This window comes from Amblyomma mixtum, chromosome 1 (assembly GCF_055824585.1).
Source record: "Amblyomma mixtum isolate Tamu chromosome 1, ASM5582458v1, whole genome shotgun sequence".
Classification (NCBI taxonomy): domain Eukaryota; kingdom Metazoa; phylum Arthropoda; class Arachnida; order Ixodida; family Ixodidae; genus Amblyomma; species Amblyomma mixtum.
Genome location: NC_143012.1, coordinates 35,297,402 through 35,406,921, shown reverse-complemented (window position 1 = coordinate 35,406,921; position 109,520 = coordinate 35,297,402). Strand labels below are relative to the sequence as shown.

At 48.7% G+C, this 109,520-nt stretch overlaps 1 protein-coding gene across 7 annotated transcripts; it reads left to right on the top strand.

The window, feature by feature from the left end:
* The first annotated feature begins 11,201 nt into the window (after positions 1-11,201).
* LOC149365989 (uncharacterized) lies at positions 11,202-75,287 on the top strand. Of its 7 annotated transcripts, XM_089547463.1 has the most exons (18): positions 11,210-11,406; positions 30,278-30,335; positions 30,800-31,075; positions 36,776-37,036; positions 39,314-39,574; positions 44,489-44,743; positions 46,277-46,537; positions 47,372-47,632; positions 49,268-49,519; positions 53,468-53,737; positions 56,804-57,064; positions 57,895-58,161; positions 59,700-59,939; positions 62,037-62,297; positions 62,990-63,250; positions 65,940-66,188; positions 69,352-69,603; positions 74,862-75,287. In XM_089547463.1, exons 2-18 carry the CDS (start codon positions 30,281-30,283, stop codon positions 75,086-75,088), a joined length of 4,170 nt encoding a protein of 1,389 aa, XP_089403589.1. In that variant the 5' UTR covers positions 11,210-11,406; positions 30,278-30,280; the 3' UTR covers positions 75,089-75,287. The 7 variants fall into 7 exon arrangements, with proteins under 7 accessions (XP_089403592.1, XP_089403587.1, XP_089403585.1 ...); XM_089547461.1 differs by lacking the exon at positions 69,352-69,603 and having other exon boundaries at positions 11,204-11,406; XM_089547459.1 differs by lacking the exon at positions 49,268-49,519 and having other exon boundaries at positions 11,207-11,406; positions 53,465-53,737.
* Positions 75,288-109,520: the final 34,233 nt, after the last annotated feature.

Below are 109,520 nucleotides of genomic sequence, written 5' to 3'. Positions count from 1 at the left end.
TACCTCTAAAAATCCAACTGTAGAGAATTGCTCGATAGTAATGTTCTGAAATTCTAAATATAAGTTGGTAGGCGGACGGCTTCCTCTCGGTCGGGAGAGTAATTTAGTTTTAATGAGGTTTAACTGAAACCTGCATGAATGAAGCCTTGAATCGAGCATTGCTAACCATTCGTTAGCCTCACGAAACGCCTCTATTAAGTTGGCACCTGAGAAGGACACATTCGGGTCGTCTGCATATAAATAAACTTTGTGTTATTTTAATGTTCACAATATTGTTAACGTATAATAAAAATAATGTCGGCGCAAGTAAGGATCCTTGCGGTGCGCCATGTTTTACAATTCTAGCGTCAGATTTGGTGCCATCTATGCATGTGAACTGACCTATTCCGTACATGGTAACTTCCTTAATCGCACGTCGTGTTGGACACAGTTAAAAGGCTATCTAAAATCCAGAAATATGCCCATTGTGACATTGCCTTGCTAAGTCACTTAGGAGATGGACTGCAAAGCATGATCATTGAGTTAGACAGGCACAGCAGAACGATGGGTCTAAAAATTAACATGCAGAAAACCAAAGTAATGTTGAACAGTCTCGCAAGAGAACATCAGTTCCAAATTGGTAGCGAGGTGATGGATGTGGTAAGGGAATACGTCTACTTAGGGCAGGTAGATACCGCTGATCCGAATAATGAGAGGAAAATAACTATAAGAATTGGATAGAGCATATTAGGCAGGCTCTCTCAGATCATGAATAGCAGTTTGCCAGTATCCCTCAAGAGAAAAGCATACAACAGCCGTATCTTAAAGGTACTCCCCTATAGGGTAGAAACGTGGAGGCTAACAAAAAGGGTTCAGCTTAACGACAACGCAGCGAGCTGTGGAAAGAAAATGACAGGCGTAAAGTTGAGAGACCGGAAGAGAGCAGAGTGGGCGAGAGAACAAACGCGGGTTAATGACATCCCAGACGAAATCAAGAGGAAGAAAGGGGCTTTGGCAGGTCATGTAATGCGAAGGCAAGATAACCGCTGGTCCTTAAAGGAGTGGATTCCAAGAGAAGGCAAGCGTAACAGGGGCGGCATAAAGTTAGGTAGGCTCATGAGATATGAAGTTTGCGGCGACACGGTGTCCGCAGCTGGCAAAGCACAGGATTAATTGGATACATGGGAGAGGCCTTTACCCTGCAGTGTGCGTAGTCAGGCTGATGATGATTACGAGCATGGTTTGGCAGGTTTGCCCTTGTTTTGCATGGTTTACCTTGACGTTCTATGGTTTTACTTGATTTGAACTGGTTACCTTGGTTGATACATCATATGAAGCAAGCTTGAGTGATATTAGATAATTTTAGATATGTACTGCAGTAGAACTGGTCGTTCTCTACTTTCATATAGATCCCTGGGAGTCCGCATACAACCCTTGGCGCAGTGGTGCAGTGGTTAAGCGACGCGCCGCTGCACTGCGATGGTAGGTGCTGCGATCGTGGGGCTGGTGAGACCCAGGTTGGTCTTCCGAAGTAACAGCTCGCGACCTATTTTTATTTGAACTGCCACCTGCTATGGTGGGTAGCTTGCTCACAACCTGGCGGGCAGGTTCTGATGACGTCACAAGGCCCAACTGCCACTCAGGTGGTTGGTACCCAGCTGTTCCGGGTCGCAGATGGATGAGACAGACAAACAAACAACGTCTTTTCGGCAGAGTGGAAGACCTAGTACTAGAGTATTACAGAAATATATAGATGGGTATTCGGAACCTCCAATCTCTGAGGCCACGTGTGAGGATTATAAACACCATTTCGCGCATACCGATCGCGGCAGCACGGTACGCGGTGTCTATGCATGGTCCCCGTTTTTTTAATAGACGTGAAAGAAATATACGGCAGGCCTTATTCCAACTTTGCGGCAAATCTTCGGAAGTATTCGAAAACTGGGCGTATATCTGACCCGTTTAGAATAACTTGGAACATACACTATTTGATTCGTTCGAACAATCGAATACGAGGATATTCGCGGTTCGGTATTCGGAATTTCCGAATATTCGCACATCCCTAGGCAGACATCCTCTCTGCAGGTAGTATACGTACTGGAAGAGTGATAATGCGCAGCATGGGACAGCGCCCTCTTCGCTCTTGTGGACTTTGGACGTGGGAGAGGGGGAATCGAAGCAAGCGGTTCAATTTAGTCAAGAGCTGCGAAAAGTGAAGAGTGGGAGGTTCCGGTTTTCCTTTTGTCTTTTGAATGGTAAGGATCAGGTGAGGGTAAGCGTTAGCAGTTGTTTGGAAAAGAGATGGTAGCGTGTGGGGGGGTACCTTTGTCTCGAAACTAGCGAAAAAGCGCCTTGGCTATGCATGTCTGGAGGGGAATGAGAATTCCATTGTTTCGGAGAGTGCGAAATCGCGCGGTCCGGCGGTAAACGTGCCACTTGAACTTCGTGCCTGCTGCTCTGGTATCAGGGCGCCGCAACAGACTGCCTCTGACTTCTTGAGAAGCGTTTTTAAACAGACTACACGCCCCCCCCCCCCCCCCCTTTTCTAGTTGTTTTTCTTCTTTCTTTTTTTGACACTTCAAACCACTTTAAACAGAATTCGCTCAAGAGGTGACACACCTAAATGCTTTCTGGACTGTGCAGACGTCAGAATCCACTGAAGAGGAGTACACCAGAGGTCTGCGTTGTTCTCTTATGTCTGTTTGCTCGATCACATGCGAAAAAAATACTGGAACCTGTCCCGAAATACTATTACGCGCAAGAAGCACTTTGTATGTGCATCAGAAACGGCTGAATGCAGTACGAATTCAGCGTCCATTACCAGCGCAAGGACAGACGGGGACAATGAAACAAAACTGCTGCCAACTCGAGGTGAACCATGAATATGTGTCAGCATCATTTTGTGTATGTTTGTGCAGACTTCTCAACAGTATAGCCAGATAGTAAATAACGCTTAACTTACCCTGAATAGTACAATTCTATAGCATTACAGATCACTGCCGCGCAAGTATTTCTTCTCTGTCGCTCGTCTGTAGGTTCTGGCTACATGGTCATTACTGTGAAGGGCTCCTGTCCTTCATAGTAATGAACATGACATTCTCTACCCGAGTGGAAACCAGACATGCAGAAGAGAGGCTTCACGTCTTCTTTTAACATTCCTGCAGGACACTGATCTTGACTCTAAATGGTGCCAGCAGGGACGGTCTATGCTCTTCTGTGATTTAATGTGGGCGTAGACGGTGCCTTCTGGAGTGGTCTATATATGTTATTCTGTGAGTGGGTGTGTGCACGGATAGCGGCTCTGCAATGGACTGTGTTCTACTGTGACTGAATATGTGTACAGATGGTGCCTTCTGGATTGGATAATGTTGTGCTGTGAGTGAATGTGTGCATAGATGGTGACTGCGGGTGTGGCCTATGTTCTATTATAAGCGACTGTGTGCGTAGCGGGGCAGCTCTGTCCAGTTTTAGGATATTATTAACATTTGAGTGACGCTACGGTGGAGCAATTGCCGACAGAATAAGCAAGGCTAATTCCACCGTTGAGCAACTCAACTCACTACATGGTCATTCTCTGACCAACGTTCATAGATCTCGGGGAGACCTCATACCACCCCTGGCGCAGTGGTGCAGAGGTTAAGCGATGAGCCGCTGCCCTGGCAGGTTACTGTTTCAAACGCAGCCACCGGAGGAGCTTGAGCAACTCAACTCAACTCACTACATGGTCATTCTCTGACCAACGTTCATAGATCTCGGGGAGACCTCATACCACCCCTGGCGCAGTGGTGCAGAGGTTAAGCGATGAGCCGCTGCCCTGGCAGGTTACTGTTTCAAACGCAGCCACCGGAGGAGCTTGAGCAACTCAACTCAACTCACTACATGGTCATTCTCTGACCAACGTTCATAGATCTCGGGGAGACCTCATATCACCCCTGGCGCAGTGGTGCAGAGGTTAAGGTAAGTGATGAGCCGCTGCCCTGGCAGGTTACTGTTTCAAACGCAGCCACCGGAGGAGCTTGAGCAACTCAACTCAACTCACTACATGGTCATTCTCTGACCAACGTTCATAGATCTCGGGGAGACCTCATACCACCCCTGGCGCAGTGGTGCAGAGGTTAAGCGATGAGCCGCTGCCCTGGCAGGTTACTGTTTCAAACGCAGCCACCGGAGGAGCTTGAGCAACTCAACTCAACTCACTACATGGTCATTCTCTGACCAACGTTCATAGATCTCGGGGAGACCTCATATCACCCCTGGCGCAGTGGTGCAGAGGTTAAGGTAAGTGATGAGCCGCTGCCCTGGCAGGTTACTGTTTCAAACGCAGCCACCGGAGGAGCTTGAGCAACTCAACTCAACTCACTACATGGTCATTCTCTGACCAACGTTCATAGATCTCGGGGAGACCTCATACCACCCCTGGCGCAGTGGTGCAGAGGTTAAGCGATGAGCCGCTGCCCTGGCAGGTTACTGTTTCAAACGCAGCCACCGGAGGAGCTTGAGCAACTCAACTCAACTCACTACATGGTCATTCTCTGACCAACGTTCATAGATCTCGGGGAGACCTCATATCACCCCTGGCGCAGTGGTGCAGAGGTTAAGGTAAGTGATGAGCCGCTGCCCTGGCAGGTTACTGTTTCAAACGCAGCCACCGGAGGAGCTTGTGAGACCCAGGTTGCTCTTCCCGAGCGACCTCTTGCGACCAATTATTAACTTAACTGCCGCCTACCAAAATGGGCAGGTTATGATGACGTCACAAGGTCGCGTGACCTCTCTCGACCAATCAGAGAGAAAAAAAAGTTTCTCTCGATCAATCAGCGAAAAAAAGTTTCTCTTACCCACGCTTAGTCATGCCCTTTTGTTCACATGAAGTGCTGCACGTACCGACACCGCTTCCAGTGCACTTGTTTTGTTCACGTTTCGGTTGAGTTTCTTTATTTACCCTCCCATTAAAACAACGTTCTGCATCACCTGTGCATCGACGCCTGCATCGCAATGAAATCTAACAGATAACATCTGCTGTACGTTTTGTGAAGTTATTTTGGGGATTTGGCGTACAGTGCGTTCCTTTTTCGCTACTTGTCAAGTCACAAATTTTTGACACCTTTCATGGAACTAAAGGAGCATGAACTGCTGCACCTGTAATGCACAATTTTTAATTTCCTTTGCCACTGCCCACACTGCGCGAATGAGACGAGAGCACTTCTATAACTACACTGTCCATTCAGCCTTCCTCTGAAAATACCCTCTCGGGCGTCTGGGTGGAAATTAACCAAGGGCGGCGCCTACAGCGAAGGCTTCAGTACTCCAGCTTTTGCGTGAGGCTTGATGCCTGTCTCTGGAGCACATGGTAAGGTTCTACATGTGCTAGATGGCGCCCGTTGACGAGAGTGCCAAATGTGTTGCAGAGCACGTGCAGTTCAGTGTTCTGTGACATCCATACCTTCACTCTCCCTTTTTCTGTCATTTCTTTTTCCCCTTTCGAGGGCAGTGACCTATGTAGTGAATGCGGCGGAAACTACAGAATACTTGCTGCGTTCGTGCTCCTCCCTCACTACAACCGGATACAAGTCAAGAAAACAGCTGCTTTTCCCTATTAATGTAGTGACTGTGGCGGAGTCGAAACTACAGAATACTTGCTGTGTTCGTGCTCCTCCCTCACTACAACCGGATACAAGTCAAGAAAACAGCTGCTTTTCCCTATTAATGTAGTGACTGTGGCGGAGTCGAAACTACAGAATACTTGCTGTGTTCGTGCTCCTCCCTCACTACAACCGGATACAAGTCAAGAAAACAGCTGCTTTTCCCTATTAATGTAGTGACTGTGGCGGAGTCGAAACTACAGAATACTTGCTGTGTTCGTGCTCCTCCCTCACTACAACCGGATACAAGTCAAGAAAACAGCTGCTTTTCCCTATTAATGTAGTGACTGTGGCGGAGTCGAAACTACAGAATACTTGCTGTGTTCGTGCTCCTCCCTCACTACAACCGGATACAAGTCAAGAAAACAGCTGCTTTTCCCTATTAATGTAGTGACTGTGGCGGAGTCGAAACTACAGAATACTTGCTGTGTTCGTGCTCCTCCCTCACTACAACCGGATACAAGTCAAGAAAACAGCTGCTTTTCCCTATTAATGTAGTGACTGTGGCGGAGTCGAAACTACAGAATACTTGCTGTGTTCGTGCTCCTCCCTCACTACAACCGGATACAAGTCAAGAAAACAGCTGCTTTTCCCTATTAATGTAGTGACTGTGGCGGAGTCGAAACTACAGAACACTTGCTGTGTTCGTGCCCCTCTCTCACTATAGCCGGATACAAATCAAGAAAACAGCGGCTTTTCCCTATTAATGTAGTGACTGTGGCGGAGTCGAAACTACAGAACACTTGCTGTGTTCGTGCCCCTCTCTCACTATAGCCGGATACAAATCAAGAAAACAGCGGCTTTCCCGTTAAAGGACCCACTTCCAGCCAATGGCGTCGGGCGGCTCTCATGAACCTGCTAGCGCGACCTTGCTGGGGATAGCCTGACAATGCAGGGAGGCGACTATCCTCTTTCTTCTGCTACTCCCTGCACTGTCACTCTAGCATGTTCATGAGAATCTGCCGACGCCATTGGCTTGAAGGGGATCCTCTGAAGAAGCAAGGTCGCTTTTTCTTGACTTGTACCTGACTATAGAAGGTTTGTTTTTCTCCGCACCGATATAACGGTGAGCTCGGGCTCCCATATGAAACCGCGGGGGACCACACAGCAAAACATGGTTGATTCTACTGTGCTTCTCTTTCCCACTTTCTTCAGCCCGTCCTCTTTCCTGGAATCCTTTTCTCTCTCTTTCGCGCCATCCCCGCACCTCTACTCGGTTTCACTGCCTTCCTTTCACGCAGTCAAGTGTCTGCAAATACGAACCAACTATCCCAGTTAAGAGTCGTGTGCTCATTTCTTTTAAACAAACAAACATATCCCCCTCCCCCATTGCTAAATCTATGAATGCGGCGAGGTGTGAGTATTTTTTTCCAAGAAATGATATGTAGAAGCCCCCATAGGTATATATGGGCTCCAGACAGCAGAAGATACGACTGCTTGGTTCACTACAGCTGGACTACGGTATCCCGCTTGCTTCCCTTCTGGCCAGTGTGACGAGAGAATGCGACGAGAATGGCGCAACGGTCCCTATCAACCCAAGATAGCGGTCCTTCAAATTTCTATTGTTCGAAAGCAGCTTTTGCGTAACTTTCACTAGGACCTGCTGACTTGGACTGGGAACGGGGACTTCGGCTGATTCGTTTTGCTTTTCGCACATAAACGAATCAGATGAAGTTCCCACGTGCAAACCTGCTTGCCGCGATTGCACTCTTTTTACCGAAAGAAGAAAGTTAGTTAACTGAAGAAATTATCGAAGCAGAAATGATAGACAGATTAGGTGCTTCCTGAGTGTCAACACCATCGATTGATAGCTCGTTGCTCGCCGTAAGCTATTATGCCTGTGCCCTTAACATGAATATCCGGAATATGCGTAAAGCACCTGTGGTTGCCGTTCACGAAAAACAGCGATCGTTTGTCTCTTCCAAATTACCGTCCCATCTCAATCACGAGTACATGCTGTAAGCTTTTGGAACATGTGATTGCTGTCTACATCCCAGAATTCTTAGAAAGCTTGCAGCCTGTTATCACGGTATCAGCGTGGTTTCAGGAAACACATGTCAAATGTTAACCAACTTGCTTGCACTGTTCATGAATTCGCACGAGTTCTCGATATGAACGGCCAGCTAGATGTTCTGGTTTTAGACCTCTCGAAAGCCTTCGATAAAGTGCCGCATGGAAATTTATTGTACTGTCAGCGTCAAATGAAATGCGAACAAAACACCTGAAACGCGAGCACAAAAAATCAAGCATATTACAGGCTGGAGGTGAAATACAGGCGTGGGTTATTAACATTTCAGAAGAGCGGTCTTTTCGGCTTCGATAGGAAAATCAACTGCTCATGTATTTTGCCTCCCTAGTATAATATCTGCGAGTTGTGCTGTTCGCGTTTCAATTGGCTTGTTCGCGTTTCAATTGACGCTGATAGTACAAGTTAGAGTGCATCGGTCTTCCCTCCTGTGTCTTGCAGTGGATTAGGGCCTACCTGAGAAATAGGCAACAGTTTGTTGACATTATGAACCGCTCCTCAGAAAGGCTGTCTGTGACTTCTGATGTGCCCCAAGGCAGCGTGTTGGGGCCGCTGCTGGAATTTGCGCTTCAGAACCTCCAAAGTGCTACTTCACTTCTTTTCTTGAATCACTGATAAATGCCATTTAGCACCTTGTCCTGTATCGTTCCACGTGGCCGGTCATGCGCTTCCCACGTGTCTTACACTGTAAACACGAATCCATCTGTCCACAGACTAACGATGGTGACATGTCGCGCCTGTGTTACAAAATACTGTGAATGATCTTGTGCTTTACTCATGACATTTCCGCTGTCCACATAGCGACGACGGTAACATGTCGCGCTTGTTTCGACGTTGTGCTTCGATAAGAATGTCAAGCCAATGATATAGGTCCACGAAAGGTACCAAGAAAACGTGTATTTCGTAGGCTGCCGGCACCGCAGACAAGCACAACCGTGTTTAAGCGGTGCAGGAATGTACGCTTTGTAAGCAGTTGGACGAAATAAAGCATTATTATTATTATCACACCTATATGGGAGTAAACAGGGAGTAAGTTGTCCTCTAACGCGCATCTTTTTTTTAGACACCCTTTTTTAAATGGTGTGCGCTAGAGGACAACTTTACCCCCTTTTTAATCCTTTATGTTTAGAGCAGAGGACATTGCACTGCCTGTGGACACGACTAAGCCTAAATGGGAGTAAAAAGGGTGCAAGCTCTCTTCTATCGCAGTGCGCTAGAGGACAGTCATACTCCCTTTTTACTCCTATCTGATTAGAGTGTGCAAATGACGCTCATTATTCTCAGTCTACATAAGACGTAGTTAAGCTCTCTTTAATTCAGAATCAATAAATAACTTCATGGAAATATTTTGGCGCAGGGTTCTTTAGTTTCCGAAACATTGCGGGCCGCAGTTAAAAAACAACAACAATAGCAGTATTGTTCGCAATTTCTGTCGCACGAAAGAAATGCACTTATAACAGACACCAACAAGTAAGTAAATAAGCATCAGTATTTTTTTTTTTCTCAGCGCACAATGACTCTGTTTCACCCGTGCCGCTGCTAAAACGCCTCAAGAGAGCTTTAGTCGCAGAAAATGAAACACGAACAGGACAATTTAAACAGAACAGCGAAATGATAAGGTCTTAGGCGAGTGAAATTTAATACTAACGCAGTCGAGTGACGGAATCCCGTCAGGCGAGGATGGAACATAATAACAGAAAAGAGGAGCACTCGCCCCCAAAAAAAGAAAGGAAAAAACAAACGACATTTCGGGGGCCCGTACGGGTCCCTTGTTCACAATGGCAGCGAATGGACGAAGATGGTGACTTATGTACAGTGCAGGTGGCGTAATGAGAGCTTGTGTCTAATATTTGTCTGAAGTGACCAAAAACAAGTGCAAAATTTTGTCCTTCAGCAAACGCAAAGCGAATATCGATGGCCGTGCGTCCAGTGACGTCACGCGCGCAAGGTTGCCCGTAGAAACTTCCCCCGATTGAGGCCACGAATTGGGAAATTTTAAAATTCGTTTGCGCAGCAAAAATTCCCCGTTCCGCTGCGAAATTTGGCACAAAGGAATAGAAAACTGTGGAGAACGCACCGTAAAAGTTTCTGCAAAATCAGACGAGGTAGAAAAAAAAAACGCCGAATTTGGCCTTTAAGGCATTTCTGAAGCTCGAAGGGTCCGGAGTGGAGAGGGCAAGGCTTGAAACTGAAGGTGCTCCGCCACTGACCGAACAGACATTGCAAACTTTACAAAGCATTGTGAAAGAAACCCTCGCGGCCCGAAGGCTTTCGACCGAGGCTGTACACAACTCGTGTTGTTTAATTAAATATTGTGTGCGTATTTTTTATTGCTCCTGAGTTTGGGTCCACGACCTATCATGCCTCTCCATTCAAAAGTCGTTTCTAGTTTAGACATCAAAAAGGGACTGAACCAGCATGCTCCGTTTGGTGGAACTCTTTAAATAATTATTTTCGGGAAGCTTCTTTTTTTTTCGTTCGCCTTCGTTACTAGGTTTTAAGCTCCACATTTACTGCACCAGCTTTCATCTCGACATTTTCTCTATAGATGCAGCTAAACTTCACAAGCGTTTACACTGCTTTGTTTGTTTTTTTAATTCTGACACGCTCACAAGAGGGTGCACTGTTGTGCGTGTCCATTCTGTCTTACTCCTGTGTTGCATGGACTTACTTCACCTGAATTCGTTGTCACGGCGAAGTGCAATCAGGTGAGCCCATCGAGTGCATTATGTACGGCGATAAGAAGCCACTCGACAACCAAAGGCTGACGCTTCCGACCTAACGCCCACGGTTCCGACAAGCCACTGGAGCGTCGCGCATTCGATAGGGCCAGGAGTGCGCTGCAGATATTTCTTCCATGTCCCTGCTTGTCTGGTCTCGGGTTCACACGGTGTTTATTCACTCACACAACAATTCGCACGTAGGCCAAAGCAATGAAGACTGCACCGTCCCGCGCGCGCGCGCGCGCACACACACACACACACACACACACACACACACACACACACACACACACACACACACACACACACACACACACACACACACACGCACGTACATACATACATACATACATACATACATACATTATATATATATATATATATATATATATATATATATATATATATATATATATGAACATGGTGCAACCGCGCGGTAAGCGGAGGTTGATTGGGCAAGCGTGAGACAAACGGAGAGGGTTCAGTGAAGAGTTGCGAAAAAAAAAGAGAGAGACAGAGAATCGAGCAAAGGCGCGACGGGGAAAGGAGGAAGGAACAAAAAAAAAAGGCGCGAAACTTTCGGAATGAAAGCGAGCGGCAATCGTTGCCACGCGATATGCCCCCGAGACATCCTCTCACCCGTGTGCCGCGGGAAAACACAGGCGATGGCGAAAAGGCGGGAAGCTGCCCGTCCCACTCACTCGCACGTGAGCGCGCGCTTGGATGAGGGTAGAGTGTAAGAGCAAGCCCGTCGACTGGATGCGCGATACCGAACGAATTGAAGTGGCGAGAGCGTTGCGGCCAGCAAGCGTCCTCTTCTCGCCGCCTTCTTTCCCCGAGTCTTACCCTCTATGACCGCTGTCCTGATAGGAGGCTCCGCAGCCGTATTTATCGTCGAGAGCTCCGGAGTCAGAGAGACGTAGGGGCCGGCGCAGCAAGGAACCTTCGGCCTCTTCTCGTTGGTGCCGGCAGCGGCCCAGCGACAACTCCGGCGGCACACTCCTCAAAAGGACGGCGTTCGCTCCGTTCTCCAAAAGTGGTAAGCTTGCGCATTAGTTGCCCGCAGTTTCTTTGCGCCAGCGTTAAGAGAGCGAGACAGGCGAAAAAAAAAAGAAACAAACGAAAACTCAAAGGATAGACAAAGCCGAACCTTGCGACATGTAAGTAGACTTCATCGTAGGCTGCTGTAAACCTACACCACTGCCACGGCGATTATACATAGAAAGAGGAAGTTAGAAACACTATATAGAGTTTCGCCACTTGCCTCGTGCTCGTGGTCACTTAAGCAGAGCGGAGACGGTCAACCGCTGATTAGAAAAAGCTCGGTCTGCCCACGACGACATCAGGGGACGCTTAGAAGCGGATGGCGACGGTTCCGTAACTCGCAAAAACGTCTCTCAAGGAAGTCCGTTTTTGTGGTTTGACAACACGCACACTTCTCTTGGGGCTAGCTTGACAAGGTTACACCGGCGTTCACTATTAAAATCGGCCAGCTTCTTCCACCAAATGATCGAGTAACTTTCTGTTATGTAAGAAAATCTCTTTCTCTTTTTCGGAATCCCGGCGGCTTCCGATGATGCCTTGGTTCAAACGATCTGTTTTAGTGAGAAAACTGTCCACTTCAAGACGGATATCTGAAAGGCCTCTGCTGTCAGGGAAAGTATCGATAACTGCCTCGCTCCTGATAAGTCGTATTTGTACGGGGCGTTTTCTGTCACCTTGCTGATCTGCGGTCGATTAAACCTCGTGCGTGAGAGCTGTATTAGGTTCTACTGCCTTTATCTAAATCAGTATTGTTTTGTACATCGGCCATTTTATTCCAGAAATAGATGTTCTGCGAGTGCATTTAGCGAAATTTCAAGCCAGGTAATGGGCATTCTTTCTTGAGATAGGTATAAATGCAGGGGTACGGCTGTAGCCAGGATCAGGACAGTCAGCCACAGACACACTAATGTATGGCTGACAGCCTGCTCAACCACGTACGGCGATGTCCCACCGAGCAACATTCTCACGGAGGCCTTAGCCTTGGCGACGGGAAATAGCATAGCATTTGTGGGGGTTATTACATCCTCCCCAGCGTACAGCCATAGCTGCGGCCGCTTTGGAGCAAGTTCTCGCTCGAGCGTTAGGATCCGGTACAGGTCTGAACTCCGCCATCACCGTTCGGCCATGATGTTTGGTGCGTGCCTCTGGTTGCAACTGGTTGAGTCATGCCTAAGCGTATAGTGCTCATAGTGATGGTTCAACAGCGCAAACACACACAGACCAAGAAGGAGACAAGACACACACAGCGCTGAACTTACAACTGATTTTTTATTAGGAAGAAGCATGTCATAATATACACACACGAAAACAACACACATGAAAAAACAGCGCACATGCGCAATGTCAACAATCTCATAGTACTAAAAAAGGTAAAAACCGTGTATATTATGACATGCTTCTTCCTAATAAAAAATCAGTTGTAAGTTCAGCGCTGTGTGTGTCTTGTCTCCTTCTTGGTCTGTGTGTGTTTGCGCTGTTGAACCATCACTATGAATCTACACCAACTAGCCCAATCTGCAGTTCTTCTACAGTATAGTGCTCGCCATGTCCCATCCGCGGGGGGAAATAATGCTTCGTGATCCTCACTTGTAACATGCACATGTAGTCCAGCTTAGCGTAGCCAGCGGCTCAAGGCCTGGCTTCTGGGCCTGCCGGCTTGACGAGGGAGGTGGACACCGTAGACTGCGCTCGAATTCGTTCCTGGATTGTCGCAAAAAAACCCTTCGAGAATGTTTAAAAATGACAGTAATGTTGCCTAGCTACTTGCCATCTAGGTACAGTACATCCTCTGCTCTTCCCCGCATTGAAATATGCACCTCCGCTGGTCGTCTCTGCGCCGTTGCAGTTGGTTAGAGGCACGAACAAATCCTTAATGGTTTCATCTCGACACAGGCACTAAGAATACAAGATGCGTCTCAGTATTGTAGCTCCTAGATACTCGGCCCAGAAGGTACTGTCAACAGCTGACCGCAAGGTGGCGTGGAAGCCACCCTTCGCTACAAGTTAGTGTACACAGCTTACTGTACCGTAAGTGGCATTACCGTTGACAGCGTACACCGCGTGGACATGATAAGCTAATCATAGGCATTGTGCGAGTGCCAGGGGTCACTGCTGTTTGCAGGAGAAAAGGCAAGCACACGCGATAACATTCGAGGACCTTCCGTAGGGCGTGCCTTAGCGCCTGTGCTCCGGAGCCGCCCAGCAGGTCTTGCACATGACAGAAAAAGCCATTTTGCGCGGCTGTGCAGCAACTACGTAAGCTCGTTCCCGTGCAGTGCTCAATGCTGTGACCGAATATTCCCTAAATTTATCTTCAGATTCCAAAATTTTTTCCTTTTTTCTATGGAACCGCTTGAAAATCCTTTAAACTCAGCAAAACTTCGCCTTGCGACAAACTCTACCCTTAAAATTTCCCGAAAAAGGAAAATTTCTCCGAATTGAGCATCACTGTCGCTCCCTAAGGAAGAGGACGCACTTCGAACAGCCACGCTAACGTCGAATTCCAAACGGCAATTCCGATCACCTTTCAGAACCCGACGAAGAATTCAGCGACGATTTTTTTTTCGCGAAGGATCCCTAAAGTCAACTCCTGGAAATTCCTCTCTGTCCCTACACACACAGGCAAAAGTGCCTTCAAGAAAGGAAGGGTGGTTCTGGTTGATGATGATGATGATGATGTACTCAGGCTTAATGGCACATATTTAGATGTCGCTCAGCGCGTCGTTGTCGTCTATGACCTTATGTGGAAGAAGAAGAGGGAGAGAAAAGGGTAATCAAAAGAAATCATTTTACAATTGCTAAAGAAGCGTAGCCCCACTCTCTGAGGCGAGCTGCACGAAGGAATATGATCAAGATGATAATTCACATGCAGTAGGGTAAATCTGAAATCAAAACTAGCACATTTTCTTGGAATGTGGCGTGATGTATCTATCCAGTTGTCGATGCAAGCATCCCAGAGCATCTTAATAGGGTTCAGGGATAGTGAAAGTAATGTGAATGCATCAGCCATAGATGTCAGTAAAAAACCGTTAGAAAACTGATGGCTTAACGGCAGGGCAGTGCTACTTAAAGTAAGAAATTAAGTATTCAAAGTCGGAATAGTTAAAAAGACAATGGAATCTAGGTTTATAAAGAAAGGAGAAAGATCAAGGTAATCATTTTTAAGGATAAAAGTGCGGCTGAAGATCAAATAAAAATTCGCAGGGACGCCTAATTATGTTATATGTTGGCAATACAACAGCATCAGACGCTACTGAGGTCAATTTTCGTCGAGTTCTGTGTCATTCTTTCCTGCTTGCGCTTTCGGACCCTTACACTTCTGTCTCCACATAACCACACAAATCTTCGGGTCACCTAGATGGTGTTTCGGTGTTTCCCTGGAGGTGTCTTAGAGGAGGCGACATGGAGACAATGATCACATATATGAAGCGTATAGTAGCCACTTCCGGGCTAGTGACGTCACTTCCGTTCCCGGGGATTAATTGAAGAAAAACGCATTTCTTTTGCCCCCGCTGAGGCTTCTAATACTATGTGATTAAAATTCAAATAGAACATTTCAAAGCTTCAAAGGGGACACTCCGCATCCGTCCACCAGCTCTTGTTGCTTGAAAAAAAAAACGATAAAAAAGAAAGTAGTACTTAGTAATGTTTGAGTACGCAGGAATTCTTTCCCACCTCAACGTGCTTGAGGTTTCACGACCTGAAATAAGTTTACTTCCCTTCTAGCACTTCTCATGCTGTTCCTTATAGATATCTTAGAAGAAGAAGCTCTTCAATCCTGTTTAAGGCATTTGCCCTTTCTCGTTTGACCACCCATTTTTTGTAGTTATTTATTGACTGAAACGCTTTTCTCTAGGGCCCCGAGGCTAAAAGAACAAACACCCGTCTAATAAGTCTTCGCTGGGCGTTCGATAACAGGTGGTGGAAATTAATTCGTAACCCTCCGCTATGGCTCGCCTTCATGATCCAGAGTGTTGCTTCGAAGCGTCAAAAATGCAGAAGCCTTTTACCGTTTGTCGTCCATTAAGAATAAACTTACGGCGTGTTGTAAAACGTAATGAACAAGGCATCAATAAGCATAAAAGAGTTGAGACGCCTTCGTTTTAGGTGATTCCTTTCTCCCCCCGCCCCTCTACATGCGCGCATACATATATTGTATACTGCTGCGGTTTTCCGAAGTTCAACGTCCAGACAGCGCAAGAACGTGCAGACTCGTACCGACTCTTTCTGCAACTAAGCAGCGATCGGAGCTTAGTTGCAAAAAGAGATACTATACCTGCCACCGCGGGGCAGCGTCGCATCGCTTAACCGTTGCACCGCAGCGCCGGGAGGGGTATGAGGACTCCATCAGTGCAAGTGTTGCTGACATGTTTTACTTCCTTGTACCCGTTGTGAAAATGCAACAAAGAAAAAAAAAAGCTATGAGGACTCCCGAGGATATACGAATGTAAAACAGAGAATGACCTTCTGCGTATATGGGAGTTAACCCACTACGCTATCGCGTCGTACCCTTAAGGCGAAGCTTTAGTGCACTCTCCGATTTTCGTCATAAACGATAACCTAGCAGCAGGTCGTAGGTCTTTAATTTTTGGACCCGTTTTCTTGTTTTAGAGCGCGCAGAAAATTATAAGTGATAATGCACTTCTCCACTACTATAGTAGGATACAACTTATAAAAACAGCAGTTGCTAACACTGGGCCGCGGTGCGCAGCGTCTTGTATTACTGCGCTGGCCAATCGCAACTGTAAACGAAACCAATTTTTTAATGTTTGACTATATCAAACAATCGACGTATCCAAATTCTAGAGTTCATAATTTTTTCCTTGTGCTAAGCTTTTTACTTACGCAACAAGAAACGTTTAAGCAGCGGTCTACTTTCTCGTCGTGGGGGAATTCTGTGCGCGGAGGCTGAATGTGGTGGGAGCTTCACTGCAGACTTAACTTGTATCCGACTATGGGTCCACCGGCAAGCGTCACATCAGTCCAGCCCATCTGTGAAGTTTCGGCAGTCGTTCTCACCATGCTGCTGCTGATAACCTGCCAATAACCTGTGTTGCCAAGCAGCTCAGGTTATTGCCCCCCCTCTCCCAGGTTATTGCCGCCCCCACGTGCGGCAGTGGTCAAAAGAACTGGTATTGTCTCCTCGCAAAACAAGTTGCAATGGCGTGCAAAAGGTCCTATTAAAGTAGGACAGCTCATTGGCTCAATATTGGAAATGTATTAAGGCCGATCCTACAACGGACCTGAGTGAAACCATCCATTTCAAATGGATTTCCAATATTGGAAAAGTATTGGTAAAGGCCCGGTCCTACAATGGACCTCAGTGAAACCATCCATTTCCAATGGTTTTCCAATATTGGGAATGTATTGACAAATGCTGGTCCTACAAAGGCAGTGCTGCGAACCCTGCGGATTTTTCCCTAGATCTAGAGAATTTGAACGTCATTTAGGGGAAAAGAGATTTTTTGTATAATCTAGGGAAACTTCATTTGCTCGGAGAGTTTTTTTTTCTCACTGTAAAATTGGGAAGACAGTACAAGTTTTTAGTTGTTTTTGCTCTACAGCTGACGGAGGCCCGCACAACACTGCCGCGCGCTCGAGTAAAGCCTGTATCACATGCAAGTGAAAGCGATGTCTGTGAGTGCACGTCAAAGAACCCCAGGTGGTCGAAATTTCTGGATTGCTTCACTACGGCGTCCCTCATAGCCTGAGTCGCTTTGGGACGTTAAACCCCCCAAATCAATCAAACTGTTACCTCAGCCACCCTCTAGAGAAATCGCAGCAAATGAACAAGCAGCTTTTATGTCGCAGTTTCTGTACTCTCCTCAAGCGACCTGCAGGCATTTTGTACGTGGTATCTTTCGGCTGAAGTCTAAACCGACTCATCATGAGGGGAAAAAATTCATTTAATTCCACATGCCGATGCATGTTTACTAATATCTTGCGTACAGTGAAAAAACAAAACAAAACATACACGATATAGAGCGTTTAATTTGCAATTTCCAAAGAGCATTACGGTTTATCTTGTAGCTTCGTTTAGAAGTTCTTCATTTCATATTCACAGCTAATTTCTTTATCAACGTCTGGTAATAGGGTAGCTGCATGATAAAGCTTGCTACTGAACTACGCATAACTACACATTTTTTCACAATTGAACATTATTTTTTGTATCTAGGGAAATCTGGGGATTTTTTGTTTGCAAATTTGGGGAAAAGTGGCTCTAGAGGTTGCCAGCACTGTACAAAGGACCAGAGTGAAACCATCCATTTCCAATGGCTTTCCAGTACTGGAAATGTACTGATAAATGTCGGTCCTATAAGTCACCAGAGTGAAACCATTCATTTCCAATATTGGACTGATTACCTGCGCGACTTGGGTAGGGACCTTTGCACGCCATTTCAACTTGTTTTGCGATGAGACAATACCAATACTTTTGATTACTGCCGCACGTGAGAGAGGGCGTACCGCGTAGCTGAAAGAAACTGAGGCATGAGCAACATCACGTGACTTCCTGTGAAATATTTGCGAGCTTCGATATTTCGAAACAATGAAAGAGCAGAGTTACTCTAGAAAGTGCTGCGCCAAGGGCAGGTGACTCGATAGCAGCCGGGCGCTCGTGACCGTTGTTCTAAAGCAGTATCGAGGCGCTCCGGTTATTTTATCTCAGGAGTGCCGGATGCGGGGTGCGCCTGGTCAAGCACCTTTCATTCGGGATTGCCAGCTTGACTTGTGGTCGCAATCGGCCTTCTTTTTCCAGGTAACCAACCCGATACGGTTTATCTCATTTTTTTTTGTCTTTCTTGTCGGTGGCAGCAGAACACGGCTACAGCGCAGTGCTCTGTTACGAAATTCCGAGGATGAACGCCAGTACGTCGCAACTTTCACCCGGCACTTCAACAGGCCTGTGTAAACGTAGTTGCAGGGATATATAGATAGGACCGCTCTACCTTCTCCAGGTGCTAATTGGCTACAGGCGTTCGGTATAGCTGAGCATGAGGTCGTAGATTCGATACCGGAAGCGGCGGGAGAATTACAATGGACGCCAAAAATATGGGTGCGTCCTTGCGCTGTGATTTCCCTGCACGAAGAGTGGAGGAAAAGTATTTCTGTTGTTTAGTCAGCTCCGATTCCTGATATTTGTGAGTGTTCAGCTACGACCCGTCTCACGAGAGTCGCCGTGCATTGCTGAGCATTAAATTGCCACACTTAGAAAACCGTTATAAATAAATCTATTTTCGGGCGCTCTTTTTTGAAGGTCGTTGACCTCACTCACTCACTCACTCACTCACTCACTCACTCACTCACTCACTCACTCACTCACTCACTCACTCACTCACTCACTCACTCACTCACTCACTCACTCACTCACTCACTTCCCCAATCACTCATGCACACACGCACGAGCACAAACTCACACACATACCCTCTTACACTCCCCCACTCGCACTCGCGCGCGTGCACACGCACCACACATGCACATACGCGCACGTGAACACACACAAGGACACACACGTACGAACGCACGCACTTAGTCATTAGACGTTTTTTTACGCGTGCAGGAGGAGTCCTAAATATGTTCATTCTCTCGACTTCTCTGGAGGGCACTACGGATTCCACGGTTCGCAAAGAATTCTCACGTCTAGCGGTCGCTGTGCAAAAAACAAAAAAAAAAGAAAAAACAAAGACACAGCGGGGTGGTGGTCCCGACACGACTCGGCGATTGCAGAACGCGGGAACGCCCGGGGGGCAGAGATCTTAAGGGGGCGTTTGACAATGTTAAACATGCCACCATACTCTCTAACTTGAACACCACTAACTGCGGGGCGAAGGTCTTCGCCTATGTCAGAGACTTCCTCTCTGCGCGTCAGGCACTCCTCCGGATCGAGGACGAGGAGTACGGCCCGTACTCTATGGGTACACGAGGTACACCACAGGGGGCGGTGTTATCACCGCTCCTTTTCAACATCGCCATGATGCACCTGCCCGGCCGACTGGCTCAGGTAGATGGCATAAAACACGCACTCTACGCAGACGACATTACAATCTGGACCACCGAGGGGAGCCTTGGGGAGATAGAGGACCGCCTTCAGCAGGCCGCCACCATAGTCGAAGCATATGCTGCCGACTGTGGTCTCCAATGTGCTCCCGCCAAATCAGAGCTTCTACACGTCAGGACAAACCACAAGGACAACACGTCTCTACACATATCTCTGTCAGGCGGTCCCATCAGAGAAGTGGCGGAGCTCCGGATCCTGGGTCTGTTCATCAATAACAAACTTAGGCCGGACTCTACTATAGCGAAACTCAAGAGCATAGGTGAACAGGTAGGGCGCATGATCCGCCGTGTTTCCAACAAGCGGGGTGATCTGCGGGGCAGGGACGCGCTACGGCTCGCCTATATGCCTTCGTGACCAGCCGGATCCTCTACGCCGTGCCGTACCTACGCACCACCAAACAACAAGACGAGCGCATTGACGCCATCATCAGGAAGGCAACAAAGCGAGCACTGGACCTTCCGGTGGCTACCTCCAACGCCAAACTGAAGGCGTTGGGAGTGGTAAACTCCTATCAGGAGTTGCGGGAGGCCCACCTCGTGAACCAATATACGCGGCTATCGCAGACGGTGCCTGGGCGCCGCCTGCTAAACCGCTTACACATCCAACACACATGCATACCAGAGGGGACGGAGAACATCCCGGTGCTGTGGCGCCACATGCTCTTGGTCGCTCCGCTCCCGCGTAACATGGACACGGCTTCACATGAAGGCAGACGACAAGCGCAGGTTCGCACGCTTGAGAGGCAATATGGGTATAAAGAGGGCGTCTATTACGTGGACATCACAGGGCCGTCGCCCGCGGGATTCTTCACGGCTGCCGTAGTCCACCGGGGAATGAATGTCGATGGGCTATCTTTTCGGGCCCCAAATTCAACACGAGCGGAGGAAGTCGCAATAGCTCTCGCTGCCGCCGATCCAAAATCGAAAACGGTTATTACAGACTCTCGCCGGGCCTGTGAACATTATCTTGCAGGCGAAATATCACCTCTGGCCTCGCAAATTCTAAGACGCGCTCTCGCCGATCCAACTCGCACAAAAGTGATCTGGGCTCCTGGCCACCAGGGTCTACGAGGCAATGAGGCCGCTGATGCGGCCGCCCGAGCGCTCACACACCGGGCTCCTCATCCTAGCTCTCATGGCTCAGAAGCTCATAAACCGCTTCTGCGGTTCCGCGAAATCCTAATTCATTATTGCGACAGCCACCGTCTCTACCCGGCACCTGCCAAGGGGCTGAGTAAGGCGGAGGAGCGAACTCTGCGGCGCCTGCAGACAGGAACCCTTCTCTGTCCTGCAATAGCAAAACACTTCGATCCGAACACAGATGGGCGCTGCCCGCACTGTGGAGAGATCTGCGATATCTTTCACATGGTGTGGGCATGTACTCAGAATCCTCACCTTCCCCCCTCCCCCACCCCCTACCCGAGAGGCATGGGAGACTGCCCTCCTCAACTGCTCCACACTGGAGTCCCAAAGGGCTCTGGTCAAGCGGGCGCGAGACGGGGCCTCGTCATGCGGTTTCCCGGACTAAGGATACCGACCATGCAGCAGGGTTATTTATTTTTTTTTTTTAACCCTCAAGCTCTCTTTGATTAAAGTTTTTCACCACCACCACCACCCGGGGGGCAAAGGAAGCCTCCAATTGCCTATTCGCATGCGTAGTCGTAGAAGGAAACCCCGCTGCTGCCTGGACGCGTTGGCCGGGCTGGCTGCAAGCCCTGAAAGCTGACGCATGCTGTCGGTGCAAGAGCGGCTCGCGTGCCACGATAAGTTGAATAGTTCACTGCTCTTGCGGCGACTTTTGGCGTGCTCGCCTAACGAGAGAGCCGCGTATCAAAACGCGCGAGCCTAAGCGAAAAAATGCTTACTTCGTAGCCTGTCTCGACAGGATGTGCTCCCAGAAATAGGCGCGGCAACGTCGTCTCCACTTCAGCTCCCGACAGTACCTCGTAAGACGTCAGTTTTGAATTAGTTGGCGCACCGCATTAATAAACGGAGTTAATGTGAACAAAAAGGAAAGACTGAAACACGTAGGAGACGGCGACCATAAGGGCTGGTCAAGTATCATTACCAAGGTAGATGTATAGGGTGGTAGAAGAAAGGAAGGAAGGAAAAAAGAAATAAGGAAAGAAGGAAGTAAATAAATAAAGAAAGAAAGGAAGAAAGAAAGGAAGGAAGAAAGAAAGAGAGAAGGAAAGAAAGAAGGAAAGAAAAAAAGAAAGAAATAAAGCAGGAAAGAAAGACTTGCAAGTGTGGAAGAGCGGGGTACTTTGTAGTTCATCTTGGGGGAAAACACAGCGCGCTCCTAAGACAACGATGAAGAAAGACAAGACGATACAGCGCTGTATCGTCTTGTCTTTCTTCATCGTTGTCTTAGGAGTGCGCTGTGTTTTCCCCCAAGAGGAAACGAATGGCTGCAATTAAAGCTCTATAGACCGTTTCACTGTTTACAGTTTCATAGAGCGCGCTTGCGTGTTGGACTGTGCTGTGCATGCGCGCAGTCTCAGGCGGCCCTTGACACGTTGGCGGTCCGGAAAACTCCGCAGTGTGCGCACCATAACCATTCAGCCATCGCTAGCAGAAATAAATACGGTTAATTGAAGCGAGTCGTACCTTGCGCACTAAATCAATTTGCAAACTGTTCTACTCGCGTGACATGTCGTATCTCGCTGTCTTGCAAAAAAAAAAGTGCCCACTGGTCAGACAGGGCGGTTTATCAGTCCGCCTCTGGGAAGCGTGCACGGTCTCTGAAAGGGGCTGTACGCTCGAGATTTATTTGCGCATTGTAGGCACGCGGATGGGCTCCGTGTTTTGAGAGCTTAGAGGTCATCGGATCGAGCAGGTTAAGATAACGCGTGGGACGGTGAAAGGACAGTTTGGGGGAAACAAATTGCACTGAAATTGTTTTTCATTTATTTTCCAGACGATCAAAAAACGCCTAAATTTCCAAGCGGATTTTTTATTTTTTCTTTTCACATTGCGACCTCCTTAAGCACTGTGAATTCCGGTTTGGCTTTTTTTTTTTTCTCTCTCCGTGGCGCCTTTCATTCGATGTCGCACCGTCCTGTCGGGTACAAGGATGAGACCAAACAACCATGGCGACAGCGAAGGAATGTTGGTGGCAATGGTTTTACTAAAGATATCCAAATACGTGAGGAAGAGTCGGGTGTCGACGGCGGAAACCGCTACTAACTATCTTAGGCACCCGCATGAGCTGCGGACGGCTATAATAAGATATAGGGGGGGGGGGGGGGGGAATGATAGGCGGGCAAAGCGCAATAATCGGGATAGCGAGAAGGAGTAGGAGAGATAACATATACGACTATGTAAAAGGCCGCATTCATACGCACACTAAGAAACAGTAACTCCGCTCGCGTTCCGGTGACCAGGTACAGATTCGCACCGCACACGAGCGCGATCACTGTTTTTGTATGCTCAGGCGTGAGCAACAGTGGCGAGACCACGGCTGCGGGGCCGCACCGCGGCGCTGCTATATAGTCGGGTACAACTCAAGAATAAAGAGGGAGATGACCCTCAGAGGAGACCCTACAGCCAACGGCGTCGACCGATTTTCATTAGACCGTGGTTAATCCGATTAAGCCGTGGTTATTCCCCATTCATCTACCACGTCCCTGCGATTTCCCGCTAGCAGGCCAAAGGGGATCGGTCAAGAGGATAATCGGCCAAGGAAGAGAATCAGTCGATGCTGGACGAGCTCTTTTGAGGGCCATTTCACGCTTCGGTCTTGAGTTGTTTTTGAAATCTCGCGAAGAGTACTCGCTGAGAGAGTGCCCCGAGTGACAACAAACTTCGCCGTCGCTCCCGCGCGGGCGCTTATCAAGATCGATAAATTTCGAGTGCGGCATGCGGCTACTCTGTTGCTGACGGTCACGACTAAGGGCACGATCGATACATTTCAAGCGCAGCGTTCGGGTTACTCTGCTGTTGACGGTCAGGACGAAGGGGAGTAAACCAAGGAACACAAAATACGTCGTGACTTCGCGGTAGCCAATCAGAACTAAGGATGTGAATCCAAATGGCCCTTCGAAATGCGCTTTCCTGTTGGTGGAGCAAGAAAGATTGCCCCGGATCGCCGATTGGAATGCGCTATTAGATGGGTTAGAGGGTGAAAACATAGCGCAGACGAGTTCACAACTCAAAGTAAAAACAAACCACTCTTTCTTCAATGTAGAGAAAGCACAAAACATCAGTGCAACTACTAAGATTAAACCGACCTCTACCACACCGGACGTCAATGGTTTGACGTCACGTTGCCGCCCACTTGCTTCGCTGCTGCGCTACAGCGCATATCCTGGACACTTTGCGATGCGTGTTCCCTTTCGTCGCGACCGTCAGCAGCAGAGCAGCCGAACGCCGTACTAGGAATTCATCAAGCATGACAAGCACCCGGGGCAGAGCGAGGGCGAAGTTTGTCGTTACTCGGGGTCATGTTCGAGGTGCTCTCGCAGCGAACACGCGGCGCTACGGTGCCTCGATGCGCGCGCTCCCCCAGTCACAATCATGTACACTCGTCGTCAAAAGTAAACAGAAGGCGCCTTTGTCAAAAACATTTAATTTCTTTAAACATAAAGCATAACGGTCGATGTTTGTTGGTGCACAGTGCAATGCGCGAAATCACAATCAGGCTGCACATATGTTTTCAAGATTGCATGAATTGAGCTGGCAATGATTAATTTTTTTCGTTAATATTGCCTTCCATTTACTTTTGACGGCACCTGTACACTGTATATACAGTCAAACCGCGCTATAACGGAACGGTTTATAACGAAATACTGGATATAACGAAGAAATGACGATTCCTCTTAGAAGCCCGGTCAACACGGGCTATAACGAATGTACGGCTATATCGAAGTAATCGCAGGCCCCTTCAACTTAGTTGTAACCAGGTTCAACTCTGTACAAGCCGAGCGCGTGTCGTGTCCTGTGAGTGTGTCACGCGCACGGAATACTGCGCAATGGCGGCCGGCGCGGGGTTCCCGTCGTCTGCTCGGTGTAGCCGAAGAAATCCACCTTTATTCGTTCCGGCAGAAATGAATGGTGGGAACAAACAATATCGATCAGAGTATGACTGTGGCCTACAGCAATGCACGGGCTGCTTTCTGAGGCCCGAACTCGAGACACAAAACCCGAGTCCGGCCGAGACCCGCGGCTTCAAGCCCGGGCCCGGCCGGGCACTGGTCCTGGCTCGTTTCCGTTCCCGTTCCCACAGCAGTTCAATAAGTATTTTGTTCACTGAGTGCCAGTATAGTCTCCTGCTACACAAAACTAAAGAGGTGGCCGACAAGGACGCTCAGGTCGCAATAAAACAATGAAAATAAAAATGGTTTGGTAAATGCAGAAAAGAAGAGGGACTAAGGTGGATTCGCCCGCTTGGCTTTTTGAACAGGGATCTTGTCTGTGAACATCCCGAATTTCCGAGAGCCAAATGAAAGGGTTGTATAGACGCGCAATAAACTTTTGCGTTACCTCTACATTTTTAATCAGCCAGTTTATACGGCCCGCGATGTCTAAATATAAAGAAGTCCTCAAAGCCGTAGCAATGAGCTCTCTTCTTATTTTAATGAGCCCGATTTCGCGGGTTAAATTCACGGCCGCGTTTCTATGGAGACGAAAAGCAAAAACGCGTTTGTTGCGTACACTCTGCGTTAAAAGAACCGGAAAGGCTAAAAAAAGCAATTTGCTTTTCCCCAATGACGTTTTTTTTATAGCGGAGAGGTGTGCTTTTTAGGAGGCGATCGGAGACACCCAAATAAAGATCTTGGAAGAAACGGCTGCCTCTCGAGCAGTGGAAAGGTCTTTCTCCAGGAGTTCTTAAAGGCCTTCAGTGTCCAGTCGTGGGCGGTAGCACAGAACTGAGTAGATGCGGAGCGCCTTCTGTTGGATAGGACGGCGTGTGTTCGCTGACCGTTGAAACAGCCCACGCCAGCGGTGCCGTGTATTTTAGTAGGCGAACGCACTGGTGCAAAGAGCCGTATGGCAGGCGAACGTTCCTCTATAACAATGCTGCTGGATACTGCGTTTTTTCTTTTTATGCTCTTCTCTTCTATCGTTCAATGCGGCCGGTGTGCGAATCTGAAGTTACTTGGACGTAACACTGTGAGTGACGCTGATTGAACTTAATTGGTCTACATATGAGCTTTAGCTCATTCAGCGGCATCAAAAAAGTGCTAGTAGTATTTATTAACGAACCATTGAAAAAACTTTAACGCTGGAATTCATTCAATCATCCCTGAGACGTCCTGGGCTACTGTCAAATAAAAGAATCAGTATTCTTTATAATTTTTCACGTGGGAGGAAAATGAAGCTATAGTAGACACCAAAAACAGGAAAATCGGTGCCGAGTAAATTTCTTTTCTCAGCCAACATTGCGGCCCTGTTTCATCACTGCCGCCGCTAGAACTCCCCAGTATTTCACCCAGAAATAATGAAGTAAAAGCCGTACTCAGCCTATCTATGTGCGGGCCCGAGCCCGGCCCGAGCTCCCAGTTTCGAGCCTGAGCCTGGCATAGGCCCGGCGAGACAGCACAAAACAGCACTTCACGTTGCTGCAACCTTTTTGCGATTACCCGTCCAAACGAATAAGACCCCCAAAACTTTTTCTATTTCTATGACGTTTTCAAATATTGTTAACTACTTGGATTATGTTTTATTTCTTTTACTTTTCTACCCTAGGTGGCGCAGCGATATCGCGGGTTCTCGAACCCCGCTACTTTTGGTCTCCAGAGGTCTCGGAGAGCCTCCAATGCTCTTATCGGCAAAGGCCAACACTTGTGCCGTATAGCTGTGCGCCATTCACATTCGGCCATAAAGGACCTGATACTCAAAGGGCTTTGCGGTGCCCGGGTGACAGAGGTACATTGTAGAAGGAGCAGCGCGCGAAACCACGCCGTTCGCCCTGTCGCGTGAGTGACTGGCCGGCACCGTAAGTCAATGTTGCCAGAAGTTTGCTCTAAAAAGTTATTTTAGGAGCCCTCCTACGTGGATGTTTGCATAGGGACGAGATAGGAGAGGCCGGAAGTGTCACTGCGCAAGTTTCTTGGTCCTAACAATACGGAAAGAGCGTGGGGACAGGAAGTTTGCACGCTCTGTAGTGGAGCGCTTGGTGACGAATAGATAATCAGGCACCGAGCCTCTATTTCCACAGAGACTATTTGCGTGGACCCATGTAAAGACGAGACGCTATTTTTAATAAACACTGATAGCCGAGCACACACGACTAACAGAAGCGCGAGGAGTATCTGTGCAAGAATGTCCCTATAATGGCAACATTATTACGGCATGCGTGTCTGGTGGTAAATTAGTAGACGGAAAGTGGGCGTTGGTGATATAATGATTTGCTCGAACTCTATTTATTTATACTTCTTTTTGCAATTCGTTATTGCTTCATGCCTACGCTGCGACTGGAAACGCACTCATACGGATGAACGGTAACAACTGAATAGGATCGGAAGAAAACGCTGTACCATAAAGCGGTATTCATTTTGCCTTCCATCCACTGCTTAGGAAAACAAATAGGGAACGCAAGGAGCGGTTGCCTCGAGAAAATAGGAGTGAGAGAAGGCGATTGGTGCCTCAAGCAGCCCGTGGTCACTGAAATTTATGAGCATGAGAAAATTCAAAACTGGGCAGCTTTGACAGTTAAACGTTCCTGGCTTGTTTCCTGTGCAAGCCGTGCATAACATTAGCTGAACCTTGATTGCCTGAAGTCATCATCATCATCATCATCATCATCATCATCACCATCATCATCCTTACTGCGCCCACTGCAGGGCAAAGGCCTCTCCCATGTCTCTCCAATTGAGCCTGTCCTTTGACAGTTGCGGCCACCGTATCCCCGCAAACTTCTTAATCTCATCCGCCCACCTAACTTTCTGCAGCACCTTGCTGCGCTTGCCTTCTCTTGGAATCTACTCCGCTACCCTTAATATCTCGTCTTCGCATTACATGGCCTGCCCAAGCTCATTTCTTCCTCTTGATTTCGATTAGGATGTCATTAACCCGCGTTTCTTTCCTCACCCACTCCGCCCGTTTCCGATCTCTTAACGTTACACCTAACATATTTCTTTCCATAGCTCGCTGCGTTGTCCTTCACTTAAGCTGAACCAACTTCGTTAGCCTCCACGTTGGCAAGATACAGCCGTTATACACTTTTCTCTTGAGGGATGCTGAACGCGAAAAATTGCGCTTCTTATTTTGTTATTCATCCGTTGTACGAGCATGCAACGTTGATGTTGTAGATTTTAAATTCTCTCCAAAACGCGCGTCCACCGCTCGCGGTTCGCGCCAGCCGTTTTCACACGTCAGACGGTCATTTCTTTCTTGTTTCTTGTTTTGGTTCTTTTACACCGTCCAGCAACAAACTACTGACTCGCGCGAGGTCGGCGCCATCGACAAACAAGCGCGCGTTTATCGTGGAATTTTAAAACAAGCACTGCTCCATTCAGGCCGCACTCGGAAGCAATCCCCAGTAACGCCGCCATATGGGATAAACTCCCCCCCTTCAACTCAGGGTCTTGAAAATCGCCAATAAGGCAGCGCGGCAGCTTCGCCACAAGTGAACTCTTTTTACGACTGCTTCTGTGTTCGCCTTCTTTGCAGGTTCGGCACGCAGGCCAGTTTCTCTCTTGGAGGCATTCGCCGTCATGTTGTTTTTTGTTTGTTTTTGTTGTCCGTCGTTTCCGTTTTTAGTTGAAGAAAGCTTTTGGAAAAGGCTCATGGAAGAAAGAGGCGCCAAAGCCACTTCGCATGCAGCTGTTCAAGGCGGCGCGTGGGTTGGCGATCGTTCTGCGCATGCGCCGAAGAGCCTCGTCGAAGTATGGACGTCATTTCGGTTGCACGCACCAAAAGCGGCGTAGCGTAACTGACCGCTAGCGACGCTCGCCCACGCGCCAAGAACGTCGAACGCGCCTCCGAAGTCGCCGAATATCAGGCATCCAGCGGTACTGAGTGTAAAGGAGGTACTTGGGAGACTGCAAAGGAGAAAGGATCTGGAGGCATCCACGTAGCGGCAAGGTCATTGTACCAACGAATCGCTGACGTCCACCTCACGCCAGCTACTGCGATTTCCCCCTCTCGCCTTCGTTATGCGATCGATACTGGGCGCAGTTCGATTATGTGCATAGTATGCTGCGTTTGCGGAAGTACGCTTGCGAAAGTGCATGTGCCAAACCTTGTGTGTACGTGCGCGTTTGAACCTCTACGTGGGAAAAGTGCCCAAGCAAGTATTTCCCCATTCAGCAGTGATGAATTTGCAAACACAAGCACACAGGTAATTGGTTCAATATTGGAAATGGATGGTTTCACCCTGGTTCTTTGCCAATACGGTTCCAATATTGGACCAGTTAACTGTGCTGCTTGCGTATCATCATCATCATCATCATCATCATCATCATCTTCATCATCGTCATCATCGTCATTTATTGTCCCTTAAGGGCCCTGGGTTGGGCATTACATAAGGGGGGGAGGGGGGGTGTAACGAGTAAAGTATGTACGTGGTTGTCTAATTATACATCGAAATATAAAGCAGAGAGGCAAGGTAACGTTATACGTTTCTATAAGCCGTGGGTAATGTGAGGACAATACGAAAAAAAAAGACGAAAAGAACACCCATGCGATTCATTTCCGCATATGTTTACAAGATATTCAGAACAGTTTTATACAGAAATACAGAAAGAGAAATACAGTAAGAGAAAGAACATACAAGGCAAAGCAGAAAATATGACATGTACATGGGCCTAGGGAAGAGCTACGAAGCAAAATTCGCGTTTGATATATGAGTCAAGCTGAAAATGTTTACTGATAATGAGATTATTTGGCAAAGTGAGCTGATATTAGCTGCCTGAATTTAAAGTTGTGACGTTCATGGACTACTTGTTCAGGAATCGAGTTCCATTCTTCAATGGCCAAGGGTAAGAACGACTTATTAGATGCGTATGTCGAACCAGTTATGCGCTGCACGCTCATAGAATTGAAAAGACGACGTGATGTCCGTACAGGTGGTACTAAAAAGGAAGGTTCTCAGGTCAGGGCGATTATAATATAGATTATGAAATAGGCACAGCCGCGATATCTTCCTTCGATGAGCTAATGAGTCAAGGGTAATGGATGATGGGCATCCGATAATGGATGGATGGGTATCCAATATTTCGGTCAAAAATGCTTTTGAACGGGAACGATTTTCTGAACGCGGTTTTTTTATATGTTTTAAGATTGCACTACAACACTCAACATATCCGCACAGCTCCTCTCGGCAGGCTTCCATTTTTTTTTGCTGTTAACGTTTTTGCTATTGTAAAAAGAGTTCCCCATTGATTTTCTATGGGAGTCTCAACTACTCGATGCGAGCGAAGGAAAAACTTCAAAAGAAACAATTTGCTACACATATCAACCATGGGCCGTTACCTTCAATATTTACTTAACAGCACGTTACAATTTTCCGATATTCAAAATTTTTTTCCGAGTATGTTGGACGCGAGCCAGACTGATGCAATGGTGTGCGTCGATATGATGAACTATGAGAAGTGTCACTCTCACTTCTTAAAAAAAAAACTTTATAACGGTTTGTTTCGGCGGAAAATATTATTTATTTTTCATTTATGATATATATAAACATGCATAATGAAACGGTGCCCCGTTTCGTTGTATTCCAAGGTTTCCAATTCTGGAGAGAAAAAAAACGAAGAAAAAAGATTGTTTTTCTCGAGCTTTCAAAATTTCCGGAGACTTTACATGACTCGTGGTCAGAAAGTCGTGAGGGAAGCCCTGAAAGTCTTTGCTTGTCTTCTCTTTTCAGATCATGGAGCGCAAAACACTCATCGTAATCCTTGCGGCAGCCTTGGCCATCGCCTCAGGTAAGGAAAAAAAATTACGGACTTCGGCGATTACTTTAATGCTTCATTCTATTACTCTAAGTCGAGGCTTCCCACACGCGACAGATTTTTTTTTTTTTTGGGGGGGGGGGGAGGTGATGATGGGTGATGATGAATGATAATGGGTGGAGGTGGGTCGAGGGTGGACGATATTGCAGTGCGGGGTTGATCGAGCGTGGCCGTGGGGTACCGGTCTGAGGGGTGGGGAGATGGCTGATGGGTGGTGCTCCTCGCATGGGCTGGAGGCTACAGAGACGCCAGATTTGTGGTGAGGGGAGGGGGGGTGACGTTAGTTTTGCTTTCGCGGTAAAAGCGCCCAGACTTTGCAATCTTCCTAAGTGGACAAAAACATGATAGCTATGCCCCCCCACCCTCGATAACACGGCGTGATGAAATTGACCAGGACGCTTTGTGATTGTAAGCCGCGGTTGTTCTCCGTAACGCAGGCGCCCGAGTGAGCTACAAGCAGTGTGAGGATGGCAGCCATTGTCCTGACCGGACCACATGTTGCCAGACAGTCTCCGGCAGCTGGGCGTGCTGTCCGTACGAGTCCGCCCAGTGCTGCAAGGACGGCGTGCACTGTTGTCCCTCGACCTACCGCTGTGACGTCGCCAACGGCACCTGCGTCCACGCCACCAGCCAGGAGCGGCTCTTCGGTGCCGCGCTCGAGCCAGTCTCTCCGATTTCGATCGGCAGCAGGCGCCGCGACCAAGTCTCGAAACGTAAGACTGCCACATGAATTTAGGATTGCTTTTCTTTTTAATTAATGCGTTAGCATGACAGCTGTCGTCACACCAAAACCGCGCCGATGTCCAGTGCCATGAAATTTGGTGATTGGTCGAGAGAGGTCACGTGACATCTCTCGACCAGTCACGTGATCTTGTGACGTCATCACAAAACTGCCCACCATGGCAGGTGGCAATTAATGATTAGTCGAGAGAGGTCACGTGACCTTGTTACGTCATCATAACCTGCCCTCTGCGGCGGGTGGCAACCTGGCCACCGGATTGTCAGCAACCTGCCCACCGTGGCAGACGGCATTTAATCATTAGTCGAGAGAGGTCACGTGACCTTGTGACGTCATCACAACCTGCCCACCGGGTTGAGAGCAAGCTGTAGTTTCTGGGAAGCAACTTAGAGAATGGAGATCAAAAAATGGCTGAGGCTTAGCTTAGGTACACTCTAGCTTAGGTTAAGCCTAGTCAGATGCGAAGCATATTGTCGCCGAGTTGCATATCGAGCATGCCGCTTGGCTAGACGTTCTTCACGCTCTTCATCAGTCTCTGTAGCACGCCGCAACTTTTGCTTCTCATTCCAACGAGCAGCCCTGTCTCCAGGAGGCATCTCTATCCCGTGTACGCCTAGCAGAGGCAGGCGCACCCCCTTGTATACCGCCGCTCATGGAGGAAGGAAAACTAAGGAGAGGCCCTTCGTATTCCCAATGCATTGGCGAGAATGTGGCGGAAGTGACGTCAAAATTTAGGCTTAAAAAGTCGGGCCACTAGCAACGTTGTCATTGTTGCTAAGAAAACTCGGGCCACTAGCAACGGCGTACGGCGTCGTAGCGTCGTTGTTGCTAGGGGCCCGAGTGTTTCTCGGTGGCGGTGGACGGGCTTTCGGCACGGTGTGTTCTGCCTTGCGTGTTAAAGTCTACATGCCTGGCGTCGTAACGTTACGCACGCATCTAGGATTGCTTTTAAATGTGGCAAATAACCGCTCATTTGATATTTTGTTCGTCAAACTTGGTGTCGTTACGCGGAGCGATCGATGCATTGAAAAGAATCTCGCGAAAAGGTGGCACTCCGGAACCGCGCTTCGACACGCGAAGAAGCGTTGATTGTTTTGATCAGCGAACTTTCGCACCTCACCAAACAGCACAGAAACATGAAGCCGCTCTCGGCGATGCTGAGCTGCGTTTCGAAGGCCACACGGCGGGTGTACGGTAGCCCGAGGATGATGGTGAGCTGAGCTATAAGCGGCGCGCAATGTCGTCTTTCTTCGCCTGGCGTCGGAAAAGGTTCACAGCACCTGTGCGCCGGTCTGTGTCTAGGTGCGTGTTTGCGGGGAGGGAGGTGTAGGAGTGTAGCGGCGAGAGGCGCGGTTTTTTTTATACCTTTCTTTTACGAAGTGCTTGCGAGCCGCGCGCGAAACCCGCCCCGTAGCTCGGTGGAGAAAGAAGATAGGAGAGCCGAGCGAACTTCCGGTTGCGGGGCGGCTTCACAAAAAGTGACGTCAGGGCCTCTCCTTAGTTCTTTCCTTCCTCCATGCCGCCGCTCCAGCATCACGTGTTCACTACAGCGCACCTATAGCGGCAGAAGCAGGAAACACATTGGTCGCGACGCCTCGCGCGACGGCGCGAGCTGGGTCCACGTTTCTCATCTGCTGTGACGTCACGCACCACGTGGTCATCCTTGGTCACGACGCCTCGCGCGACGGCGCGAGTTGGGCCCGCGTTTTTCATCTGCTGTGACGTCACGCATCACGTGGTATGACATGGAGGTCACGAAAGGTCAATGGTAACGACACCGCCGCGCTCGAGGAGTTGGGTTGGGCTATTTTAGTATGCTTCGCATAAAATCAGAACAAGAGTGTGATGTACGTGCAAATGTCGGTTCGGTCGCAGCATACCGGTATACCTCTATTGCAGCCAGCAGTCCTGAAGCTACGACAGATGTGAAATCTAGTGCTATTGTACCCCCTATTACGGCGACTTCAAGCGTCCCCATAGTTTTTTGAAGTTGTATTCATCCCGACCGAGTGCTTTCCGATTGCATCGACGCAAGTCGGTTGCACTGGCTTCCTCGGAGTTTTGGTCTGTAAAGCCTAACACAATGTAATGCTCTTGTTAGTCCTTTTTATTCGCTCCTTGGTGTTTCTGCTACGAAATCCCTACAGACCGGCAGTCACCGTACCGCGTGTCGCAGAGAGGAAAACATTGTTGACGACTCCTGCGTCACATTATTAACTCGATGTAGAGAGGCTATATTCTAACACTATCCGCCAGAAAAAACGGCTTCGTCTCAACTCGACAGTCGAACTGGGCCTCCGTTCGAAGCACGCGTCTTTCCACACTGCCTGGTGGCTGCGGGGCGTCAGGGGCAGTCAGCAGTGAGGACAACCGCAATAGATACGGTTTTACTACTACAGTTCAACCTCGTTTTAACGAAGGGGCCCGGCGATTACTTCGTTATAGCCGTAGCTTCGTTATATCCATCATTTCTTTATAAACCGTTTCGTTATAACTAGGTTCGACTGCACTACTGCCGTCACACCGCTTACATGCACCTGAGAGCTGTGAGCAGCCTTCTTCGCTTTTCACTTTCTCCCTGTCTTTTCTTTTCTTTTTTTTTATGTGCATCTTCCCTTTCCACTCCTTCCCCTGCACTCTCCTTCTCCCACTTTCCTCCTCACGTAGCCGGTTGCCCGCTGTCGGGATCACAGTACAGACGAGTGCCGCACCAGTGTTGGGCATCTGGGAAGAAGCATCTAGTGCCGCCGTCTCGCGGTGAACAAAGGCGAAAGAACGCGTAAAGAATTTATGGCTTTCCTCGGTCGCCGCCGCGCATCCGCTGTCTCGGATCGCCGCGCTGCCTTCTGGGCGCCGCTCACGACCGTGGCTGAACACGAGTCGGCGCACCGCAGCCGCCACGCTTTTGCTCCCGCCGGCGCCATGGAACTGGAGATGCTCCGTCTCGCCGTCTCGGATCTCAGATTCACCTTCTGTGCTGCTCGCCCGTGCCGCGAGAGGGCGGGGGTGCTGCGCCGCAGGTGCATGGAGTAGTGTCACGTGACGCCATCGGGAGCGTGCGGAGTTGCTCTTTCTCACGCTTTTACGTCATGCTATTGGGGACGGAGAAAGGTGAAACGTATTCGATTAGAGTCGTAGAGCCTGAGAACGGCGCTGATTCAGCCGTCACAGCCGATAGGAGAGCTCGGTGCGTCTGGTTTCGCTCGAATGATTGATAAGCAAGTGTCAGCGTTTCTCCGGTGCGGCCTATACTGTGGCCGGCAGTCGAGCGTTCATTTCGTTTCGTTTGCTTGCTCTTTGAGCGATGCGGACGAAGACTGAACTCATCTATGATACAGATGCTAGGTGCTGATTTCCAAATATACACCAGCAATAAAAGTTTATTCATATACATGTAGCTAACGGTGACTGCAATTTGTAAGGAAAGTCGTTTTTACGAAGGCGAAACTGGTATTTATTAGACGAATCTCTCAGCTGTCGCAAGGGGGCCGGGAACAATCTCTGCAGACGTTACAAGGTGACACTTGAGTCACCTGACAATCTGATGACACCTGAGAAGATAGCACTGAAGACAGCAGCAATATGGCAGCCAACGAGACTTAGAAGTGAGTCGGGCGGTAGGGAATGTGTCCAGCGGCAATGTTTCAAACGAGACTTCCATTGAAGACAAGATCTTCCATGAAAAACAACAGTGAGACGAGGCCCTGATGCCACCACCCTTATTCAGGTCTAGACTAGAATGGATAGTCGGACACAGTGTTTCTGACAAACGATACCTTTCTTCAGTAAATTCTGCACCGCGTACTGCCGCACCGAGTAAATGATCTGTAAGACGAGGACCTAAGAAAAAAACTAAAAGCGGGCCTTCATTTCAAGAACGGCCAGTAAATGAGCATGACTGCTAGAAAAGATGCTATATTACGAGAATTACCTGAATAAAGCAAGTTGCGGCCGTCTATCGTCCACATTACGCAAGTTTTCCGCTCGAAATTCGTGGTATTTGTGTCGCGTTCACCCGGAAATTTGAACAGACTTCATCGGTCGTGAGATCATCCCAGACACGCCCACTGCTGCTTTCCGGACAAGCTGGGCCCTTCCTTGACACTCCTGCGCAGCCGACCCCACACTGATGACTTTATTTTGAGCCTTACAACCTGACTTAGAAAACGCAAGCTATAGGACAATGAGAGTTGTGCTAGATTTCCTGCCACTAACCGCACATGACTCGAAGCTGCGCGATGAACGCTGTTGCTGCGATAGTCTTACACTCTAAGCAAAAAAGGGAATAAGCCGTCCTCTAGCGAACTCCCTTTTATGAAAGGAAGTGGCTAAGGGCATCTTACTCCCTGTATACTTTCACATAGGCGTACTTGTGTTTAGAGTACTGAAAACAACACCGGCCGAAGCACGCGCGACCCGTAGCTGGCTACGGGCAAGATTGAAAGGAGAGGACAATTTACTCCCTTTTATTGCGAAGGCAATAATACTTGCACTTTCACGCCGTTGCCGTGCCGCGGCGTTGACCACCATCGTGCCGCGGCGGTGACGACCATTGACCTTCATTTGACCTTGATTGCATTAGATTGGATTAGATTAGATTGGATTGGACTGGATTGGACTGGACTGGATTAGATCGGATTGGATTGGATTAGATTAGATTACATTAGATTAGATTACATGCGATTGGATTGGATAGGAGTGCATTGGATTGGATTGGAGTGGATTGAATTGGATTGGATTGGAATGGATTGGATTGTATAACCGATGCATCACCACAAGTCTAACCACAAACGCCACCACCAGCTACACTACCAGCTGTACCATGGCGTAGGTACGGATATTGCTTTCGCAATAACCGGGCTTAACCAAGCTAAGCCACAGCGAATTTTTTAGTCCTACGTAGGCGTATTTGTGTTTAGGAGTCCTCGGCGAGCGGGAGGGAGGAACCCTGCGGCGTTGCTCTGTAGCCGTTCCTAGTTTTGAGCCAGCGATCCGTTGACGCCGCTGGCGGCCCGGTTCAAAGAGGACCTTCCCAGAACTGGCTGCTTTGAAGACAGACAACAGGGGTACTGGCACCTGCTGCGGGCACGTGTTCAGTGACTGAGAGAGCCTGGGCAGCCTGGCTGCGCTATTTGGACAAGTTACGTGCTCCGGAGGGGTGGCTTTGCCTGCAAGCTTTTCGAAAGCGCATGTATTTTGGCGCGATGCAGGCAAAATACGTTGGGCCACAGAGCCAAGAGTAACTGCGTTTTAGAAATTCTAAAAACTAATGCCGATATTACGTACGGTAACCTACACGCCTACGCTTAAATAAGAAGAAACCGATAATAGTTCAGAAGTTAACTATTCGATATTAGTTAAGAAGCCTACTAGTTAGTGTTAGCTGTATTCAAATGCGCTTCGCTGCTGACAATGATGTGCCAGAAAATGCGCTCTTCTAACTCGAAAAGCCTGTTTTTAAAAATGGCAGAACTTCTTAAGTGAAATATTCAGGATTGTCGCTGAATAAGCCCCTCCTCCTAAAGAGGGAAGTAATATATCACCGTATGTTGCGACACCTCATACCTCGCTGTGAAATGGTATGCGGCACGGTACGGGTTTTTACCATACATTGTGCAGTGTTTCCAGACGTTCGGGATCTTAATGGCGTCGCACCATGCACTGCATATTACAGCCGAATTCGTTCCCTGCCCCGATGGCTCGTTCTGCAACGACGGCCAGACATGCTGCCTCCTGAGTTCGGGTGGGTACGGCTGCTGCCCGTACGTGCACGCCGAGTGCTGCAGCGACCACGCCAGCTGCTGCCCCGAGGGGTACAAGTGCAAGGTGTCCACCCACCAGTGCGTCCACGCCACCAGCAACCATACAGTGGCCATGGCAAAGAAGGTCGAACCTGTTGTTCAAGCCCCGAGGACACTAGCAACCATACTAAACGGTAAGGGCCATTTATATTCTCGTCTTTACATGCATGCTTGCTTTAATACAGAGGTACTACACTCTAAGGCTAGCAGGGGAGACTTTCGCGAACCAAATTCTCCGTCCGCGCTGCCAGTGCTAACCTGTGTATTAATGCAGTTACAGGCCAATCATGATCAGCCTGACTACGTCTGCTCAAGGACAAAGGCCACTCTGTTGGACTCCTATCAACATTACCTTGTGTCAGCAGCGGCCATCTTATCCCCCGCGGTGGCTCAGTGGTTATGGTGCTCGGCCACTGACCCGAAAGACGCGGGTTCGATCCCGGCCACGGCGGTTGAATTTCTATGGAGGTGAAACTGTAGGGGCCCGTGTGCTGTGCGATGTCAGTGCACGTTAAAGAACCCTCAGATGGTCGAAATTTCCGAAGCCCTTCACTACGGCGTCCCTCATAGCCTCAGTCGCTTTGGGAATTAAACCCCATAAACCAAACCAAACCAAACCATCTTATCCCCGCAAACTTCCTAAACTCATCCGCCCACCTAACTTATTCGCCCCCTGCTACGCTTGCCTTCTCTTGGAATCCACTCCGCTGCCCTGAGGAACTGTCATAAGTTCTCTGCATTAGTTGTCCTGCCCTACCCATTCCTCCTTCTTTATTTCAACTAGGCTATCATAAACTCGTGTAAACTTGTTTCCTGAACCGCTCTGCACCTTTCCTGTCTTACGTCTAAAAAAATTGTTCTTGAGGAAAAGAAATGACGCAGTAACTGTCTCACATATCTCGGTGGACACCCGAACCGCGCTGTAAGGGAAGGGATAAAGGAGGGTGTGAAAGAATAAAGGAAGAAGGAGGTGCCGTAGTGGAGGTCTCCGGATTCATTTAGACCACCTGGGGATCTTTAACGTGCACTGACATCGCACAGCACACGGGCGCCTTTTTGCGTTTCGCTTCCATCGAAACGCGGCCGCCGCGGTCGGCTTCGAGCCCGGGTACTCCGGCTCATTAGGCGGGCGCTTTAACCACTTAGCCACCACGGCATGTCTTCCTCCCCATTTTCCTCTTCATAGCTCGCTCGCTGTCCAAGCTCATCGGGGTAACAATAAAAGCACTATAGTAGACGCAACTTGTAAGCATACACTGTATACACGCCAACATGTAGTGTGGAGTCGTGAGCAACATTACAGGCAACAAAGTCGGAGCATTCATTTATTGATTACGCCATTATTTTGTGTGATTAACACAGTTTTTTTCGCTTTATACTTAGTTGTCCTATTCTCCTGTATTCGCATGTCATTATCAAATTTATTGGGAAAATAACTACAAAATTCTCAATTTTTGTGCGATAAGTGTGTTCCCTTTCAAACTGCTCATGACTGTACATGAGGTATATGGCCGTGCAGGTAGGAGGAACGTTATGAGTATTATACAGGTGAGCTGGGAACATGGGCCTTTCAAAACCCGGACTGATCCCCTGCCGTAAGAGCGCGCCATTTTAGCAGAGGTCGACAACAAAAACAAGGGCCTTTATGGGAGCTCTTGCCAGACCTAGGAGGGCAAAATAAAGGCGCGGTAATCAGTCACCAATCGCAAGCGAAACCCGCGGTAAGGCAGCGCCTATCGTGGGTGTATATCTACACCTGTTGTTTTCGCCCGCCTGTGCAGAAGTTTTATCGTGTTGTGCATGAAATGCTTTCTTGAAAGCAGTGCGTCTAGGCGTCCGGGACCTTAAAGGGCACCTGCCCCACTTTCTGAGAATTTCGCGATATTCAAGGATTCAAATCAATATAGGCTGCAGGTAAAGCATGCCAAGTTTTTTTGCACTAGCATTTAAAATAGTGACGTATTCGACGATTGAGTTTTGCGCTTCTCCTCAAAGCCCCAGAGAAATGTGGAGAAGTTCAGTGTGACGTCACGGAAGGTATGATTTCAAATTACCGTTGCCGTCAGCCACACCCTGCCGTGACTCGTTGGATGCTGCCAAACAACGTTCGGAAGGCTTTGCCTTCGGTGGCGTTGGGTTTTTTTCCTTCAAAGCAGACGTTTATGCGTTGCAAATGTACCGATACCTTCGATGACGTCATCATGCGCCCCCAAGTTGGCGTTGTGCGCTGCGGAGAAGCTTGAAGGACGTCGCGATTTTAATTGGCGATTACGTCACCATTTCAAATGCTAGCCCAAAAGGACGTCGCATAGTTTACCTGCATGTTTCACACATTCGACCCTTTTAAGCTCGTTGATTTCTAAAACCTATGCAGTTGCTCTTTAATAGCGTCGCACCACTGCATCTTACAGCCGAGCTAGTTCGCTGTCCGGACGGCTCGTTCTGCAACGACGGCCAGACCTGCTGCCTCCTGACTTCGGGTGGTTACGGCTGCTGCCCGTACGCCCACGCCGAGTGCTGCAGCGACCACGCCAGCTGCTGCCCCGAGGGGTACAAGTGCAAGGTGTCCACCCATCAGTGCGTCCACGCCACCAGCAACCACACAGTGGCCATGGCAAAGAAGGTCGACCCCATCGTGCGAGCCCCGAGGGCTCCAGAAACCAAGCTCAATGGTAAGGGCGATTAGTATTCCTATATTAACTATGAAACTGATTTAATGCTGAAGCGTACTTTAATGCCGAAGAATTTCTTGTCTCATGAGTGGCGTGTGCAGGACCTGACATCAGGGCGTGTCCGCACAAAAATGACCATTCGAAAAGAGAAATTCTCCAGCACTGCGGTTCGAACCCCGGCGCTCTGTGTGCCAGGCAGGCAGGCAAGCAACGCATACGCCACGAAGGGTCTTTTTTTTCTTTCATGGTGTTTATTCTACACGGTTATGCACAGAAAGGATATATATACATATATATGTGTCTGTGTAGAAACACACACTCACACACACTCGCACGCACGCACGCACGCACGCACGCACGCGCGCGCGCACACACACACACACACACACACACACACACACACACACACACACACACACACACACACACACACACACACACACACACACACACACACACACACACACACACAAGAAAAAACTACTTACAGAAGACCTAGGTAGGCGCTACGTGGCACAAACATGATAGAAAACATAACAGAACTAAAAGGTCGGCAAGGATATACAGCTTCTCTGGAGAGGAAGCCAATCCGGTAAAAAGTAAAATTCTTTGTAAATGTCCGTTACCTGCAGCAACATTCGGCTAAAATGAATTCTGGGCGATACAACAGGTTCAACGTTGCGGTCTTGCATGCGCGTTTTCCAAAGGCTATGAAGTCCAATCAGAAGAATCATATCATAGGGTTTAGAGTCAGCTTGGGAAACAACAAGGTAGCACACACTGTAGAAATTTAGGAGAAAATCTTTCTGTAGTGGCCTCTGAAACACATCCAAAACAAAATCGCGTTTTCGCAGTCTATAAAACAACGTTCAATTGTTTCAGGTACATTTCACAAGCGGTAGTTTACAGAAGACACAAAAATGTTTTTCCAATTGAGCCACGTGTTGACAGGTAGACTTTCAGTGTGTAATTTAAGAAAAAAGTTTTGGTGCAAGAAGAATTTTTTCTTGCGCCACGAAGAGTTGTTGGTTCCAGCGTGTTAGAGGGGCGCGAAATGAACGCGTTGTGGTGTGGACAACGGTAGAGTGTGTTGGAGATGTGTACTAATCTTAGACATCGATGCCTTAAAAAAAAAGTTGCAGACGTCATCCAAGGGTCACGTCGTAAGTGCCACGTGACAACGATGACTTGCAAAAATAAGTTGCTGGCGTTCAAGCGCCAATACTTTCGCATTTCTCCGATGCAGCAGACTGCAGTGTTCTCCAAGCTTTTTTTTTTTTCTATTAGGGATAACACTAGAGGTTTTACACACCGCCGTATTTATGCACGTTGGCAGAGCTCTCCTGAATTAAAGTTCAGGGCCGGTAGTCTCACCTGGGGAAAAATTAGAGTGACAATTACATAACTCAAAAGTGCGCAAAATCAGCGATAGTTTGTGTGCGATAATTAATACGCATTTAAAGATGCCAACACGAGCTAAAAGCGATGCTGCTGCGGCCTCGTCATGTTTACGAGGTCGGGCAGCTCACTTAACGCGCAGCGCTTACGTCTGTGTCCCTCTGCCGCCTCTAAAAGGACCTTTGCCCAATAACCGGTGCTGCAGTAGACGCCTTTGTGGGGCTGGGAACCTTCGCCTAACCAGCAACGGGGCGGTGGGCGGGGTGCATCCTGCTTTCCCATGCGTCTCCTTCTCTCCTCGGTTTTGCTCGGCTTCGCGAACGCGGAGTGACTGCGTACCTACACAAACATGCCTTCAGCGGGTAAAAAAAAAAAAAACGGAAATAAAAATTGACAATTGACTTTGCACGAAAGGAAAGGCGTAATAATTCACTTGCCACATAGCGCTAAAAAGACACGGACACAAGGGAGACACACAGGACGGGCGCTGTACGCACCGGAATGGACGGAATCGGACGGAATGTACGCATCGAATTCGCCTGAGGGAACAGATGAAGACAGTGAAAGAAGGAAGGAAGAAGTGCCGCAGTTGAGAGCTACGGATTAATTAGGACCACATATTCCGTGCGATGCCAGCGCGCGATAGGCTGGCACGCGCCGAAACCTGTCGCTCATCGCGTCGTTCAGTTTCTGTGTTTGCAGAAAATTTCGCCTATTGCCCCGAAGCTGCTCGCGAGACTAGACAATAGCCGAAGGCTTTGCAGGTGCTTATACTCCGTTTCATACATAGCTGTCAACGCTGCCAAAGGTACGAAAGTAGTGCGCTGTCCGTCCGCCTCGCGTCGTGGCTGAGTGGTACGAAGCGCGCGCCTGTGAGTTCATTTTACAAGATGCCAAGGTTCGACTCCCGGCTTGGCTGGTTTAATTTCTTTTTTTATTTTTATTCAAATCATCATTAGGTAGAAAGTCGAAACTGTCAAACTCTAATGCCTACCTTGAAAAACACAGCGCTCTTTACTTGCTTCGAAGGGAAAAGACAGTGTAGTCTATTGGCGACGGACGTGATTGCGAAGTGCTTTTCTCGGGCAATGAGCGACTTTTCAGCATGCGGCACACAAGGTGATCTTATTCCAGTAGAGATACCTTCTTTCTTGAACCTCGCAACTTTCCGAGGGCTCACCCCGGTCACCTCGCCCACAGTTTCGAGAACTTCACGCGCAGTCTTCTCCGGGAAGCGCTTCCTTACGCTACAGTAAACGTTGACAATCACCTGCTTGCAGTCTCTCGAAATTTTCGGAGGCTTCAGCTTGGAGAATATGCGAGCAGGAGATGTTTTTAAAGCCGCAGTGGGCGAAGAAAACAAGCGAGTAGGCGATAGCGGTGCCATTTTCGCATACTCGGAAACCGAAAGACGAAAGCAGACGACATCGCCGGCCGGCCTAGCTGCGAAAACCTGATACAGGAGGAGCCGAAAAAAAACCCAGAAAACTAAGGCACTCTGTTTTGAAGAACATTAAAGAAAAAGCAATCTTTTTGCAAAATAAAACACCATTATCATTATACTGCAATATTAACCAACAATAACTTTAATATTGAGTTCATTACTCTTTTCACTTTCGACGCACTACATTACGATGCGGACGAGGAGCGCGAACAGGCGCCGTAGCCTTGGCTGCGTTGACAGCTATGTATGAAACGGAGTATAACTTCCAACCTAGCTATTTTGCGAGCTAAGTTTGCTTTTTTTAGCGCGGGTTTGAGCGATGAAGCTGCCGATAAGGTCCATGTTGCCGACGCTCGCTTCGTCGTGAGTACAGTAGAGGAGGCGCTGAGGAGCTGTCATGAGACATGCGTCGGAACAGTTGAGTGGAAGCCGATAGGTGCAGTGCAACAAGAAAGTATGTTAAGGGAAGGGGATGAGGGGCTCGTTATAAATATGAGAGAAGCCAACTGCCACATAAACCAAGGGACGCAGGGGATTTTTAATTAATTTATTTATTTTGTGCTGTTGCTCGATTTAGAATAATACTGAATATGTTATCGCTTAAAGCTAATTGACTAGAACAGCAGAAGAAAAAACAACCGCATGCCGCCGGCGGGATCCGAACCCACGACCTCCGAATTACGCGTCCGGTGCTCTACCGCTGAGCTACGGCGACGGGCTGTCAAATCTGCTTTCGGGGGTATTTATGTTTACAAATAACCTAACCTTGGGAGTGTTCACCAGCGCCACCCACGATCGTAAGCGGCAGACGTAGCACGTCCTGAGTTACCGCTGATGTGACGTAGAACGTCATCGAACGGCGAGGGTGGAAGCTGTGTGAGAACCCTCTTATGCTTCCTATGGCTTCAAGGCTGCCAGAACCGAGAAAGTATGTTGTGGCGTATGTCTCGATGTCTTCTTACTAGTCTCAGCACCACAAAATACAGTCTAGCGCCACAGAACTGTATCTCATAAAAGTGCAATGCGTTATGAGACAGGGATTTTCATCATCATTTTTATCTATCTTTATGCTCTTCAGTCTTAAAAATGCGGCACTAGCGTGGTTACACTTCCGTGATAACGCGAAGAGCCTGTACATTGAAGCGGCGTCAATCGATGCTGCACCGAAAACGTGCCGCTCTATCGCCAGGTCTCCTCTCTTCGTGCTGGTGAACCACCAGCAGCGGTAGGCGATACCTTAAGTCGCGTCGTGAGGAGCATCGCCTCAAGTGATTACTGCTTTAAAGTACACTGAGTGCACACGGTAAACCGGCGTCGAAATGTGGCCGGCCTGGCCGTCGTATAATGCTCCACGGCTTTCTACAATCCATTTCATGCTCCCATCTGCTACCATCGACGACACAGACTGTACGTTTTTATTTTGGCCTCAACTGTAACTGCCGCCAACATCAATCGAAACCAAGTACACGCAAACATCACTGTGTGACGTCACACAGTGTGTGAGCACGTGTGTGACGTCAAAGAATAAGAAGCGAGTTTAGCGGCAAGACTCACTATGAGCGGCGGCAACCAATACGCAATGATGTAGGCGCGATTATTCGACAGTGCATGCCTCCGTACCGGATCTAGCGAAGTGTTCGAGTCAAACGAGAGCCAAAGGAGCAACGAAGGCCTTCGTTATAGAAACTGAGCGGGGAAACCTATTGGCTACACTGGCTCCATTCGCCGGTGCTGAAGTTGGTGTTACAGGTGGTCCTGTGAGGTTTTTCTCCACTTCATTGCATCCGCCCAGTGCTTCTATGCACATTTCGCTGGCGAGGGTAATAAATTTTCTCTCTCTCTCTTTACGTTGTCCAGGCACCGAGGTACAGATTGATATTAGCTGAACAGCAGTACTTTTACTTCATAACCTAGTCCTCAATAATGAGAGTACCTATTACCATTCCGTACTATACCAAAAGCTGTAAGACGCTACCATACGATATGGGGAAATGTTTGGTGTCTTACTGTATCACAAGCAGTGTTTCCAGACGTCCGCGAGCTTAACAGCATCGCACAACTGCATCTTACAGTCGAATTCGTTCCCTGTCCCGACGGCTCGTACTGTAACGACGGCCAGACCTGCTGCCTCCTCAGTTCCGGTGGGTACGGCTGCTGCCCGTACGTGCACGCCGAGTGCTGCAGCGACCACGCCAGCTGCTGCCCCGAGGGGTACAAGTGCAAGGTGTCCACCCACCAGTGCGTCCACGCCACCACCAACCACACAGTGGCCATGGCAAAGAAGGTCGAACCCGTCGTGCAAGCCCCGAGGACGTCAGCAGCCAACGGTAAGTGAAGTGCTATGCGCCTTCCTGTCTTTACGGGTACACCATTTTAATTAGGACACGCATTTTATTGACAGCTCATTGAATTTTTGCGGAATTCAATTTTCCGTCCGCACTGACGGAGGGGCCACCTCCAGGTCCATCTCAGTTGTGCAAAAATAAAGTCTACCAGCAGGGAAGGGAAACAGTGATGTTTCTTTCGGGAACATTACCCTTTAATTGCGATAGCATTTATTTCTTTATTTCAGCATCAGACGAAACACAGAGCCTGATGCAGGCACAGAAGCTAAAGGCTAATGGTGCCTGACGAGGCCTCTGACCCTACACAGCTCACGGCGGTACAGATACAATACGCGTCTTTTTATGCATTTACGCATTTATGCAATACGCATTTAGGTTGTCTAGCAGGAACCGCCCGGTTTTTCTGTAACGAAGTTTTCTGATTTGTCGAGAGGGTCGTCATGTGAGCACCACTGCTGAATTTGAAAATCTGAGGGCTAGAATGTTTTAGTATCTTCCATTGGACTATCCTATGGGATTATACTAACTGGACCCGCTCCTTCAACTTACACCACCCGCTAATCTCCACTAATCGCGCTAATCTATCAAACACTCCTGATTAATCCACTTAATTCACCCGTGAATCATCTCTAATCCACATTAATCCACCTCTAGGGCTGGCCTAGTTCTAATATTTTGGGCTTCCTTTAGGACATTTTCGGGTGGGCCAACTTCCAAATGCTATGGCATTTTTTTTTTCACAATATAGTCAACATGGCCCCACGTCTGTTCAGAAAATTTGAGGAGTAAAATTTAGCTTAAATGGAATTTTTACGGAGTTTCAGGTATTTTCAAGGAGCGAAATTTTCGCACTATTTCTATACGGACGGAGTTTTCAAGCTGCTGCCGGAAAAAAAAATTCAGGGGGGCATTTTGTCGACCCAAAGTGCGGTGAGGCGAAAGCCTTTAGTGCGGTGTTGCTGCTTGTTTCACTCATGTGTGGTTAAGGTGTTAATTTAGTAAACAATTGTTTGTGAATCTTAAACGCTGGAGACACTGGAGAGCGCTTGGGAGGCATCAGCCTGATTCGACGCCTTCCTGCAAACACTCTCCAGCGTCCTAGACAAGGAGAACTACATATGTGTTTGCAGGGAGCAGCGTAGCCAATAGCACGCTCGGTTGCGGAACGCAAGGATGGTGGATCGAATCCCCTCGTGCACATAGATTTTTTTTTCTGGTCTGACTAGAAAAAGCGTGACACCTCTGCTGACAACCTTCTGTCGACAACGATGAGGCGTTAAAGGCTCTCACCTTAAAAAGTGGGGTTTCGGAAGCAGCATATATCAACAGCATTGTTACTTGATGACTCATTCCTGAATGAAAGCACTACAGTTATCATCGCGCCGAGCTATACCGTACCACAGTGCACAACACTACCTTACGGTACATGCTGTGCGGCATCCTGTCATACCATTCTAGGCACAGTGTTTCTAGAATTCCGGGAACTTAACAGCGTCTCACAACTGCATATTACAGCCGAATTCGTTCCCTGTCCCGGCGGCTCGTTCTGCGCCGACGGCCAGACCTGCTGCCTCCTGAGTTCCGGCTGGTACGGCTGCTGCCCGTACGCCCACGCCGAGTGCTGCAGCGACCACGCCAGCTGCTGCCCCGAGGGGTACAAGTGCAAGGTGTCCACCCACCAGTGCGTCCACGCCACCAGCAACCACACGGTGGCCATGGCAAAGAAGGTTGAACCCATCGTGCAAGCCCCGAGGACTCCAGCCAACAAGCTCACTGGTAAGGGACCATGCGTATTCCAGCATTAACGGGGAAGCTGCTTTAATGCCGATATACATACTAGGGAGAAGACTGGAAACTGACGTACCCAATTTTCCGTCAGCAACAGTCTAGATCCAGTCTCAGCTGGGAAAAAATAATGACTGCCCAGGTCTTGACAAAGGGGAGGAAGAACTAAACCTCCGCAAGCTACAGACCAACAACTTTCAACAACCCGCGAATACTACACTCAATAGATCCGGAGTCATTTGAGTCGCAATGCAAATTCTGGCGGAAGAAGGTGTGCCAATACCATATGGTATGGCCTGCCAATAAAATCAGGCTACTCGTATTAATAACCAGCCAACGCCGGAGGGATGAGAGGAAGCTCTGACCAGCTCGGACGAAACGAGTAAAGAAAGAACTCATCGAAAGAGGCCGGGCAGAAGCTTTCGCCAATGGAGTTCCGTATTGAGAACTGCAACCGCCGCTACAACTTCATAAAATGTTTTAATAAGATATTTTCACTCCCTTACAAGCATGCGCTGTATGCATGGTCCCGTGTAACGTACACTGCGCTCATGACCGCGCAGGTCAGATGATATACGTTATTCATATTATTTACGTGAGCTCAGAAATTATTCTAGAGCCCTCCAGTTCGGGAGCTCTTTCTCCCTTTTTGTGCTGTACGATGTCAGTGTACGTCAAAGAATACCAGGTGGTCGAAATTATCCGGAGCCCTCCACCACGGCGTCCCTCATAGGCTTAGTCGCTTTGAAAATGAAAATTGGCTTAACCAAATGACCTTGATGTTCGGGAGCGTAATGGCGTCGCACCATTTACTGCATATTACAGCCGAACAAGTTCCCTGTCCCGATGGCTCGTTCTGCAACGACGGCCAGACCTGCTGCCTCCTGAGTTCGGGTGGGTACGGCTGCTGCCCGTACGCACACGCCGAGTGCTGCAGCGACCATGCCAGCTGCTGCCCCGAGGGATACCAGTGCAAGGTGTCCACCCACCAGTGCGTCCACGCCACCAGCAACCATACAGTGGCCATGGCAAAGAAGGTCGAACCTGTTGTTCAAGCCCCGAGGACTCCAGCAACCAAGATTAGTGGTAAGGGACGATGATTATTTTCTATTAACTGGGAAGCTGCTTTAGTGCTGAATTACACTTTCGGGGTAACACCAGGGATTTTGACGGACCCGGTTTTTCGTCTGGAACAGTCCCAGTCCACTCTGAGCTGACCAAGAATAGAGACTATCCATATCTTGGAAGCACGCGCTGTTTACATGGTCCCGTGTATCTTACAGTGCGCTCGTGGTCGCCCACATGAGAGGATACTTTATCTATAATATCCAATGGAGCCCGGAAAAAGTCGCGGAAGACAAGGGAGGTGGTGGAGTGATCGCGGCTTCGGCCGCTTATCTGTTTTTTCAGCAGCGTCCGCTTCGGCGGACGCGGTTGTTGCTGCGACACGCGCCTTTTCTTTCCCTTTTCTCTTTCCTCTGATCTTTTAACTCTCCTCTATCTGCATGTGGCAGCGGTGGTGGCTCGGCACGAGCCAGTAGGCAGGCCCCTGCATCATCTTTCTCTCAGTCACAACAACAACAGTGGAAGAAGACGATGTGCAATGCACAGCATGTGCTGCAGTTTAACACGAGGCGTGTTCGGCTGCGGCGATAGCATGGTGCTCTCGCGCAGTGGCCACCGAAGATTATCTGTTCTATGCGCCGTGGGTTCGGCGCCCAGTCGGGACAATATTTTTATTTTATTTCTGCATGGGCCAAGGTCATACTCAAGGTCAGGCTTCACACAAACTCGGTGAGCCGGTTAAACCTCGCGAAGTAGTGCTTTCTAACTCAGATAGGTTACGAGCAAACGGAAAGCGGCATTAACTGTATCATGTTTCGATGGATACCTCAACCGCGCCGTGAGAGAAGAAAAGAAGGAGGGAGTGAAAGAAGGGTCGCCGTTGTGGAGGTGTTCCGGATTAGCTGCGATCACTCGGGGTTCTTTAACAGGCACTGACAAAGTGAATTTGTAACCGAATGTCTAGAGCGAGGCGGATAGGAGGGGAGGAGAGGCAGAGACAGCCCCCGTGGAAGTGGAAACAAGTGGCCGCTATTATGACGCGCGCACCACCTCTGACGCATGCAGCGACCGAAATAGACGAGTCACGCGTAGTGACGCATACAGAGTGAGCAGACTGTAAAAATTGCGAGGCCACTTTGGCAACCAAAGTGTTGAGAGGCGACAGCCAAGGACACCATGCCGTGACGACTTCCGGTGGGTATGACGTCGCACCGTTCCTGTGGCTCTATCGATACCCAAATTATACAATCGTTCGGGGATCTTAAGTGTTAATTACGCTTAATTATACATTTTCCATCTAATCTGACAAAAAATTCGACGTTTTTTTCGACCATTCTGTGACAATTTTCACTATGCCGTGACGACTTCTGGTGGATGTGACGTCACACCGTTCACGTGGCTATATCGACGTCTGCGCTATTTCGACGCAATGTCAATATTTTTTCCTATAATTAATTAACTAAAAAATCTGCCAAAGTGTCGTCGCTCCCATTGTCGGCAAACTCAGGAGAACGTCGTCCGGAACCCGCGGCGAACCTTAGCCGAACACGAACCTTCAAAACATTCTGAAACAAGTTGCTCACTTTCACATGAATTCGACTCATACGTTTATACCCCCTTTGGCTAATTTTCACGCTTATGGTCTACACTCGTCAGCAGGGAACACCCCCTGCCCCGGCGGTAGCTACTGCGGAGACAACCAGACTTGCTGCCTCCTCGCGTCCGGCCAGTACGGCTGCTGTCCCTACCCGCACGCCGAATGCTGCAGCGACTACCAGAGCTGCTGTCCCGAAGGGTACCTTTGCAAGGTGTCCACCAGGCAGTGCATACACAGTACCAGTAACCACACTGTGGCCATGACCCGGAAGGTCACCGCTATCCACCGTCACACTGAGACCGATCAGAACAGTAAGCAGCTGCTCCCTGCTTTGTTTTTGTTGCGAAAGCAACACTACGCGAGTCGCCGAGCCATTGCGCGGAGCTGAGGCAAGGCCATACTGCGCATGCGCGAGGAGCAGTGACGTCACACGGTGCACAGCTGGCGCGCCGCCGCCGTCGCTGCGCGGGTGACTCAGAGGTGCCGCCGCTGCGCTCACCAGTTGCGCATGCGCAGTAGCGGCGCATAGCTAGCGTTCCGGGGCCGCCGCCGCTGCCGCGCGCTCTCCATCGCCTCTCTCTCTCTCCTCGTTGCCTTCGCAATCCTCCAGGTTTAACCAGAGCTAAACCACTACCAATTTTTAGAAGAATCGAAATCCAGTTAAAGTTGGTTTCTTTTGTTCGCACATAGCCAAGTCTGCGTAAAGTATTTACTTCTTACAGGGCACTCTTCATTTTTTTTCCAATTTGAGAGCCCATTACCTCTTTCTCCCAGTGGAGAGTAACAAACTGGTGACCACTTCTGGTTAATCTCACCAATTTTCCTTCTCCCTTCTGTCTCTCAGTGGCCTGCTTACACCCAGCGGCTTAAAGAACTACTGTTGTAGTGTGCCAACTGTGACGGGTTCCGCTACCGCTATGCGCCGACACTACGCTGCGCCTGACGACGACGAATTGAGTTGATGGGAGGGTAGTCAATATCAGACCGCATGGTTAGATTGGGTATGATACGTACTTGCGATCATTCCGAAGCCTCTTACAGGGCTGGAAGTGAAAGAAGCCATTTCGAGGGCCACTGGAAAAGCTGATGTTAAGGTCGCGTCCGTCGATCTTTCCTGCTCACGCCCACTCGGCGTCGGATATTTTATTGGAGCTGAATGGCTAATGAGTAGAAAGAAAATTGGAGGCTTATCAAGGTTAAACCCAGTGGATGCGAAGCATATTAACCAGCTTCCTCAGTGTGGATGGGGCTAAGTAACGGAGACGTGGTTTTAGGTTAATTGTCGTACTTTATTCTTTGCAGCCCGACAAACACACTCTTATGGTCCGTAAATGCATGATTCTTGGTTTGCACGTCACTTATTCCGTATTGTCTTTGAGCATTTCTACACAACACCAAGTCTAAACTGTTTCCCCACTGATTCGTTTTGCATTCCTATTATTAACGTCCTTAGCGTTTGGAGGCATCTTGACCGCATACACGCCCGGCGCAAAGACGCTGGCGCGGTTGCGGGCACAGCAGTGATGCCAACTAATGTGAACGTTTTCTCCCTAGATTGAATCCCGAAAAATCCCTAGATTGAAGAAAAATCCCTAGCCTTTAAGTGTTTAATTGTTAACACGACCATTCCAGCTTTAACAAAGTCTCAGCGCAGTTCACAGTTTCGTCCATAGGTTATACATTTTATCAGAGATAAATAAAAGCGTGTTAGCCGCAATTGCAGCTGTTTTTCTTTTTTTTTGTAGTTTTACCTTACATAGAGGGCCCACAGGTGGCGCCAGCTTTTACAGAGACGCGTGGTCACTGGAGAGAACGATAGTGAGCAACGACGCTTTGCCCACTCCCCCTCTATCTAAAATGAACTTCAGCAGACGACTCCCGTTTCACCGCACCGGATTTTGAGCTGCTCCTTCAGCCGGGTTATCATTACGCGCAAAGAACCTATGCAGCTCTTTGAAAAATAAATGCAGTTGATCCCAAGTTGACAGAGCTGGCATTTTCCGCTAAGCCCCGTCAACACATGAAAGTATTTTATTCAGACACCATTAAGGGTTGTTTTAAGGATTGTTTTAAGAGGCAGACAGAAAGACGAAAATGTTTGAACTCATGAAAGACCCCTTCTCGTCTCATAGAGAACATTCAGAAGCGGTGAAATGGCTTATCTCACCTCACAGTTAATTATTAATCACAGTCGGAATCAAAGACCGTCAAATAGTTTTGGAGTAACTAAGGATTAACATCACGAGAAACTGACATAACCAAAAATGTAATCTTGTTATAGTTATACAGCAATGATACAGACGTAGGATTGGTAATTACAAAATCAGAAAGTGATTCCTTACAACTTGGAATATGCTTTTTGGTTGAACAGCACGTTTAAATGAAGTGGTCTAGCATACGTGGTGAATGCGAACAATTGTGGCAATTTTTGGTAAAGGTAAGTGGTGAGCGTAAACGTAGCGCGTTGATCCAGGTACTACAAGTTAAAATTCAACTTCGTCTTTTGTGGAGGAGCAGTCACTCGAAGCACCAGAGATGGCACGCACGTTAAACAGTTTGAAAGTCACATGGTTTCGTTTTTCCTTCCTGTGCAGCAGTCGATAATTTCGCGTTGCACAACTGCTTTCGCCCTCTCTCGGCTCACCAGAACATTAAAAATAAAGTAGTAGTAATTAGCATTTTTCATAGTTTTTTCTGTTCCAAGCGCAAAATAATCAGATACACCTGTCATTAAGCCGCTTACAGTAGCAATTCTACGGCCTCTCAAAATCCCTAGATTTCACAAAAAAGACGCTAGATCCCCAAAGCAAAGAAAAAACCCCTAGATCTAGGGATAAATCCCTAGGGTTGGCATCACTGGGGCACAGAGACTGACGCGACGGCGGGCGCGCGCCGCTTCATCCCTGGTGTGACGTCACATATCACGTGATGCAGCGATGGTGGCGCCGCCGCCGCGTCGCGCGCGACGGCGCGAACCGAAGCGTGGAGGCCTCCGCCGGGCGATGTCCGACGGCGCGATATGAGGCCCCATCTGCAGCCGGTGTGACGTCATCACGTGACGTCACATCATGTGATCTCACTTCAAGGTCAATGGTGGCCACCGCCGGGCGTCGCGCGAAGGCCCGAAACCTACGTTAATATGCTTCGCATAAAAACTACTAAGGTTTAGGCTCGAGCTGTCATTTCAGGGTTATTCTTTGCGTTCACTGGCAGGCAGGATACATTCAACTGCTTTTTTGGCCTGTATTAAAGCTCAGTCAACACTTGTATATTGTCACCGGCAAACGCAGCAGGAAGCGTGAAGCACAGCCGTTTTCTAGGACGAGACGTTTTCGAGGACGAGGACGAGGCTTGTCTTTGGGCGAGGTTAGTGATTATGAGGCATAACCTCGACATTGGCATTTTTTTTTTCTGTAAAGTTCTCACTGTTTAGTATGCGAAGCTTGTTCATCAGCGGTGCAGGCATGGACTCATTATTTTTAAGCCTTTTTCTGAGCCCCAAACTACTCATTGCTCATATGCCATATCTTGTTCCGTTTTCCAGCTGGGGTTTAATGCGCTCCGTTTTAAGGCGAGAGCCTCTAATGGCTCATTCTGTCGTCCGTTAACAAAGCGTCTCACACGCGTTTAACTCGGGAACTGAAAAATATAGAAGAAAACCAATGGTTGCTTCAGATATAGGCGGAAAAAATGAACCTAGAAGCCAAGTTTGATGACTCTGGATTAATCAGATAATTAATTATAGGCAAAAATGTCGAAATTGCGTCGAAATAGCGCGGACGTCGATATAGCCACGGGAACGATGTGACGTCACATCCACCAGAAGTCAAGGCATAGTGAAAATTGTCACAGAGTGGTCGGAAAAACGTCGGATTTGTGTCAAATTATTTGAGAAAATGAGTAATTAAGCGTAATTAACACTTAAGATCCCCGAGAGATGCACAATTTGCGTATCGACATAGCCACGGGAGCGGTGTGACGTCACATTCACCGGAAGTCGACAAGGCACAGTGAAAATTGTCACAGAGTGATTGGAAAAACGTCGGATTTGTGTCAAATTATTTGGGAAAATGTGTAATTAAGCGTAATTAACACTTAAGATCCCCTAAAGATGTATAATTTGCGTATCGACATAGCCACGGGAACGGCGTGACGTCACATTCACCGGAAGTCGTCACGGAATAGTGTCCTAGGCTTTCGCCTCTCAACGCTTCCGTTGCCAAAGCGTCCTCACAATTTTTTTGTACATCCTTCAGCAGAACTGTCGGCGGGCAACATCCGATGCCCAGACGGAAACTACTGCTACGACGGCCAGACGTGTTGCCTCCTTGTCAGCGGCCAATATGGTTGCTGCCCCTACCCACACGCCGAGTGCTGCAGCGACCACCTCAGCTGCTGCCCAGAGGGTTACCAGTGCAAGATATCCACACATCAGTGTGTCCACGCTACGAGCAACCACACGGTAGCCATGGTCCGGAAACTCGACCCAATCAGCCCCGTCGCGAAAAAGCCGACCCTGAGCGTGAATGGTGAGGACTATGCGTGCCTGCTTTTTAAGGCGAAAGCCTTTAATGGCTCCTACTGTTGTCCGTTAACAAAACGGGTCACACGCGTTTAACTCGGGGACTAAATACGATAGAAGGAAACCAATGGTTGCTTCAGATAGAGCAGGAAAAAATGAACCTCGAAGGCAAGTTTGATGAGTGTATATTAATTAGTTAATTATAGGTAAAAATGTCGAAATTGCGTCGTAATAGCAGCGCGGACGTCGATATAGCCACGGGAACGGTGTGACGTCATATCCAGCGGAAGTCGTCACGGCATAGTGAGAATTGTCACAGAGTGGTAGGAAAAACGTCGAATTTTTGTCAGATTAGATGGCAAAATGTGTAATTAGGCGTAATGAACATTTAAGATCTACTAAAGATGTATCATTTGGGTATCGATATAGCCATGGGAACGGTGTGACGTCACATCCACCGGAAGTGGTCACGGCATAGTGAAAATTATCGCAGAACGGTCGGAAAAACGTCGAATGTGTGTCAGATTAGATGGCAAAATGTGTAACTAAGCGTAATTAACACTTAAGATCCACGAAATATGTATAATTTGGGTATTGATATAGCCACGGGAACGGTTTGACGTCACATCCACCGGAGGTCGTCACAGTACATTGTCCTCGGCTTTCGCCTCTCAACACTGTAGTTGCCAAAGTGTGCTCGCAATTTCTTCGATGTGTAGTGATGATGATGATGAGTTTTAATTGTGCAACGGCATATTTATCAAAAAGAGCGCCATGGCACAATTAAGGCATTTTCTTTACACAAGGACCCATCTTCCAACCATTTCACCTCAGAGAAATCGAGCACCAGATCAGGGTTAAGGTCTGTGCCCACTGAATGACCGTGGGTACCCGGCGACACTGGGGATCGAACTCCGCACTTCCCGCAAACGAGGAAGATGCTCAAACCCCTAGTACACGCTGCAGTCTACATATGTGTAAGGTGTATATAAAAGGACTTAGGAAAACCGTCTTCAGTATACGGAAGGTTTGTCTTGAGAATAACAACTTGCATAAACTGCTTGTTAGCATATTTCACACACTCACTTAAGCAACATGTCCTATACCTATACCTCAAAGCCACATATTACATACTGTAGTCGATAGTGCTCTAGTGGTGGCCTTGGGTGTTTTTTTTTTCTCCCTCTTCTACTCTAGTATTCATAATGTCTTTCTGCCCTGTGTTTGTCACAGCTACCTCTATCCCCCATAACATCAATATTTGGGGAAATGCAGCCAAAGCTACAGAGCCGGAACGCGCCCTGTCTTCCTACGCAGCGGAATAGAGCTCCTGACTGCAGTTAATAGTTTCATATTAAAGCACAGTATATTAGTGATACTCGTTATTAATGCAAGAGCATTACTAGGCTATGTCGGCCAGGTCGTGTCACCATAACGTGGCCCCTAGTAGTTGTGTCGTTCCCAGAAAAGGTGGAATCAAAGAATGGTTGTAATCAATAGAGGACGATGTGAGGATGATGCGTAAAAAATTTGATGTCAGTAGGATGATTAGTTAATTAATTAGAACCAAAAATGTCAAGAAACCGTCGAAATAGCGCGGACGTCGATATTATGAGTGTACGGGACAGCAGCCATGGACGGCGAAGTAGTGGGAAATTAGGCAAAGGAGTGAAAATAAAGTTTGAAATGAAATGAAATGTATTTGATGACTGATAATTAATCGTACAGTAAAGTTTGATTGACGTAGAATAACTAATTATGAGCAAAAACCATTGGACGGTTGAATAGGCTGGACGGGGATACAGTAAGTGGACGGGAAAGCAGCCACGGAACCAAATTTGAAAAACCAAAATGATTGAGATAAAAGAAGGTATAATCAGAATAAATAAATCGATCTTTACTAAAGAATGAGATAATTACGCTAATTCAGAAACAAAACGAAAATGATTAAGAGAGGCAAAGAGAGGCGACGAGTGCCGGGGAGGCGTCAATGCTTTCGAATTCTCCCAATGCGGGTCACCGCCGCAGTGATCTCTCACGTTTTTTAGGCACATTTCTAGCATAGCTACACATTTTAAACGTTAGAGAATCAATGCAAAGCTAGTTTCGACAACGAATTGTTTTGACACGTCCGGTACACCAAGCATCCTTATGTGCCGTCACTTACACCAGCCTACGTCACACCAACAGGACGACGCCAGAAGTATGCGACTTGATGCAGGCAGCTACCCAGAGGAGCCTCATTGGGGGAAAAAAATGTGTCGCTCGTAAAATACGCTGATTGGCTGGAGGGAAGTGGCTTCACAGTCCGGATAATTCCCATTGGCCGGAGGGAAGTGTTGTCATAAGAATGGTTAATTCTCATTGGCTGGAGGCAGTTACGTCGCCAGACCGGAAGTGACGTCACTGCCAGTAAATGGATCAAGTGGTTCTAATGCTATCGCATCGCCAACACAATGTCATTAGGTGTACAGTACGGTCCACTGTTAAAGGGAACATGCGATCGCGTGGCCTCCGCGCTTCGCGGAGGCGCTCCCGCCGAGATCTTGCGGAAATTGACGGCACTAGGCGCATGCGCAGTAAGAATGGTGGCTGGACCTTCCGCGCATGCGCCTGATGCCGCCCGTCCTCACCACATCCAGGCAGCAGGGCTTCGTGAAGCGTGGAGGCCACGCGATCGCATGTTCCCTTTAATGGTGGACATCACTGTACCTGTTATTTTTTAACATTGAAATAGACCAATTAGATCGGAAAAAAATGGCGAAGAAATGGCAAAAAAATTGCCACTATACAGCAGCAGGTCTCGACAAAATACCAGTGAGACTAATTGAATTCCTTAGTAAAGAAACTAGAAAGACTGTGCGGCTTTAAGTGACTGCGAAAAGCAACCACTCAGCGAGCAAACGTGCCAGGCGGCTGTCCTACGGCGAATTAATGACAACGTGCCGCAGTTGCAAGCGGTCCGCCCACTGTAGTCTTTTCTTAGCGCTAAGAAACGCTTTCGCCGAGTTAGTGCTGCTTTGCCAAGTACTGCAATCAGTTACAGTGACCTAAAAATTAAATCCGCTCGCAGCTGGTCTTCTTCCCTGTCCTGACGGAAGCTCCTGCCAGAACACCCAGACCTGCTGCCTGCTTACGTCGGGCAGGTACGGCTGCTGTCCCTACTCGCACGCCGAATGCTGCAGCGACCACTCAAGCTGCTGCCCGGAAGGCTACCGATGCAGGGTTTCCACACATCAGTGCATCCACGCTACAAGCAACCACAGCGTAGCCATGGCTCAGAAGGTCGACCCTATTGTTCCCGCACCTCGCCGAGCATTGCCTAAGGCTGATGGTAAGCAGTGACAAAGTTCATTCTCCTGCACGCACCGTGTTTCTCTATTCCCTTACAGAAAAAGTTTTAGACAGTCTATAGAGTGTCTATATACTTCTGTCTATAAAGTCTATAGACTGTCTATAGAAAAATCCTAGAGAACAGTCTATAGGCAACACAAATGCTACAGACAGTCTATAGACAATCTATAGATTTATGGCCATACACTTTTAGTAGACTTTTGTCTATAGACAGTCTATAGACTGAATAGACAAAAAGCAATATCTATAGGAAGTCAATAGAGACAGTAAGAAGTCTATAGACTGTCTACAGACCATTTTTATAAGGGTTGTTCCTCCGCTGGGGAAAGAAACCTTCTTTAGAGTGCGGAGGAGTGAGGAGGATTATGGCTATTCACGACAGCCCCCAACATGCTATGGACAGCCATTTGTCCGAGGTAAAGAAACTACAGAGTTTGCTCCTGAGCCTTGTAGTGTAGCTCTTTTATCTTCTGTGAAAGCAACAGCTTTGGTGGGGTGAGAAATAGTTTCTCTAAACTTCAACAGATTTCGAACGATGCCAGCGCATAATGATCTACACAGCATGATCAGGAAGCAAACCCGTTTGGTTTTGACTAAGGTCATGCTTGTGTGTCCCATGACAACTGATATGCTCAAAGTTGCCAGCCTACCATCAATGACTTTCTTTGCTGATTCATCTTGCACTTTGCGGCGCTATGTAGAGGTCGAAGCTGCCCTCGTTCACTTTGTGCGGAGGAGGATTGAGAGATTTACCAGTCATACGTGGGTAGGATCGGAAGAAAAACTTTCCTGACTGCAGTTTTCGATTAGGACGGTTAATACACTGTCCGGACGGCAAGATGTGCTTCAACAACCAGACGTGCTGCGAGCTGTACAACGAGACCTACAACTGCTGCCCGTACGAGCGAGCCACATGCTGCGAAGACTACATTAGCTGCTGTCCCGAAGGGTACCGCTGCATCATAACCCTGGAGAAATGCGTCAAGGACGTCACCGGAGAAACGGTGCCCATGCATTCTTCTCTGCACACACCACGCAATTCAGCGGAGCAGGTCCATGAGACCGGCCTTACGTCAAGTAAGAGCAGCTGCCGTGTATGTGGGCGTTGCACACTAACCGCACGAACTACGAGCGTCCGTGTTGTTCTGCGTCTGTGCTGTCCTGTCCTCGAAGACTACTTGACCCGTGCAGTAAATGCACCTGAGTCAGTTGACGTGCGCTGATGCGGGGTCGGAATGCATCGGAAAAGCTCGCATATTTTACTCCGTAAAAACGAGGCTTGAAGACCATGCTGCAACGTCTGAATTCTGGCTGCCAAGAGATGGAGGTCTGTCTGAGTATTGATATAACCACTACGATTATGCTCTGCTTGTGTGCCCGTGACGTCATGTGCTAACCATCGATAATAACCACGTCCAAACCGTTCTCCGTTGTGCCGTCTTTCGCCAGGCAGACTCTGCGAGACGTCCTCGATAAGTGCATCAGCTGCATGACCAGAACTCTCTGGGGTATCGAATGTATATATGCAGTTCCAACAGTTGTCGAGGTAGGGTACGAAATATTATTTGCTGTTTGATGCTTAGAATGGAGCATTGTATCGCTCTGATACCGGTTTTGGGCCCAGTCTTGCTATTAAGTCTATTGCCGGATCTGATTTTGGTAACGCATGAGAAAATAATAATATCCTTCACATGTATCCACTGCCGGACCGAAAAATGCAGCTTTTAGGAAACATTTCTCGTAGCTCTCGTAGACAGCAGCTAAGAACTGCCAATTCCTTGTATTTTCCGTATTTATTACAATAATGAATCAAGTTAATGTTACAAACATATGACGGATAACTTACTGGTCAGTTACCACTTTTAACTATTTGTGGATACGGCTGCAATAGGTCGATCGCCAGTTCTGGCTTCACAATATTTCAACAGCCAGTTGCCTACAGGCCAGCCATCGAATTTCTCTCAATGAAACGAAAGTTCCACCTGGCAGTGGGGCTATGGTTACGTCAGCAACCTCAGGCCCGTGTGCTGTGCGATGTCAGTGCACGTTAAAGAACCCTAGGTGGTCGAAATTTCCGGAGCCCTTCAATACGGCGTCTCTCATAGCCTCAGTCGCTTTGGGACGTTAAACCCCAATAAACCTAAACCTAACATCATTACAAACGCAGGCAACGGGTGCACAAAGTGGTGTTAATCCCACACAGATGTTCTTTGAGCAGACCCAGTATTCTTCAGCTCCTGCCTGTGCAGTATTTCTATTCTCCGCTTGTTCTGACACCTCGTGATTTCGTCTCCCGGAGTTCTTTTTTTATCACACCAGTCGCAAAACTTGCAGTGAACTACATGCTTCAAGGTCTGGACCGCTGATGAGACAAAATTTATAAGTTCACAGTTCGTCGCGTCTCCTGGGGCATCTATATAAACTACCTCCCACTCGAAGTCGTTCAAAAAACGTGGAATGAAGAACTTCGAGGTGCTGGTATTAACTCACACGAGAAATCCCAGGTGGCGCCTCCGTAGGCTAGCCGCCGATGGTTAGCCATGAAAGATGTGCGAATTTCAAACCGAAGTTTTGCGACCGCTACGACTGAGGAGCTCGCCGCCGCCGTCCTGCAGCCATTAGGTGCCCAGACGGACACAAGTGCCTGAGTGGCCAGACCTGCTGTCCGCTGAGCGGCGGCCACTACGGCTGCTGCCCGCTACACAACGCCGTGTGCTGCGAGGACCACGAGACGTGCTGCCCGGCCGGCTACTTATGCCGCGTGGCCACACAGACGTGCGAGAAAGGGGACCGTTTTGTGCCGGCAACCCGGAAGGTGGCAGCCTTCAAGGACGTCGCGTTTATCGGAGCGGCCAGTACGTATCGTAGCACTGTGGTTGCGGAGCGCATTATACTCACAGGGACACCTAATTGCAGTATGTATCGGCACTGCGATAACATTAGAAGCTGTTGATGCCTTTACATAGAGTTTTGTGGCACTGTTTCACGGTTGTGTTTGCGGACCTCTACATGTACAGCTGCAACGGAAAAAGATTAGCACAAGTGACTCATGACCAGAGCGGAAAAATTGCGAGACGCGGCGCTATTGTAGCCGTATGCACAGATAGCGAGAGTGCCTGGCATATTCCACTTTCCAAAGTGGGGGTGGCCGACAGAAAGCAGCCCATCCGAAAGCAGGCACTGCCACACATTACTTTTGACAGTGCATCCCCAGCGCATTTTTAAAGGAAAACGGTGATAAAATAACGTTGCTCGCCACGCCAACGCAAAAAATAAAAAATAAAACGAGATTATGTGCTTAGCCACCTTAGCACATGGTTTGGCTGATAAGACATCTACAGGCATTCGTTTAAGATGTTGCATTTCTGATGGGCGAGTATCTAGGTGGGCTGCTTTCTGCCGGCCACCCCCCCTTTAGGAAATGGAATGTTCCTGGCACTCTCGCTATCGGTGTACTCGGCCACAATAGCGCCGCGTGTCGCCATTTTTTCGCTCCGGTCATGATTCACTTGTGTCATTCTTTTTCCGTTGCAGCTGTACGTCTGCATCATGGAGGAAGGAAAGCCCAGCAGGGGCCCTCGCTACGCTCGGTGTCCGAGTTGCATGACATGAACAGTGCCGGATGTTACGTGTTTCGCAACGGCTATATGGTGCAGCCTATGTATAACGTTGGACTCAGCGGCATCGTTTGCTTCATTGCCTGCAAGCCCGCTCCAACTAGCGAGCGGGACTGTGGAGCCCTCACGTGCGGCTTAAAAAATGTGACGTAATGGCCTCCCCTAAACTATTTCCCTCCTCCATGGTTTGCGCACAACCAGATATCTCTTCGGGTCATCTATCTAGTGGTTATAGGTGCTTTCCCTGAGGTGTCTAGAGGTGGCGTACGAGCCGAATGAACATACATCGAAACGTATAGTTGTTACCACATAGGTGAGTACCACAGTAAAGTCTTGTGAATCATTACAGACAATAAAACATGCACCTAAAGTTAGGTGCCAATGCGCTTTGAAGAGGCTGACGAATTCTAGGCTGCAGGTTATGGTTGCATGGAACACACCGCCCAGGAAGGCGGCACGGGTGGCACTCCGACTGTTGACTGCCCTGGGGGTAGGGTGGTGAACCATTGTTGTGGCATACACTGCTAATGTGGGATCTTCCTCCGTCTCAAGTGAGAGAGGGAAAGCCCGAGGGAAGATGGTCGCTATGTGCTATAGTGAGACAGTTCGTTGTATGCCTCTGACAGAACTGCACCGCCCTTACGCTACATGTACTGAATATTTCCTCTGTTGCACAAAAAAGTGTACGCTTACTAACGTCTGGATCTGAACACATATATATGTGTTAAACGCGTCTGGTATATACGCGATTATTATATATGCGTGACATAGGTGTCATACGTGTCCCGTATACGCAGGGTGATTTTTAATGCCAAAGCGTTAGTGGTCCCATTACGAGAAAATCCGGCTGCGTGTGTGTACTCGCAGATGATACAGACAATACCAGCGATGGCAAAAAAAAATATAGGTGACGTCATCAAGCGGTCGTATGACGCGCGCAGCAAGCCGAGCAGCGCCACTTCAGACAATTCTATAGGCATCGTTCGTCTATACTCCGTTTCATACATAGCAGGCAACGCTGCCAAAGCTAGGGCGCCTGTTCGCGCAGGATAAGTCCGCACGCAAAAAGTAGTTCGCCATACAACCACAGTGACCATAGACATATTTCATTGCGGCAATCTCAAGTACCGTGAATAGCAACCTCCTGCACTTCGTTTTACCTCTTTCCGCATTTTCGTCCTGCGACTATGTGTGTTCTACGAAGAGCAGCACACATATAAAGCAGCATGATTATCTTTGATTGTCTAGCCACACCCGACTGTTCCAGAAGCTGCCCATACAGCGATGTTATACTTTCGCTCTGCTCGTCTTCATGCAATACATGTTCTCCCGCAGCGGAGCTTCTTCCCTGCCCTGACGGAAGCTCCTGCCAGAACGGCCAGACCTGCTGCCTGCTGACGTCGGGCAGGTACGGCTGCTGCCCCTACTCGCACGCAGAATGCTGCAGCGACCACCTCAGCTGCTGCCCGGAGGGCTACCGTTGCAAGGTGTCCACCCATCAGTGCCTCCACGCTACGAGCAACCACAGTGTCGCCATGGCCCAGAAGGTCGAACCCGTTGTCGCAGCACCACCAAAGGTCGAGACCGACTCTAATTGTGAGCGATGGTTTCTCTCAATTACAACAAGACAACTGGCGAACATTTGTTGCCTGTAAACTAATACCGATTGGTTTCGCTTTTTTGGAGCTTAACGTCCAAAAGCATCTCAAGCTATGAATGACGCTAAACTAACCTTGAGATGTGACCGATATTCCCAACGACGATCTGCATGAAATGTATTCGACGTGGCGCCATGGTCGGTTTCCAGTCGCTTTGGCATAACTTTACCTTCTAGCACATGGAAGTGGTATTTTTACTTGTGCTTTAAAATAAGCGAGGAGCTAGTGCGGATGCGTGCAGTAAACTATGCAATCAGATGTAAGTAGATTAACCGTTATAGGCGATATCTTGGCGGCGTGACGCCAACCAATACGGTGAACATAAAAAGCTATGACAGAAGGTGCAGGCCTCCTCTCATTCTTCTGTTTTCTCTGCTTAGCTTATTACTGATGCACTGGCTGTTTCGTAGAATAGCTAACGAGGGAGTCCATACAATTCTATGTGCCCTGCTGCTTCTCAAAATGGAAACCGCTCTAAGAGCCAGCGCTGGATACTAAGTTACTTTCATATAGAGCAGGACGGTTATGAACTGGTAGTCTAGTCACCCCAATATGTTCCAAGAGCTTCCATACAGCGCGATGTTATACTGTGGCTCTGCTGGTATTAATGGGATAAATGTTCTCTCGCAGCTGAACTTCTTCCCTGCCCTGATGGAAGCTACTGCCAAAACACCCAGACGTGCTGCCTGCTTACATCGGGCAGGTATGGCTGCTGCCCTTATTCTCATGCCCAGTGCTGCAGCGACCACCTCAGCTGTTGCCCAGAGGGCTACCGTTGCAAGGTGTCCACCCATCAGTGCATCCACGCCACTAGTAACCACAGCGTTGCCATGGCCCAGAAGGTCGACCCCGTTATTCCCGCACATCTGCAAGTTTCTCCAAGGACTGATGGTGAGAAATGAAGATGACGTTTTGGGGCATAACGCGCTTCTTTCCTTTTTTGGGCTGATCAGCAGTACATTGCCAGGTCATCGCGGTGCTTGTCGTACAGGTCCAACCAGTTCACTGCGAGCATCCCAGGTCTTCTTGTGGTTGTTTTTGTACACTAGAATTTTTGTTTGTCACGTGCTGAGTCCTTGTGGAGGGAGCCTTACGTGAGGCTTTTACATTCGGCCATAAGTCCAGGCTCGATGAAACTAACCAGGGACTTGCAACTCCCGCAGATTTTATTGTTAACCTTGGCCGAGTTTGCTCCAATTCTATGAATACTGTGAATCTGCAGAAAGCATTTGTGTGATATCCAAGATGGGATGAACGCAGTTAATGACTTTACTGAATGTCCATCTGACCGACCTAACTATTAATTATTTAAATGTGACAGCACTAAAATAAGCCGAAAGAGGCTTGTACTTCAGGTACAACAGCACATCGGCTGTTGTTACTAAAGTAGATGATGTGTTTTGTGGAACTCCCAGATTATGCCTATACGCTGGGATTTGTCGATTAGTTTCTCCACACGACTTTCGATTAGGGCGCCTAATACGCTACCAGGATGGCAAGATGTGCTTCAACAACCAGACCCGCTGCAAGCTTTACGACAAGACCTATAGAACTGCTGTCCGTATGTACGAGCCCCGTGCTGAGAGGACTTCGTGAGCTGCTGTCCGGAAGGGTACCACTGCATAATAAAATAACCCTGCAGAAGTGCGTTAAAGATGCAACCAATGAAGTGAAGACAATGTTCATCTGAGTCAATAACGGATCAGTCAGCCTTCCCACGTTGTAAGACCGAGGGTCGTGAACGTGCGCCTGCTAACCACTGCAACTAACAACGTCTACAGAGCCCTGCGTGGTGCCGTCCTCTGTCAATATGAAGATGCAGTGTGTGTGGGCTCTAATGTGCAAATGACTGGTTTTGTTTAGTTTATTGGGGTTTAACGTCCCAAAGCGACTCAGGCTATGAGGGACGCCGTAGTGAAGGGCTCCGGAAATTTGGACCACCTGGGGTTCTTTAACATGCACTGACACCGCACAGTACACGGGCCTCTAGAATTTCGCCTTCGTCGAAATTCGGCCGCCGTGGCCGGGATCGAACCCACGTCTTTCGGGTCAGCAGCCGAGCGCCGTAACCACTGAGCCATCTTGGCGGGGCAAATGACTGTCAGTTGTGTCAACGCCTGCGCTCTCCTTTGAAAGTTCAGTCCTAGGACTGTCCCGCTAGCACTGTCAATGAGCCCCAGACCATTCTATCATCATCAGCTCGACTATGTCCACCGGAGGACAAAGACCCCTTTAAGTGGCCTCCAATAAGCTGTCTTTCGCTGGCCATGTAAACCTTATGTCAACAAAGCTGTTCCTTATCTCATCTTGCTCCCTCTCCCTCCACTTTATTCTGCCGCCTTTGGCTATGGTTTTCCATTCTCGCAATTCAACTTGCTACCCCTACCGAGGACAAGGTTAATTGGAGAAGGACAGGTTTAATTGGAGAGGCATGGGAGAGGCCTCTGCCCTGCAGTGGGCGTAGTCAGGTTGATGATGATGATGGTGATGATTATGGTGACCCCCTACCGACGATTGTTTACGGGTACTCCACATTTCATCTCTCCCAGAAGTCTCCCAAAAGGCTGCTATTTCCACAAGGAAAGAGCAGCCAGCCGTGCTTACTGCGCCTGCGCCTTTGTCGCCTATTCTCGCCTGCTGTCGACGGTAGTGCTTAGCGAAGCGCTGTGGCCACGCGTTGCTGTGTTCCCTCTAAGTGTGACGCAAGCTGCACACTGTATCCGATTGTCTCAGGAACCACGCCCTTCCAGGAACCGTCGCCCTTCATAGCAGGTGAAAAGTGTTTGTCTCTGTCCCGAGGGAAAAAAAAACAGTTACATGTTAGCGGCATCACACGGCATATTCCAGCAAAAATATGCCGTGGTTCTCCGGGCGCATCATAATTGCCGCTGGCTAATTCCATGCCAGTAGTCTGCAAACACTGCCTCTTAGAAATATGTTTCGTACAGCGACAATTAACTGTTAGTGTTAGCGTGGTGGCGGCCGAAGAACAGCCCCCTCACAGTCATGTTGCCTCTGGGGCCTTCAGTTAAGACTTTTCTATGTTGGTGAGTTGCGTCACACGTCGAGAACCTTACCATCGTGCCACCGCGCCGGTGGCCCGTGACGACTGCGCTGCAGTACATACAACTGGTGTCGTCGTACACAATTCGCGGCAGCTTAATTGCCACAGAATGGTTTGTTTTTCTCCTGTATAACTGCTGACCAATTAATTAGACCACCCGTTCGACGTAAGTCCGCTCACCGTGTAAACGAAGGGCATCATGATGCGGCTGCAACGAACCTTTACTTAACGACTTTAGGAACTTGGCACCTATCGCTTAATGACACACGTCGTGGTCGGATTCGAACGCTGCACCACAGCGGAAGTGTCCTCAATTTTCTTTTGCAAAAGGTTCCGTCCGCTTCGCCTTTTACTCAATAATCGACTCCGGATCATATATGTCCGCTCGCTACGCTGTCCGGTCTGTTTTCTGCTGCTGCACTGAAGTTGTATAGTAGTGTCGGAGAAACGCTGCCTTTGCTCTTTTACAACTTCTTTACACTCCTTTACCCCACGACTGCTCGATACCGTACACAGACGTCACCTGCCCCGACGGACACAAGTGCCTGACAGACCAGACTTGCTGCCAGCTGAGCGGCGGTCACTACGGTTGCTGCCCGCTGCCCAATGCCGTCTGTTGCGAAGATCACAAGAGCTGCTGTCCGCATGGCTACGTCTGCCACGTCAGCACGCAAACGTGCCAGCTCGGTGGCCACTCTGTACCCATGGTCGAAAAGGTTCCGGGCTTCAAGGACACTGCGCTGATCGGCCCATCGCAAAGAAATGGTACGGTTGTTTTGCAGAGACACACAATTTGACAACTTCCAGCTCCACAGAACTGTATATGATCTTAAGGGAAGCCTTAATGCTAGTATGTAATTTATTTAGTGCACTAAAAAAATTTGGTGAGGTTCAACCCGGCTGAACCTAGTAGACGAGCGAAAGCAAAGCCGGCGGTATATATAGCGAAGCATGGTGTGACGTCGTTGTTACGTCATCGCATGACGTCACATCAGACGATGCGAACCTTAGCTCTAAAGGTCAAGGTCAAAGGTCAAGTGATCGCTGGTCACCGATCACGTGGTTCCTGGTCATTAGCTATGACCGTACCATACAGGCACAGAAGGGCTATGCGCAGCGAGACACACAGTCATACATTGTTAGTCTTGGGAATGTGTTCTTGGTTTGACCTTGGTCGGGCTTCAAGGTCGTGTGCAGAGCCAGGCAAAACTCTGAGTTGTACCTCGATTAGTAGAGCATTAGCTATGACCGTACCATACAGGCACAGAAGGGCTATGCGCAGCGAGACACATAGTCATACATTGTTAGTCTTGGGGATGTGTTCTTGGTTTGACCTTGGTCGGGCTTCGAGGTCAAATGCGCAAAGCCAGGCGAAACTCTGAGTTGTACCTCAAGTAGTAGAGCTTTAGCTGTGAAAGAACAACAACCTAATGCTGTCAAGCGACGCGATTAAAACATTGCACTAATGGAGCGCCATGGACAATTTGTAGGTGACTGCACTTGTCACACAGCAAGTTAGCAGGTTGTCAGTAAACGGCTATGATGTGTTGCCCACAGGTATACAACTGTTCACTACAGCTGCGAGCCCGCGATCTTTACAGCAGATGCAGATTAGCGGATGTGCTCGTTGGGATATGCATCTGAAAGAACTGAACATTAACTGATACCAAGGAAAGCGGACGGAAATGTTGGTTATTTCTTTCGTGGGGGGGGGGGGGAGGGGGGGGGAGTACTTCCGCGGTCATTTTAGGCAAACGTCAACGAAAGTAGTAGAAAACAAAACCACGTGCCGCTGGTTGTATCCAAACCCGCGATCTCTGCTTGTTGCGTGCATCCCTCTATCAACTGACTTGCAGCGGCGGCTGCTTTCCCTTCTGGTTCCTTGCTGGACTGTTGTGATCTTTCGTAGACACTGGGGGGGCAGTCTTGGTCCATCACCGGCGCAAACCGATCACGGACTGGCGTCGCAAACGCAGACGTACTGACAACTTTCTTCAACCTGGGACGAGCGCATGCGTGAATGGAAAACGTAGCTATGATTAACATTTCAGGCGGTCGTCACGTGGACAGGAACACTCTTTTTGTTACTTTTCGCGTTGCCGTCAATGCGGCCTCGTTAAATTAAGGGCAACTCCGTTCTTTTTACTTTCTCGAGGTTCACATATTCAAGTGCAACTTTTACTGTAGGCTTTCTTCCTCGTCCTGATCATTTCCGCAAAGTTTCGGAGCAGCGCGCAAATTCATTCCTGAGCAAATCGATCTTCAAATTTGCCGTTTCTATGGACTCAGTCCAGGGGATTCCTGAGGGCAACACTGCGTTTGCGACGTCACAAACGTTAATCGCACGTTCTTGCCAGATCCATCGCGTGAACTAAAACTTTGAGGATTTTATCAGGTCGCCTCAGGCATTTCATAAACTCAGTCGTCATTTCCGCTATTTCAACCATTCAACGTGCGTACGAGTGTTTTATTTTATTCCAAGAATGTCTGGGACGTCATTGCTCCGGCAACTGGAACATCGACCCTGCTTATAAATTGAGTTTCGGTTTCGGTTTGCAGTTTTCGCTGTGCTGAAATAGTTCTATTTGGTATTTTTTTTTTTAAAAAAACGGTTTCTTGTGCCGAGGCAAAGGACTGCAGAAGTTGTTGCGATTATTACCCAAGCAGCGCAGATAATCGGCCCAATATTGGGAACGCATTGGCAAACAATGGTTTTACAAAGGACCACAGTGAAATCACCCATTTACAATATTGGTTCGGTTTGGTTTTGTGGGGTCTAACGTCCCAATGCGACTCAGGCTATGAGAGACGCCGTAGTGAAGGGCTCCGGAAATTTCGACCCCCTGGGATTCTTTAACGTGCACTGACACCGCACAGTACACGGGCCTCTAGAATTTCGCCTCCATAGAAATTCGACCGCCGCGGCCGTGATCCAACCCGCGTCTTTCGGGTCAGCAGCCGAGCACCATAGCCACTGAGCCACCACGGCGGCTATTTGAGCCGATCGCCTGTGCTGCTTGGGTAACCCAAGAAACGGGAAGCTCTCGCTTAGGAGTACGCTGCGATAGCTTTAGCGGGTTAACGTTAATTGGTCATTCTCGACATTACATTAATAGACCCCTGGAGTCATCATGCCACTCCTGACGCGATGCTAGCTGAAGCGGTTAAGCAATGCAGCGCTGCCATGCGGTCGGAGGTGCTGCCACCGGTGGAGCTTGTGCGACCCATGTTTTGCTGTACCCGAGCAACCTCTAGCGACGAATCATTAATTCAACTGCCCCCTGCCACGGTGGCCAATTGCTCACTGTACGGTGGGCAGGTTGTGATAACGCCACAAGGCAACGTGACCTGTGTGGCCCACCTGTGTCCTAGGTTGTTTCTCTGGGGATTTTGTAGCGAAAGCTACATTGGCCACGGACTTGCGATTTCGCTGTGGCGGTGCTCCGAGGAGGCACAGAGACCGACCTTGAGCCGTTGCCTAGCAACCGCCGCAGCTGGCGGACGCCGCGCGCTCGCCGCGCCATCTGGCATGACGTGACACCGCGCGCCGCGTCGCGGAGCCGCCGCCGCGCCGTTTGGTATGACGTCACACCGCTTGCCTCGTCGCTGCACTCGCCTTCGCTCGCTTCGCCAGCTGTGTAGCATGCCTGATAACATGTCGGAGGATTGAAAAGGAGAGCTCGCGTGCGCCGCAACCACAGTTGAGGCGGCATCTCAAGCGCGGCGGATGCTGCAAACGTCTCCGCGTCGACGTTGGCCACTGGTTCGGTTGCCTTTCGCTCCGTATAACCCGGCTCAGTCGAGCTAAGCCATAGGCATTTTTTTCCCCTTGATATTTCTCTCACTGTCAACGACGACAACGCCGGATTTTCTTCGACACAAGCTCCCTAACGCTATCACGTCCAAATGTTTCGTCCTCGTTCGACAGAGCTCTCGGTGGTGTGTCCGGACGGCAGCGAGTGCGATAACGACCAGACCTGCTGTGAGCTGAAGGACGGCAGCTACGGGTGCTGCGTGTACAACGAGGCCGTGTGCTGCGACGACAAGGAACACTGCTGCCCGAAGGGCTACACGTGCGACACTGCGGCCGGCAGATGCCTGAGCGGCAACAAGGTGGCGCCGGCGCTGCTCAAGATTCAATCTCGCCGAAGGAAGCCCTCGCTGAGAATCCCGGAACCGAGTAAGGCGGCAGCTGCTTCGCGGCTGAAACTGAGGGGGCTGGTGCAGGGCGGCCCACGCTTAGAGGGAACATTTCAGCACCTGGTCTGACGCCTAGTTTGGTTTATTTGGTTTGGTTTATTGGGGCTTAACGTCCCAAAGTGACTCAGGCTATGAGGGACGCCGTAGTGAAGGGCTCCGGAAATTTCGACCACCTGGGGTTCTTTAACGTGCACTGACATCGCACAGTACACTGGCCTCTAGAATTTCGCCTGCATCGAAATTCAGCCGCCGCGGCCGGGATCGAACCCGCGTCTTTCGGGCCAGCAGCCGAACGCCGTAACCACTGAGCCACCACGGCGGGTCGGTCTGACGCCTAGCGTCAGATGCGGGAGCCTTGCGTAGGCGGCATGGCCACACGGTGACAGTGTCCTGGCAGCGCGACAACGCGCAGCTCGATGCGCCCGCAGGTGGCGCTGCTGGCGCCGCAGAACCATGTGCTCTAGTGTTCCCGTTAAGTGGGGTTCGCGCTGTACATCTTTTCTTCTCAAAATTACTTTTGGCATTAGCCGTAATTTTTTCAGAGGACTATTGGCGTGGCCTGTTACACGCGAGTGGTACAGGCAGAGGCCATGTTTTTATTTTTATGCTTCAGTGTAATTACTGTTTCGCACTTCACCTTGTGCATAGTGCACAAGGTGACTCATGTGTTGGCGTTACACGCTCCTAACTGGCTTTTGAGGTTTCTAAAATACGATCTTCTTACCAATAAACGCGTCTGTCGCTGCTGAAAAACATTACCATAGCCACAGGAAGGCATACAATCTTTATTTTGGCCTTTGGTTTAAGGAAAGGAAATGACGCAGTAATTGTCTCCCATATCTCGGTGTACACCACCGCGCCGTAATGGAAGAGATAAAGGAGATAATGAAAGAAGAAAGAGAGAAAGAGGTGCCATAATGGTGGGCTCCGGAATAATTTAGACCGCCTAGAGATCTTTAACGTTAAGAATAAAATCAGTATAGAATTGTCTTCGCTGTCCCTTTAAATACATCGTCAAACCGTAAGAGCAGCTCAGTGAGACAGATCCCAAGAAGAGCGCCACCTTTCCGTGAACGCACCCTCCAGAAACAGCCACAGCGGCGGAAGAAGGACCTTCGTCGTCGCCGTCAGTCGTGTGTCCCGGCGGGAGGACCAAGTGCCCGAGCAGCGCCAAGTGCTGCCTGTGGTACGACAAGTTCAGCTGGTTCTGCTGCCCGTACGCGAACGGCACCTGCTGCAGCGACGGCACCTTCTGCTGCAAGGCCGGCTTTTACTGCTTCGTTCCCACGCAGAGTTGTATTCCGTACGGCCAGCGTGCGCCCAAACTTGAGCTCCTGGACTTCTTGAAGTCTGCTGGCTATTACCCCGGGAGGCGGTCGCGCGCGTAAGTCCTGGCACAGACTGCGCCGCGTCGCTATGCGCATGCGCCGTTTGTCGCCTTTCATGCCATCTAGTGAATATAGACCAGATTTTTTTACCCTCGCACGCAGGCTGCGGGCGCGCTCCTGCTCTCGACACCAAAGTCAAAGTCAAAGTGTTTTATTTAGACAACTCAATGGTACAGTTGCCTAGGGCGCAGACTAAAAGGCAAAAGGATGCCTGACAAAGAGTCCACGCCCTTCTTGCTCCCATTCGAGAGCACAAGACATTCAGCGAGTAAAATAGACATAAAAACGAAATGGAAATACAGAAAGTATTGGTTAACAGTGAACTGAAGTAATTTCATCTTAAACATTTATCTACAGTTGGAGAAGTACTATGAGAGACAACAGAATAAAAAAGTCGCCATCTGCCGGCGCGCGCGGCCCGAGGGACTGCGGGTCGCGCCGGCGCCGCGCGTAGAACGCATGTTTCCGTGTTCGCTTCTGCCGTTGTTGTGCTTCATCAGCTAACGTATGAGGGTGTGTGCTGTGCGTCACTACTCACATTTTCCCTCTTCCAGACAGTACTGCGGTTATCTTGCGCGCAGTTACTCGTTAACGGGACATCCGAGGGTAGTCGACCAGGTAGTGTACGGACTGGAAACCGGCACTTCTAAGCAGATTTCTGCGCTGTCGTGTCGTTTGTTGTCGCCTTTTACGTGCGATATCATCTATGATAATTTTATGCATCAGAATGTAGATCTACTGATTTGACTCAGTGGAGTATAGTAACTGGATAGCCGAGCTGCAGACTGAAGGTTGTCCCGACGGAGCGCGTGTTTTCGATCACCAGTACGTGTTCGGCATCCTTGCGCTGAGCTTGCTCTTGTTCCCATTAAACACATTTCATGACACGATTGTAAGCATGACCGCTACCGATTTCAGCTGCTTTTTCCGCACGCATGTCAGAGGGATCTGGGGGGTAAAGGTTTATCTATAGTATCTTTCTGCTGTTGGTATCTACACTAGTTTGGTTTGGTTTATAAAGGTTTTACGTCCCAAAGCGACTCAGGCTATGAGGGACGCCGTAGTGAAGGGCTCCGGAAATTTCGACCACCTGGGGTTCTTTAACGTGCACTGACATCGCACAGTACACGGGCCTCTAGAATTTCGCCTCCATCGAAATTCGGCCGCCGCGGCCGTGATCGAGCCCGCGTCTTTTGGGCCAGAGCCGAGAGCCGTAACCACTGAGCCACCGCAGCGGTGCGGTATCTACCTTATTCATAGGAAAATACTATGCGCGATTTCATTACATTTTCTACACTTAGCCAAACGGCTACGCAACGCTCTCACACGCGGCGAGAGCTCCTGAATAAAATAACGCGACTTCGAAGCTCAGAATTAGTGAAAGCTGGATTAGCTGGTCATATCTATTCAAGCTTTGATAAATTAATCGAAAGTACGTTTTTATGCACCAGGTTGCATAAACCATGACAAAATTTGGTTTCTGTTGGCACTGCGACTCAGTTGAGCTCACAGGGGTAATTTGTTGATAACTGGCGCGGCGACAAGAAGGCCCTGTTTGTGGAGGGGGGCTTTATGGACGGCCAGCAGGAAGGAATAAGAGTGCATGGGAATTGGAACTGCATGCTAGCCGCACATTTAATGCTTGATATTGAACAAAAATTTTCTTTGCGGTGGAGCACCAAGACGGAATTCGATATAAGCACGAGCGCGTTCTAAGCGCCGGCACAATTAATATGAATGCCAAACTAAATGTCATTAAAATACGTCAGTGTTATCGCTTTGATAATGTAAATACTTCCTGCAACACAGCCACGCAGCGGAAGTATGCTCGACAATGTTTTTTTAGCGCCCGAAGCGCGGCTATATGCAGGCGCGGCCGCGGAACTGCCGCAGCCCCGCAGTCCCCAAAGAAACGCCCGCACCGCGGCGCGCCAGTCGGCGCAAAATGGCCGCGCCCGGGAGAGGCTCAAAATTCTGGTTTATACTGTTCTGCTGAGAGAGTACGTGGCAGCAGGACCTATTTAGGGGACCAGGATAGCAGGATAACCTTTGCCCTTAAATCTCTTTCAACTCGCTTTTTACGCATAGCTAGCAGTGATTGTGGCTCAGCTCCAACCAGAGGACAGGCCCGTACACTTTATTCTTCATTCTTCCTTCAGTTGCAGCAACAACATCAACATATTATTACGTGAAGGAAAGCCGATGAAAACAGTAGTCCGTAACAGATGGAGACGGATGACTTAATGGTGGAGGGCGCTCCTTTACGCGTCGCTGCCCACTTTGTCGTCTTCTAGACCGTGACAATATTACCGGCTCCACGTGCTATAAGGAGGGTAGACTGGTGCTAGCAGTGTATAGTTTAATGAAAAAAGAATGGCGTCGCTAGTTTTGTCGCTGCCATCCGAGTCCCGAATAATAGCAGTGTGCTGCCGAAGCTATCGCTGACATTCGGGGTACAGGTGTTAACAAAACAGTGTAATTTTAGGGCACTTTCTTTGAGGCGCTCTTCGTATGTGAGACATGGCTTTTCACAGCGGAAGCTGTTTATGGGAGGCCATCAGCAGCGGATTCACGCATGACCTATGACATTGGTTTGCGGCGCGCTTGATAGCTGTCGCTGTGCGCAATACGGGTTCGCGACGCACCCGTAAGATGGCGCAAGCGTCGCTGGCGAAAGAGAGTGCGCGCGGGTTACGTAACGAGTTCCTGCCACACACCATGGCATGGTCGCGCGCGAGAGAGAATAAATGTTGTCGAACTAGGTGAGATCGGCGATCTCTACAATACGATAGAAGGCATGGCGTTGTGGAAGCTGGGGGAAAGCTTACAGAGCGATGGAGTAGATGGCGATGGAGCAGATGGCGTTGGTGCTACAAGGATGCAAAACCTTGAAATCCATCACACGCATAACTAAGCTCCAACCGAGTTTCGCGCTTTACGCACCGTAGCGTAAGCACTACGTTATTTCTAGCGCGAGAGCTCTACTCCGAGGGGTACAACTTCCGATTTCGATGTGGATGAGACAATGACCTTCAATGCCTCACAAGGTCAACCCGGACGTCAGTGCGTGGTGGGATGGCCCAAGGTATGGTAGAATGACCGCGTGAATATATGACTATGACCATTGAGTGCCTGACCTTGACATTTGATTTGAGACAGTAAGCGCATCGACAATGACCTTCAATGCCTCACAAGATCAAACCGAACTTAAGTGCGTGGTGGAATGGCCCAAGCTATGGTAGTACGATCACGTGATTATATGACTATGACCATTGGGTGCCTGACCTTGACATTTCATTTGAGACAGGCGCATCGACAATGACTTTCAATGCCTCACAAGGTCAAGCGGGACTTAAGTGCATGGTGGAATGGCCCAAGCTATGGTAGAATGACCACGTGATCATATGGCTATAACAATTGGGTGCCTGACCTTGACATTTGATTTGAGACAGTAGGCGCATCAACAATGACCTTCAATGCCTCACAAGGTCAAGCGGGACTTAAGTGCATGGTGGAATGGCCCAAGCTCTATGGTAGTATACCCTCATATGACTATGACCATCGGGTGCCTAACTTGACCTTGACATCTGATTTGAGACAGTGGGCATCAGTCACGTCGACAATGACCTTCAATGCCTCACAAGGTCAAACCGAACTGCGTGGTGATATGACGCAAGTTGTCATAGTATGACCGCGTGATCAGACTATGACCACTGGGTAGCTCACCTTGGCCTTTCACCTTGAAATTTGATTTGAGACAGTGAGCTTTTCTCGCTCGTATAACTAGGTTTAAGTCACGTTAAACCCCAGTCATTTTTTTCACACTGTTTTCTTGGTGTGTTCTTTGCAGCGGCGCACAAGATGTGTCCCGACGAGAGCACCTGTCCGGACAAAATGACGTGCTGCAAGTCTAACAACAGCACATACGTGTGCTGTCCGTTCAGCGATGCCACCTGCTGCAAGGACGGGGAGCACTGCTGCCCCAAGGGATTCAGGTGCGACGAGGTCTACCGCAGATGTGTGCACGAGCTCCACGAAGACGAGGCACCCGAGTTCCTGACCACCCTGCGGCCGTAGAACGAACGCCGTCTTGTGCAGTTTTTGAGACACGGACACAAACATTGAGCGACCCAGCTTAGGTCGCTAAGAAACGAATTGAGTTTGCGCGCAGTTTCGTTCAACGGATGTTCGAGAAGAGCACTTGTTTGAAATAACCAAAGGTAACCGTTTCGTGTTCCTCCCTTTTCTTTCATTTTTAATAAAGAGTTTTTTCATATGCCTGTCTCGTCATTGAAGACTGTTGCACAACACAAGAAACCAGGAAGACGGAGGACAACAAGGAACAGGTGAACAAGGGTTAGCGATGCCTGCTGCCTGTGGCAACCCTTCGACGAAAGCACTCGTCTTCGGCATGACGACAGTGGACCCGCCATTGTTGGTTGGCGCTTTCCTGCTCTAGACTGCTGTGCAGTCTATAGATGGAACCCACATAGATATACAGGGTGTTCCAGCTAAATGTAACCAAGCTTGTAAAAAAAGAGGATGTTCCCTAGCCCAGTGAGACCAACTCGCAAAACGCCGAACCCTGTTCGGGACAGCGTTGCAAAGATAAGGGAATGTTGTTGCTTGACCGGTCGTCTGGGAGCTCTGAAACTGCTTCCCTATCACGTGGTTCTTTTAGAGCGCAGCTCTTTGGCGTCCGTTCCTGGGTTTCGCGTCGTCGTCGGCCTCGTAACCAGCTCCGCCCCCCTTTCATCCCCCCAGCGCTAGCAGCGACCGATGATACCGCTGGATGCCGCTGACGCCGCTAGAGAGTCAAGATAACGTGACTGCATAGAACACCGTCGCCGCCATGCAGAAAGAGGAGGAAAGGGTCCCCCCCCCCCTGTTCTTGTGTGGCGGATAGGGTGCTCTTCAGTTGCCGACGCGCCGGTTATTTCACGTAGGCCCCGGCACGTCGACGAATACGTGACCACCTTCCCACGGCTAGACCTGGTTCTTAGCGCTGCGTGCACTTCCTGCAACTAGCATTAACCGTCCATCGATCCACACCGATGTTAGTAGTGGGGGACTTTAATGTTGACATAAAGACAAACAGCAATTTCCTAACACTTATGCGGGAGAACATCCCGTTCCTCTCGCTCGTAACGCGTCCCACGGCTGTGACAACCTCGCGAGGCACTTGTATAGATCTCGTCTTTGAGAATCAAGCATTGGTGTACCAAGTCGAACATATATCAGTCTATTTCTCCGACCACAAAGCTTCCTTCATGACTGTCAAGAACTGTTAGTGGAGTCTTTGTTAAAGGAATACGTGTGAAAAATAAAAAAAAAATTCTGTGATAGCGCATACATGTGTTGCTCGATTTCTTTGCCTCAATCTATCGAAAAGGTGAAACAGCTTATTTGCTGCGCTCAAATTTCGCATTAGGAAGTAACGTAATCGTCGGTAATTTTTTTGTATTTCGCGGGCTTTCTTTTGAGGCAAATAGAAGAAGCTGCATCAGTGGTACTTGGCTGCAAACACGGCAACCGGTTATTTTTCTATCGAATCTACAATTCGTGCATTGACACTTTCTTCATGCAGGCAATAATTAAAAAGTTAGCTAATTAGTCCCTGCTAATTAATTACGTTTGCATAATAAAAAAATACTGAAGTCTAGGACACGCGACTGGCAACAACCCTCAGCTGGTCTCACTGGGCTAGGGCACTTCGTCTTTTTAGAGCGCAGCTCTTTGGCGTCCGTTCCTGGGTTTCGCGTCGTCGTCGGCGTTGTCGTCGGCCTCGTAACTAGCTCCGCCCCCCTTTCATCCCCCCAGCGCTAGCAGCGACCGACTGATACCGCTGGATGCCGCTGACGCCGCTAGAGAGTCAAGATAACGTGACTGCATAGAACACCGTCGCCGCCATGCAGAAAGAGGAGGAAAGGGTCCCCCCCCCCCCCTGTTCTTGTGTGGCGGATAGGGTGCTCTTCAGTTTCCGACGCGCCAGTTATTTCACGTAGGCCCCGGCACGTCGACGAATACGTGACCACCTTCCCACGGCTAGACCTGGTTCTTAGCGCTGCGGAAGCGAGGGTATCATATTGTTTGTGTCGGCATCGGCGGCGTTGTCCCTGAAACCAACTCCGCAGCTGGGATTGACTCACTATCGAAAAGGTGAAACAGCTTATTTGCTGCGCTCAAATTTCGCATTAGGAAGTAACGTAATCGTCGGTAATTTTTTTTAGAAGCTTGGTTACATTTAGCTGGTACAGTCTGTATATGGTCTTCCGCAAGTCCCAGAAGGAAGTTCCAAAAGTTCCAGAAGCTATCATGGTCTTCCGGAAATTCCATAAGTTATGCAACTATAAATGGGACTTTTGTCGAAGCCCAAAACCCCCCGCGTTATGCTATTAATCTTCGCTATCCTCGTGTGTCATCCATATGCTGCCTACGTGTTCTCCTCGTGTGGTTACATTAAATCAAGGTGGGCCTCGATAGTTTAAGCAACAGAATGGTCGCTTTTATGTCAACGTTGGGGGCAGGGGCATGGTGCATCTACCTTATCGCCTAGAGGAAAGCGAACGGTCAGTTTTGCTAATGCACGAATTAACAGTCGTCCGGCGTTACCCGAAGTGTCAAAAAAATGACCACAACTCCAGATTACCATAGTAGCATGCATTGCAATTGCATACGGAGCATCCGTGGTGGTTGGGGCTGTTTCTTGAAAACTGTTTTAGGACTGTTTGGGAATGTCTCATTCTTCTAGTTAGCGCTACTTTCAACTATAGCGCGCTTTCGGGAGCTTGAATTCAGCGCCGCTGCTGGGAGAGTAGAAATTCGAGTTTCGGTTTGGGAAGCCGCCAATAGATGGCAGCAGGGTGCCAAATCTGTGAAACATCGGGACGTAGCGCGGAAGCTATATATTCTTCGAATACGTGTCGTGCGCTCTATGGTCAGGCTAAAGATTTATGCGCACAGTAATATAATTATTACGTGTATTCTAATATGTTGAGCAATATTTTTCTGATTTTACTTGGTTGCTTTCCGAGACAAATCTATCGCTTGCTGTCGCATCTCAATCTGATCAATGGACGCGTTCCGGAAATTCTATGGCTGCAGAAATCTACCACTGCTCTTCACTTTTGACCGGATTAGTTTTGATGGCGCAATGAAACGATCTGATTCAATTTCTCAATGTTCTCGCATAGAATGCGACTGGGGGCAAGTTGCGGAACTATTGCAGAAAAAAACGTCCGCTCGAACAGCGTGAAATTTGTGATAAGGGAGTAATTACTCATTGGCATCCACCCGAGCGCAGCCATACGGCTACAAAGGAAAGCTATACAGCTTTCGTGTGCGCTTCCGTGCGGTTGCCTTTTCCAGGGGTCAAATTTATGCTAGTATAGACTGATTCGCGCGAAGACAGCACAAGCACGCAGTGCGAACATGGAAACGCAGAAATTACCCGCACAGCCATGACATCGCATAACGTCGGAGCAGCCAATGACTGAACGCCTTTGAGCTTTCATCGACGACAACGCAAATGCCCACGGAGCCACCTAATAATGCACCAGCAACAGCGCGGATGCTGTATCTCGAAAACGAACCGTAATCAATAATTCTGGACAGAACCTTTTTTGAGCGTGAAACCGTCTAAGAACGCAATTTTTTCATACACTGCAAGATTTTACTATAACAATCAATACATCCACAGATGACGGTGGTCTCGCATTTTTTTCCTATTAATGTTTTTGATAACGTCAAAAGCGTTCCCCACTGGTTTTCTATACCAATCTTAACTATTCGATGCGATCGATGGGAACACTATAAAAGAAAGATTTTACTGCATATCAGAAGAATGGACCAGCACCTTCAATATTTCCATAACAGTATGTTGCAATTTTCTAATTTTCAAAATTTTAGTCCTAGATGGCTGGATATGTCACAGTACATAGAGGGACTACAAGCACTGCACGGTAGAGCAATTGCCAGCACAAACCGCAAGGCTAACCCCACCTGTAGCTTACAGCATCTCAACTCAACTCTACAAGCAGTGCTTTTAGAAGACTACAGAATTCTCACATCAACGAAAACAAAAAAAAAATGCCCAGGCTTAGCTTGATTAAGCCAAGAATGCGCTGCATATTGCACGGTCTTTTTGCGCGAGGTATTCCTTGGCGGCACTCGATTTTCTCAGCAGCTTTTCCTCCATGACGTATGGATGGATGGATGGATAGGAGCGCCCCCTTTGAAACGGGGCGGTGGCAACCGCCACCATGCTCAGCCGTCCTTTTCTTTTCTTTTTTTATTTTTATTTTTTTCCCTTTCTTTTCTTTTTTTACGTGGTTTGGTGACGTCAGGTCACCACGTGACGTGACATCACCAAACCACGTGACATCACGTCACGTGGTTTGGTGGCTGCCCGGCCGCGCCCAAGGGCTGAACTGAGTGATTGCAATATGCTACGCATAAAAAGTGTGGCTACCAGGTGAGCATGACAGCGAGGGGACTGCAGGCCCGATCTTCACAAAGTGGATTCTCCGCGCGGCCACATCGATGCAGACAGAGGCGATTGTCACCAATAATAAAGGAGCGACTATAAGCAAACCCGTGTGAACGCAGACCCAGCCAGCATGACCACCAAGTAACGGTAACGTAACTATCAATGCTTAGGCTATGGTTGCAACGAGGAACTCCTCGCCGCTACCATCAGAGTGCAAGGACTACTAGCCGGTGCCAATGAAACGTAGACAATCAACACCGGACTTTACGACACGCAAACTATCCTCCACTTGGCTATCAGCGAGGCTGACGTGACAGCCATGAAAACGAGGCTGGCGAATACCAAGAAGCTTTCTTTTTTCTTTACTTGCTCATCTGCGACCACGTGATGAGGAGGAGACTGAATGCCGCCTCTGCAGCCCATTTTATAGGATGCCGCGCGCGCCGTGCTGGGCTCGATTGGCGGCGTTGATTAAATGCCAACGCGATTTGCGCATCGACCATCACGACAGGAGGACTGAGCGCATACCCGCGGCGGCGGCGTCACGCAAATCAGCCGTCGCTCACGAAAGGCGCGAGCTTCGCGTGTCCCGACCGGTTAAGCGAGCGTATGCACATCGAGCATTGCTTATTCGATCAACCTGGGGTACGCGCATGCCAATGTGGTCTGGAGGCATTCAATGCGGAAATAAAGCAGTGCGGGAAACCCTAGAGAGTAGGAAGCCCTCTTGCGCCTCCGTTACAAACTTTTTTTTAGACAGTTTGTGGACTGTCCATAGACTGCTGTCTATAAAGTCTGTAGACTTTCTATAGACATATCCTAGAGAACAAGTTTATGGTTATTTGGTTCATGTAGGTATAACGTACCAGAGCAACTCAGGCTATGAGAGAGGCCGTAGTGAAGGGCTCCGGAAATTTCGACCACTTGGGGTTCTTTAACCTGCAATGGCATCGCACAGTACACGGGCCTCTAGAATTTCGCCTCCATTGAAATTCGACCGCCGCGGCTGGGATAGAACCCGCGTATTTCGAGTCAGCAGCCGAGCGCCGTAACTACTGAGCTACCGCGGCGGCAAACCCTAGAGAGCAGTTTTAAATCTAGATTGTCTATAGCATTTGTGTTGTCTATAATCCTAGACAACAGTCTATAGCCAACACAACTGCTATTGACAATCTACAGATTTATGACCATACACGCTCAGAAGACTTTTGTCTATAGACAGTCTATAGACAGTGTATAGACTATGAGTAGACAAAAAGAAATATCTATAGGAAGGCAATAGAGTCTATAAGAAGCATATAGACTGTCTGTAGACCATATATATAGGGGCTAATCTGGGAGCCGTACGAATGAGGACGTAAGTATACCGGAGCATCCTTCCTCTCTTTAAAGGGGCCCTGAAAGGGGCTCTAATGACGTTGCTGTACGCCTGGGATGTTAAAGCACGCCGCCTCACGAATACTCTTCAGCAAGAATTATTTTTTTTAGTGTGCTTCGTAGAAGATGAGTTACCTGCAGTCAAAATTTGAATTTGAGCGTCTTCGCGCCTCTTCTCTCATCACCTTTTATACGCTAGAAGGCAGGCGCTACTCCGCCATCACCACCTACGGGGGCGGAACTTTCTGACCCGCTGGAGCTACGCGACTTATTGGCCGCGGCCGTGGTAGCCTCCTGGGAAGCTGGCGTTATCAAATAAACTAACAGATTCTAAAAGCTGTTCGTACCTTAACACAATGCGCGGTCAGTCAGAAATTTTTTTGTCGCTCGCCTGGCTCTCTCTCTTGGCGAAATGACGGGTGCGAACTAAAGCCACCAGGAGCTCTCAAGCTGCTCCCACGCACGAATAGATTGAATAACTCGGCGCTTGCAGACTTTCTGTCGTTGGAAGGAGCTTGCACTTTGATGCCAGTGCATTGTGAGACAGATAGGTCGACAAGAGAAGGCCGGACCCTTATAAAAATGGTCTATAGACATTCTATAGGCTACTTATAGACTCTATTGCCATGCTATAGATATTTATTTTTTCTGTTCGTAGTCTATAGAGTCTCCATAGAAAAAATTCTACTAAATGTGTATGGCCATAAATCTATAGATTGTCTACAGACAGACTATAGTATGTGTATTGCCCATAGACTGTTCGCTAGGATTTTCTACGGAAGTCGGCAGAAATGAATTCGTAATGGAAATAAATTACTGAAATATATTTGTGCTCTGAATATATGTAAGCCCCAAAATTGAGCAAATGAGTGAGCTGCTCCGGTGTAGAAGGACACTCGTGGACTAATCATTTCTAAACTTAGCTTCTACGTTTACATCTCTAGCTTTTTCCGGCTGCATAAAATGCTCCGGAACCTCCTAACTGACCATCGAGATAGGCAGAGGTAACCAGTAGGCCAGGAATTATTATTTGTAACTACATATCACCAGAGGGTAAAATTGGAAGGCACATTTAACCGCCACCTTAAGGGTATGACGCGATAGCGTAAGGGGTTCCATATATGCAAAATTGGTTATTGTATACTTTACATTAATTAAAAAATGCCCAGGCTTAGCTTGGTTAAGCCAAGAATGCGTTGCATATTGCGCCGTCTTTTTGCGCGAGGTATTGCTTGGCGGCACTCCATTTTCTCAGCAGCTTTTCCTCCGTGACGTATGGATGGATGGATAGGAGAGCCCCCTTTGAAACGGGGCGGTGGCAACCGCCACCATGCTCAGCTCTCTTTTGTTTCTTTTTTTATTTTTGTTTTCTTCTTCTTTTTTCTTTTTTTTCATGACGTCATGACGTGACGTCACGTCACTGCGTCATGACGTCACGTCGTGCTGTCGTGACGTCACGTCACGTGGTTTGGTGGCTGCCCGGCCGCGCCCAAGGGCTGAACTGAGTGCTTGCAATATGCTACGCATAATAGATCCCTGGGAGTCCTCATAGACCCACTGGTGCAGCGGTTAAGCGATGCGCCACTGCCTTGTTATGGAAGGTGCTCTCGGCGGTGGGCCTTGCGCGGCCTCGGTTGCTCTTCCCAAGCGACCAATGATTAATTTAACTGTCACCTGCCATGATGGACAGTGTGCTACTAGGTCACGTGTCCTAGGTGACCCACCTGCCTCCTAGGTTGCTTCTCTGGGCACCACCTGCCAGAGGAATGCTCGTCAGTTTTCGTTCACAACGCCGACAGCGCCGACGCCGGATTTACCGGGTAACGGGGCCCTTGACACCCTTCCGTCAAAAAGGAATAACGAGTGACGCTTCTTCTGAATCAAAGGCTGGAAGTTTTCGGGCCACTTGGTCGAGATGCCGGTATTATGGTAGCAACCATTGCAACATTCGTTGGCAGCAATAGGAAGCACTAACTAGTACACGACTGGATAAGGTCGGTCAAGGAATCACGCACAGACTAGCTCTTGAGATGCTCCTCGTTTTAATTAAAGGTGCAGTGAAGAGGAATCTGAACTCGTCTTTCTGCCGCGGGAACTCGATCTACACGTTCCGAGCATTCTTAGAAACTTCGACGTATCGCCCTGTGTGGCCGATTGCCCTAATTAAATCGGATTAACGTCCGACTCCCGCCTTTTCCTTTTTTGAATTCTCCCCGTACGGTGGGCGGAGTCGACCAACGCGTGGAGTGCCTTTCAGCCAGCTCCGTGGAGGCTTGCTGCTCTGCCATCGGCTGAGTAATACGTAGTAATACGCGAAAGCAAATAGTCCACGCGTATTTTTATTTATGCGGGCTTATTTTGCGGCTATGTTACCTGCGAATGAAACTATTTATTCACGAAAACCTAAAAAAACAAAATGAAGCGAAAGCAAAGCCTCCACGAAGCTGGCTGAAAGGCACTCCACGCGTTGGTCGACTCCGCCCACCGTACGGGGAGAATTAAAAAAAAAAAAAGGAGGGAGCCGGACGTTAATCTGATTTAATTAGGAAAATCGGCCGCACAGGGCAATAAGTCGATGTTTCTAAGAATGCTAGGAACGTGTAGATCGAGTTCCCGCAGCAAAAAGACGAGTTCAGATCCCTCTTCACTGCAGCTTTAAAGCGACAGCGTTAAAGGCGCCGTTCGCCAGCTAATACGGTAAACGCCGAACGTCGACACCGAAGTTTATAATGCGAGAGCATTATAAGGCTATGTCGCATCAGCAGAAAGTGTCCGCAAATTTAGTCCGCACGATTACGTCGTTTTCTGAAGATGAATGTGTGAAAGTGTGTTGGCAATAAAATGCTGCCATGAGAATATTTTGGGAAAAAATACACTTATACGTCAAAGCCACGGACGTTGATATAGTGTGTGGACGTCAGAACAGTCACGGACGTCCATATAGTGTGTGGACGTTCTGCTTTCGCATTGCTTCAATGCGATTCACCGCAGTGATGTCAGTTTTTTTGCTAGCGGATGCCAGAGGCGATATCACACCGCAATTCACTTCAATACGACGAGCAAGGGGGTAGCTGAAAGTCAGATTGGCCGATGAGATTGAGGTTTGCAGGGACACGCTGGCAGCAGCTGGCATAGGAGAGGATTGATTGGAGAAATAGGGAGAGTCCTTTGTCCTACAGTGGACGCAGTTAGGCTGGTGGTTGTTATCTTGATGACCCAGAAATAGCCCGAGAATGAATTTGTGCTGAAAACCGTAATTCGAAGGACTTGTCCGCAGGGAAGAACAGGAAAGCAGCAACGAAGACAACAATGCAAAAACGATGCATCAGTGGAACTCAGAGGCGAACCGCTCGGGTCAAAACGATAAAACAGCACTCATAACGTGAGAAGTAGAAAAGACGGGAATCTAGCCAGGAGGATAGAACGAGGCCATCAACGCAGGGAAATATCGAAGAGAGGGATCTCCTTGGCATACAGTGTAATAGACTAGTTTGAGATAGACAAGCAAAATGCGCGCGCTTAAATATGCGACGTACAAATTACCCCTTCTTTCGCGTTATCCCTTAACATGTGTTTGTCTTTGTGGTTAAACTTGTCCAGCCAAGGGAAGGTGCCAGTCGGCGTGTGACCGCTAGGCATCGAAACGGAAAAGCCCCTACAATGTCACGCACTCGGAGACAGGTTAATTCGCAAGACGTTAGTAGAGTGCCACAAGGAAACTGACTTCCGTTTTCATTTGAACCCGCGGCTAACAGGGAGACTGAGGGCAAGACGGTGAAGTCTTTGCCGTCCTCTACAGGGAAAGGCGCTGTCCACAAAACCACCACCACATGCCCTCTACAAAGGTGCATTTAGCATCCTTCTGAGCGCAACAATAAGACTACGAAACAAAGCTACATAGTAATGTTTTATATTTCAATTTGAAAGAAGACACCGTCCTAATTTGGAGCTCAAAACTGGGACAACTTTCTGGGCGCAAAGTCGCTGTTTCAATCAAGCCATCGAGTACGGCAAGCAGTTAAAAGGCGAAACAAAATAGATCAGTGAATCGGAGAGGTAACGATGTGGAATCGTTTTTAGTGGAATCGCACAAGGGGGAATTCAAACAAGAAAATTATGGGAATCACATGGAGTCTCGGTACAATACCAGAAAGCTACAGTTTTCGCATAAACAGCCAGTTCCACCGTAGCCGCTGATATATTGATAAAGGCCGATCATCTGGTGGTATGGTACTGTGTTCTAGCAGTCATCTGTCAAGACTTGTATAGGAGGAAGAGGAGGAGAAGGAAGAGGAAAGGCAGGGAGGCTAACCGGCAGCTTAAACCGGTTTGCTACCCTGCAAGGGGGAAATGAGTGAGGGGACAAAGAGATGAAGGCGAAAAGAGTACAAGTTCTCAGAGACGTCTGTAGCTGCCACCGTAGTGACGGGGTACTGCTAGATCAAAGAACTGCGCCGAATGGTCGACGTTAATTTATGATCTCAGTGTCGCTACCGTGAAGTGATTTACAACAGTATTACGCAAGGCTTGTCCGACCTGCCGCTTACAATGACCATACCCCCCTATATAAAGCGTTCTCAAATCTTCACAGTTGAATGAGAATTCGTTCAGGTCCGAGGGTTGGGCAGATTTCGTGCAGAGGTTGATATCCTGTGTCAGACAGCACTGCCACGGAGGATTGGTCTCAAGATTACAGGGACACGTCCCGTCGAAAGGTTGTACATTCGCCGTCAAAATTAAATGGAAGGCGACTTTGTCAAAAAAATTTAATTTCTTTAAATCTAAAGCATAATGGTCCATGTTTATTGGCGCACTGTGCAATTCGCACAATCACAATTAGTCTGCACATATGTATTCAAGGATGCATGACATGAGCGGGCAATGATTAAATTTATTGTTAATATTGCCTTCAATTTACTTTTCACGGCACCTGTACCTTCAATTATAGCTCACAAGGCTGGATGACATCCAAACAAGAAAATTATTGCGTTTAGTATTCACTCGAGCGGAGCCATGCGGTTACAAAAGAAATCACCATCATCATCAGCCTGACTATGCCCACTGCAGGGCAGAGGCCTCTCCCATGTTTCTCCAATTAACCCTGCCCTTCGCCAGCTGCGGCCACCGTATCCCCGCAAATTTCTTGATCTCATCCGCCCATCTAACTTTCTGCCGAACCCTGCTACGCTTGCCTTCTCTTGGAGTCCACTCCGTTACCCTTAAGGACCAGCGGTTATCTTGTCTTCGCATTACATGTCCTGCTCAAGCCCACTTCTTCCTCTTCATTTCAACTACGATGTCACTAACCCGCGTTTGTTCTCTCACCCACTCCGCCCGCTTCCGATCTCTTGAACATTACACCCTTCATTTTTCTTTCCATAGCCTGCTGCGTTGTCCTTAACTTAAGATGAAACCTCTTTGTTAGCCTCCACGGTGAGTAGCGGTAAGATACAGCTGTTGTATACTTTTCTCTTGAGGGATATTGGTAAACTGCCATTCATGATCTCAGAGAACCTGCCATATGCGCTCCACCCCATTCTTATTCCTCTAGTTATCTCCCTCTCATGATCTGGATCAGCTGTCACTACCTGCTCTAAATATACATATTCTCTTACTGCTTCCAGCCCCTCACTACCAATTCCGAACTGCTGTTCTCTTGCTAAACTGTTCAATACTACTTTGGTTTTCTGCATGCTAATTTCTAGCCCCACCGTTCTGCTCTGCCTGTCTAATTCATTGATCATGCTTTGTAGTTCATGTCCTGAGTGACTTAGCAAGGCAATGTCATCAGCGAATCGCAGATTACTTAGGTATTCTCCATTAACTCTTATCCCGAACTGTTCCCATTTCAGGCCCCGGATTATCTCCTGTAAACAGGCAGTGAATGCCATAGGCGAGATCGTGTCTCCCTGCCGGACACCTTTCCTTGTTGGAATTTTATTGCTGTCTTTATGGAGAACCACGGCAGCTGTGCAATCGTTATAAATATATTCCAATATTTTCACGTAACACTCTTCTACACACTGATTCCGCAATGCCTGCATGTCTGCTCAAGTTTCTACTGAGTAGAATGCTTTCTCGTAATCAATGAACGCTATATATAGGGGCTGGTTATATTCTGCGCATTTCTCTATCACCTGATTGATAGCGTGAATATGGTTTACGAGGTCTGTTAGAAAAGTATCCGACCTTTGGCCGAAGAAAAAAAACTGGCATAACTGGAGCGTTGGAAACCTAATAACCTTCAAAGTAGTCTCCTTGGGGCTCCATATGCATCTCCCAGCGGTGCTGCCATTGTTGGAAGTATTCCGAAAAGACCCTTTTCGAAATGGAATTTAGCTCTGCTGTCGTTGCAGCCATAATGTCCTTTCTTTTCTGAAATCGCGCTCCTTTCAATGACCTCTTGATTTTAGGAAACAGCCAGAAGTCGTAGGGGGACATATCAGGAGAGTAAGGAGCCTGTTTAACTACAGGAGTCTGGTTTTTCGCCAGAAAAGTCTGAATCAAATGCGAGGAATGTGCAGGAGCAATGCCGCGAAGGATGCGCCAATTTCTTGTTGACCTTAATTCTGGTCTCTTGCGCCGCACAGCACCACGTAGGCGATGGAGGACATCCCTGTAGTACTGTTTAGTCATTCTTTGACCCTGTGGGGTGCGTACTCGTGGTGTGCCACACAGAGGGAGTCAAAAAAGCAGTCAGCATCACTTTGACATTGCTGCGCACTTGTCGGGCCTTCTTTGGTCTTGGTGACGTGAAATGCGTCCTCTGTGACGACTGGGATTTGGTTTCCGGGTCGTACCCGTACACCCAAGACTCGTCACTAGTGATTACGGCGTCGGTGAAGCCAGGGTAACTGTTTGTGGAATCCAGCATCTCCTGTGAGACTTCAACACGAAGCTGCTTTTTCTCCACCGTCAGCAGCTTCGGCACGAATTTCGCCGCAACTCTCTCCATGGCCAAGTCTTCGGTGATAATGGAATGTGCAGAAAAATTGCTGATGTCCACCTCTTCCGCAATTTCTCGGATAGTCACACAACAGTCCCGCATCACCACAGCGTTCACTTCGGCAATTACCTGGTCATTTCGGCATGTTGATGGCCGGCCGGAGCGTGACTCTCTCTCCACGGATGTGCGGCCGTCTTTAAACCAGTTGCACCACTGCTTAATCTGTGTGCTGCTCATAGCATCATCACCGAAAGCCGTCTGAACATTTCGAATAATTTCCACTTGGCTATCGCCAAGTTTCTGGCAAAATTTGAGGTAGTAGCGCTGCTCCTCTCGCTCCGTCATTTTCCTTGCAACAAAAAACCGACGAGAGCACTGCGCACTCCCTCACTCAAACGCTGCTTCCCAGCGACTGACGCTATCGGCAGGCGGGAAAAAATTCGTGCATGCGCACGAGGGTTCAAGGTCGGCTGCTGTAATCGCGCTTGTTTCATATCCATCAGGTGTTCGCAAAAAAAAAAATAAAGTCGGATACTTTTCTAACAGACCTCGTATTGTCGAGTATCCATTCCGAAAGCCTGCCTGATCAGATGTCACGTTGTAGTGACGGCAGTCCAGCGTTCAGGAAGACAGCAACAAAGACTTTCAAACGAAGCTCTTTATTTGGGCTGACTTGCACCCTCAAAAGAACTGAATCACTCGGCGGCGGCGTAAGCAACAGGCGTGCTCGGCGGTCGTCGAACTACGAATGTCCGCTGCTCGCGGCATCGCTCAATTTAAAGCCGGCAAGGAAACTTCCAGATAGCAGGACAAGATCATCTACAGTAATCTGGAAAACCCTAGATGCAGCCTTTCATGGCTGCGATCAATCGAGATTAGACTGGTCGCTTCTCGCGTCACGAACAAAAATGATAACAGCCCTTTCCTGCAGCCTTGAGCGTGAACGAACAAACACTACAATGATACGTGGCATTACCCCCCTTCCAAAGAAGCGGTTTGGTTTGGTTTATGGGGTTTAACGTCCCAAAGCGACTAAGGCTATGAGAGACGCCGTAGTGGAGGGCTCCGGAAATTTCGACCACCTGGGGTTCTTTAACGTGCACTGACATCGCACAGTACACGGGCCTCTAGAATTTCTCCTCCAAAGAAATTCCAGCCGCCGCGGCCGGGATCGAACCCGCGTCCTTTGGGTCAGTAGCCGAGCACCATAGCCACTGAGCCACCGCGGCGGCGCCCTTCCAAAGAAGCATCGTCTCGATGCTTTAAAATGAAATTAAACACGGAGAATGCTTCGAGAACTTAGAGTCCTTTAGCGTTCCTAATAAGGTGTAAGGGCAGCGGTAAAAGCTTCAAGTCTGGCCGTGTCGTCGTCGTCGTCGCTGTTGTCGTCGGTGTTGTAGTTTTTGTCGTCGTATTTGTCGTCGTAGTAGTCGTCATCGTCGTAGGGATCGTCGTCGTCGTAGGGATCGTCGTTGTCGTAGGGGTCGTCGTCGTCGTAGGGGTCGTCGTCGTCGTAGGGGTCGTCGTTGTCGTAGGGGTCGTCGTTGTCGTAGGGGTCGTCGTCGTCGTAGGGGTCGTCGTCGTCGTAGGGTTCGTCGTCGTCGTAGGGGGCATGGTCTTCTGTTTTCGTCGATGGAGGATCTTAGTTCTTGCGCTTAGAAGCAACCTCACCTCCAGAGGCTACTTTATTTAGTTTAACCTTCGGGGGCTGGGGGAGCGTCCACGCACGGCGTAACCTCGGCTAGGAGAAACAAAGCGCGGGGACGATGGCGACGGGGAACGTGATAGGCGGCTCGGCGATGAGTATTCTTCCCGACGCAAAAAATCCTCGATTTCGGCTGGTCGCTGGCCGGGTCGGGGTCGTGGGGCGTCGTAAGGGAACCCTCGGATGCCCATTCTCCTGTATGGGTAGTACCGGAGAATGTGACCGGCTTCTCCGCAGTGGAAGCATTGTGGGCGGCGCTGGTCGGGTGTTGTCCACTCGACGCATTTCCTGGGCCGTGTACGACGCTCGTAGGACGGGCGAGTTGGGGAGAGAGGGCGGCGATCCAGCGCAGCTGGCTAAGGGCGATAGGGGCTTGGGTCCCATCGTCGAGGTACAGGACGGCGCACTGCTGCGGCGAAAGTCATGGCTGGAGGCTCCAGAGGCTGCGTGGTAGACTGAAGTCAGGTCTTCCGGCGAATAACTCAAAGGGCTGGCGTCACGACTTGCAGGGGTTGTCCGGTACCTGGAAGACTACCCAGCACCTCCACCAGATGTCACGTTGTAGTGACGGCAGTCCAGCGTTCAGGAAGACAGCAACAAAGACTTTCAAACGAAGCTCTTTATTTGGGCTGACTTGCACCCTCAAAAGAACTGAATCACTCGGCGGCGGCGTAAGCAACAGGCGTGCTCGGCGGTCGTCGAACTACGAATGTCCGCTGCTCGCGGCATCGCTCAATTTAAAGCCGGCAAGGAAACTTCCAGATAGCAGGACAAGATCATCTACAGTAATCTGGAAAACCCTAGATGCAGCCTTTCATGGCTGCGATCAATCGAGATTAGACTGGTCGCTTCTCGCGTCACGAACAAAAATGATAACAGCCCTTTCCTGCAGCCTTGAGCGTGAACGAACAAACACTACAATGATACGTGGCAATATGGCTGATTGCAGTCAAAGGGTGCCGTGATCCTATTAGCGATTACCTTAGTAAATATATTGTAGGGAACAGAGAATAAGCTGATGGATTATAAATCAAATAAATAAAACATTGGTTTTATTTATTTGTTTGGATTTTTGTTTGTTTGCTTGTTTGTTTGTTTAGAAAATTGCCAATCCGCATCAGGATCATCGCAGAAAGGGTAAAAATACAGAATACAACAAAGAAAGTACATAATACACAGCAGTGCAACGGCATGTGAACAGAGGTTGTTCTGTTAATAGCAATAATAATAACCTATAACGAATAACATGGGATTAACAAGTTAAAAATATGTCAGAAAAGCAAGAACAGCATGATGCCATATAGACTAGAAAGTACAATTTTCATTAGTTAAGATAGAGCACTGGAAAAGACGAAATGGTGTTTATAATGCACATTGTAGACCTAGTAGGTGCGCTTCATATGTCTCAACATTTTGCTAAAGATGAGTGAGTTACAAGTGATGGTAGATTGTTCCATTCTCTAATGGCTAACGGAACAAATGAATGTCTAGAACACTCTGTGCTGCATCGACATTCTTCTAGTGAATGTGAGTGCATATCTTTCTTTTTTCTTGTTTCTGAATTTGAAATATACCTTATACTATCTATGTTCACAATGTTATGCATTAGTTGATAAAAGTAGTTTCTGTCGTGCAAACCTGACGCGGTTTTGTAACGGGAGTATTCCAGCGTTGTTTATTACTTTTTGGGGGGAGTCAGTTTGTCGTACTGCATGATATCTACGTGTGATTGATATCTACGAGTGGACAGCTGAAGGAGAATTCCTCTCGGTCGGGCCCAAGTTCTGCGGCAGATTTCGCGCGGAGATTTTTTTCTGGACCTCCGACAGCATTCTTGCGAGGGATTGGTCTCAAGACAGGATGCGGACAGGGCAAAGGAACTGTTGCCGGACCATTGTCCCTTAGTCAGTTTGTCCGTACTGTATGATATCTACGTGTGATTGATATCTAAAAGTGCACAGCTGAAGGAGAATTCCTCTCGGTCGGGCCCAAGTTCTGTGGCAGATTTCGCGCGGAGATTTTTTTCTAGTCCTCAGACAGCATTCTTGCCAGGGATCGGTCTCAAGACCAGAGGGGGACAGGGCAAAGGAACTGTCGCCGAGCTTGTTGTCCCTCCTCGCGTCTCGAGTTTCCCGGGCAGCCCAGTTTGTGTGCGCGTGCCAACGAGTCGCCTGGGTATACGCGGCTAGGGGACGGCGCCACGGAGGCGTAATTATTAATACTCGCGAGGCGACCGGCGGCGCGCCGAGGATTGGGCTTCGTGAAGAGGCCGCGCGCACGCCAGAGGCGTAATATGCGCTCCAGTAGCGGCGGCAGCGCCAACCAGATGGCGAAACGAGGAGGAGGAGGGGGAAAGAGATCGCGAGGAAGGAAGGACAGTCGCGCGGGACAAGGTATATGTATATATGTATACGGAGGCGCAGCGGCAGCAAGCGGTTTCGGCGCCTCGTCATTAATCACGCGGTCTGACCTTCGGTCGTCCTCGGTCCCACTCTGTCCCGACCGCGGGCCAAAAAAGTATACAGGGTGTGCAGTAGCGGCGGCGGGGCGACCATCGGACCACACCGCTCTGTCACAGAGCTCGCGAATTGGGAGCGGGTAACCTCGCGATTTGCTTGGCCGTTGTCCGTGTAATATGCGAGCGAGGGTGAACAAAACCCGCCGTTATACAGCGCCTGGCGGGGGACTGTTCCTTTCCCACGGTTACCACCGCTTTCGGAGCGACCTTCGCTGGCTCGCTCACTGAGCTTCGAGTTATGATAGTTAAAGCCTTCAGGTCTCCAGGGAGAAAGAAGGAGAGGAGTAGGCTGCCGAGGAAAGAAGAGAAAATTAGTCGGTGCTCAAGTATACTAGTCGTCGCCGCAGTCGTTAGAACAGCCTAGGAGCGTTGACACTTGTTAAACACTTTCCGTCCTCTTCTTCACCGTACACGTTCCCCTCTCCCACTCTGTATTTCCTGCAGTTAGTTTTGACCACCAAAGCCGCGCCCTCTTCGGCGGAGATGAGCGATGACCGTTCGAGTGAAAAACCATGCGCCCAGTGACCAGGGCCTTCTGTAAACGTGGCCTAACTGCAAGGGGCTCGTCGATGTCCTGTTCGCACGGAACTGTTTGCTTAGCTGTTCGGTCGTTGACTCTGTCAGTGCGTTGTTTGTTTGTGAGCTTGTTAAATGCGGTGTGGTGGACGTTAGCCTCAGAAAGGAGCGGTGGTGATTACTCTGCTATTTGCGAGGAAGGTTCGCTGTGCGCACGGCATTGGTACAGGGCGGGCCATGGCTACAGCCGAAGACATACTAAGTAAACACAGGCTATAAGCAAGTTACAGGCCGGGAATGTAGGAAGCATTTGCATTCTGAATGGGGCTAGCGGGGGGTAGATTACTTGCGTGAACGGCATAACTAGTCGTCGTCACCCGACTAGTATGTAGAGGTGCTCCGGAGTAGTAGTTTACCCAGGCCAAGATTTCTGCGCTGTGACGTCTGTGCCGGTTTCAGCTGCTTATTCCTTTACAAATCGTTTGCAACAAGCGACAGTGGCGAGTAATTCAGCGTTCCTCACCTCGAAATGCCTTTTGTCAAGGAAAATGTGCGTGGATTCCATGAGACGAGAGAATTCCGTGAGCAGTGCACTCGTTCTGTAGTGACATTACTTGGGAATAAACTCAGAGGACATATATGACGTTTCTGTTAATTGTTGTTCGTGCACTTTGAGCGTGTTGTCTCATGTGTCTGAATGAGTCCATTTGCTTCTTAAAGCCGGTTTTTTATAAGTTCTTGGAGAAGGGACACATTTCTGCTGTCTCTGTTCCTAAACTAGACACTACTCTGGTATATAGTGCAACATTTGTATAATATTTCCATCCTCTACTTCATTTTTAGTTTAATTTTAAAAGCACAATGCTTTTTTCCTTTGCAATGGGGCACTGGGGCTTTGGTGCTTTTTTTTTAATCAAGTATCCACTGCGTCACTAACAGCCAATGTTTGAGTTGAAATAAATTGAAAACCTAAATTGAAAGTTTCGGCCACGCCCTGCCTGCTGTATTTGCGGCATGCTTTATTTGCTGTTTTGCAAGCGCTTGAGAACAAGAAGACAAGTACACATAACAGCCGTCAGTTTCAACCTGTATAGACGACCCATTGTTCAGATCTCTTCACCAGTGTGTAACTGACAGTCCGTCGGAGCGCTTATATCTGTCGTTCGGCCTGGTCACCGCACTAGCGCCGAAAAGCACGCTTACTCAAGCAGAAAAACTGTGCCGAGAACGGCGTCGCGTCGGCCACGTACGACGCGTCGCGTAACACCACGTGTTGTCGCGCGGTGTTAATGAACTTGATGTGGGACTAGAGCGATCAAGCGCTAAGCGAACGATGCGACGTCACGCTACAGATAGCGCCAGGAACGCGCGACGTTCCTTTTTTTTTTCTTTTTCGCGCTGGACGCTTATACACTCACGCACGCACGCACGACGTGGTATGGCCGCGGTTCGGTAGGACCGGACCGACCGTGGTTCCTGTACGTGATTGGCCGTGATTTCGGATGTCATGCGTAAAGTACCCTTCTCCTACCGACGTGTCTCTCTCTCTCTCTCTCTGTTCTAGAGGCAGATGAAACAATTGCTTCCCTCGCACGCTGGGTTGGTCATGGTCTATGTGCCAGGTGAAGAAGTGTCCTTCCTGAGGGTTCCCATCGGGACGCGTAATACTGGCACTGTCCTTTGTTACGTACAGCACGACATCACGTGATCGAATACCACTGACTTAGCTCCCAGACGAAAAAAAAAAAACAAAAAAAACGCCATAACGTTTCCCAGAACACAACACAATGTTTTATCGTTTTTGTCGTAACTACATATTCTTATTTTCCTGTAGTTCTGTAGTATTTTCCTGTAGTTCCCTGGCTACGACAAGTGGGAGCCCAATGCTACAGAAAATTATGTAATTACTACAAAAATTTCTTCGGCTACAACAACTTCATGGCTAAAAATACTATAAAAATTCTAAGCACGATCACGATACTCCCTTGAGCGCATCTGTGCAGGTGTCTCAGACTGTAAGCTCATTGTTTTGTTTTGCTGGGTCGTCGGCACGTGTGGCGACGATATTAGTTAAAAGTAGTAGCCGCCGCGGTGGCTCAGTGGTTACCGTGCTCGGCTGCTGACCCGACAGACGCGGGTTCGATCCCGGCCGCGGCGGCTGAATTTCTTTGGAGGAGAAATTCTAGACACCCGTGTACTGTGCGGTGTCAGTGCACGTTAAAGAACCCCAGGTGGTCGAAATTTCCGGAGCCCTCCACTACGGCGTCTCTCATAGCCTTAGTCGCTTTGGGACGTTAAACCCCATAAACTAAACCAAAAGTAGTATTAGCAGATGAGGACGACGGTGTGCAATGCACAGGGCGACAGTGTGTTGCAGTTTAACTCGAGGCGTTAAAGAGCTGCGCTCTATTTCTGTTGTCAGGACAAAAAATTTCCTGTTGTATTTTTCGACACGATGACGCTTTCAGCGTGTCCGCACGCCCACTTTTGTCTTTTATATGTTTCCCGTCGTTTAGCCCTAAGACTTAAAATACCGCCTCCTCTGATCCATGCATGCACTTCGTGCTTCGAATTTCTTTTTATTTGCTGGCGCATTTCAGTATTGACCTTTACTGAGTCGCTCTCATTTCTCTCCCTATTATTCGTGGTTAAAGTGAAGCAAATGTTCGATAAAGAGAAAAACGAAAGTTAGTGAGGCTACTTACATGTGCGTCCAATTTGCTATCCCTACGCTGTGATAAGGAGATAAGGCGCAAAAAAAAAAAAAACATTGCGTACACAGTTGAGCCTTGTTAAACGAAGTTGAATGAGCCTGGCGATTACTTCGTTACAACGCTCTTGCAAGGGGAATCTTCATTCCTTCGTTATATCCATTAATTCGTTTGCATACAACGATGTTCGACCGTACATGGAGGAAGAACGCAAATGTTCAAACCAAATGTTTTAAAGAAGCGTGTTATTGATTACGCCCTCAAATGCGCTGTTTTTTTTTCGAAGCTTTGAGGGCAGGTTTTTTACTCGTCCTTTGTGTCGCTCGCTTTTCCGCTGTTTAGTGCAACCCGATTACGTTTGCAAAAGCCACGCATTTCGAGAGACAACGGCCATGCATATTATGGATGGGCTGCACTGACGCCATAAGCGGTACCATGTGGGACATCCTGGGGCACGATGCAAACAGCCGGTTTATTTAGACCCTTGTCGCCAACCGCTCCGAGATGCTCAGTCGAAACTACGTTTTAATAACTGTCATGGCGCCAGTGATGTCGTGGCGCTAGTGAAGTAACTTACTGGGAGATCATAGCAGGCATCTTTCGGCGGCCATGAAAGAGCTTCCGTGTACAACACAAGGAACAGTAGACGGCACTCATTCCGCTGGCAGTTTCTGACAGTATTTTTCCCATGTTCCACTAACAGCAACATTCAGCGTATACAATAGCTTTTTTTAATCGTTCGAGGTAACTAATGGAAACCCATGCAGTTGTGCTTGTGCATCAATACCTGCACACGCGTCACCCGTTTAAAGGCGACGTTTAAAGGTTCCATACCTGCGTGGTATGAAAGGTATGGTGGAGCTCGCAAACCTACTCGGTAAGCTTTGTTTCAGTTTTATGTGTTTGCAATGGGGAACGGCGAGACGGGAATTGCATTAGGCCTGGGAGTCAAATTGTCCTACGTCTCAACACTTCCTGATCATGATGGTTCCTGCTCCAAACAATCTAAAAAAAAAAGCAACACCACGCTCCCCCATCTTATATTCCACCCCTCCCTCCATAGCTTTGTGAACTTGCGGCGCCTTGTAGTCGCTACCATGCATTTTATTCCAACTGTTGTCTGTAACACATTTATGTGCATTATCGGCTACGAAAAATACAAAGGAAAGTAACAGAAATTGGATCGCAAAACCAGATAACGGCGCCGGTTCGGAGTGTCTGTGGAAATAAGTGGACCCCAAGCAAGAATGGAGACCACGGGGGGCGGGGGGGGGGGGGGGGGGTTGGAAAGGGAGGTCGGCGGTTACCGCATCGCTAAGTCAACGCTCGCCGTCGCAGACCTTCCAGCGCCAGTGACGCGACCCCTCATTCTATCGTCCTAGTCGTCATGCGCTCGGGCAACGCAAACAGCAAAATACAAGACCAGCAGAAACAAGAACAAATCTGCTCCAGATACCGAGCGCGCGACTGTCGAGATGAAGAAGAATACGGAGAAGGGAACGAAGGAGAGAGAGAGAGAGAAAAGAAAGCACTGCGCACGGCAGCGAAGCGCGTCACGCAAACGTCACCGCCGCCGTCACGTGACCGGCTGGACCGAGTCAGTAGTGAATGCGAGACAGAGAAGCAGACGACAGCAATCCCCTGGCGCACAATGCAGACGACGGATGGAAGGGAGGCAGTCAAAATGGCGGCGAGCCACAAAATAAGTAGCGCGTGGCCATCACACTCCTCGTCTGCGCGGTCTTCCAAAATAATGGAATAAATAAAGCGAAGGCGTAGAAAGAGAAGCAAAAGGAAAGGACAATAGAGGAGAGAAGATTCCGGAGAAGGGATCTGAGCAATCAAAAGCATTCGGGTCGTCTGCGGGATGACACGCTTTGCGATTTGGAGACGCTGCTCCGCGGCATTGTCCGCAAGCGGGCTTACAACCGGACTGAATGCAGTACGAGCGGGCACTGGTTTTGTGGCACGAGCCATGGTTGTGATGGCTTTCAAAGACGAATTGCATTCGACAGAGAACACAAACCCGAGATTTTAAGAACGCGGTCACCCTTGTGAGTAAGCACTAAGGAAAAGAGCGCAGCGAGGAAAAGTGCAGATACACCGTAGGAACCGCTCAACGGAAGGCTGGTTGCAGGACGAGTTGGTGGGTGACACCGATGTCCCTCAAATCTATTTGCGTTGTTCAGGCGACCGCCCATTGTAGCAAAGTTAAGCGCGTGCAACGAAAAAGAAATGTGCTTCATGCATTTTATGACACCTTGCAGTGGATATGTTGCGCATCTCCAAAGGGGACGCTCAAACTACGCCTTAAGGGCCTGACGCGGTAGCGTAATAGGTGAATCCCCATTTATGCAGAAGGGCATTTTCTACTTTACATTCATAGATCCCTGGGAGTCCTCGTACCCCTCCTGCCGCAGTGGTGCAGCGGTTACGCGATGCGCCTATATCCTGCGATGGCAGGTGCTCCCGGCGGTGGGCCTTGTGCAGCCTAGGTTGCTCTTTCAAATTCAAATTCAAATTCTTTATTTCTGCCTTGTAAACATACAGACAGCGGAGGCGCAGAAAAAGCTGAGAGACAGCTTGACTAAGCCGCAGCCCCCTTTCGCTTGGCAGCAGCTTGACAGCAAGGCTTTTAATACAAAAGGCAGTTGCAAAGCGTAATAACAAGTATACAATACAAGAGAAAACGAAAGAACATTATACAATATTGACACAATATTCACATTGGGTAGACACAGGTAATGGCAGCAAAGGAAAAAAAAAAGAGAAAGAAGAAAAAAAAAACACAAAACAAAAATCCTACATGCTAGCATACAAAGCACGCAAAGACCTGTTTGACGAACTGAAAAGGTCAAAATTATTATATATATACGCGTTTAGCAGGGACGGAAGAGTGAACTGCAGGCGTTCTCTACCCGAGTTTAACCGTGGGGTCGGGACTATTCATGTCTCCGCATGCCTTGTTGTGTAGCTTGCATCTCGGGTATGTAGTTCAGCAAGTTTACGTATGTGGTTTACATTTCTACGTGTTTCGAGTTTAAACCGGACACTCAAGCGATATTTATACAAGTTATGTATTTTTAGCACACCACTTTGTAGAAAGAGATCTTTGCTTGGCGAGTCCCAGGGGACATTGTAAACATGACGAAGGAACTTTTTCTGAAAAATGTAGATACGCTGAAGACAGCTAACCGTAGCTGTGCCCCACACTAGATGGCAGTAGTTTAAATAGGAGTAGAAAAGTGAATTCCGAGCGACGAATCATTTATTTAACTGCCGCCTGCCACGGTGGGCAGTTTGCTCACTATCCGGTGGGCGAGTTGTGATGACGGCGCAGGGTCACGTGACTTGGGTGACCCACCTGCCTCCTAGGCTGCTCTCTGGGCACCACCTGCCAGAGTCGTGCTCGTGGTTTTTCCAGTTTAAAGTTTACATGTTTCCAGAAGCTCGCCACTGGAAACATGTAAACGCTATCGGCCCGTCGTAATCAAGTTCATTTTACACCACCCTTCAGCTGACACCTTGTTAAATGGAAAGACCCATCTCGGACACTAATGGAAAATATTTCTGGCCGCGGACCAGAGTTTTCACGATGCATGCGGTTCATGAAGCCAATGCCGATAAATGCCTTGCCAGAAACCTGTGCACGCATAGGAACTGAGCTGAGAAGTGTACGCCCTGTACTTCTGCCAATTTTCTTACCTCACCGCTTGCCGGAAAACAAAGCGTCCACGCATAGGGGAGGCCAAATCCAGGTCATCTTATCATCTTTTTAGAGCCGTTCACCCTATGTTGGAGCGACTGGCGCAATGTTACTTACCGGACGTTTTCCTGGAAGACGTCATGGGATTCGATATGAGCTCTATCCTACGGCGCACATGCAAAGGTTCAGGACTGGCAGTAATGGCGACGCTCTTAAAGCATACAAGTGGAATTAGCCAATACCTGAAAACTTATCAACTTACCTGCCTGTACGCCTCTGCTAAAGTTTCTCTGACTGCTTCCGCTCAGAGAAGGAGTACCGTCTACAGCTGCTCCAGAAGGCCAGTGCTACCTAAACGTTTAAAAGTCGCTTAACTTTCGCGCAGCCCTAAGTATGTAGGCCTCTACTGCTGCTGAGTCCACTACTCCTCGACCGATCATCAATCCTCGAGTGATCCAAATCCGCCTTGTGCGGTAATGCCTATCGTGGCCCTTTATATCTACCTACGGTGGGGTCAGATACTCATTTTCCTGGCGTTTAACCCCCGGCAAGCCGAGCACCAAACCAAGGGAAAGCTTGCATACCCTTTGGTACCCATACCCATGACTTGCATACCCAGATGCTCTGGGGATCGAACGCCGCCACTTCTGCACATCAGGTAGATGTTCAGGATTCTAGGCCTTCGCGAACAACCTCCAGTTGCAGATTTTACTTGGTCAGGCTGTGCATCGATGGCTCACGCTCATCTCGAAAGCATGGGCACACCGCACTAAGCATCACTTTTATTGCGAAAGAACAACTTCACGAGGTCTAACCCGCTCACCGAGTTTGTGCGGAGACTGACCTTGAAGATGACCTTGGCGAAACCTAACATAGCAGGAGATCATGCAGAAATAAAATATTTCCGCGACTGTTCGAACCAGCGGCGGCGCGCACAGATCATCCTCGCTGGTCACTGCACGAGGGCACTGCACTATCGCCGCAGAGGAACACACGTCGTGTTAAGCTGCAACACACTCTTGCGCTATGGAGTGCACATGGTCGTCTTCATCGATTTCCATCAGCGGCGCGAACATATCGGATCAGCTTAACCTCGATGAGAGCTTAGCTTGAGTCTAATATCGTCGCCAGACGGGCCGACGACCCAGCAAAGCAAAACCTTGATCCAGCCAGGCTAAACACACGCTTTCGCACGTCTACGCCGTTCAGCTAGTTTAAAACCATACCAATTGTTTTTTATTCTGAGAATGATCCAAAATACAACTCAAGCAGAGGTGACGCAGCTGTGATGTAACTTGAGCAGCCACGCCAGGGTGCTAGCAGAGCAGGTACGCTGGTAGGGTAGTGGTCTTCTCCTGTGACGTACCCAGTGCAAAATAAGGAAGATGCAGAGGAGGCCGAGTTCAAGCGAAGTGGCGTGCCAATAGGTTCGGACTTTTTCCTTCCAAAACCGCCACTTATAACCGCTACTCTGCTACCTCTTTTCGGCTTAACTTCAGTCATCCTTATCTGCCTATAGCCTACTCGGAAAGAATGACTCCTTCGGTAACCATTAAACCACCCTCCCTCTCTTCTCCCCTGGGGGCTTCCCGCATATGTGGCCGTGTACCCGACCGAGCTCTGTTCAGTAAGGATCAGATCGATCATCGCAAATTGGCGCATATGCTCCGAGTGTTATGACACCCGCATCAGATAGCGACACCGCGTGCCACGTACTGCTACTTCACCCCCCCCCCCCCCCCCTGCATCGCCCGAGGGCACGTGACATGCCACTGCACACGCGCCCTCGTTGGAGACATGACCGAGGACGCGGCGGGCCGACAGAGACTAGGAGGGGGTAGTTTTTAGTACTAAATGCTCATTAAAGATCGCTTTGCCCCAGGCTATCGTGGTATCTTCCCAAAACGAGGAGTGGAAATGACCATCATGAATTTTTATGGCTCAAGGTATAGCTCTGGCCAAACAGTCCTAAGTACAAAGGCGAATAGTCTGGGAGATCGTAATATCACTGCTGAAACGCCCCAAACCAGTCGCTCATATGGAAATATGGGAATATGAACTGCATATGACGTGAACGAAAATATGGACCTCCATACGTTTCCTGTCCGGAATTTGTAAAGTTTTCATAAAATTTCAATATATTCCATAAAATGCGCATGACGTCATATGGAGTCCGTTACTCTCCATACCCGCTTTCTATAGGGTCCATACCGACTGCATACACGCCATACTGACTCCATATAATTTATATGGAAATATATAGAATCATGGGTGTCGCCTTACGGAAATTTTCAGTGGGTATGCGCTGATATAGTATGGCTTGTGGGGCTTGACGTCCGCAATCATTACATGTGCTGTATTAGGGACGTTGTAGTGGAGGGTTCCAGATTAATGTCGACTACCTGGAGTTTTTTACCCTGCGCTGACATCGCAAAGCACATTGGTGACATTTGTACCTCACTTGCACCAAAATGCGGCGTCTGCAGGCAGGATTCGACCCCGCAACCTCTGATGCGGCAGACGAACGCCAAGGGCCTTTAAGCCAGTGAGCCACTGCGGCAGGCCTACGAAAAGGTGAACATGATTCAAGGAATGTTTTACGAAGCCGAACAATGTGGTATAACCTGCGAAGCCAGTGCTATCCAAGCCATCCGCCAGTCACACGCGTGGACACACGGGCATCAGCATTTAGCCCTGGTACTATGCACTAACGAAACCAGTCCGTACCTGTTTTTTTTTTTATTACGACAAAGGGCGAATTGGTGCAGTAAAAAAAAAAATAGAATGATGTATAGCTCCTTCAACAGCTCAATCTTTGCCAATAGCTAAAAAGATGGTAGCCTCAACCGAAGTTCTCATGGCAAAGACACTTGGGTCCGTGGCTGCCAAGTTAACAGCCTTAGTCACCTCCTAAGCTCTAAGCGTCACTGCGGTCCGCGGTGATAAGCGATGCTCAGTTACCATTGCCACTTCGTCCTTTAGAATCGCCACGTGTCCGGGAAGCTTCTTGCATATCGCCTTCATAGAAACAAGGCTGCTCTTTCCGGATTCGAACCCCTGACCTCGCGCTCAGTAGCAGAACGGCACAGCCACTGAGACAGAGCCGCATCACGCCTTACATAGTAAATGACGCGCCTAAAACAACAGGCCGTTTCGAAGAGGCTACGGACAGCACGTCTTCAGGGAGCCGGTAGCTGAAGACTCCGCTCCTCTTACATCTATGAAGAAGGGAACGGATGATTACTCGGGAAAGAAAAGGGCGGAATAAGAACACGAAGGACTGCCGCAATTCGCCCCAAGATTAATAGGTTCGTCAGAACCTCGCATGCATTAACGTCGGGCTACCGCCGTCTAGCTTCGGCGCGTGACGAAAACGGACGCGCGCGGTCTGCCACACGTCATAAAAATTAAGCCGTCTCCACGCTTGCCTTGAAGGGTCAGTGCACAAGGGCAAGCATTCTACAACGCTCGCATCTACGTGTAGCGAACGCCTCGTTTCTCTGAACCAGGTTCGTGAGAGGCCAAGTCCGGCGCGGCCTAATCCATCACGCCAACTGCGAAAGGGCCATCACTCTCCCCTCCCATCTCTCATGCAACTGGGCTAATTACGCCCATCCTGGACTCATCTACCGAGGCAGACCTCGCCTCCAAACACTGCGCCCCCATATGCAAAGCCACCGCATGTATACAGCACGAGAGGACAACAGCGATCCCCCCCCCCCCCCCCCCCCCCCCCTCTTCTTTAACAAAAAACGATTGGTTCCTTCACCTCTTGTAGGAACACACCATTCATCATTCCTGTGATGGGAGCAAGGCTCACAGCGTGCTTTGGTCAGCGAACAAGTTTTTAACAGCCTTCGCGTCTTAGACTGGCCGCTTCTGAAATGCTCAACGGTTGTGAGAAATGAAGGCTGGGTTAGGACTGGTAGACGTCAGCGGGGAGGATGATTACGCGTAGGTAGGTTTTGCTTCGTACGTGCCCGGCTGTTTACTATCATATACTAGTTTCCATCTATGCTGCACCCAGTCTTGTTCCCAACAGGTTATCACTCCACATTCTTGAGACAACTACGGCTTGTAGAAGTGCTCCACAGCGTTAAATATGCAGAGGACATTGATCTTGGGAAGCGGAGTCGGCGTGGCATTATAGTATGTCGTATCCGACATACCAAGGGTACAACGGCCTAAAACAGTGTTTACCCACAGGTCAAATTCCACAGGAATGTTTTGCCTGGTAATGTTGCCGATTTAACAGATGTGCAGAAATTTGAATGTCCTCTTGACAATTTGTGTCGCGGGCGTCTCACTTGACGTTATGAAGTGCCAGACTTGATTGCATTGTGTTATGCTCCCTCCATGTAACGACCCTCAAGCGAGGGTGAACAGTATCAACAAATAAATAGGATGCAATTCAGGTGGGTGCAGACCTAGGGCGCAGTCAGACGCAACTTTAAAGAGAACATTGTTCGCTCGAAGCAGCTAATAAGTTGCTGCTATTTCTTCACGATCGAAAATTTCACACAGGCGTTTGCGAAAGAAAAAATGTTTACAAGAAAAAGCAACACAATTGTCTCTCAGTCTCATCTGCGGGGTATTTATTGGCTAGTGATTACAATGTAGCCCCTCTCATATTGCTTCTGCCTGTAGCTGTCAAACGGGGTACGAGCGATTTTGAATGTGTGCTGTCCACTATCAGGTAATCTGTAGTGGACCTACAAGCATCTGTGTACATGTGTCTCATATAAATTGCCTGTGAGCCTGATATCACTGGACAGTGCACACACCATGGACACACTCACTGGACCTATTTCCTGGCGCACTTCTTTGTCTTCCCTGCCCAGTTCTCGCGAAGTTCGTCTCGCATCAGGTATGCCGAACGCGCTACGCGGCCGCTGGCCGCATCGGCATGCCCGGGTCCGATGAAAGATTGCGTCCTCACCGGTGAATCGTCCACGAGGGCCCGGCTGAACCAGTTACGGAGTTGAAAACAATGCCAGCGTTCAAAAGCTTGCACCATCGAGTCAATGGAGAGACGATTTCCGACAAGCATCCCGCCATCCCAACCGGAGATGGTTCCCACGACTTTCGTAACGCGCCGCCCGCAGCAACGTTCGGACAACGTTCGGTCGAGTGGTTGGCTTATAGGGGGAGCGTCTCGAACGAGTCGTAGTTGCTCCGGAAATGCCATGGTGAAGTACTCTATACATTTCAACGATGGCGAAGGTGTTACGTGTAACGTGCAGAAGAAAGTACTCTACATTTCAACGATGGCGGAGGTGTTATGGGTAGCATGGATAAATACACTATACCTTTAAACGACGGCGAAGGGTTTACGTGTAACATGGAGAAGTAAGCACTGTATACATTTCAACGATGGCGGAGGTGTTATGTGTAACATGGAGAAGCACTCTATACCTTTCAATGATGGCGGAGGTGTTATGGGTAACATGGAGAAGTACTCTACCTTTCAACGATCGCGAAGGTGTTACGTGTAACATGGAGAAGTAAATACTCTATACATATCAACGATGGCGGACGTGTTATATGTAACATGGAGAAGTACTCTATACCTTTCAACGATGGCGGAGGTGTTATGTGTAACATGGAGAAGTACACTATACATTTCAACGATGGCGGAGGTGTTATATGTAACATGGAGAAGTACTCTATACCTTTCAAAGATGGCGGAGGTGTTATATGTAACATGGAGAAGTACACAATACATTTCAACGACGGCAAAAGTGTTACGTGTAACATTTATCTTTGCAGACTTCAGCAAGAGGACTTACTTAATTTACCTGCTAAACCCTTCGTGTTTCCGAACTTTTTATTCTTTTTTCAGGCAACCAAAGAAGCTTCTCGCACAGTATGCATCCCTCTTACTTTTATATACCACACCCTTATAGCCGGCCCACCCAAGGAAAATCGGTTGTACAAAGTCTTTAAACTGCAAAGATGACGCCCATTCATCATCCCAAAGAGTAATTTCTGTTTACTGCCTTGGTTAACGTAAAATGCATCAATGTTCTCTCAATTTCTCGCTCGCAAATTTGCGATACTACTAGTATTAGTCATTTATTATCCGATTCGATTTTTTTACTGAACAGCTGGAAGCTAACTGCAGAAGTAGCGTAACCCTGACCAATATCGTCAGGAAGCAGTTTGGGGCACCCATCTATGCATTTGTGGGTAAATTCCTGCCACCTGCAGTTTCAAGCGGCACACGTTAACCGTACAAAGCGAAGTCTATAGGTAGAACAGTAGTACCCAGATGTCGGCAATTTCCGTCTTTCAGGGGCGAAGCAGGCTGAACGAGCAGAAAACGTCTATACTCCATCTCAAAAGTAACTTGCTGCGCTATGGAAGCTAGAGACCTCCTCAGCCAGTCAGTAGAATGCGTTAGAGTGTTCCTCCGTCACCAGTCGTCTGCTCGCGGTGTACAGAGATATGGTTAGACAAGAGCCTAAATCAACGCTGTCTACATACCAGAAGCGTACGCACGCTTACGCATGCCAACCACAAGCAAAATGCTTTTTGTGGGTTTTATGAAATTCGTCAATTTAGTATTTTTAGTTCAGCATACGCAAACGGAGACTCGACGGTAAGCTCAGCCCAGTGGCGCCGTCTATTCGTTAGACCGGGAACCATTTTTGTCAACAAACTGACACTCCTCTTAGGAATAGAAACGGCAGAATCTTCACTCTAAATAAAAACAAAAAGCGGGTTTATCACTCAGAGGTTTTGGTATAGGCGAGATGAGACGAAGCGAAAGCTTAGTTGCTCATTCACGGGTAGTGAACGTACAGAAAACGGCAGTAACAATGACGAATTCAGTCCGAGGCGAGGTGTACTGCCTCGAAGGACCCCCCCCCCCCCCCCCCCCCCCGCCATTTTGGAAACGATTTTTGAACATAAGCGTGAGTAGCGCACGCTAAACTTGGGAAATTGCGTACGTAAAGGCTCGATATAAAATAGCACTTGGCGCATGCGCACTTCGAAGCACGCTATCCCATATATCCAATGCCCATTTTACACTGGCACGTCTGTGCACTCATCGTAGCTTTGGTAGCGCTACAAGGGACTACTGACATAGAGTATAAAATGCAACTCGAAAAAAAAAAAACCAGCCGTTGCAGTTGTAATACGACACCCTGTAATGCGACACCCTACCAGAGGAATCAAACTTTTCGGACTTGGGGTTTTGGCGTGTGATTCTTGCTTCCTCGGGTATTTCAAATATATTTAACAACGGGTTAAATGCCGCGGAAGAAACACTGTGGGGCGGTCATGAATGTGGGCGGATGCTTCACAGCAAGTTTAATTTTTATCCGACTGTAATCAAAACATCACTGTGCTGACGAGCCTACTCAAGAAATCCATTTCGAGTGGTGTACAACGCTCAAGATCAGTGGTTGCCAAAATCGGCTCACTCCTGGCACATACAGCAGACCTTCGAGGTGAGAACACCGGCACATGTTTATCGAGAGGATGGTACAGTGGACTTCTCGGCTGTCGTACGTGAACCTGAACATTACGAATATATTTTGTCGTGAAATTAGGTTTGAAATTTTGCTTCAGAAATAGAGAGATACTGTTTGAGTTAAGGGAAAACCTACTCTACGTTGTTGGGAAACTCCCTGGCAACATCGCAAAAATTCTTTCAGAGGTAAAACTTAAACAATAGTGCCCTGTTGTCCAGTTTCATTTCTGCGCAAGTCCTTTCAGTCATGCAGTCTTCCAAGGGAATACTTTGCGCACGGACTTTACAAATACTCAGGATGTTTTGGTACAAGAACTAGCCGCGTAGCCTTTTGCACAGCTGTGTATCAGTTTCGTTGAAAGACTACTGCAAATGAAGAGCGAAAGTTCAGAGTCACAAAGGTAGAGGGGCGCTGGAATGGCTTCCTTTCAGCAACTATTTCTGAGGAAACCATAAATATGACATCAGGGAAACGATATGAGATTAAAGGGACAATGATAACTTTATCCAATGTTTCTTAGAAAAATTCCGTTCTCTGCGTCTATTTGCGTAAGTTGATGCTCAGCAAAAGCCGCATTTATTGCCCTAAAAATTTATTTAAAATTTTTCCCGCCTCTCAGTTCGAACATGTGACGTCTGCACCGAAAGGGCTCCGTGATCACCACTTTTCAGTGAAGCCTAGCCTCTGGGATTCTCTCCATAAAAACTGTCGATGCACGCAGTTTACTTGTAAAATCTGCCGGCGATGGCGACACCTGTGCTCGTATTTCATTTTGGGCGTTTTCTACTGTCTAAAGGCTTCTTCAGTAAATGTAGCTTCTTCAATTGTCTATAGAATGCGCTAATTTATTAATGCAGGTCAACTTAATTTTTCCTTCAGTTTCCCTTTAACGAAGTGTACTTGTATGCAGAGCAAATCACGTTTCCTTCGTTGTATCCGTTAGTTCGCTAAACGCGGATTCGCTATAGCGGGATTCAGCTGTATTCAACCGCCATTCTTTCTTTACATCACCCGCCTTCGCGAGGTGACGTAATCACCGTTACGTGTTTCTTCCTCAAGTGGCAAATAGACGCCACGCGACCCTCGTTAGCGTCCGCACGCGCGCGCCTCCGGACAAAAGAGGATGCGATTCCCGCTGAGCTCTCCTTCCGGGAAGTCCCAGCGCGCACTGTCCCTTTTGTTTCGCGGCCATTACGCCCGCGGCTAGGCCTAAGCGGGCGCGCACGACGCCAAAGAGGCGCCACCACGCCTCCTCGACGGAACGTCGTTAGACGCGCATTGTTCTTCGCGGCCGCTCGCGCGCGGCTCGCGCTCTCCGTTCACGGAGTCATCGTTCGATTCAGAGCGAAGCCTCCCCTCCGTATTCCTGCAGCTGTCCCCCTAAACGGTCTCACTGAAAAGCGTGCAGTGTTGTAGACGCAATAGCCGGTATCAGTTCATGCTCACTGCGGAGGAATGCAGAGGAATCGCCCGAATTAGCAACGCTATAGAAGCCTAACTTTCGAAGCGCCGTTGGCACATGACATAATGTTCGAACGAACTGCACACCAGTTGCAATACCAGGATCCCTTAGGGAACCGAACTTCTGCTAGAATCACGCTGAGCTGGACTCAAGTGGAGACGGGTACCGATTCGAATAAACCGGAAGTTCGATATAAGCGAGTTTGAATGAGCTAGGTTTGGCTTGCTGCCATATCTACGCTTCCGGAGGGCACAGTTCGTCTGAATGCCATGAAGGCACTTCAGTTCTTCGTTTAGTGCAGTCTTGTTCCTGTGTCGGCAACGGCGGTAAACCGTAGTGCCAGAAGCTGTCTTGTATACTGCAAACATTGCCAGAATTGAGATGGCAACATGGCACACGCATAGTCTTAAGCCTCAAGCATGAGAAGAGAACCTTACACCATCGCTGGAGATCAGAGGCCAGACAGTGGAACGCATACACTCTACAGAGAAGGGAGTAAAATGGGAGCAAGCCCTCCTTAGAGCACGTGCGCTCAAGGACAGCTTACCCTATTTTTGTTCCAATACAGGCGCATTCGTGTTCAGAGTGTAGATTAAAGGTTTTATCATAGCGGACGCATTGCATTAGCTTCGAAGTATACACAAGTCGAGCGCCTGCTTCGCAAGTCCTTTGGCCGGTTGAGGATGCGCACGTGGGCGCAGGATCAAGATGCACGCTGCATCCGGCATGCTACATCTATGCTAGTACGCGTCTACTATGCTAAAACACTCTAATGATTGAGTTCAACAGCATGCTTTGGATAGAAACATGAAGTTTTGCCGCCAACGCGTATACATCTCTCTCATCTTCGAAGTGACATGCCGGCTAACTATAAATAAAAAAACATCAGGAAAACTCTGTCATACTGATACGGTGTCGTCGCTATAGCAAGTGGTTCCCGATGACCTCCAGCGCATAGGCACCACACAGCTTCAAGATGCCTGCCATCCAAGTAAGACTGGGTTTTTTCCACGCGAGCAAGACTGCGAGTTCGGCAGCTGGCTAGATCTTCGCAGCTATAGCTTTGGCAACACTGCACGTTACTAAGCGGGACAAGAGAGGTTGCTCCTCCCCCGGCCGCTCTTCTATGGCGTCCGCTACTCGTCCTCCTCGGTAACGTCCTTCGGAGTCGCTCCGGTTACCTAACGGCGATGACTCGACGAAGGGAACAGCAGCGAGAAATCGTTGACCCCCCAACGCCCACCGCCCTTTCCTCCTCCCGACCCGCTGAGCGACGGGGACCGGAAGCGGAGTGATTCGCGATGTCCGTGCGGAATCCCCGTTCCGCTGTGCGAAACTACATACGCGGTGGTGTCGAAGACTCGTATAAAATTTCTGACTGTCCTCTTGACTGCGTTGTTCCGAGCTCTAATTTTTACGTCTCGGTGCCTGTACTAGCTTGTTCAAACCTAAAGAGCGCCTAAAGCATCACTGCGCAAAAAAAAAAAAAAAATGGGCCGAATATCGCAGTCGAAATGGAAAACCATAAATATCATCAGCAGCCGCAGCAGCAGCAGCGTTAACAGTCCCCCTGCAGGACAAAGAAGGGCCTCTCCTGTA

Coding starts and splice junctions, on each gene's coding strand:
- LOC149365989 (XM_089547463.1), top strand. CDS start 30,281: ATGGAGCGCAAAACACTCATCGTAATCCTTGCGGCAGCCTTGGCCATC. Junction 49,520..53,467: donor CACTGAGACCGATCAGAACA/GTAAGCAGCTGC, acceptor ATCCTTCAGCAG/AACTGTCGGCGGGCAACATC. Junction 66,189..69,351: donor CGGCCCATCGCAAAGAAATG/GTACGGTTGTTT, acceptor CTCGTTCGACAG/AGCTCTCGGTGGTGTGTCCG.